This window comes from Impatiens glandulifera, chromosome 7, assembly GCF_907164915.1.
Source record: "Impatiens glandulifera chromosome 7, dImpGla2.1, whole genome shotgun sequence".
Taxonomy (NCBI): Eukaryota; Viridiplantae; Streptophyta; class Magnoliopsida; order Ericales; family Balsaminaceae; genus Impatiens; species Impatiens glandulifera.
The window spans coordinates 1,409,062-1,553,240 of NC_061868.1; the positions used below are offsets into that span (position 1 = coordinate 1,409,062).

The 144,179-nt window shown below is 29.4% G+C and overlaps 5 protein-coding genes and 2 long non-coding RNA genes across 11 annotated transcripts; 6 read left to right on the forward strand and 1 right to left on the reverse strand.

The window, feature by feature from the left end:
* Positions 1 to 578: 578 nt before the first annotated feature.
* LOC124945432 lies at positions 579 to 3,254 on the forward strand. Its single transcript, XM_047485875.1, has 2 exons — positions 579 to 704; positions 938 to 3,254. The coding sequence occupies exons 1-2, from the start codon at positions 640 to 642 to the stop codon at positions 2,877 to 2,879; spliced, it is 2,007 nt and encodes a 668-aa protein (XP_047341831.1). The 5' UTR covers positions 579 to 639; the 3' UTR covers positions 2,880 to 3,254.
* Positions 3,255 to 3,286: 32 nt separating this feature from the next.
* LOC124945431 (probable alpha-mannosidase At5g13980) lies at positions 3,287 to 10,492 on the reverse strand. 2 transcript variants are annotated; one of them, XM_047485874.1, is made up of 29 exons: positions 10,072 to 10,492; positions 9,916 to 9,999; positions 9,716 to 9,804; positions 9,410 to 9,584; positions 9,218 to 9,337; positions 8,579 to 8,671; positions 8,418 to 8,489; positions 8,218 to 8,331; positions 8,033 to 8,133; positions 7,751 to 7,844; positions 7,503 to 7,670; positions 7,343 to 7,432; positions 7,171 to 7,236; positions 7,026 to 7,082; positions 6,664 to 6,883; positions 6,432 to 6,565; positions 6,283 to 6,357; positions 6,157 to 6,216; positions 5,729 to 5,800; positions 5,583 to 5,630; positions 5,395 to 5,514; positions 5,256 to 5,321; positions 5,058 to 5,170; positions 4,893 to 4,977; positions 4,501 to 4,614; positions 4,341 to 4,436; positions 4,214 to 4,261; positions 4,053 to 4,121; positions 3,287 to 3,671 (listed from the first exon to the last, which is right to left on the reverse strand). In XM_047485874.1, exons 1-29 carry the CDS (start codon positions 10,267 to 10,269, stop codon positions 3,444 to 3,446), a joined length of 3,069 nt encoding a protein of 1,022 aa, XP_047341830.1. In that variant the 5' UTR covers positions 10,270 to 10,492; the 3' UTR covers positions 3,287 to 3,443. The 2 variants fall into 2 exon arrangements, with proteins under 2 accessions (XP_047341830.1, XP_047341829.1); XM_047485873.1 differs by having other exon boundaries at positions 6,432 to 6,568; positions 10,072 to 10,490.
* An 11,982-nt stretch (positions 10,493 to 22,474) lies between these two features.
* Positions 22,475 to 24,694, forward strand: LOC124945977 (magnesium protoporphyrin IX methyltransferase, chloroplastic-like). The gene is made up of 2 exons (XM_047486520.1): positions 22,475 to 23,078; positions 24,098 to 24,694. The coding sequence occupies exons 1-2, from the start codon at positions 22,515 to 22,517 to the stop codon at positions 24,518 to 24,520; spliced, it is 987 nt and encodes a 328-aa protein (XP_047342476.1). The 5' UTR covers positions 22,475 to 22,514; the 3' UTR covers positions 24,521 to 24,694.
* A 5,700-nt stretch (positions 24,695 to 30,394) lies between these two features.
* On the forward strand, positions 30,395 to 54,056 carry LOC124910254 (magnesium protoporphyrin IX methyltransferase, chloroplastic-like). Of its 2 annotated transcripts, XR_007096404.1 has the most exons (4): positions 30,395 to 30,593; positions 30,717 to 30,850; positions 49,830 to 49,943; positions 53,417 to 54,056. XR_007096404.1 is itself a non-coding variant. In XM_047450877.1 (3 exons), exons 2-3 carry the CDS (start codon positions 49,833 to 49,835, stop codon positions 53,642 to 53,644), a joined length of 339 nt encoding a protein of 112 aa, XP_047306833.1. In that variant the 5' UTR covers positions 30,723 to 30,850; positions 49,830 to 49,832; the 3' UTR covers positions 53,645 to 54,056. The 2 variants fall into 2 exon arrangements, 1 of the variants encoding a protein (XP_047306833.1); XM_047450877.1 differs by lacking the exon at positions 30,395 to 30,593 and having other exon boundaries at positions 30,723 to 30,850.
* A 22,024-nt stretch (positions 54,057 to 76,080) lies between these two features.
* Positions 76,081 to 109,778, forward strand: LOC124944482. Of its 2 annotated transcripts, none has more exons than XR_007099899.1 (4): positions 76,081 to 76,349; positions 86,408 to 86,541; positions 105,552 to 105,665; positions 109,139 to 109,778. It is a non-coding gene; the product is annotated as an uncharacterized LOC124944482 (long non-coding RNA). The 2 variants fall into 2 exon arrangements; XR_007099898.1 differs by lacking the exon at positions 76,081 to 76,349 and adding an exon at positions 86,086 to 86,284.
* Positions 77,611 to 81,833, forward strand: LOC124944481 (magnesium protoporphyrin IX methyltransferase, chloroplastic-like). Its single transcript, XM_047484742.1, has 2 exons — positions 77,611 to 77,724; positions 81,194 to 81,833. Exons 1-2 carry the CDS (start codon positions 77,614 to 77,616, stop codon positions 81,419 to 81,421), a joined length of 339 nt encoding a protein of 112 aa, XP_047340698.1. The 5' UTR covers positions 77,611 to 77,613; the 3' UTR covers positions 81,422 to 81,833.
* Positions 109,779 to 141,045: 31,267 nt separating the features above from the next.
* On the forward strand, positions 141,046 to 142,246 carry LOC124945954. Of its 2 annotated transcripts, XR_007100000.1 has the most exons (3): positions 141,046 to 141,206; positions 141,900 to 142,027; positions 142,105 to 142,246. It is a non-coding gene; the product is annotated as an uncharacterized LOC124945954 (long non-coding RNA). The 2 variants fall into 2 exon arrangements; XR_007100001.1 differs by having other exon boundaries at positions 141,900 to 142,246.
* The last annotated feature ends 1,933 nt before the right edge of the window (positions 142,247 to 144,179 follow it).

The window sequence follows — 144,179 nt, forward strand, 5'->3', positions numbered from 1 at the left end:
TGGCGGCTAGGGTTAGAAACGAGGTGAGCGGCATAAAAGAAATTAGGTTTAGAGAATGAATGAATAATTATTATATATAATAAATTATATAATATATAATAAAATAAATAAATTAATATATATTATATATAATAAATAATTATATATTATAATAAATTGTATATTATATATAATATAAAAAATAATAATAAATGAATTTCAGTTTGGTTTTCGAGTTGATATCCCAACTCGAAAACCAATTTGAAAACCGTATTTGAATTCAAATTGGTTTGAAATTCGATTCAAAAATCGAAAATGAAATTCGAATTCGGTGAACACTCCTATCTGGAATAAGTCCACCAAGCTCTGGGATAGGGCAGCCCACCTCCCTCCAGTTAGTCTATTTCCTCAAAAAAATATAATATATTTATTTAAAATTTATTGATTTTTTAAACATATATATATATTTTTTTTATTTATAGATAAGTTTTTCAATTTTTTTATTTTTTTTTTTTTTTTATTATTTTTCTTGTAAATGTTTGATTTATTGTGCTTTAAATACATTTTTTATAACATTTAGAAGAAAAAAAATCTATACTAAATACTCAAAAAGATAAGGAAAATACACACACTAAGCAGTGCACATGCAAAGCTCTGGCTATGGGGAAATGTAAGAAGCCCAAAATTTCCTCCTTCAAAGATCAACCGGAGGTGCCACAGAATAGGTATTCTTCTTTTTCAAGATTAGGTTAAAAGTGTTACCTTTGTTATCTGGAATGACCGCATTTCAATTTGGGTTATTGTAGTTCAAATCCTTGTTTCTATGAGTCGATTTGGATCGAACTCGAACCATTTCGCTCTCAATCTCTGTCGCCAAATATCAATTTTCTAATCGATTCTACTTATTTGTACTTGGGAAGAAGCCATTGTTATATTTAACTGCTTTATTGTAAGGTAGAAGACCAGTAGAGATGTATTATAACAAAACGGAAGCCCTAAAAGAGAAGGAAGCAGCTGAGAAGATGATTTGCAGTCATGATTATATCAATGCTAGGGAGAGATTACTTCATGCCCAAAAGCTTTTTCCAGGACTTGATCAAATCAATTCAATGCTTACTGTTTGCGATGTTCTGTCAGCTTCTGAGAATAAGATCCCTGGTTATGACATCGATTACTATTGGATTCTTCGACTTATGCCCTCTTCAAGTTCTGAAGACATCAAATTTCGCTATGACAAACTTAACAGTCAGTTGTTTCCTATCAAGAACAAATTCCCAGGAACTGAATTGGCTATTAAATATATACAAGATGCTTTTTTGGTTCTTTCTGATGCTAAAAGGAGATTGGAGTTTAATTTCAAACGGGAAGCTAGTTGGGCTGGTCTTGAATTATGCGATCAACAAGCTTCGTCGTCTAGGAACCAGTTATCAGGTGGTAAACACGCGAAAATAGCACTTCAGGATGTTGTCATTCCATTAAATTTAGAGCTAGTTCATACTGGAGGAGTAGAAGAAGTTACAGTAAAGAAGAATCTCCAACAGGATTTCTACGATTTCGAAAATGACAGAAGAATAGAGCTTTTTGCGACGGGTCAAATATGGGCAACTCGTTATAATAACAACCAATATGCTAAAATCAGTATGGTTTCGAAATCTTCTATCCATGTTGCCTGGTTGAAACCAATTCCTGTAACGAATGACGAGCGAAGATGGTGTGATGCTGGTTTGCCCGTCGCCTGTGGATCCTTCTGTCTGGATCCCGAAACCACGGGTGATATATGTGATTCGAAAACTTTTTTGTGTAAATGCTTGTGGGAACAAGGACCGACGGAAGAACAGTTTGAAATATACCCGAAAAAAGGTGAAATATGGGCTATTTACGAAAGATGGGACCTTAATGAATGGTCGTATAACCCGGAAGCTATAAAAAGTTGCAAGTTCAAATTTGTCGAAATCCTGTATGATTACTCGAGATATTTAGGTGTAGACGTTGCCTGTTTGTCTAAAGTAGACGGTTTTATGAGCGTTTTCGAGAGAATATCCGATGGTGATAGTCACATCTCCCCCAGTGAACAGTACTTGTTTTCGCACAAGATCCCGGCTTTTAGATTTAAAGGTGGAGAAATTTGTGGAGTGGTTGATGGCATGATCCAGCTTGAGCTTGAGAATGCCGCTGAACCTGAAAGCGTTGTAGAACAGTTAACTATCCCGGTTCCAAATCTTAATGGCCAAAGATCGGCAGATTCAAGATCGTCGCAGAAAAGCCTTGTTAAAGGTGAGGTTTGGGCGATTTATCAAGGGAAAGATTCAATGCCTCGACGGTATGTAAGAATAAACACGAATTCGAATTCGGGTAATCAAGTAGATGTAACATTTTTAGAACACGAAGCGATTCTTGATCACGAAATGACCTGGAATGAGGAAAGTGTTCCGATCGCTTGTGGTATGTATTCGGCTAGTGGGAACAACAAAACCCTAAAAATATCGCGATTCTCCCATTTGGTAAGATGTCAATTCAGCACAATAAAGTCTGTTTACAGGATTTACCCGATGAAAGGTGAAATATGGGGAATGTATAAGAATTGGAAGCAAAATTGGAATCTTCAAGATTATAAAAACTGTCGATACGAAATAGTGGAGATTCTTTCGTCATTATCTGAAGGAAGTGGAATAATGGTGGCAAAATTGGCGGAGGTTAAAGGTTGTTTGACGTTTTTTCAAAGGGTGAAGAACAATGGCTATGATCTCACCCGTGTAGTTACAAAGGCGGAGATTCATAGCTTTTCTCATCGAATTCCATCGTTTAGGGTTCCTGGAATCCAACTCTATGGCATTCCTGAAAGTTCTTACCATTTGGAACCTAATGCTTTGCCTCATAATAAGGAAGTATTACTTACTTAATAATCAACAGTCTGAACTTTCAACGCAGGCTCTGCAGATGGAAGAAAATAACTGCCATCTTCTTCCAAATTAGAACATCATGGATTAATGGAACGAAGATTCATTGAATCATGTCCTTTCTGAACGTTTTAAGTTAAAATTTGATATCGTACTAACTTTCTACAATTTTTATAACATGTAGTGGTCGAATTTTTTTTTTCAGATTTTGATATAATTCTTTAGGTTCAATCCCGAGAAATGCAATTTTGATAGGCTTTGTTCATGTAATTCAGTATATCATCTTAACTTCTGAAAGAGATTTTACCCATTTCAACAAACTCATTTGATTAAAAAGAACAGAAACATTCAGTCTCACTACATTCTTACTGAACAAACACACTAAAAAACGGCTATTAAAAAAGTCACCACTCATTTTTTTGTGTCAAATTGAGGAAAACCGAGATAATCTCTTATTAGCGTGGGAAGACTGATGAACTGAAAAACCGCCAACTACCTAAACCATATTCCAAAAACTATTATCAGTACTATAAAATTAAGAATCAATAATCTAAGAGATACTTACACTTACTTCACAGCTATCCCTGGCTCTTCACGATGATCAAGGTCAACAAGAAATGTTCGGATCTCCATGGGATAAAGTTCAACCACAAGCTCCTCCGAATCTAAGGGGCTTCCTCTTGATATTCCGACATTGCCATCTTTAGAACCTTCTACTTTCCAAACTAATCTATTCTTTAACATTTCATCCCTTTCTTGATTGCCCGATAAACTCATCTCTTTCACATCACTTATCTAGAAGAAGAAGAAACATGAGCAAACAATGAGAATATATACAAGAAAATAAGCCAAATAACCCTTTATCCCATTACTTTACTTTTTGTATTCAGTAGGTTATTTGAAAATTGAGTTATTTGGGTAAAACGTTAAGGATAAAAGTATATAATAAATATTTTTAGAAAAGTAGAGAAATGGTATTTAGTTGATTATTTGAATTTTCTCAAACAATTATTTTTTTTACAACATTTTAAATATAAAGAATGAACTATGTTTTAGGCATTTAACACAAATAAACCACTTTTAAATCAATTAAGTTTTTCTTCTTCTAAAACATCAGATTATTTCACAAAAAAATCCTACATAAAAAAAGCTTCAAGGGAGTTAATACGATTTCACCTGTCTTCCTTGAAACAAGTTTTTAAGTTCTACGGTTGCCTTGACTGAGAGATCCTTGTCCTCGCCAACCTACAAAGCAGATACAAATGATATAAGAAAAAATATATACATGTGTCCTTCAAAGGAATACCCGTAAGAAATTGTCAATGTGGTTAAAAAACCTCGTATAAGTGTGCCAAGCGGAGGAGAACCTTTTCATCTTCAAGTTCCTATTACTTCAAAGCTGGCATTTTAATAAATACTGCAAATTGACAATTTTTTTCACGACGATATGCAAAAAGAGATGACCTGAAGGGTAATTAGCGCAACATTCTCGGGCAAACTATAGGATGATTCGAAGCCTGAAAATATAGGTTTTTGAAGATCTATACCTTTATTACCATCCTGCAAATAGTCACGATGATTCAGAAAAATAAATAAAATAAATATAAACGGTTCTTTATCACACCTGCTCTGCAAAGGCTAGAAGAAGTGGAGAATAAAGCTCTTGACCATAAGACCTACGCCACTTAGCTGCTCCTCCACCAAGAGGGTCAATTCTTGCATAATATTTTCCTTGAACCTAACCAAAAAAATGCTAGTAACTGATACTGACAACAACTTCATATGTAAACACTTTTGTATGCAGATGAATTTCTTGGCATAAAAGGTGTGACTCTACTTGCATAAACCAAAAATCAATAAACCTTCAAACGCATTTTCACTTATTCAACCAAAAATCAATAAACCATCAACACCAGACTCTTTTCACTTGTGGGTTATGCAAAATTAAGTTGAAATTGGACACTTTTGTGTTTCAGAATGTCAAAAGGCTGATGGACTATATAGACGTGTTCTTACAGTCAAGCCATAACATTCATCGAGAGCGCAGACCGTTTCATTAAGTGCCTCTGCTACACCTCTAGAATCATCATGTAACAACCTCCTGCATAGAAACACAAAGCCCATTTGAAATCAAACTCGAAAAAACTAAAACTGCAACTAATTCTGAATCTCATTTGATACCTATGAAGCATCAACTCCAATTGCCCATCCTCAATGCTAGAACCCCCAACAGATCTATCCACCAAAATCGACAATTCATTGTTGTCATCTTTTGAGTAAATACCAAGGTTTATCTGAAGATTGAAGATTGCTATGTCATTTATAAGTATTGATACAAAGATTTTAATTTTCCATAAATTATTAATTCTTTATTCTTACAGGATAATAGTTTCCGGCAATAGGTTGATCTACTTTAATGGTCCAATCAGCTCTGTAATCCCGAACCTGCATTCAATAAACATGTTCCATATTTAGGAAGATGGTGGATATAGAAGAAGAAAGAGAGATCAAATCATACCCGTTTCATGAAATCACGTCCACTAGAGTCTGTGTAAAATATTTTATTGGTTTTCAGCGTAGTTGAGATCTGAGTTGCAACTTCTTTACCAATTCCGTCATCAATAGGTATAGGACCAACCTGCAATCTCGATATATTATTAAAAGAAACATGTGAAAGCCAGAAATATCTAGTCTTGAGAAAACTACCGTAAACTCAAATTCAGCATGATCCTTGTCCTTGTACACTCTTGTAATCTGTTTTAGGTGCAACAATAAGCTTTAGAAGATTTGACAACAAATCAGTGATCAAGTAGTTGATTCCAAAGATGGTTTGAGAAGGGAAGGTTAGAAACCTGATAAATCCATGAATTTATCCGTTGGTGAACTTCATCGTATAAGGGTCCTCGATAAACATTAAGTGAGATCTGCAGTTTGGAATAGCTCACTAGTCACTGCATCAATGCTTTTAGGCACCATAGCAAAAACTAAATGCTGCTTAATTGAGCCTATTTTGAAAGCTGGTTTATGTCACAATTCCGATCCAATTGAAAAATCGCCAAAAGTTAAAATTGAAAGTGTTCTTTTTTTTCCATCTAGTATAATAGAATTTATAGACCGGGATCAAGATTATAGTGTGATTTTTTTTTACTTCATTTGATATACAAATTATTTTTAATCATGATTCAAATAATATTGTCATTTTTTGTTTCATTATTGGTATACCTTTTTTTCTGGATGAAATTATTTTTACATCATGATTTAATGCAAACATAACAAATACCTTCTTCTTTTCCAAGACAGGATATGTACCATTTGGTCTGAATACATATGCTCCCGAAGCCTTCAACAACAACAAAAATTGTATAAACGTATTTCTAGAAAGAAAAAAATAACAAGATTTAGATACCTGAAAGTATTCATGATCTTGGCTTCCATCATAGGAAGAATAAAATTTGTAAGATTGTTTAATAGTTTCATTCACCTATAAGAATTTCGACAAACATAAATATATCATGAAAATAGTCTCAGATTCAAACTCGTTCTCGAAGGACATACCAATGTTTCTTTATTTATATACTGAGAAAGTCCTCCATCAGCTGAATAAACAAGTTTAAGAGCTCCGGGTCCTACTTCTACCGTTTCGTTCTGACTTCCGATTAACTTGTAAGGTTTTTTCTTTGCTAAACGAGTTGCTGCATAGTTACAAACAGAAGAAAAAAATGATTGTTTTTTTAAGGTTCACAATCTTTGAATAAATATTACCAATAGAACTAGATAGAAAACCGACATGTCCCTTTAGAACTTGTGATCGTGTATGTGTTGAAGCCGAGAGGAGGAACTGTGGCTTTAAACGCAAGCCAGTATTTTGGCGTTACACTCGGAGATTCTCCAACATAAGCAGCCGCATAATAGTTTCTCAATCGCAAAGCAGTATTGACTAGAGGTACAAACTGTGATTCAACTTCTTTTCCGGTAGAATCTTGAACAATGACATTATCACTGATAACCTGCAGTTCAAGTCATAACTCCTAGTGAAAAAAAAAAGTCCAAAAAGAAGGTACAATAATCCGTGGGCGATGGATGTTTTCATCTTTCTAAAGAAATAAAGTTTATGGTAATTTTGAACATAAAGGTTTGAACTGAACTTACTGGGATCTTGACAATATCCTCTCTTTTCCAGCCAAGAGGATTATAGACCACAACAGTCTACATACAAAAAGGCTATTCAATTACCCAAATATATTCAAAAGGAAGTTATTACAAATATCAAGACAGTGACAGAATTTATACTTACCAATTTTTTTCCATGAGATATATTAACCTCAGTTGCAGGACAATAACTTATATTCAGAAGAGGACACTGAGACGAGAAAGTAGATGATATCATAACAATGTAACCAGATCTAAATTAAAACTCAAAATTTATCCTTTCTAACAATAGATTAGTTTATCCTTTCTAAATTTACCTCTTGAAATTCAGTAGCCAAAGCCTTGTAACCAGATCTTGGTGCTGACTCCGTTAGACGAGCAAATGAAGCTGCAACAACTTCCTTGGCCTTATAACAAAACAACATACAGTTAATATCAAGATTCTATATAAGAAATAAATTGTGTAAAAATTTCCACCTCTTTATAACCAATATAAAGCCGCTTTGAATAATCATTGGCCACATGCTGCTTGGAAGTACCGCTAACAGCATCATGATGTTGTGCAATCGCCAATGCATCAGCCAAACTGTCTGTAGCTGATTTAGTTTTACTTCTTCCTATAAAGAACTCTAATTGTCTTGCAGCCTATTATATAGGAAACCAAAATAAATAATCTACATTGGTCCAAAATAAAAATAAAAATACCAAAATCAGTTATTTCATACCAAGTAGTAGGCACTCATAACCCTAACATAACCTTTTAGACCAGGCCTGCTAGTGAAATACCCGGTCCAATAAGCATTTACGCGGTCTGCATACCTGGTAAAACGTAAACGAGCTATAAACTTCCTGCAGATATACAAGATTTGGCCCCATTTGGATTGGATTCTGATACAATACGTTTGAAAAGTTTCAAATTTATTGGTTGTTTCTCATCAGGATCAAAAAATTATAAGTATTTCCAAATGGGGCCAATTGTTCATAATGTTTTTCGAGATCTAACTCACGGAAAGTAGTCATCAGTCTTTAGTGGCCAATATTCATTCGCTGCGTGTTTTGCATCTGTGTATATTGAAGGAGTTGAATATAGTGCATTGATACGTCCATCCTATACGCATCTTTTCTTTTAAACAAAAATTGGCACAATTTTGAATAATTAAGATAATAAAGTATAATTCTGTAAAATACTCACCTGATTAACATAGTGAATTAGCTTGTCCATATTCCGGAACCACGTGGTAGCGTATTGGTATTGGAAATCGGTTCCCATTGTCCACATGATATGATTTGTGCGAGTTATGTTAGCCTATAGCACAAAATAAAATAAAAAGAAATACTAAGCCTCATATAGATGTGTTTTAAGCAGCAAATCAATGAACTAACCCAACTTACTTGTGCTAAAGCAGCAGCAACAAAATCATCAACTTGTTTTTGGACATTATAATCAAACAAATCGATATCATCCTACAAGAAAACATATTCATAAACGCTCATAAACCATAAAAAGAAAAAGTTATAGTAGAACCAGTCATTGTTTATTTCAAAGATTTTACCTGGACAATGCGAATATCACGAGAACCATCATTTACTTCATAGTAGAAACCACTTGGAGGTTCATAATTTGAAGGGAACGCGCCAGCAAATATCTACCAACAAACGAAATGTTGAAAAAACCTATAAGTTGCTGACCTAAAATGTTGGAAAGTGGTTTGGTCAAGTAAAATTGCCTCAAAATTTCAGTTTATTGAGTGAATAGCTTTCCATGGGAGGCTAAATGACAATGGACAAAATTAGCTAATTCAAGGTTATTCCGGATGAATCTTACCCATTATGCATAATTGAACCAAAAACAATTTGCTTGTACATTATCAAAATCCATTTGGGAAAGACTCAACAAGTGAATGAGGAAATAAGGTTATCCCTGTAAACTGGAGTAGTGTTAAGGAATGAGTTATTAAGAAGATAAATGACAAAGGGCTTTTTTCAAACATCCTCAAATGTTCAATTGCAGTTGCTATCTGTGAAATTTGGAAGGAATTGAATACAAATTGTGCAATTCAAAGCCAAAATTGGGGAAAAGTTCAAACTCTTACAAAAATTGACTCCTGTGCTTGGGATTGGAAATTGGATAGATAAAAAATCTCGAGTGATCACTAATTTTGATTTTCAAAAAAAATCTATAAGTTACTGACCTGTGCAGATGAGCCAAGGCTTTTAGAACCTTGCCAGACAACTTCCAGACTCTTATCAACATAACGTTTGGCTCTATCCTGGTAATCTATCCTCCCAAAGAACAGAGAATCAAAGCCAACCTATATAAAAATGAAACGTACCCATCAAAACTAGTAATAAAAACATCAAAAGAAGAAACACTAAAACACAACCTCGGCTCCCAAAAGGTAAGCTTGAACAGCAGAATGCCCAAACGGATCAATCTGCCAACCAATTCTCGGAGCTAAATCAAACTCTTGTTTTATAAACCTATGTCCAAGTGTTGTCTGATCTATCATGTCAATATAATGAGGAGCCGCCTCATCATGCATACACATTCCACCATTTCTGCAACCAACAATCTCACCACTTAGAAATTACAGAATTCTATACATTTTCCAGTACTATTATCATTAATCCCATCAATTATATCAATAACATAACAAAAGAATAAGGTAAGATCTTTGATAACTCCATACATAAATTCTAACTGCCCCGAACTGATAAATTGTTTCGTTATGCTTTGAATTGCCTGGCTCTGTTGCCTCCACCAACGCTGGAAAAACGCCTGAACTATTCGAATTCCAATGTCAACTCCTATGCAGAATCTTTCTAAAGTGTTTGATTAATTGCAAGTAAATATAGAAGAAAACAAAAACCCATATAAAAAATTGCCTGCCTGCTCAACATATATGAATTTCCTATTCTTATCAGCCAACAAAGCTGGGATTAAGGAATCCAAAATATCTTGAACACATGCCGCCTGCACAAATGTAAAGCATCATCAGAAAATGGAGAATGAAAGAGACAGTAAGATGGGTGGATAGAGAAGAACCTGAATTGTTCCGTTGGTGCCAACATAGTACTGATCAACTGTCTTCAACCATCCGACATCATCGTGAGAATGAGCAACTAAGTGGACATTTAACTTCCCAGGAACAATTTCAGCCGAAGTATCATATTCCATGTACTTTGATTCCACAGTCTGAAGAACAATCGCTATCAGGAACAGCAATGAAGTAACAATCGCCATTTTGAAGCGGCGAACTTTGACCGAGCTTGATTGTGATTAAAATTGAATCAAATAGGAAGAGAAATCATTTGGGTCGAGTAAATGATTCGATTAAGATACAAGAATATCCCACTAACAGACTACTTTATTCAGTGTCACGGATTTGTTGATGGGTTGCAGTGAAGAAGATTGGAATCAAGTGACCGATGTGGAAAACGAACTTTCTGGGTGGATTGTTTTGTAGTGTTAGCTCAATCACGACAGCCAAAGATGGAATCTTTTGATAAAGCAGACAAAAGTTATCTTATCCATTTTCTTCAACTTTATACTTATTAAATTGCTTTTAATCCCTCATTTATAACTTTAAATTACTTCTAACCCCTCATTTATAACATTTTTTAATTCCTTGTTGGTATCGTTAGTTAAAATTAATTATTAATATGACTTTCGAAGTATTAAAGTTATTAATATGATCTCTCACATTCTTTAGGAAATTTTTTCGATTTTATTATCATTTTAAAATTTTGTGTATGACTTTTTTCTTTTAAAATACTTTTATCTAAATAAAAAACATTTTTAGTAAACTAATTTATAATATAAATAATCTAATTTTGAAAACTCATAACTCTAATGTTTTAATGATTATGAGTTCAAATTTTTACCCTTAATATAAGTTAAAATTATATTTATGAGTTTTTAGTGTTAAATGAATGCAAGACAAAAATTATTTTAGAATTATCTTTCCTTCTTTGGAATGGATGCAATTGACTTGTACTAACATTGCTTTTCTTATACTCTACATATTACTTATGAACCTTTTTTTTTATACTTTATACATTATTTATTATCAATTTTTGTTTTATTTACACTCAATGTATTTTATATATCACATATCTCTTATGTAATCATAAGTCATATGTAAATAATATTATCACTCTTTACTCTCAAGAGCTCAACATTCTATTGGTGTCTCGATAAATTTCTGTCCAAAAAATTTTTATTTTTCACTTTCATTCAGCGACACTTCGGCGATTCAAATATATCTCGTTGTCATCAAATATTCAGCGACACTCTAACGATTCAAAGTCAACTCACTGTCATCAATATCCAACGATATTCCAACGATTCAAAGTCACTCGCTGAAGTTAAAAAATGTCATCAACACTTCATCCCCTCGACAACATCTTCTCCGCAACTCACTTTGGCGACACAATCAATTTCAGCTGCCCCAAATCGTTTAACGTTCACTTAGGTACATGTAACCCAAAAGATTGGATTGTCGATTTAGGGGCATCGGAGCAAATGACGGGGAATGTATCTCTGCTACATAATTTTTATATACAAAATCATTTATCCATCGTTCGTGTGGCTAACGGTGCATCCGCAAAAGTTCTAGTAACTGGATCAGCTTACGTAACACCTAACATTTGTTTTAAAGATGTTCTTTATGTTCCAAATCTTGACTACAATCTATTGTCAATTAGAAAGATTTGTCAGGATTTAAAATGTCTTACCAATTAAATTATATCCAAATAGTTGTGAATTTCAGAATACATGAACGGGGAGGATGATTGAAAATGCTAAGTTGTGTTCGGGACTCTACATCTTGCAACATTACCCACATATAGAGAAGGTTTCAGGTTATTCAACTTTTCTCTCAAACAAACGTGCCAAAATAATGTTTTGGCATCGTAGACTTGGACATCTCAACTTTTTGTATTTGGCTAAAATACTTCCGAACTTATTTATCAATGAAACCACCACTTTTTTCATTGTGACACTTACCAATTTGTCGAACATACTCAATCATTTTACATAAGTGTTGCATATAAATAATCTAAATCATTCTCATTAATTCATATTGACGTGCAGGGACCTGCCCGCACTAAAACTTTAAATGGTAAACGTTGGTTTGTGATCTTTATCGACGATCACACGTCTCACTTGACTCTTCCTAATGAAGGAAAATTTTGAAGTTTGTCAAATTTTCAAAGACTTCTTCATCTTAATCCAAAATCAATTCCAATTCTCCATCAAAGCTTTCAAAACCAATAACGGACGTGAATTCTTTTTTTCAAACCTCGACGACTTTCTAAAATCAAAGAGCATCATTCATCTAAGCTCTTGTGTTGATACTCCCCAACAAAATGCCGTAGCCTAAAAAAACCGTCATCTACTTGAGGTAACTCGATCTCTTCTAATCGATTCAAATGCTCCCAAAATATATTGGGGAGATGCCATATCCATTGCTGCCTACCTCATTAACCGTATGACATCACACATTCTTCAACTCCAAAATCCAATTGAAATTCTCTTAAAAATATTTCCTGATTATAAAATCGCATCCAAACACACTCCCGTAAAAAAATTTGGATGCACATCTTTTGTCCACACTCATAACTACAATCGGGACAAACTCGGCCCTCGAGCTATAAAATGTATATTTCTAGGGAACTCACCAAATCAGAAAGAGTACAAATGCTACTGTCCTTACTCTAAAATGACTTTCTACTCCATGGATGTCTCATTTAGGGCTGAAAACGAGTCGAGTCGAGCTCGAAAAAATTTCAACGGCTCGAACTCGAGCTCGAGCTCGATCGAGTATCAAAATTAAAGCTCGAGCTCGAGCTCAAACTCGAACTCAAAACAAGTACTTGAGCTCGACTCGAACTCGACTCGATTAGCTTGAATTTTACCGAGCTCAAGAGCTCGGCTCGAGCTCGACTCGATTAGTTCGATTTATAGCTCGAGCTCGAGCTCGAACTCGACTCGAAACATACAAAATTAAAACATATCAACTAAATAGTTTCACACTTTCAATATATCAAAAGATCACAACAAAATGAATAAACATATAGAATTATTCATTTCACCTAAAACATAAACATTCCATCAAAATCAAATAGAACACACAACATTACACATTAAAACATTCAACTTAAAACATAACCATTCTAACTAAAAATATCTAAAATCCAAAGTCCAAACATACAATATATTAAATTAGTCCAACATAAAACAACCAAACTTACTTAATCAAAACTCCAAAGTTCCCAACATTCCAAAGTCCAAACTTACTTAATCCAAACTTCCAAAGTCCAAACTAAAAAATAACACCTTATTTGGATTCCGGAAGACAAATTTCTTGATAAGTTTTATCTCTCTGAAAAAAACAATATATAGTTAAATTAATGTTCAAATAATAATATATGTTAACGTAAAATAAAAAAATATTAAATTTCACTTACCCTCGTATTTTTTTTCACTCCATGCAAATGTCGAAGCCAATCTCCTCCACATAGAAGAACTTGCACCGTCTCTGGGGAAAGTGATGAACGATAAGAATCAATGACCCTCGTCCCAGCACTAAATGTTGCTTCGGAAGCTACCGAACTTACTGGAATAGCTAAAATATCAGCGGCCATTTTTGATAACACTGGATATTGTAGTCTATTCATTTTCCACCAATCTAAACATATTTTATATTTAATTAAAGTATTACAATTTTTTATATTATAAATATAAAATATAAAATATAAAATATAAAATATAAATTAAAAAATATATATAAAATATAAAATATAAATTAAATATAAAATATATTAATATAAATTATATATATTCGAGTAGCTCGTCGAGTACTCGAGCCGAGTATATAACTACTCGAACTCGGCTCGATTATATAACGAGTCGAGCTCGAGCATGCTCAAGCTCGAGTTTGACCGAGCTACTCGCGAGCAGCTCACGAGCAGCTCGTCTCATTTTCAGCCCTAGACTCATTCTTTGAAGATTAGCCCTTTACCACCATGTTGAGGGGAGAACCTCAACAATATTCAATATGATGGTCCTCCCCAAAACATCATTCTTTGTACCTTCATATATGTACCCGAATATGTACCTAAAACCACAATATCATCTTCAATCTAAGTTACATCCGAACTTACAATCATTTCTTCACCAACATCACATACATTCATACATGTATCTGAATCTGTAATTGAAACCACAATATCATCTCTAATCTAAGTTACAACCGAACCCACAACCACTTCTTCACCAATCTCACATCCACCTCCTTCAGAAAAAGAGCTAAAAGTCTACATTCGACGAAGAGCACAACTTGCACCCGTTCATAATCCTCCTCAGGACCGAGTCCAATAGAAATTTCAAGTACGATAGTTAATCATGATATTTCTTCTATTGACTTACCCATTGCTCTCAAGAAAGTGTTAGGTCATTCACAAATCACCCAATCTTGAAATTTGTTTATCGGAGTGATACCATACATGCATTGCCGACTACGACAACGTGAAAATACCTACATCCATTCATGAAGTCTTTGAACAACCAGAATGGAAATGTGTCGTCAATGAGGAAATTGAGGCACTTATAAAAAAACATACGTGGTCCCTTTGTGAGCTTCCAAAAGGAAAGAAATTCATCGGATGTAAATGGATCTTCAAGATGAAACATAACTTAGACGGATCGATTAAAAGGTACAAAACTCGTCTAGTCGCCAAAGGATTTTCCCATTCATATGGGATAGATTACTTAGAAACCTTTGCGCATGTTGCCAAACTCAACACCATCCAAATACTTTTATTTCTAACAGCTAACAAAGATTGGGAACTACACCAACTCGACGTAAAAAATGATTTTCTAAATGGAGACATTGAAGAAGAAGTCTACATTAATGTGTCTCCTGGTATTAGTGTTTCACCTAACGGAGTTTGTCAGCTCCATAAATCTCTATATGGTCTCAAACAATCACCAAGGGGCATGGTTCATAATTTTCTCAATCTCCATCATCGAGAATATCTTCTCTGAATGCCAAGTCGACCACACTATGTTTGTCAATATTGCTCCGAATAAAAAGACCACAATCCTCATTTTCTACATTGATGACATCATTATAACCAGGGACGATGAAAAAGAGATTCAAAATTTGAAAAAGTTCATTAGTAGTCGATTCGACACCAAAGATCTCGGACCCCTCAAATTTTTTCTAGGAATGGAAGTTGCTCAATCAAAGAAGGGGATCTCATTATCTCAAAAATGTATATCATAGACCTTCTAAAAAAACCGGCATGCTTGGATGTAGGTCTGTCGACACCCCCATGGATTCAGTTCACAAACTTGGAAATAACAACGACGATACTCCAACTGACAAAGATACCAGCGACTCATGGGACGACTCCTATACTGATCTCACACTCGTCCCGATATTGGCTTCATAGTGAGTATTGTTAGCCAATTCATGAATCGACCTTCCGAAGATCATATGAACGCAGTTTTTAGGATCTTAAGATACCTAAAAGGTTTCTCGAGAAAAGGCCTTCTATTCACAAGTAAAAATGACAAATCAATTAGTGTGTTTACCGATGTCGATTGGGCCGAGGACATCACTGACAGAAAATCTACCTCTAGATATTGTTCATTTGTATTGGACAACCTCGTCACATGGAGAAACAATAAACAATTTGTTGTCGCTCGACGTAGTGCCGAAGTTGAGTATCGTTCTCTTGCACTCATAGTTTGTAAAGGAGTTTGGATACATCATATCCTTGAAGAGTTATGATTTCTTCCTGATTAACCTATTCAAATGATGTATGACAACCAAGTTGCAATCAGTATTACAAAGAATCTGGTTCATCATGATAGAACTAAAGAAATTGATCGTCACTTCATTTCTAAGAACATCAATAAAGGGTTTATTATACCCTTTACATTATATCACGCAATCAGGTGGCTGACACACTCATCAAAGTTCTTCCCAAATTGAATTTTGAGGAACTATGTGGCAAGTTGTGCACTTTCAACATCTACTACCCAACTTGAGGGAGAATATAGAATTATCTCTCCATCTTCATTGGAATTAATGCAATTACTTGAACCCGTTCCGGTCCTACCCACCTTTCAAAAAAATTTCTCAAACTAACAACATTTTCATTCATTTTTCCAAACTACACACCTTCTCTCTCTATATTATTAATTAGCTCATTAATTAATTAACTTACTTTATCTCTCTTAACCCATTAATTAACACACCTCTCTCCCTCTCTAAATTCATTAATTAACTCTCTCTTAACCCATTAATTAACACACCTCTCTCCCTCTCTAAACTCATTAATTAACTCTCTCTTGTAACTATTAATTAATATCATCTCTCTCTAAACTATTAATTAATCTTTTTTTATCTCAATTAATTAATTAAAATATATTATATAAATATTAAAATAAAATAACACATATATTTTATTTTTATTTAAATTTATAAATATAATATATATAGTTAAAATTAAATACACTAAATTAAATAATTTAAATAACTATTATAAATTAAAATAAAATAGAATGCATTACATAAACGGAACTTGAAATAAAATACATTACATAAACATTACATCACAATAAAATACATAACAAAAACATTACAATAAAACAAAATTCATAATAAATATTAATCACGTTCAGTACATCGCGAACTCCGTCTTGTATATCCTTCTTGTCCGCATCGTCCACAAACTCTCACATTTCTAGTGGAATCTTTCGCAACTATATTTCGGCATCAAGATTAATCTCCTTAATTTGTGTCATTGCTGCTTCGAATTTTCATACCTAAGAAGTACTTTCGGCCATCCAACAGAGCATCTTCAAATATACGTCTGGAAAAGTTGAACATAAATTATTGCGTAAATGCAACAAATAAAATCGATGTATACCCCACTCATGGGTGAAACCACTTTCTACCATTTTCATGACTTCAATAATTCCTGCACGTCGGTCAGAAATAATGCATACACCCTTTCTATTTTGACAAACATATAGTCGGAGATGATGTAGAAACCAAGACCAATTGGCGGTCGTCTCTTCATGAACTAAGGCATATGCAATGGGATATTGTTGATTATTTGAATCAGAACCCATTGCAATCAATAATTTTCAATTGTATTTTCTTTTTAGAAAAGTACCATCGATGTTAATAACAGGCGGAGCATGTGCCACCCGTCAATCATTGGTTTAAATCCCCACCAAATACGTTTGCACACATTGTACCATGAGCTTCAGCATCAATGAAAGCAATTGTGCTTGGATTAAAATGCATCAAAGCACTAAAAAATGTAGAAAGTTTAGCGTAAGAAGTCATCTAATCTCCATAAACATCTAATATTGCCTTGTGCTTTCCGATCCATGCTTTCTTGTAACTAACATGATAGTTGTACATAGATGTAATTTGATTTCGGATGTTGCTTACTTTTAAATAAGAACTATATGTAACATGGCATAAATATAGGAAAATAATTTATAATATGACATAAAATAAATAAATTTATAAGTAATATAAATTATTCAATATATTTACTTGTAGTTTTATTACATCTGCAATCATCTAGACGTTAGTTTCTTATGATCTCGTTCTATTGTCATTAATAAACAAGTGCGTTCATCAAGTAGTACTTTAGTGGTTACAAACAACCCATATTTATTTGATTTCATCACTTGAATTCTTCATGGACAATCTTTCACAATACATGATGCCTCATATCGTGTTGTATCACTTTTCACAACATGAAAATTTCTAGAACTTTGTATGTGATATTCTTTTACCGCACTTATTGCATATTGTTTATCTGTAAAAGATTGACTTTCAAATAAATTATAATTGAGTGGACCGATGTTTGAACAATTACCTAAATTAACATTAATTTCTTCATTTTCAAACCAAGGAGCAGTTGGAATATGTTCATCATTGTTAGTGCTATGATTTAAGTCATCTTGCTCTATATTGTGTATTTCATCGCATTCAGATTCATCACTTTCTAACTCATTTTCATGATTTTGATTTTGATCAACATCAACACTACTTAAGTTGTATATTTCATTTGATCTTTCAACTTCGTTGAGAGAATTATCCATTTGTCACAAATAAAAATAAAGTATTAATTATAAATTATAAATACAAAAAACTCAAACTAACATAACTTAAAAAATCTAACCTTGTGAATCTATTTGAATTCTCAATACTATGAGTAGTTATTTATACAAAAATTTAGCACTAACATTAATTATTTGAATTCACATCACTTAAAAGTTATATGAATTATCAACTCAAAAATTGAATTGACAAATCACTATAAAGATAAGATTGAGAAAAGTTGGATTAGCAAATCACTATAAAAGTTGATATGAATCTTAAAAGTTGAATTCACAAATCACTATAAAGATAAAATTGACAAAAGTTGGATTGACATGTCACTATAAAAGTTGATATAAATCTTAAAAGTTTGATTGACAAGTCACTATAAATATAAGATTGACAAAAGTTAGATTAACAATTCACTATAAATATAAGATTAAAAAATTGAATTGAAAAATTAACTTAAAAGTTTATATTAATTATATAAAAAATTTGATTAACAAATCACTATAAATATAATATTGAATTGACAAATCGCTATAAAAGTTAATATGATTTATCTAACTCAAAAATTAGATGACAAGTCATTAAAAAGATAAAACCAATGTTGTAGAAATAAAATTGAATTACAAAGATAAAATATGTATTATTTTAACGTTTATGTAATTTATTCTATTTTAGTGTATAATATTTTATTTTAACATTTATGTAATTTATTTTATTTTAGTGTATAATATTTTAGTTTATATTTTAGTATGTTTAGTTTTAATTATATATTATATATATTATATTTATAAATTTAAATAAAAATAAAATATATGTGTTATTTTATTTTAATATTTATATAATATATTTTAATTACTTGATTGAGATAAAAGAAATTAATTATTAAGTTAATTAATAGTTTAGAGAGAAAATTAATTAATGAGTTTAGAAAGAAAGGGGTTAATTAATGGGACAAGAGATAGTGTTAATTAATGGGTTAATTAATTATGTAGAGAGAGAATGTGAATAGTTTGAGAAAAAGAATGGAAAAGTGAGTTGTTTGGGATTTTTTTAAAGGTGGGTAGGACACTCAACATTTACTTTATTTATACTCTACACATTATTTGTTGTCAGTATTTATTTATTTAAACTATTTACTCTCAAGAGCTCAACATTCTATAATTACATACCATCTTTGATAATATATCGATTAAACAAAAAAAATAAATCTAAACAAGACAATTTGGATTAAATAATGATGACAAATTAAAGGGGTAATATATATAAGGTTCTCAATATATTTAACTAACTTTGAAATATGTCATTATACATCAATTTGTTTCAAATTACTTATATATTTATTTTGGTTTAAATTACTTTTATATATATATATATATATATATATGGCATATTCATTATTCTCAATTCTAGTGCGGGCAAAACTCTTACATTATTAGGTTAGCTCGTCAACGCGAAATGGTGTTTTCATCATTCGACAAGCAGAAAATGTCATTTTTGCAAACTTTATCTCATTTTCCAAAAAATGTAATTATTAGGGTCATTTCGTAAAATTCCCCAAGATTGAAGGGCTGAAGAAGGAAACATAAAGAGAAAAGAGGAAGATGAAAAGGAAAGTGGAGCATATTGAATCAGATAATCCTAAACTAGGTCTCATTTAAGTTCTTGTATCAAATTATGCTAGGATAACCTAAATCATGTATAGGATTTGGGAAGAATTTTGAGAATTCCTAGTTTTTCTAATTGATGTATTATTGGTATACTAATGATAATTAATTTGGCTTTGAAAGATGATTAAATTATGTTTGATTCTTGTTTAACTTTTGATTTATTTGTTCAAATCAACTGAAAGTCTGTGAAAGTTGAGTTTGTTGTTTAGGATTGTGTGAAAATCTAGATAGATTGGAAGAGTTTGGTGAAAACAAAAGGTTTGATAGATTCTAAAATCTGAAATTTCAGAATCTCTTAGACTCCCTTGAAATAGGAATAGTTTTTAAATGATTAAGAACTAAAATTTCCAATCTAAACCTAAATTTAGAAAAATCTCTTCTTAGCAACTTTCGTGTTTTGAAACCGTTCACTCGGATGTTCAGAAAATAGTTTATGCCTTGATTTGCAATTCTATTTAGAAATTCTTTTGAGCTTGAGTTTTCTTAATTTTATTGTAGACCTCATAATTAGGTTATGTTTTGGACCATGAAAAGCATTTTGGCATTTGGATCCAAAGAGATTTAAAAAATGAACAAAACAGGTTGCAACCCTATTCTTGGGCAGCCTGTTGTTCACTTTTGTAAAAGTCCAAAACCTACTTAAATCAATTCATTTTAAGTTGAGAATCTTTCAAATGATACTTAAGACATCAATGTAGATTTAGAAAAGTGATTTAGAAGTCTAATCAAAAACTGTTTTTTAGAAGTTTTCTTAAAAATGATTTTGGTTACTTTCATTTTTACATGTTCTAAACACTTTGATTTTAATTAAATAAATAAAGTAAACTTGATATCTTATCATGTTCAGGATTAAATTCCAAGTTATACATTATGAGAATCAAACTCCCAAACTGAATAAGGTTATTTAATCACATTTGGTTTATTTTGAACTTTTCTTTTGAAATTGAATTGATTTGTGCCTAAGTGAAATTCAAATGATAAGATTGATTGATTGATAGGATTGTGCTCACTTAGATGAGATGATATTGATGATACGATAAACATTAATGCATGCTATGATCTTATGAATCTTGATTCATGAATGTGCTTAATAGTTATAAGTGTATGAAATTGATGATTATTCATTGCTAGAATATATATATATATATATATATATATATATATAAATTATGATAAACTTATTATTATATTATATTATATTCCTTATAAACTCAATGTAATGTCCATATAATAGACCTAATAACATTCAATACAATAATTTTTTTCATATTCTAACATTCATGATAATTGCTTGCCTAGATTGATTATATGAATTGAGACTTCAATTGCTACTTGAAGTATGCTTAATTGATTGGGTATTCTAAGTTGATGTGTATGATTAATTGAGAACATGAATTATGATTGCATTTGATATAATTGTTCTCTTTATACTTTGCTACTATTATGATGATCATTGATTAAGATTGAGGTAGATAACTAGATTTAAGGTTATGATGACCAAAGGCTAAGTTTAGGATTTATGCCTCCATGACTTGGGAGAACCTCATTTATGAACAAAGTTTGAAGATATATGCTTAAGAGGAGTTCATCATTTAAAGACATCATTAGAAAAGCTTGAAAGAAGACATCATTAGGAAGATTTATAAATCTCGATGATCAATCACTCATTTGGAGTTTCAAAATTGGACACTCATCTTGTTCCTATCTCATTTCGAAACGCATGGTGCTAAACTAAATCTATTTTATTCCATTCCTTCCATTCTTCTTATTCAATCACATTCTTCTTTTTGAGTCCAAAAACCATATAAATAGAAAATGGAAAGGACAATAATACAAAGAACTAGCAAATAAGATTCAAAGTGAGACTTTTGGTGGCCAACATATAGGCCATTTTTAGCTCCGATTAGATTTTATCCGGACTAAAAACTTTTCACAAAATCTACCGTGTTATAATAATAATAGTAATATCAAACAAACAAAATACAAAATGTATATAGTTTATTGTGATCAGAGACGACTCAGGATTCGGTGGGATGAGTTTAAAAAAAAATTAAAGTGGGCTAAAATAAAAAACGAATTTTTTTTTTTGGATAAAACGGATAAATAAAGATAAGTTTTACCATTTGTTTTAATAATTAAATAAATAAAATAGTGAATTCTATTAATTTTTTTTAAATTAGGAGTTAATGTCACATTTTAATTGTAAAAAAAATAAATTTTTTCAGAATGAACTTCAGCCCACTCAAACCCCTATATGGATCCGTCCTTGTGACTATTTCTCTTTAAAGAACTGAAAAAATAAAATAATTTCTCACTTTTATTTCTTTTCTTACTTTATTTTTTTAATTTTTATTTTTTTTAATTTTTTTTTTATTATATGTCATGTCATCCCTCCTCTAACACTTATGTTTTATTTTAGTTACATAAAATTTTTTTTTTTATAGTTATATATTAATAAATTCTGAACAAATTATTTTCCTTCTTAATAAAATGAGAATTTATTATTTACCAGAATATAAACAGATGTGGGTCCGCCTGAATCGCTAGTGACCACCATTTCTATCCATATCCTGGATTGCATTATCATATCTTCTCAAAGAAGTGATTTTTATTTTTATATATATACAAATGGAATTCCTCTATTCACTCTCCTCGCCGGCGGGAGACCGTAAGAAATGTCAATGGCGTGCTCATCGTCTCTATCTTCCCAAATATACTTTCGCGAAACCCACAATTCATACCCTAAATTCTCTCAATCCAAGCTAAACTATCCAAAACGCAGACCCTTAACGATTTCCGCAGTCACAGACGTCGCCGCCGCTGTTCCGTTGGACGGAACAACTCTAGCGGTTGTTGGTGGAGGTTCCGTGGCCGCACTAGCCGCAATTTTGTCCCTATCAGATCCAGAGAAGCGTCGGCAACTTCAGGCGGAGGAAGTCGGTGGTGGGGATAAGGAGGTAGTGAAAGAGTATTTCAATAATACTGGGTTTCAGAGATGGAAGAAGATATATGGGGAGACTGATGATGTGAACAGAGTTCAACTTGATATACGTTTAGGTCATTCGAAGACTGTCGAGAATACTATTATGATGTTGACTGATGAAGGGTCTTTACAAGGTGTAACTGTGTGTGACGCTGGATGTGGAACTGGTTCGTTGTCAATTCCGCTTGCTAAGCTTGGCGCCGTTGTTTTGTCTAGTGATATTTCGGCTGCTATGGTTGCTGAAGCTGAAAGAAAGGTGAGGAATTAACTATTGTCCTTTCAATTCTCTTCTTTATGTTTCTGGACTGAGCTGTAATGGCTGTGTTTATGATTGACAACCAACAAACCTTAAATTCAACTGAAGATAGGACTTTATTAGACATGGGTAATGTCAATTATGAAAAGTCTTAACCATGTTAGGTTTGAAGGTAAAAGTAAGAGCAAAGTGGGTTATTTTGAGTGGAGGAAAACTAGATTTCTTTCTCATTGATTCTAGTGGAGAGCTCACCATGAATAAACTAAAGAACCCAATTTTAGTTGTACACCTAGAGTTTGTTTGTGAAATATCCTGTTTGATATTCCTTTTATAAAAATCCCGATACTCTCGAATAAGCTAGATCGACCTCCCCATTTCAATTGAAGGCGTTTTTAGTTGGAATCGAATTTGAGACATTTGTTCTTTTAGGCAAGAAAGACTCTTTCCACTTGAGCTACTCTAACGAGTTTCTGCCCTTAACTTCTAATGACTTTGAATTGACTTAAGGGTACTTTTATTTATAATTTGAATTGTTAGATTGAAGATTATTTGGATAAAATAAACTACATCAAACAAGTCCCTAGTCCAGATTTGTAGAATGATTCTCAATCACTTATGTATATTTTTTAACATGGTCAAGCTTTATTCTGATGGGATTTTCATTCACCTTATGACTTGTGGATTCTTACGTCTCTATGTTCGATTGGCTGACGAGTGTGAGGCTTGTTGAATGCTTATTTACTTTATCCCCCTTTTTTCCAAATCTTATTGTAACAGGCTTGACCTTTGCTCTGTATTTTCCTTGATTTGGTTTGAACCTCGATGTGGACATTTTGTGTTTTATTCGAACTTTCTTTCTTCTTTGAGATATTGTTTTTTTGAGGTTTTTATTGCATGTACTATTCATTTTTGATTAACTTATACCAACAAATTACACTACTTGTACTATTTTGGTTTGTTTATCGATTGATGCAAATAAGCTAATTCCAAACAACTCTTAATTGCTAAATGTTGTTTAGGCAAAAGAGGAGCTTGTAGACAGCAGCCAAGACAGTCTTTCAGTAGCTCCGGTTCTTCCAAAATTTCAAGTGAAGGATTTGGAGAGCTTAGATGGGAAATATGACACAGTGGTGTGTTTGGATGTATTAATACACTATCCACAAAACAAAGCAGACGGAATGATTGCTCATCTTGCTTCATTAGCAGAGAATCGGTTAATCCTAAGCTTTGCACCAAAAACGTATTATTATGCTTTGTTGAAAAGGATTGGAGAATTGTTCCCTGGACCTTCTAAGGCAACTAGGGCTTATCTTCATTCAGAGGCTGATGTTGAAGCAGCATTGAAGAAGGTAGGATGGAAAATAAGGAAGAAAGGCTTAATCACTACACAATTTTATTTTGCAAGGCTAGTTGAGGCTGTTCCTGTTTCTACTGCTGGTTAGTTATTGAAGGATGTGGCACAAACTCACTAATTTGCAGTTTCATGAAATCATGTTTGTAGAATCGTGCTAGATATAGGTATGTTATGTAGTTAAATTTTTGCTGTAAGAATGACCAGAATTCTCACTTTCCACTATCCTTTGTTTTGAATAGTCGGTTGTGTTTGTATTGTTTGATGTCGTTTCTTCGCAGATCTCGACGACTTTAATTTTAAGGTAAATTTGTTGTAAGAATGTTGATTTTCATTCATGCCAAAATTTTGGAAAACATTAAACATTAAAATTTTAATCATGAACGATTTTACGGTTTAATCTCAAAAAAACAACCGTTGTGTTCGGTTTTACTTATATTATATTAGTAAAGCCTTTTTTTTTATAGTCATTGTTGCCCATGAAGATGGTAGCACTGATGGGCTAAAATAGCCCAAAAAGAAATATAGACCTCTTTATTTAATTAAAATCTTCAACAATAATATAATAATTAAATTAATCTTTTATAAAAAAAAACTACAAATACATAATCTTTCAATTCCAATCAACATAATTGAAAATTCTATTAAATCTCTAAATGTTGAGTTAATATCATTTTCGAGATGGTAAATCAATGATTTTCCCTTATTTACATTGTATATAAGTAAAAGTTAAACTAATTATCATTTACAATAATATTAATCATACTTAATTTTTTTTTATTGATTATGTATCAAATAAAATTTGAATTAACTATTTAAAATACTAAAGAAATAAATAAAATTATTATTATATTAGGGATGTTTATGGCTGGTGATTATAGTTGTATATATTTTTTCTATAAAATAAAGAAGATAATTTTTCTAGTTATTTTGTTCAATTTTATACTATCCTAAAAAAACAAATATATATATATATATATATATAATAATTTTAAAAAATATAAAACTTTTATATATAATCAAATTTAGGAAGAAAAATTACGGATATTTTCGGTATAGGAAAAATATCTACCGCAAAATATTAAAAATATCGATTTTTGAGTATACCAAAATTGTTTGGTAAATATATTATACCCATACTGAAACTATTGTTATTTATGAAATTTTTAAAATTGAGACATATCTGGTTAATTGGTGATTAATGAATTAACCAATCTTAATAGATTTATTTTTTTCTTCGAATATATTTTAAACTAAACTTTCAAGTATTCTTTTTTTTAATATATTTTGATATTAATTTCATTATGTAAACATAATTTTAAACGTGAAAATTTTAACTATCGTAATTTATAATAATATTATTAATTTTTAATAATATTGTAAATTTTTAATTCAAAATAATTTAAAGGGGAGGTTAAGAGTGAATTAGGATTAATTATTTTGATAATTAAATTCTAATTAAAAAAATTAATTAAAAAATCAAAAATAATTTATAATTAAAATATTGTATTTATTACCCAAAATAAACCCAAAAAGATGTTGAAATAATTTAATTCAGTTTTTAAACACAAACCTATAATTTATGGTGGCTTAAAATAATTAAAAAAAATACTTAAAAATAAAATAAATAAACATAATTTTTATTATGTTGTTAAAAACATTTTTGTGTATTATTTTGGTGAAAAAAACGAAAGAAATGATTGAAAATTCAATTTCAAATAACATTTTTATTAAAAATATAAACTAATAATCTTATGTGTTAGAAATTATGTTTAAAATTTGCAGCAGGATCTGTGGCTATCAGATAAACGCCTGAGCTTCATCCAACGCGCCAGAACGCTCTACACAACCGATTTGTAAATGAAGCAGCGCGCGTCCGAATCCACATCAGATAAACTAACGGGACGCTAACCCCGTTAGCTCAGACGCTTCAGCGACCAACGGAACGCAACATAGCGTTCATTTAAAACAAAACGACGCTGTTTTGTTCGTCTCCTTCGCGAACGCCGGAGGCCCACGATCAACGTCAGCGACCTTCCAAAAACCTTATCTTCGCCATCTTCTATCATTATCCTTCGAAATTTCAACCACGAGCACGTCTCTTTCTCGCCATCATTACCCTAAGCTTTGATTCAAAACCTATACTCTAGTTAGGCTGCCGAGGACAAAACAAAACGAAGAATAAGCAATTTCAGAAGATAAATTGAAGTTGAATTCGTCTATGAAACCAACTTAGCTCGGGTATAAATAGTCCTTAGGAGTTCTTCTTCCAATCTATCGAACATAATCCAAACATTACACAACATAATTCAAAGAATTGTGATGAACTCCGACGACTGATTTTTGTAGAAACTACTCCGGCGATCTAAGCTTCGATCTAGGGCTTGGAAAAGTTTTTACACATCATTGGAGTATTCTCTAATCACTAGTAAGCTTTCAAACTTAATATAATTCGAATTGTGATTCAAAATTGGATTTTTCCAAGTTCGATCGGGTTGATTATTTTTAGAGCTCAATTTTATTCTTTCTATAGTCGAAATTAATCCATAGATGTTTTCTAAGCTTTCTGTCAAAAATGATTTCATCAATTCAACCTAAATAAAGAAAAACCCAAATTTGATATGAAAATCTGGAAAACTTGAATTTGGTGCTCTTGAACTTTTAAACTTGAATTTTTTATTCAAAATAGTTGCCTAACATGTTTGTAAACATGTTAGGGTGATTTCCAGATCATATTATATCTATCCCGATCATGTTTGATCCAACTGAATTTAAAAAAAAATGAGTTTGAATTTCAGTTTTAAAAGTTGTTACAGAGCTTGATTGATGTTCTTGTTTTGGTTGTGTTCGATCATAAACATAATTTCAAAGTGGTTGAAATCAGAATTAGGCCATGAGATGGCCTAAATCAAAAGTTCTCAATTCTTGACCTATAAATTGGGTTGAGAAATTCATCGACTTAAAGCTCGATTGATCGTATTTATGATTAGTGATTATGATCCCTATATGAGTTATTTACAACTTACCTATCATCTTTTCATTATCTGTATCAAAAGTTACAAGCATGCAATCTTCATACCAAATGAAAAACATTCAGTCCTCTTCGAGTGAGTCCTATAGTACCGAGGACCGAAAAGTAGGACTGAGAATCCTCGGTCTTGACCAAGACTGAGGACCGAGACTAGGACCGATGTTCTTGAGTTAGGACTGAGCCCTAGGACCGGTGTTCTTGAGCAAGGACCGGTGAATCCGACCGAGGATTCTAACATAGGACTGAGAGGTCTAACCTGGGACCGAGCCTCCCAAGACCCACGATCAAGAAATCTAGACTTGGGACCGAGCATCCCAGACCTAGAACCGAACAATCCGAGTTCAGGACTGAACCTCCTGAATCCCAAGGCCGAACCCTTCGGTCTCTTAACCTCCAGACCACTCTTGGTTTAGACCGAGCCTAGATCGGTAAAAACAGATCCACGCCCTAGGACTCCGGTCCTAAGGCCTGTTTGATTTCACTTTTCAAGATTCAAAATTATTTTTGTAAATTTTGAACCCCAATCTAGTTTCAAATAATTCCGAAAGGTCAGAAAATTATTTTCAAATATTTTAGGAATATTTCCCAAACAAATATTTTGACTAATGCTCTGTCTAATTTTTTTTTAAATTCTAATATTTTTCTAATATTTCTCAGGTCTTATATTTAGTCTTATATTAACGCAATTGTAAATACGCACTTTTAAATAATTGTATATAATTATTTACGAAATCTAAATCTATCATTGTTTATGACCCCAGACTACTAATTAAAGAAAATTAACGTTACAAATAAATCTTTTAATAGCCAGACTATTTTAAAAAATAAAAATGTTTTCCACGGGCATAGAGGACATAGCGTGAAAGCCATTTCCCAAACGTAACCAAATAACGAACCTTTAAGGAAACTCTGGTAAAATACGTTTATATACGTATATTTTACTGATTTTCTCCAAAATCATTTGACGAACTCTGTTTTTAAATAAATAATATTTTTTTTAAAATTAATTATGTTTGATTAATTTAAACGAGATTTCAATCAAATTATCATTTGATAATAACAAATCTCATATTATTAAAATTTGATTAAAATTAATTATTTTACATAGATAATTTCAAAAGTGGTCAAGTATTGTCAAAATCTTTAAAAATAATCATTTTTAAAAAAGATGTCGGACACGCAAACCAAGATTGAAACGCATCAAACCTTGAACCACCCCGGATCACCGTATTGTCATGTATCATCTGACACGTGCTAAGGTACAGACAAAGGCCAAGGGTTACAATATTTTTTAAAATTAAATCAAAATATAATTATATTCTAAATATAAAATCCTTAAACATTTTATTTTATGATATATGGATATTTAATTTATTTTTTTAAGAATAGACCAAATAGTGAAATCTAAAACACATTCTAACTCCTAATTAGAATAGAGTATATTATCAATTTATATAAAAAAATTTTTACAGATGTAAATACGATTGAAGACCGTTCTAGATCCCTCTCGTCTCCACTTTAATTTAACTCGAAGACTATACACAGGATCGGTTCTGTGTAAGGGCTCACCCCGAAAAAAAAATCAAAAAAAAATTACTGTAAAAATGTAACATTATCCAATAATTTTAAAAAAAATTCAATTTAATTAATATTTATATATCTAATTATTAAAAAATGACAAAAACATACACTTGTTTTATTTAAACTTGTATCGTTATTTTTTTTGTAAGCCAACCTAATTTTTTTTAAGCTCACCCAAACTCAGATTCTTAAATCTGTCCTTGTGTTTATTCATGTTTACCTCAATTTTTGTAACTAAATTTAGTTTTAACATTTTCTAGTCTCTAAAAACATTGTATTCTTAAAAGTAATATTTTATTTTATAATAAAAATTTTAAATTTTAATTTTGTATAATGTTTATATAGTAACCATTCTTGTTGAAGTAAATATGTTTTTTGGTATAGCGGTATAATATTAATACCGTACCAAAAACAATGTAGGCCGAAAATTAAGGTATATAATGTATTTATATTTTGATACTGATTTTTGGTACGATATACCGTATGAATACAAAATTACATTATACCGATCGACCCTAATCAAATTAACTAAATCTAATTTGTCAAAAACAAGTTTTGTATTTTATAAAAATAAAACAATCCTGTTTGGTCAGAAAAAGTTAATAAAAATAAATATTCTAACTTAAATTAAAAAATTTAGAAAAAATATTTTCTTTTATCCATTTTTCACTTAAAAAATTTCAACTATTAAATCTTTCAAATCAAAAAAATAAAATAAAATAAAAAACCTATAATTTTAATATTTTGTTAATTTAATACTCTTAACTAACCATATTTATTTATGACTATCAAATTATTTTCATTATCTTTTTTTTTATTTATTTCAAACTTTTCAACTATGATCCAACAATTAGATTGTACTAACTATTTCTCTTTTTTATTGTTTCTGCATAACTAATCAGAGATGAGAAATAAAAACTTTGAAAGGAAATTGCAATTGAGCTCTTTTCGTGTTTTCGTAAATTGCTTTGGCTGCGGCCTAACCGATAATACTCCACAATTTAGAAGAGATTAACCAATATATAAATTCACATGAGATTTAAGAGGTCTAAATTTAAAAAAAAAAAATAATAAAAAAAATCTTTCTAACTATTCTTAAATTTGTCATTTATCCAATTTAAAATTTTTCTTCAATTTAAAAAATGATTGTTATTTATTATAATTTTTAAATAACATTTTAAATCCAAATATTCAAACAGGAACAGGGTATTAGGGTTATTGTAAATTATAGATAATTTTATTTGAAAATTAGGTTATATTATATCAAACATAAATAACATCTAGAATTGCAGAGAGAGAAAACTACGCAGCCGCGGGAGGACTCCGTCAATGAAGAAGGTCATCCAATGGTGTTTGACGCTCGGATGACGGTTGAGGATTGATCTGGAGCGTCGCAAGGATGGTTTCTTGCGAAGAAAAACCCTGAGTTCGATCCGATGTGAGACGCGAGAGTCCTCCATCCGAGCCTAGAGGCCTTTGCTACAGATTGAAGGACCAGGAAATTTGGATGAAATTTCGAGACTTTCTTCTTCTTGGAGATATTGTTTTTCAGGTTTGTATTATTTTGATTAACTTATACCCAACAAATGACACTACTTGTACTATTTTGGTTTGTTTATGTATTGATGCAAATAAGCTAATTCCAAACAACCCCTAATTGTTAAATGTTGTTTAGGCAAAAGAGGAGCTTACAGACAGCAGCCAAGACAGTTAAGGATTTGGAAAGCATCTCCATTGAACAGATCTTGAGAGAGATTTAAACTCTCCGGGAATTCCTTTTCCCGCCTTCATTGCATTCTACAAACCTAGGTAAGATGTTGATTCAATTTCAGATGCTATTGATTTGCTAATTTGTATGAATTGGGATGAACTTCTAGTTATAGCTCAATGTTATAGTTCTAATTGTTTGATGAATTGCTTTTATTCTTGAGTTAGAATGTGTTTATTAACTGTTAGTTTCGCCCAAAATAGATTGATTGAATTGGATGTATTTGATGATGATTTGAATTGAATTGGAACATATTTTGAAAACAGAATTTCAAATTGCATTTTCCAGAATTAGGAAATGTTAAACTTGATGTTCTAGATTCATATTAATGCTTATCACGTACCGATCTATAGAAATGACTTCTCTTGCATGTCAATAAATATGATATTTATCTTATTAGGAAACTAGACAACGATATCTCTAAACCTTGAATGATCATGTAATTATTTGTTTGGGGAAGAGTTTTGTTAATTGGTGATCCATGGTTATGATGGAGACATTGATCAATTTTGAGATTAAGTTGATGGATTTTCTCATACTAGGTTTACTGCATGTCAATGTACATTCGTTTTTTAGAAGGTCAACTTTTTATTAGAACAAGAAAGAACACAATAAGCGTTCAATTATTACATAAACGATGGGGACACAAAAAAAAATAGGGAAAGAAGAACATAAAAAAGGTAAATAACAATGTGTATTCTACATACTACATGTACAAAATTCATTTCAATTAGATCAAATGTATTCATTTTAGACTTTATTTGTTTCTTTATCTCTTTATTAGTTTCACATTATTTTAATAATCTATTTTTTTTTCCTTATTTAGGTGTTCCATACTCTCCTAGTTTGGAATCAGCTTAAATGCCTAATTGTTGTGTATTTATGCAACCAGGAAATGATGAAGAAGAACACATTGAATTGATCGGAATGAAAGATACGACAGATTCTTGAGCTTCGTGAGCTTCGACAGCCATGCCTCGGCTCCAATGGACCCTACAAACTCTATGTAAGATGTTGATTCAATTTCAGCTAGAATTAATTAATCAGCTAATTTGTATGAATATAAATGAAAATCTAGTTTTAGTTCAATGCAATTGATTCTTTGATTGATGAATTGCTTCTATTCTTGAGTTTGAATGTGTTGATTAACTGGGTTGCTCTGTTCAAAATTGATTGATTGAATGGATGCATATGATGTTGATTTGATTTGCATTGGAGCAATATTTTGAAAACAGATTTTCATATTTCATTTTCCAAATTTAGGAAAATGATAAAATTCCTAGTAAATGCTTATCACATACCAATGTATAGAAATGACCTCTTTTGCATGAAAAGAAACACAGTATTTAACTTATTAACAAACTAGACAACGCTATGTCTAAACCTTGAATGACCAAGTCATTATTTTTCTTGAGAAAGACTTGTGTTAATTGGTAATCCATGGTTAAGATAGAGACATTAATCTATTTAGAGGTTAAACTGATCAATTTTCTCATACTTGTTTATGCTTCTCGTAGATGGGTCTTGTGACGTCAATTTTGAATTATAACAGATACTTTATAGTGTTTAGTCTTTCTTTTTCAAGTTTGTTGGTCAATCTTGTTTATTAATGAAGTTTTAATATTTAGAGAAAAAAAGACAATGAGGCATCCAGGACTCTAGGTTATAGGTCAACTTAAATGTTCTTTAAAACTAGTTTATAACTTAACTCCCATGTTCATTGACCTAATTAATTTTCCAGAACATAATAAATTCAGGTTCTAAGTCAGAAAGAAAATTGAAAGAATTTAGAAGAATAGAGAGAGCTTGAATAACATCATGAAACCAATTTCAGCCTATAGTTTGTCTGCAATCCTTTGAAGGACATCTCCTATCTTCTCTACAACTGCAACCAAGTCTTTATCCTGATTATTGTTTTTCTCTATTATGACATTGTTTGTTTCAAAATATGATTTTAGTGTGTTTTGGCTTTGACCAAGAACATTGATCAGCTCAGACTTCATATAAAGTTCTTGATTCCCATTCTAAGATAATTTTATTCTTTTACTTTCATTTTTTTACATACCTGAAACTTAAATACATGAAACTTAAAAGGCAAAATAACAATTACTTTATTCTCCTTTTTTCTAACTTTGAATTACTTCGGTTGATATATGCATCTGAATTATCAAAATAATAATTCTGCAACATAATGTAATGTATAAAGTTTAGAAACATTGTGGAAGCTAAACAATGTTTTCTAAATTTTCACAATTTTTCATTTGTACATTTCATCATGTCGTCGAATTGGTATTTTGGAAAATTAGATGCATATAAACCATGAATCACTAATAAGAAGCATTCTAATAAGTTTAAAATAAAATTTTCTTTTTTTACTTTCTAAATTTGAAGTTATAAAAAAGGTAATATCAAGAGGTATACAAAAAAAATGTTTATTCAAGAATGGGGATTAAGAATGAAATCTAGTCTCAATTGATTGAAATTATTGGTCATAGCCAAAACATAAGAAACAAATAATGTCTATAAAGAAAAATAAAGATCAAAATAATCATTTGGTTGATGTTTTCAACAAAATAGAAGATGTTATTGGAAGGATTACACACAAGCTCTAGGTTAAAATTGATTTCATTAAGTTATCCAATTCTTTGCTCTTCTAATGTTTTTCATTTTCATTTTTGACTTAAAATGTAAAATGCTTCTAGAAAATTAATTATGTTTAATGAATATGGTAGTTAAGTCATAATTTTTTTTGAAAGAACTTTTAAGTTTTCCAACATAATAACCTAAATGTGTCATAAATAAACAAGATTGTCGGACTCTCTTGACATTCCTAAACTCAATTCTACAATTCCGCATAACACCCTCATCCTACCCTTATTAGAAATCATCAAAACCAGTCCTCCTCTGCTCATAATATATTATGCAATCTAACCTCGCCGAACATCATCAACATAACCCAAACAAGAATAAATGCGTTCTAAGATGTGTCTTCCTTTGAGACTCTCATGTACACTCCGATTAGGCATTGGCGTCAACCTGTGAATTTCGGCGACAAGATTATCGAATTGGAAAGTAGAAACAACCCAAAGATAAAATAAATCTTGATGTACTCACAACATTCACCTAGGCCTCGCAGATATAAGACTGCTAACAAAGTAGTCCAAAAAACTTCAGCCACATTTTCACAAAATGGGACAATTCAATGATAAAATAGACACGATTGTGTGTGTGGGTTGATCCTAATCTAATCAACGAGGTCCATTTTGCATAAAAGTGAAGGAGGTAATACATTTTACATGCTCATTCTACTTGACATTGAAACCTCATTCCTTAATATCATCACAAGAGGAATTAAGTTTTATGCTTCCAATCATTTCGAAAGACATTGAAATACACCTTTTGATATCATTTCCCTCGTACATAGTTTGATTTTGGCATGTCAACATTAAGACTGAGATGGTACTGTATGATTAGAAGAAACGACTTTAAATGGATAAATTTGAATGTCAACGGACATTCATAAAATATTTTGATTTTTGGAATACAATACTTTCCTAGTTTGGAAGCCGCCTAAATTCCTAATTGTTTTGTATATTTGCAACCCGAACATGATTACTTTATCACCTGAAGATCATATTAAAATGATCTGAATTCCTAATTGTTTTGTATCTTTGCCACCAGAACCATGGGTTGGGTCTGCCCTAGCCCATGGGCTTGCTGGGTAAGTAGCCCATGGTCTTGCTGAGTTTACACCTGAGCCGACTCTGAACTAAATTCATACCCAATTCTAACTTCAAACCAAGAAGTGTTTCCAAATAGGTCCAAATTTATTGTTAGTTTGTGTAAGCTTAATTGAAACTCTCTACTACTACATATTATGACTTTGAATTGACGTAAAATTACCATATATGACATATCCTCGTCCATCATCATATTCTGAGTAGTGAATTCACTGTCATAACGATCTGCTGAATATTATTCGTAAAAATCTCATTTAAATAAGTAATGAATGTTGTGAAGTAGGAATATTAGAGTTAGATTGCAAAAATTGAGAAATGTGTGATATTTTTGATTCATTAAAAAATAAAACGAAGATATGCAACTAAATATTTGTTATTATAGGAGAACGGAATTTTATGACAAAGCTTTTATTGTGACGGATAAATAGCTTTAAGATGGCAACATTTATGATGAATAATATATTATTTATTTGAAAGCTAGGTTGTATATAAATAGAATTTTAGGGAGAGAAGGTTACTCAGCCGTGGTAGAATTTATGGTGAATGTCCGTGAAGAAGGTCATCCGACGGTGTTTGACACTAGGATGACGGTTGAGGGTTGATCTGGAGCGTTGCAACAACGATTTTTGCAAAGAAAAACCCTGAGTTCTTATGTGAGACGCGATATATGCATCCTTTCTCCATCTGAGCCTAGAGGCCTTTGATACCGATTGAAGGACCTTGAACAGATCTTGAGGCATTCTACTACTAATGTTGCCGAAAGAATACAATGTGTGAAGTGGCTTCTGAAATCCAGAAGACAGGCGATCTTCGTGAGCTTCAGCAGCAATGCCTCGGCACCAAAGGTACATACAAACCTAGGTAAGATGTTGATTCAATTCAGATGCTATTGATTAGCTAATTTGTATGAATTGGGATGAAATTATAGTTATAGTTCAATGTTATCGGTTTTTATTCTTTTGATGAAAGACTAATTGTTTGATGAATTGCTTTTATTCTTGTGTTAGAATGGGTTGATTAACTGATAGTTTCGTCCAAAATAGGTTGATTGAATGAAATGTATTTGATGATGATTTGAATTGAATTTGTACACTATTTTGAAAACAGAATTTCCAATTGCATTTTCCAGAATTAGGAAATGTTAAACTTGATGTTATAGATTCATATTAATGCTTATCATGTACCAATATATAGAAATAACTTCTTTTGCATGTCAATAAATGTGATATTTATCTTATCAGAAAACTATAAAATTCTTTGAGCCTTGAATAATTAAGTAATTATTTTCTTGAGGAAGGGTTTTGTTAATTAGTTATATCCATGGTTAAGATTGAGACATTGATCGATATTGGGATTAAGTTAATGTGTTTTCTCATACTTAGTTTCCTGCATCTCGTGGATAGGTCTTGTGACATAAATATTGGATATAACATACGCCTTATAGGGTTTTGTCTTTCTTTTTCAAATTGGTGCGACGATCTTGTTTATTATTGAAGTTATATTAGTTTGAAAGAAAAAAAAAAGAAGACAATCAGGTGTCTAGGCTATGATATTGGTCATCTTAAATGTTCTTTAAAACTAGTTTATGACTTGACTCCCATTATTATTTGACCTAATCAATCTTCCAGAATCATCTTAATTCAGTTTTTAAGTCAAAAAAGAAAATGAAAAACATTTAGAATAGCAAAGAAGTTTGAACAACATCATAAATGATAAAAAAAATCAATTTTAGCCTATAATTTGTCTGCAATCCTTTCAAGGGCATCTCCTATTTTGTTTAAAACAGCAATCACTTTATTATCTTCTTCATTCCCATTCTCGGACTCCATGTTGAGTTCTTCATTTTCATTCTCAGATAACCTTCTTTTTTTGCCTGACTTTTGAGATGTTGCTTCTTTTGGACAGTATGTTGGCTTATTCTTTTTCATACCTAAATCTGGAAAAATAAAAATAAGATATTTTATAACAGACTTGTTAGAATTTTTTTTTCACTTCGAATTACTTTAGTTGATATATGCATCTGAATTACCAAAATAACAATTCTTCAACATTATGTAATGTAAAAAGTTCAGTAAACATTGTGGAAGTTAAATGAAAAAGTTTCTTTTAAAGCATGCTCATATATCTTTTGTTACATTTGTTTATGAGATTTGGACTGAAAAAAATATAAAAGTGTTTGATAGGCCATGAAAAATGATTGTGACAGTGTGAATCAAAGCTTGATTGTGATGTGTTCCAATAATCAAAGTAAAAGCTAGTTTATATACACATCGAATCAATTTAATTCTAGGCTAAAAGTCTCATATTTAAACTCAAGTGTTGATTGGGAAAATCTGTAAGAATGACTTGCCTAACTTTGTTTTGGTTTAATTAAAGATTTCTTTCTTTCCATTTGTGTTACTCAATCAATTGCATAACTGTATATTTTGCTAGTCATTGTTGTATTTTCTAATGCCTTTTTCATTTATTAAAGTAATGCTCTGATTTTTCCAAAAAATAAATACAGTCCAGGAAACAAATTCTATAAGGATAACACCCCAACTTGTTTCGTTGAACAAGAAAAGTTCTTTAATAGAAATGATTTGATCTCAGAGTAGTTTGTCAATTCAATAAATCAATTTTGAGACTCCAATCCAAGTTCTTAGTTACTTGATTAGACAAATCATATCAATCTACTAATAAAGTCCTAATTCATTGAATTTTATCACAAATCTACTTATTTATACCACAAACAAAATAGATGTGAAAAGGAAAAATAAAAAAACACGTACTTGGTAGTTTCTTTGATGAATCATTTGTTGCAACTTGATTTAACGAAATTGCAGAGGCGCACCATGGATTTCCATCCAATACATCATAAACATCCTTATCAAAAAATTTCGGCAGCTTAATCAACTGTCTTTCTTTGGCTGTCATGTTCCAGAATGATTTATCCTCATCTTTCTTCACCGATTCTCTCATTTTAATCTTTCTGAAAAGTTCCATTAACCTACTCCACCTATTTTGGCATTGAATCGCTCCTCTTTTCATGCCATTCTTAGTGCAGAAGGATGAGATGACCTCCCATTTTGATGCAAGAATTACATTAGATCTCTGTTCTCCGTTTCTCCTCAGGTTTTCTTCCGCGAATTTACCCTCTATGAGCACATGGGTCTCTCTTATACTCCATTTGGGATGTTGTGGTCTTTTAGAAACTTCTGCAATCTCTTGAATCTCGACTTGTATTTCAGCACTGTGGTCTGTTGAATGAAGATTATTTGTCGGCGATTCATCCGTTTTTGACGCCATAGAAGGGTGAGTTCAAAACCCTAAGGTGTTTTTTATGAAATGAAAAAAGTTTAACAAAATTTGCATAAAAGATATTGAGTTTTTGGGTTTGAATGACCCTTTATTATTTATAATCTTTATTTTTTTTTATATCATTATCTTTTATAATCATTGTCATTCATATCTTATTTAGGTAAAAGTTATTTTTATAAATTTAATTATAAATTGATGTTTTGAAAATTATTAATTTTTTCAACTTTATAAATTTGCTTAATTTTACTTATTTCAATTTTATAAGAGTTAAGTTCTAAATTATTTTTCTTGGTTTAATCCCTTCAACAAATAATATAGTTGGAATTATCCCTATTTAATTTTAATTTTAATTTCATTCACAGTTCACTTCTAACCAAAATATATACTTATTTCAATTTTATAAGAGTTGAAGTTCTAAATTGATTTTCTTGGTTTAAGCCCTTTAACATATAATATAATTGAAATTACCCCATTTAATTTTAATTTTAATTTCATTCACAGTTCACTTCTAACCAAACACATTTTTTTTAAACAAATTCCAACTTGCCTTTCTTAATTACTCGGTAAGTTGTTTGGAATGTGTAGAGCATTTTTTACTGATATTAAGTTCAAGTGAAATGATTTATTTTTCACTATAGTGATTATTTTTGGCCTAGTTGGAGTTAGTTCTTTCTTTTACTTATATTTTTATAATAATGTTATTTTCTTTGTAAAAAATGTAAATATTTAGCTCCTATGAAAGTAGGCTTAATATATTATGGACATCTTTTTTTTATATTTTTTTTCCGTGATTTTACACACATTATACACATTACTTAAAAATAACTCGGCCACACAGGCAAGGCTGTCAAAATTGATAGTTTACGTAGAATCGTTAGCCAGTTGTAACTCGTAAAATCTAGAGTGTATATGAAATCGTAAAAGTTTAATTTGAAAAAATATTAGTTATATATTATTATTATTTATATATATAATTAAGTGTTTTATATTTAGCTAATTTTAAAATATTATATATTTTAATATAAAATTAATTAAAAATAATAATAAGTAAATAATACTATACAAAATTATATTTACAAAATTAATTATATTAATTTATTTATTTAAATAAATAATTACTTTATTTTTAAATTTAAAATATAAATTTGTTTTTTTAATAGTAAAATCGTAAAATCGAAAGTATTACTAAATTCGTAAAATCTTATTATCATAAATTTAAAATCGTAAGAGTTTACCGATTTAAGAGTTTACTTAAGATCAGACTCGTTAACCTAATGTGAAATTGTAAAATCGTAAGATTTAGAGTCAACTCGAAATTTTAACAATTTTGCACCCAGGGTACAAGTTATTTGAATGATTTTTTTTTCTTTTATTTTATTTCTTATTGTAACATGTGTGAACTTTGCTCAGTATTTGGTCATATTATTTATAAAATTAATCAAAGTATTTGAAGATGTTTTTTCTTTTATAGAGAAATAAACCGTGTGCCAAGGAGACCAATATAAAGTGGTGTGACAAGAAAAATAGTGACGAACTATTTTGGTTTTCATAATTTTTTTTTCAATTATGTAAAGATTTCTTAGTTCTCAATTTTTGTTACTCGATTTTTTTATATCTTTCTTTTTAAAATTTTTTAAATTGTTGTATTCATTTATTAAAATAAAGCTTTATTTTTTCAGAAAAAAAAAACTGTTCAAGAATCACCTGCCTACTGTGATTCTCTCTTTCTCTTCAAATCGAGATCTGTTTCTTTTTTTCCAAAATGAACCGCTTTTTCTAGAAAATAACCACCTCTGTTCTAACCAAATCAGTTAACTGATTTTTTTTGTTTTTTCAAAATGAACTAACCCCTCTTTGAAATAACCGTTCCGCCTTTTAGTTTGAAGGAAAAAGTTGGAAATAAAAAAATCCCTCCTCCTTTATTCCTAAAAAAAATCTCCTTGACACGGGTTGACTCGCTGGTTACGAATCGACTCGCCGATTTGACTCATTTTCCAGTTTTTCGCCATTTTGAATATCCTCTGTAGATAATTGCAAACAGAAATATTATATTCAAAATTAATAATTTTTCAAAACGAAGGATTTGAACGGGTTATAAGTTCTAGAAATCGAGTCGTTCTGAAAAATGATGTTTTGACCCATATACAAGCTCCGAAATGACCCTTCTGTACATTTTCTCTAACAACAATATTATACTCAAACTTCACCTTTTTTCGTTCCGGTCATTTTGAAAGTACCGGCACTCGTGACTTAAGTATTTTTGAAATTCAACGTTTAAACTATTGTTTTCAGATTGGTTTTCAAAATACATTTTTATGTTTTTTTTTCACTACCCAATAAACAAGTATGGGCATTATATTAGACCGGGATATTTATTTGATACACAAGGTATAAAAATAGGGTGTACAACTATGAAATCATATTTAATGTTTATAAAATGAGTTTCATCTAATGAGAAAAATCAAATCAAACAATAACAAATATTAAATTATAATAAAAAATTAATTTATAATAAAGTCTTACTAGCTGGTGGTCTTGGTGTAGACTAATTTGGTGCAAAAGGAATATTCATATTTCCTCAAGAGGATAACACCATGCATTCCAATTATAATATTTATTATTATTCTCTAATGATATTTGTCCACATAATAATTGGTATTATAAGGAGACTCAATTATAAGGCAGTGGTAGTGGTAGTGGTGGTGACGATGTTGGTCGCCAAGGAGTTTGTGAAGACCGACGAGAAAACTAGTTCTTGTGATCTGTGAAAGGAATCCTCCGGCGTTGGTTATTTACAATAAGTCTTCGGTTCTGATTATTGGCAAAAAGGCCTTGTGAGATACTGATTATTATTCGTCTAAGAACCTAAATAAAGATTAATATATGAACTTACAAAATCAACTTAACAATAATAAAGCAAAATAATTTAAAAAAGAGTTTAACCTAATAGGGAATAGGAATAGGCTAGACTATTAGACTTCTTATTTAACATATATTTGCATCTAATTAACTATTCTCAAATGCTATTATGATCCAAGGAGAACCTTTTGCACCATTTCAAAGAAATACCTTGTTAAGGAAGTTTAGATAACAACCTTGAACTTTAACATTTTATACTTTATCCTATTTAATAAGGTGAGAATGGAGACTCAAACAAACCTTAGAGAAAGTTATAAAAGTACTCCATAAACAAATAGAAAACGGATAAACAAAAGAAATCAACTAAACCAAGTTTTAGTTGGTTGCCATTTATTGCCAATCCTGATCGGTTTGGTTGGATATTTTAGCTTAAAAATGGATGGTTTAACTAACCATCGTTTATATAAATTTTTATGTTTAATAAATTAAAAGTTACAGATTTTGGTAAAATCTATTTAGGTTAGAGTTTGAATTTTGAAAACTTTATACATATATTATTTAAGAAATTAGGTAACTTTTTTTATTTAGAATTTAACTAAATTATTTTAAGAAAAAATAAAATCAAGGCTGGATTTAGGTTTGGAAAAAATAAAATTATTTAGAAATTATTTTTTTAAATATTTTATTATAATATTAATTTAAACTAAATAACGATTCTAAAAATATGGTAAGTGTATATTAATAAATTAATTAAATAAATAAAACTCAAGTGTTTCCACTAATTGATAGTTCTAAATATATATAGTTCTAAATATATATAGTTATATATATATATATATATATATATATATATATATGATATGATAAACATTTAAATAATTTGTGAAATTGTTATAAATCATTTATATAAGGTAAATCTATTTAATAATGAAATTAATGAAAAAAATAATTCATAATAAAATAATTAAAAAATAATAAATGGAATTAAAATTAATATTTAATGTGTCCCTTTTTTTTGTTTTTATTTATTTAAATGTGAACTAGTTTATTTATTCAACTATTTAATAATATTGAATAAATAATATTTTAAATACAAATTTGTTTAAATTTAAATAGTTTTGAATAAAAATGATATAAACGAGAGTTTAAACTTTTTTTTATTAATTATTTATGCAAAATGATAAAATGAGAGTTTTATTCCTTAAAAACGGCATGACACACTAAAACAACCCAACTTTAAGGTTAAAATCTAAAATCCAAACAACACATTCAACCTAGTGTATAGATTTTGACATTAATGTTTGTTTTAGTGTGTCATGTCATATGTCATGTTGTTTTAGTGTCTCTTATTGTTTTAGTGTGTGATGCCATTGTGCCATTTTTTAATGATTTTTTTCTCACATTTTTGTAATGCTTTCTTGGTTAATGAATAAATCTTTCATTCATATCCATTTGCAAAATAATAATAATAAAATATTTAATTATTTGATATTATTTTTATATTCATATCCATTTTTCTCTCAACTAATCTATTTCTTAGTTTTATTTATATAGTTATTTTATTTTATAGTTTTTTTTAATATTTAACTTGGAATTAAGATTTATTTTTCAACCAAACACTTCAAAATCTTAGGTACTTTAATATTTGATTTTTGTATGTTTTATAAGTGGATAAAATATATTTCAGTTTATACTAGGCATTTTTATATATGTAATACATATGATTGAATATAAAACTAATTTAAAAAATATATAAAACAAATAGGAGCTATTTTTTAGAAGTTACTAAACAAATTAATATTTTTTTATTATTTTGAAACTATCTCCTGATATATTGTAGCCGAAATATAATTTAAATTAATATATATTATTATTTAACTATTTTTTATAAATAAAATTTTACCTATTCAAAACTATTTAAATTTAAATTCATTTTATTAAATTTTAATTAATTTATTATTAATTTTTTTCATTAATTAGATTTACCTTATATAAATGATTTAAAAATATATATATTATATTTATTAATATATATATAAAACTTTCAAAAATCAAACTCAAACATAAATAGATTTCGGTAAAATCTGGTAACTTTTAATTTATTAAACATTAATATATATATATATATATATATATATATATATATATATATATATATATATATATATATATATATATAATCATTTGGTTAAACAACCCCATTTTTTAAGTTAAAACTATCCACTGTCCAATCAAAACCGGTGGTCAGGTTGGCAATAAATGTCAACCAACAAAAACTCTGTTAGGTCAATGTTTTTTGTTTGTCCATTTTTCGATTTTGTTTATCCTCTAAGTTTGTTTGAGTCTCCATTTTCACCTGATTATATATGATGAAGTATAAAATTTTAAGGATCAAGGTTGTTTGAACATTATCTAAGTTTTTTTTAATAAGGTCATACTTTTAATATGGTGCAAAAGGTTCTCCTTGGAACATAATAACATTTAGGAGTCGTTAATTAGATGCAAATATATGTCAGATTGGTCGGGTGGCTCACTATTTAAGAATTCTAATCGTCTCGTCTCGTCTGTTGTAACATATAAGACGGAATTTTGTTTAGTGGAAGATCGAGTCCATGTTTGGTATGACTTATAGGAGGACACTTAGTGTGAAAAAGTCTTATTTGGCAAGTTTATTCTCGAGTTGATCACATACATTGCTATATGTAAGGAGACCACCATATGTGAGATATTTTATATTCGATGATCAACGTTAGAATTGAGGTGGAATCAAGCCCACCCTAAAAAATAAAAATATTTACATTACAAATGCGGATACCAACTGAAACATCCCTACTCATATACTATAACTAATATTCAAACATTTAGATCTACTAACATTGATATCTTTAGCAGAAGCCATAAAATACTGGTCATGTTTAGCATATAATTCATATATACATGTTTCTCAATACAGCCAAACGAAGCTACAACAAAGTAAGCTAAACTCCACAACTATCATGATTCTATACAAGTCTTATATACATTTGCTATTTAGACATCCAAGTAAAGATCACAAAAATATAAGCAAAGTGAATAAACAAAAAGACAAGTTAAGCCCATCGGTCTTGGTCCTTCTTTCCACACTCATCCCATCAGATTGCTCCCCTGCAAGACCCATCAGATACCTATTCAAAACTATTTAAATTTAAATTCATTTTATTAAATTTTAATTAATTTACTATTAGTTTTTTTCATTAATTAGATTTACCTTATATAAATGATTTAAAAATATGTAAATTATATTTATTAATATATATATAAAGCTTTCAAAAATCAAACTCAAACATAAATAGATTTTGGTAAAATCTTATAACTTTTAATTTATTAAACATTAATATATATATATATAAATAAATATATAAATAAATAAATAAATGATCATTTGGTTAAACCATCCATTTTTTTAGTTAAAACTATCCACTATCCAATCAAAACCGATGGTCAGGTTGGCAATAAATGACAACCAACAAAAACTCTGTTAGGTCAATGATTTTTGTTTGTCCATTTTTCGATTTTGTTTATCCTTTAAGGTTTGTTTGAGTCTCCATTTTCACCTGATTTGATATGATGAAGTATAAAATGTTAAGGATCAAGGTTGTTTGAACATTATCTAAGTTTTTTTTAACAAGATCATACTTTTAAAATGGCGCAAAAGGTTCTCCTTGGAACATAATAACATTTAGGAGTCGTTAATTAGATGCAAATATATGTCAGATTGGTCGGGTGGTTCACTATTTAAGAATTCTAATCGTCTCGTCTGTTGTAACATATAAGACGAAATTTTATTTAGTGGAAGATCGAGTCCATATTTGGTATGACTTATAGGAGGACACTTAGTGTGAAAAAGTCTTATTTGGCAAGTTTATTCTCGAGTTGATCACATACATTGCTATATGTAAGGAGACCACCATATGTGAGATATTTTACATTCGATTCAATAATTTTACTAACCGAATAAGATGTGTTAGAAAGTTTACGTTGATGGTGAGAAGTGGAAGATCAACATTAGATTTGAAGTGGTATCAAGCCCACCCTGAAAAAATAAAAATATTTACATTATAAATGCGGATACCAACTGAAACATCCCTACTCATACACTATCACTAATATTCAAACACTTAGATCTACTAACATTGATATCTTTAACAGAAGCCATAAAATACTGGTCATGTTTAACATAAAATTCATATATACATGTTTCTCAATACAGCTAAAAGAAACTACAACAAAGTAAGCTAAACTCCACAACTATCATGATTCTATACAAGTCTTATATACATTTGCTATTTAGACATCCAAGTAAAGACCACAAAAATATAAGCAAAGTGAATAAACAAAAAGACAAGTTAAGCCCATCGGTCTTGGTCCTTCTTTCCACACTCATCCCATCAGATTGCTCCCCTGCAAGATCCAATCCTTCAAGTGTATAATAACTACGCTTGTGTGACAATCCCTTGTTTTTAAAAATTTAATTCACTATTTATTTTTCTAATTCTAAAAATATACCAAGTAGTACGCTAATCTATCAGTTTCATTAATAATTTTGCCAACAGAATTTCAAGCCCATCACAATTTCAATTCATGGAACCATCCATGATGATGGGTCACTCGACATTGAGATTGTTGAATTTGTGGAGTGATAAGGTGTCTATGGCTCTCGTGGATGAAAGGATATAAATTTGTTGAGGTGGGTCATTGTTACATTCTTTTTGAAAATGTTGTAATGTCTTAGTTAAATTGGGTGAACTTGTAGTATTTTAAAGCTTCGATCAAGATATCCTTCTTTAGCCAAAGTACTACCCATCCTTTTCATCATGGTCTCACACCCATCTACTAAGTTTCACCTTACCATAATAAATTAATTTGATCATTTGACGGTTGTTGGTAAGCATGTCTTGGGACGGTTAGGGTAGTGTGTTTAAGGAAACATTGAGCTATTATTCTTGTAATCTGAGAAACATTTAACGACAAAAGTCATCATTTGTGATATATTTGTAGCGTCATTATTATGACATTAGAAGAGGTTAGTATTATGATTCATGTGAACTCGGATGAAAACCAATATTTTTTTTGAAGACCTCCTAGCTTGATGACTTTTACGTTTGCGTGTTTAGTCCTTACTTGTGGGGGCTCAGATCTGCTGTTGCAGATTTGGTGCTCCACCCTACACCACCTTCACAAAAATGGTTATTTTATATAAGTCAAAATTAATGAAGAGAGAATGAAAAGTCAATATATATTTTAAAGGTGGTGTAGGGTGGAACACCAAATCTGCAACAACAGATCTGGGGTGTACTTGTGGTCCATTTGTTCAACATACACCACTTTTGTAAGTTTATTGGTTATGTTTATCTCATAAAAGTCAGGTTTTATAATGACCATATTCAACCTAATATGTCATTTTCACGTGCTCATATTCATTAAATATGTATGAATGTTTTAAGAAAAAAAGTTAATAATATTTATGATGTGTGTAAAATCAAAAATAGAAAGAAAAACAATACATTTGAAAATAACTAAATTCATTTGAAAATATTTGCAAATATATTCGGAACTATAAGAAGTAGCTCATATACATCCAGAATAAGTCTATTCGGGCAAATCTGTATTTAAGTTCATTGGTGAATCAATAATTTTTATAATTAATTTGTGTAAGCCTAATTGAAACTCTTACTATTGCAGATTATGACTTTGAATTGATGTAAATTTATTATCTGTATCCTCGTTCATCATATTCGATGTTTTTGTATGTAATGATTGTTATCAAGTAGGAATAGTTGATCGAGATTGTAAAAATTTATGAAGACTTGATATTTTTTATTAATGAACAAATAAAATAAAGATACGTTAGTATAGTAAAACGGAATTTTATGACGACGCTTTTATTTGTGATGGATACATTCCTATAACCTTTAAAGCGACAACTATTATTGTGAATATTAAATTATATATTTGAAAACTAGGTTACATAAAATAGTTAATAACTCGACCGAAAAAAATACAAGATTTCACTCCCTCTCTCCATTGAATAGATCTTGAGGTACATAGTGATAGAGATTTAAACTCTCCGAGAATTCATTTTACTTCAATTCTTATTCTTTGATTTGGTTTGAACCTCGATGTGGAGCTTTTCATTCGAGACATCCTTCTTTTTTTGGGAAATGACTTATTGTTATTTAATTAAAATCCTAAAAGGGAAGAGAGATACAAGAGTTTTGAAATTAAGACAAAACATACCTTTGTCCTAATTTTGAAAATAAACAAATCTATGAATTAAAAGGAAATAACAAGTTCAACAATTAGAAAAATACAGCAAACAAAAACAAGAACAATTTTTTTTAAAAAAAAAATTGGAACATCATGAGTACCCAACAACCATCAAGCAAGCATCCATTTATATCTCACTTTAAATATTGCGTTCTTTGTGATTTTATCAAACAAAATCCTCCATCTTTGACAAAGTTCCCAATTCTCAATAGTGATTGATGTTCTTCTCTATGTGTTAATAAGAGATAGACCACCAACAACAATATCATTCCATACTTGGTCTTCATTTCTTGTTCTAGAGAAAACTGTAGCATTTCTCTCCATCCAAAATATACACAAGACATCCTTAAAAGCATTTGAATAAATTGGACTTAAATGAGTTTCCTTTAGTCTTTGAAAGCACCAAATTTATAATACCACTTCAATCAACTAAGTGAGTTTATAAGCTCAAATTGTCGACTAACTTACCCAAAGAACTTTAGTGAACTTACATTAACTAAATAAATGAGAAATCGACTCATCGCAATATATGCATAGGACACAACTAGTGTTAGAGATGATCATGAACCTGCTCAATCGATCTCTAGTCATCAACCTACCTCTATAAACCAACCAAAATAATCTGATGTCGATGTATGATCCTAGAAGACCATACGATGTGATACCACTAAACAATTTGCTCTTTAGAGCGAATACACTGCCATACCGAACTAGAATTAAATTTGTTATTGATTTCAACCTTCCATTCATGCACATTGGCCCTTTTGGAAAGTTTATACGGTTGACAGTCTGAATGATTCTTGTCCCATCCGAATTTTACCTTAGAATATAATTGCATTAGACTTCCATAACATCATGCACAGTAGTCAGTTGCTGCTCTCTTCTTATTCTAATGTTTCTGACTTGATAACTCATAAGAAGGGAGGCTCCTTTGAACCACGGATCATGCCAGAATAGAGCGTTTCTTCGATCGTCGAATTTGACTTGTTATAACATTCCCACACTTTGTTTCAGTAATTTTTTTTAGTGACCAAGGTCTTCAGTAAAAAATTAATTTGAGATTTAAGGAGACCTAAATTTGACAAAATCCATAATATTATTAAATTTTTATTTATCCCATTTAAAATTCAGTTTAAGAGAAAGATGGTCAAACAATTTTTTTTTTATCAAGATATCCAATGGGTATTGGGGTTAATGTGAATTATTAATAACTTATTTATAAATTAGGTTATATCTAATTATAGGAAAACTCCGGTCCGCAAATAGATATCAATTAGGTTTTCACTCTCTCTAGAATTGTAGAAAGAGAAAACTGCGCAGCCGCGGGAGGACGCTGTCCGTGAAGAAGCTCATCCGATGGCGTTTGACGCTCGAATGACGGTTGAGGGTGATCTGGAGCGTTGCAACGATGGTTTCTTGCGAGGATAAACCCTGAGTTCGATCCGATGTGATACGCGAGAGTTTTCCATCCGAGCCTAGAAGCCTTTCGATGTGGAGCTCCAGTGATCTTTCGAGACTTTCTTCTTCTTGGAGATATTGTTTTTCAGGTTTGTATTGCCTGTTCTATTCATTTTGATTAACTTATACCCAACAAATGACACTACTTGTACTATTTTGGTTTGTTTATGTATTGATGCAAATAAGCTAATTCCAAACAACCCATAATTGTTAAATGTTGTTTAGGAAAAAGAGGAGCTTATAGACAGAAGCCAAGACAGTCTTTCAGTAGCTCTCCAAAATTTCAAGTCAAGGATTTGGAAAGCATCTCCATTTTAAACTCTCCGGGAATTCCTTTTCCCGCCATCATTGCATTCTACTGCTATTGTTGCCGAAAGCTAGATGACATGCGATCTTCGTGAGCTTCAGCAGCTAGGTAAGATGTTGATAAAATTTCAGATGCTATTGATTTGCTAATTTGTATGAATTGAGATTAAATTCTTGTTTTAGCTAATTGTTTTAGCTAATTGAGATTAAAATTTCAATGTTTTCAGTTTTTTATTATTTTGATGAAAGACTAATTGTTTGATGAATTGCTTTTATTTTGAGTTGGAATGTGTTGATTAACTGTTTATTTCGCCCAAAATAGATTGATTGAATGGAATGTATTTGATGATGATTTGAATTGAATTAGAACATATTTTGAAAACAGAATTTCAAATTGCATTTTCCAGAATTTGGAACTTGATGTTCTCGATTCATATTAATGTTTATCACGTATCAATCTATAGAAATAACTTCTCTTGCATGTCAATGATATTTTTTTGGGGAAAACGACTAATAAATATGATATTTATCTTATTAGAAAACTAGACAACGATATCTCTAAACCTTGAATGATTAAGTAATTATTTGTTTGGGGAAGAGTTTTGTTAATTGGTGATCCATGGTTAAGATGGAGACATTGATCAATTTTGGGATTAAGTTGATGGATTTCTCATACTAGGTTTCCTGCATGACAATGTTCATTCTTTTAATTCTTTAGAAGGACAACTTTTTATTAGAACAAGATGGAACACAATAAGCGTTCAATTATTACATAAAGCGATGGGAACACAAAAAAAAAATAGGGAAAGAAGAACATAAAAAAGGTAAATAACAATGTGTATTCTACATACTACATGTACAAAATTCATTTCAATTAGATCAAATGTATTCATTTTAGACTTTATTTGTTTCTTTATCTCTTTATTAGTTTCAAATTATTTTAATAATACATTTTTTTCCTTATTTAGATGTTCCTGACTAACATTAGATACAATACTTTCCTAGTTTAGAAGCAGCCTAAATGCTTAATTGTGTATATTTTTGCAACCAGGAAATGATGAAGAAAATCACACTGAAAAGATCTGAAGGAAAGATATGTCAGATTCTTGAGCTTCATGAGCTTCAACCACCACGCCTCAGCTCCAATGGACCCTACAAACCCCATGTAAGATGTTGATTCAATATAATTAATCAGCTAATTTGTATGGATTTAAATGAAAATCTTGTTTTAGTTCAGTGTAATTGATTTCTAATTATTTGATTGATAAATTGCTGCTATTCTTGAGTTTGAATATGTTGATTAACTTGCTTGATTTGTCTAAAATTGATTGATTACATGGATGCATATAATGTTGATTTGAATTTATTAATTAGTACTTGAGATTAAATATGATACTTTTAGCCTAGAGTGAATTTGATTCTCAGTGTATATATAACAACTTTTACACTAATTATTGGAGCACTGCACAATTAAGTTTTCATTCACATTATCATTTTCATTTTTTTTGTTCTATCAAACACTTTCACATTTCTTTCAGTACAAATATCATAAACAAATATAACGTGTATATGAGAATGTTTTAGAAGATACTCTTTAATTTAATTTTTACAATGTTTCCTAAACTTTATACATTGCATTATGTTGTAGAATTTCTATTTTAGTACTTCAGATGCATATATAAACTCAAATAATTCAAAGTATAATAAAAGAAAAAGCATTCTAACAAGTTTGTAATAAAAAAAATTATTTTTCTTTTACAGTTTAAGGTATGAAAAAGAATAAACTAATAAACTGTCCAAAATGAATAGAATCTCATGAGGCATGCAAAAGAATTATGTTATTTGAGAATGTGAGTGAATAATTCAACATGATGTTCGATTTGATCAATGGTCTTTGTCAAAACCAAAACACACTCACTGAAATCACATTTTGAAGCAAACAATCTCTTTAAAGAAAAATAATGAAAATGATAAAATCTTGTCTGCAATCCTTCCAAGGGCATCTCCTATTTTGTTTAAAGCAACAACCAAGCTGTTATCCTATTCATTTTTTTTTCATTATTTGCTTCAAAATGTGATTTCAGTGTCTTTGATTTGACCAAGACCATTGATACTCTCAGACTCCATGTTGAGTTCTTCATTCTCATTCTCAAATAACCTTATTTTTTTTAATGCCTCCTGAGATGTTGCTTCTTTTGGACAGTATATTGGCTTATTCTTTTTCATACCTAAATCTGAAAAAACAAATATTTTATTACAGATTTGTTAGAATGTTTCTTCTTTTGTTAACTTTCAATTATTTTAGTTGATATATGCATCTTAATTATTAAAATAACAATTTTGCAATATTAAACAATTTATAAAGTTTAATAAACATTGTGAAAGCTAAATGAAAGAGTCTCTTCCAAAGCATGATCATATTCTCTTTTGTTGCATTTTTTTTTGAGATTTAAACCGAAAAAATATATAAGTGTTTGATAAAGAATGAAAAATTAATGTGACAGTGTGAATCAAAACTTGATTGTGAAGTGTTACAATAATTAAAGTTAAAGCGGATATATATACCAATAGAATCAAGTTAAGTTAACTCTAGGCTAAAAGTCTCATATTTAAACTCAAGTATTGATTGAGAAAATTGGAAAGAATGACTTGCCTAACTTTGTTTTGGTTTCATTAACTTGTTTTCCGTTTCAAATAGGTTAAGATTTCTTGATTTTCATTTGTGTGACTCTGTCAATTGTATAACTGTATATTTTGCTAGTCATTGTTGCATTTTCTAATACCTTTTTCATTTATTAAAGTAATGCTATGATTTTCCAAAAAATAAATACATCTCAGGAAACAAATAGGTTTAAATCTCTTTCTTTCTATTTATCTTTCTACTTTGTTTGTCAAAGTATTTTTCATTGCTCTTTTCATTTATCAAAGTGGTTCTCTGATTTTTCAAAACTAAAATAGTTCCGGACTCTCTAATCTTTATCCATTATGATTTTTCATTAATAATATTTGTCACTTATTTTGTTTGCTTAGTTTGTGAAAAACATATGCCGTTATACATAGCATCACAATTGTTCAGTATAACAAAAATAAAGTTCTTTAACATAAATTATTAGATCTTGAAGTTGTTATGTTAATTCAATAAATCAATCTTTATACTCCTTTTCAAATTCTTAGTTAATACGACTAGATGAATTTTATCAATTTACTAATTACTTCCTAATTCATTAGTTGATTGTATCATTAACAAATTAGTTTATTTATTTATTTATTTCGTCGAATTTATTAAGAATCAACTTATTTATGGAAGAAACAAAATATATGAGAAAATGATAAACTTTTTGTAAGAAAACACGCACTTGGTAATTTATTTGATGAATCATTTGTTACAACTTGATTTAAAGGATTTGCAAAAAAACACCATGGATTTTCATCTAATACATCATAAACTTCCTTATAAAAAAATAACGGCAACTTAATCAACTTTCACTCTTTGGCTGTCATATTCCAAAATGATTTATCCTCCTCTTTTCTTCACCAATTCACCTCACTTTTATCTTTCTGAAAAAATGATTACCTATATTTTTATAATAATGTAAATATGTAGCTTACTACTTGTGATTTTGCATAAAGAGTATTTTTCCTATTTTTCACTTTGGTTTATTAGTTAAGAAACGATCATCATAGTATATCACCATCAACTTGTTTTATAGTACAAGAAAAAGAACTTAAACAAAAATTATTAGACAAGTTTCTGAAAGAGTTCATCCAATTTAATAAATAAAGTTTTGACTCCAAACAAAAGTTCTTAGTATCCAAGTAGTTCTAATTTTTTGATTGTATAATTAACAAATTACTTTTACTGTTTAAATAATTTTTAATAAATTTAACATTAATCTACTTATTTATGTTGCAATCAAATCAAAATAGATGACACAAAAGTAGAAACATATTTTTAAGATGGAAAACACATACTTTTGTTGGATCGTCGGTTGCAATTTGTATCTATTTTGTTGGATTCTCACCGTTTGTATCATCTTCATCTTCCTAATGATCATATGTTGCTTCCAAACTTGTTCAATGTAATTGAGGGTGCCACAAAATGACTTTCCATTCAATGGAATCATAAACTTTCTTATCAAAAAATTCGGCAATTTCACCTTTTCTATTGGTTGCTGTCATATTCCAGAATGATTTAGCCTCTTCATTTATTATCAATTTTTTGTTTTATTTCTTGAAAACTAAAATTATCTTATTCCATCTTTTCTAGCATTGAGCTGCTTTAATTTTCATGACATTCTTTTGCAGATGGATGAAACGACTTCCCATTTTGGTTCAGTCTGATTTGATGCAGAAAATGTATTAAAATTATGTTATTTCTTTTTCTTCGGACTTTCTGTCATGTTTTTACCCTGTATGAACATAAGGATCTCTGTTATACTCCATTTGGGATGTCGTACATTTTAGTAATTTTCGCAATCTCTTCCTTCTCTTCTTATAACTCTACTCTTTGATTTATTGAATGCACATCATTGGTCATCGATTCAACTAATTAAAGAGTTAAGTTACAAGAAAAGATTGAAGATACTAAAATGCAAATAAGCTAATTCCAAACAACCCTTATTTGTAAATGTTGTTTAGGCAAAAGAGGAGCTTGTAGACAGCAGCCAGGACAGTCCTTCAGTAGCTCCGGTTCTTCCAAAATTTCAAGTGAAGGATTTGGAGAGCTTAGATGGGAAGTATGACACGGTGGTGTGTTTGGATGTATTAATACACTATCCACAAAACAAAGCAGATGGAATGATTGCTCATCTTGCTTCATTAGCAGAGAATCGGTTAATTCTAAGCTTTGCACCAAAAACGTACTAGGGTTGAAAAGGATTGGAGAATTGTTCCCTGGACCTTCTAAGGCAACTAGGGTTTATCTTCATTCAGAGGCTATGTTGAAGCAGCATTGAAGAAGGTAGGATGGAAAATAAGGAAGAAAGGCTTAATCACTACACAATTTTATTTTGCAAGGCTAGTTGAGGCTGTTCCTGTTTCTACTGCTGGTTAGTTATTGAAGGCTGTGGCACAAACTCACTAATTTGCGGTTTCATGAAATCATGTTTGTAGAATCGTGCTAGATATAGGTATGTTATATAGTTAAATTTTTGCTGTAAGAATGACCAGAATTCTCACTTTCCACTATCCTTTGTTTTGAATAGTCGGTTGTGTTTGTATTGTTTGATGTCGTTTCGCAGATCTCGACGACTTTAATTTTAAGGTAAATTTGTTGTAAGAATGTTGATTTTCATTCATGCCAATATTTTAGAAAACATTAAAATTTTAATCATGAACGATTTTACATTTAATCTCAAGAAACAACCGTTGTGTTAGGTTTTACTTATATTATACTAGTAAAGGCTTTTTTTTATAGTCATTGATGGGCTAAAATAGCCCAAAATAAAATTTAGACCTCTTTATTTAATTAAAATCTTCAACAATAATATAATAATTAAATTAATCTTTTATAAAAAAAAAATTACAAAATACATAATCTTTCAATTTTTATCAACATAATTGAAAATTCTATTAATCTCTAAATGTTGAGTTAATATCATTTTCGAGAAGGTAAATCAATAATTTTCTCTCATTTATATTGTATCTAAGTAAAAGTTAAACTAATTATCATTTACAATAATATTAATCATACTTAATTTTTTTATTGATTATGTATTAAATAAAATTTGAATTAATTATTTAAAAATATGAGAGAAATAAATAAAATTAGTATTATATTAGGGATGTTTATGGTTGGTGAATATACTTGTATATATTCTGTCTATAAAAAAAAACATATTCTAGTTATTTTGTTCAATTTTATACTATAAAAAACAAATATATATATATATATATATAATATTTTTAAAAAATATAAAACTTTTCTATATAATCAAATTCAGGAAGAAAAATTAAGGATATTATCCGTATAGGAATAATACCTTACCACAAAATATCAAAAATGTCAATTTTTGGGTATACCAAAATTGTTTGGTAAATATATAATACCCGAGTATTGTTACTTATCAAATTTTTTAAAATTGAGGACATATCAGATTAAATGGTGATTAATGAATTAACCAATCTTAATAGATTTATTTTTTTCTTTGAACATATTTTAAACTAAACTTCCAAGTATTCTTCTTTTTAAATATATTTCGATATTAATTCATTACATAAACATAAATGTAAACATGAAAATTTGACATACCATAATTTATAATAATATTTTTAATTTTTAATTCATAATAATTTAAAGAGGAGGTTAAGAGTGAATTATGATTAATTATTATGATAATTAAATTCTAAATAGGAAAATTAATTAAAAAATAAAAATAATTTATGGTTAAAATATTGTATTTATTACCCGAAATAAACCCAAAAAGGTGTTGAAATAATTTAATTCGGGTTTTAAACATAAATTATGTATAATTTATGGCTTAAAACAATTAAAAAATACTCAAAATAAAATAAATAAACATAATTTTTATTATGTTGTTAAAAACATTTGTGTGTATTATTTTGGTGAAGAAAAACGAAAGAAATGGTTAAAAATTCAATTTCAAATAATATTTTATTAAAAATATAAACTGATAATTCTATGTGCCAGAAATTATGTTTAAAATTTGTTGTAGGATCCGTGGTCATCAGATAAGCGCCTGAGCTTCATCCAACGCGCCAGAACTGAGGACCGAGACTAGGACCGATGTTCTTGAGTTAGGACTGAGCCCTAGGACCGGTGTTCTTGAGCAAGGACCGGTGAATCTGACCGAGGATTCTAACATAGGACTGAGAGGTCTAACCTGGGACCGAGCCTCCCAAGACCCACGATCAAGAAATCTAGACTTGGGACCGAGCATCCCAGACCTAGAACCGAACAATCCGAGTTCAGGACTGAACCTCCTGAATCCCAAGGCCGAACCCTTCGGTCTCTTAACCTCCAGACCACTCTTGGTTTAGACCGAGCCTAGATCGGTAAAAACAGATCCACGCCCTAGGATTCCGGTCCTAAGGCCTGTTTGATTTCACTTTTCAAAATTCAAAATTATTTTTGTAAATTTTGAACCCCAATCTAGTTTCAAATAATTCCGAAAGGTCAGAAAATTATTTTCAAATATTTTAGGAATATTTCCCAAACAAATATTTTGACTAAGGCTCTGTCTGATTTTTTTTTAAATTCTAATATTTTTCTAATATTTCTCAGGTCTTATATTTAGTCTTATATTAACGCAATTGTAAATACGCACTTTTAAATAATTGTATATAATTATTTACGAAATCTAAATCTATCATTGTTTATGACCCCAGACTACTAATTAAAGAAAATTAATGTTACAAATAAATCTTTTAATAGCCAGACTATTTTAAAAAATAAAAATGTTTTCCACGGGCATAGAGGACATAGCGTGAAAGCCATTTCCCAAACGTAACCAAATAACGAACCTTTAAGGAAACTCTGGTAAAATACGTTTATATACGTATATTTTACTGATTTTCTCCAAAATCATTTGACGACTCTGTTTTTAAATGAATAATATTTTTTTTAAAATTAATTATGTTTGATTAATTTAAACGAGATTTCAATCAAATTATCATTTGATAATAACAAATCTCATATTATTAAAATTTGATTAAAATTAATTATTTTACATAGATAATTTCAAAAGTGGTCAAGTATTGTCAAAATCTTTAAAAATAATCATTTTTAAAAAAAGATGTCGGACACGCAAACCAAGATTGAAACGCATCAAACCTTGAACCACCCCGGATCACCGTATTGTCATGTATCATCTGACACGTGCTAAGGTACAGACAAAGGCCAAGGGTTACAATATTTTTTAAAATTAAATCAAATATAATTATATTCTAAATATAAAATCCTTAACATTTTATTTTATGATATATGGATATTTAATTTATTTTTTTAAGAATAGACCAAATAGTGAAATCTAAAACACATTCTAACTCCTAATTAGAATAGAGTATATTATCAATTTATATAAAAAAATTTTACAGATGTAAATACGATTGAAGACCGTTCTAGATCCCTCTCGTCTCCACTTTAATTTAACTCGAAGACTATACACAGGATCGGTTCTGTGTAAGGGCTCACCCGAAAAAAAATCAAAAAAAAATTACTGTAAAAATGTAACATTATCCAATAATTTTTAAAAAAATTCAATTTAATTAATATTTATATATCTAATTATTAAAAAATGACAAAAACATACACTTGTTTATTTAAACTTGTATCGTTATTTTTTTTGTAAGCCAACCTAATTTTTTTTAAGCTCACCCAAACTCAGATTCTTAAATCTGTCCTTGTGTTTATTCATGTTTACCTCAATTTTTGTAACTAAATTTAGTTTTAAACATTTTCTAGTCTCTAAAAACATTGTATTCTTAAAAGTAATATTTTATTTTATAATAAAAATTTTAAATTTTAATTTTGTATAATGTTTATATAGTAACCATTCTTGTTGAAGTAAATATGTTTTTTTGGTATAGCGGTATAATATTAATACCGTACCAAAAACAATGTAGGCCGAAAATTAAGGTATATAATGTATTTATATTTTGATACTGATTTTGGTACGATATACCGTATGAATACAAAATTACATTATACCGATCGACCCTAATCAAATTAACTAAATCTAATTTGTCAAAAACAAGTTTTGTATTTTATAAAAAATAAAACAATCCTGTTTGGTCAGAAAAAGTTAATAAAAATAAATATTCTAACTTAAATTAAAAAATTTAGAAAAAATATTTCTTTTATCCATTTTTCACTTAAAAAATTTCAACTATTAAATCTTTCAAATCAAAAAAATAAAATAAAATAAAAACCTATAATTTTAATATTTTGTTAATTTAATACTCTTAACTAACCATATTTATTTATGACTATCAAATTATTTTCATTATCTTTTTTTTTTATTTATTTCAAACTTTTCAACTATGATCCAACAATTAGATTGTACTAACTATTTCTCTTTTTTATTGTTTCTGCATAACTAATCAGAGATGAGAAATAAAAACTTTGAAAGGAAATTGCAATTGAGCTCTTTCGTGTTTTCGTAAATTGCTTTGGCTGCGGCCTAACCGATAATACTCCACAATTTAGAAGAGATTAACCAATATATAATTCACATGAGATTTAAGAGGTCTAAATTTAAAAAAAAAAAATAATAAAAAAAAATCTTTCTAACTATTCTTAAATTTGTCATTTATCCAATTTAAAATTTTTCTTCAATTTAAAAAATGATTGTTATTTATTATAATTTTTAAATAACATTTTAAATCCAAATATTCAAACAGGAACAGGGTATTAGGGTTATTGTAAATTATAGATAATTTTATTTGAAAATTAGGTTATATTATATCAAACATAAATAACATCTAGAATTGCAGAGAGAGAAAACTACGCAGCCGCGGGAGGACTCCGTCAATGAAGAAGGTCATCCAATGGTGTTTGACGCTCGGATGACGGTTGAGGATTGATCTGGAGCGTCGCAAGGATGGTTTCTTGCGAAGAAAAAACCCTGAGTTCGATCCGATGTGAGACGCGAGAGTCCTCCATCCGAGCCTAGAGGCTTTGCTACAGATTGAAGGACCAGGAAATTTGGATGAAATTTCGAGACTTTCTTCTTCTTGGAGATATTGTTTTTCAGGTTTGTATTATTTTGATTAACTTATACCCAACAAATGACACTACTTGTACTATTTGGTTTGTTATGTATTGATGCAAATAAGCTAATTCCAAACAACCCTAATTGTTAAATGTTGTTTAGGCAAAAGAGGAGCTTACAGACAGCAGCCAAGACAGTTAGGATTGGAAGCATCTCCATTGAACAGATCTTGAGAGAGATTTAAACTCTCCGGGAATTCCTCTTTCCCGCCTTCATTGCATTCTACAAACCTAGGTAAGATGTTGATTCAATTTCAGATGCTATTGATTTGCTAATTTGTATGAATTGGGATGAACTTCTAGTTATAGCTCAATGTTATAGTTCTAATTGTTTGATGAATTGCTTTTATTCTTGGAGTTAGAATGTGTTTATAACTGTTAGTTTCGCCCAAAATAGATTGAATTGAATTGGATGTATTTGATGATGATTTGAATTGAATTGGAACATATTTTGAAAACAGAATTTCAAATTGCAGTTTCCAGAATTAGGAAATGTTAAAACTTGATGTTCTAGATTCATATTAATGCTTATCACGTACCGATCTATAGAAATGACTCTCTTGCATGTCAATAAATATGATATTTATCTTATTAGGAAACTAGACAACGATATCTCTAAACCTTGAATGATCATGTAATTATTTGTTTGGGGAAGAGTTTTGTTAATTGGTGATCCATGGTTATGATGGAGCCATTGATCAATTTTTGAGATTAAGTTGATGGATTTTCTCTACTAGGTTTACTGCATGTCAATGTACATTCGTTTTTTAGAAGGTCAACTTTTTATTAGAACAAGAAAGAACACAAATAAGCGTTCAATTATTACATAAAACGATGGGGACACAAAAAAAAATAGGGAAAGAAGAACATAAAAAAGGTAAATAACAATGTGTATTCTACATACTACATGTACAAAATTTCATTTCAATTAGATCAAATGTATTCATTTTAGACTTTATTTGTTTCTTTATCTCTGTATTAGTTCACATTATTTTAATAATCTATTTTTTTTTCCTTATTTAGGTGTTCCATACTCTCCTAGTTTGGAATCAGCTTAATGCCTAATTGTTGTGTATTTATGCAACCAGGAAATGATGAAGAAGAACACATTGAATTGATCGGAATGAAAGATACGACAGATTCTTGAGCTTCGTGAGCTTCGACAGCCATGCCTCGGCTCCAATGGACCCTACAACTCTATGTAAGATGTTGATTTCAATTTCAGCTAGAATTAATTAATCAGCTAATTTGTATGAATATAAATGAAAATCTAGTTTTAGTTCAATGCAATTGATTCTTTGATTGATGAATTGCTTCTATTCTTGAGTTTGAATGTGTTGATTAACTGGGTTGCTCTGTTCAAAATTGATTGATTGATGGATGCATATGATGTTGATTTGATTTGCATTGGGAGCAATATTTGAAAACAGATTTTCATATTTCATTCCAAATTTAGGAAAATGATAAAATTCCTAGTAAATGCTTATCACATACCAATGTATAGGAAATGACCTCTTTGTGCATGAAAGAAACACAGTATTTAACTTATTAACAAACTAGACAACGCTAGTCTAACCCTTGAATGACCAAGTCATTATTTTCTTGAGAAATACTTGTGTTAATTGGTAATCCATGGTTAAGATAGCGACCTTAATCTATTTAGAGGTTAAACTGCTCAATTTTCTCATACTTGTTTATGCTTCTCGTAGATGGTCTTGTGACGTCAATTTGAATTATAACAGATACTTTATAGTGTTTAGTCTTTCTTTTTCAAGTTTGTTGGTCAATCTTGTTTATTAATGACGTTTTAATATTTAGAGAACAAAAAGACAATGAGGCATCCAGGACTCTAGGTTATAGGTCAACTTAAATGTTCTTAAACTAGTTTATGACTTAACTCCCATGTTCATTGACCTATATTAATTTTCCAGAACATAATAAATTCAGGTTCTAAGTCAGAAAGAAAATTGAAAGAATTTAGAAGAATAGAGAGAGCTTGAATACATCATGAAACCAATTTCAGCCTATAGTTTGTCTGCAATCCTTTGAAGGACCATCTCCTATCTTCTTTACACATGCAACCAAAGTCTTTATCCTGATTATTGTTTTTCTCTATTATGACATTGTTTGTTTCAAACTATGATTTTAGTGTGTTTTGGCTTGGACCAAGAACATTGATCAGCTCAGACTTCATATAAAGTTCTTGATTCCCATTCTAAGATAATTTTATTCTTTACTTTCATTTTTTTACATACCTGAAACTTAAATACATGAAACTTAAAAGGCAAAATAACAATTACTTTATTCTCCTTTTTTCTAACTTTGAATTACTTCGGTTGATATATGCATCTGAATTATCAAAATAATAATTCTGCAACCATAATGTAATGTATAAAGTTTAGAAACATTGTGGAAGCTAAACAATGTTTTCTAAATTTTCACAATTTTTCATTTGTACATTTCATCATGTCGTCGAATTGTATTTTGGAAAATTAGATGCATATAAACCATGAATCACTAATAAGAAGCATTCTAATAAGTTTAAAATAAAATTTTCTTTTTTTACTTCTAAATTTGAAGTTATAAAAAAGGTAATATCAAGAGGTATACAAAAAAAATGTTTATTCAAGAATGGGGATTAAGAATGAAATCTAGTCTCAATTGATTGAAATTATTGGTCATAGCCAAAACATAAGAAACAAATAATGTCTATAAAGAAAAATAAAGATCAAATACTCATTTGGTTGATGTTTTTCAACAAAATAGAAGCATGTTATTGGAAGGATTACACACAAGCTCTAGGTTAAAATTGATTTCATTAAGTTATCCAATTCTTTGGCTCTTCTAATGTTTTTCATTTTCATTTTTGACTTAAAATGTAAAATGTTTCTAGAAAATTAATTATGTCTAATGAATATGGTAGTTAAGTCATAATTTTTTTGAAAGAACTTTTAAGTTTTCCAACATAATAACCTAAATGTGTCATAAATAAACAAGATTGTCGGACTCTCTGACATTCCTAAACTCAATTCTACAATTCCGCATAACACCCTCATCCTACCCTTATTAGAAATCATCGAAAAACCCGTCTCCTCTGCTCATAATTATATTATGCAATCTAACCTCCCGAACATCATCAACATAACCCAAACAAGAATAAATGCGTTCTAAGATGTGTCTCCTTTGAGACTCTCATGTACACATCGATTAGGCATTGGCGTCAACCATGTGAATTTCGGCGACAGAGATTATCGAATTGGAAGTAGAAACAACCCAAAGATTAAAATAATCTTGATGTACTCACAACATTCACCTAGGCCTCGCAGATATAAGACTGCTAACAAAGTAGTCCCAAAAACTTCAGCCACATTTTCACAAAATGGGACATTCAATGATAAAATAGACACGATTGTGTGTGTGGGTTGATCCTAATCTAATCAACGAGGTCCATTTTGCATAAAAGTGAAGGAGGTAATACATTTTACATGCTCATTCTACTTGACATTGACACCTCATTCCTTAATATCATCACAAGAGGAATTAAGTTTTATGCTTCCAATCATTTCGAAAGACATTGAAATACACCTTTTGATATCATTTCCCTCGTACATAGTTTGATTTTGGCATGTCAACATTAAGACTGAGATGGTACTGTATGATTAGAAGAAACGACTTTAAATGGATAAATTTGAATGTCAACGGACATTCATAAAATATTTTGATTTTGGAATACAATACTTTCCTAGTTTGGAAGCCGCCTAAATTTCCTAATTGTTTTGTATATTTGCAACCCGAACATGATTACTTTATCACCTGAAGATCATATTAAATGATCTGAATTCCTAATTGTTTTGTATCTTTGCCACCAGAACCATGGGTTGGGTCTGCCCTAGCCCATGGGCTTGCTGGGTAAGTATCCCATGGTCTTGCTGAGTTTACACCTGAGCCGACTCTGAACTAAATTCATACCCAATTCTAACTTCAAACCAAGAAGTGTTTCCAAATAGGTCCAAATTTATTGTTAGTTTGTGTAAGCTTAATTGAAACTCTCTACTACTACATATTATGACTTTGAATTGACGTAAAATTACTATATATGACATATCCTCGTCCATCATCATATTCTGAGTAGTGAATTCACTGTCCATAACGATCTGCTGAATATTATTCGTAAAAATCCATTTAAATAAGTAATGGAATGTTGTGAAGTAGAATATTAGAGTTAGATTGCAAAAATTGAGAAATGTGTGATATTTTTGATTCATTAAAAATAAAAACGAAGATATGCAAACTAAATATTTGTTATTATAGGAGAACGGAAATTTTATGACAAAGCTTTTATTGTGACGGATAAATAGCTTTAAGATGGCAACATTTATGATGAATAATATATTATTTATTTGGAAAGCTAGGTTTAATAAATAGAATTTTAGGGAGAGAAGGTTACTCAGCCGTGGTAGAATTTATGGTGAATGTCCGTGAAGAAGGTCATCCGACGGTGTTTGACACTAGGATGACGGTTGAGGGTTGATCTGAGCGTTGCAACAACGATTTTTGCAAGAAAAACCCTGGAGTTCTTATGTGAGACGCGATATATGCATCCTTTCTCCATCTGAGCCTAGAGGCCTTTGATACCGATTGAAGGACCTTGAACAGATCTTGAGGCATCTACTACTATGTTGCCGAAAGAATACAATTTGTGAAGTGCTTCTTAAAATCCAGAAGACAGCGATCTTCGTGAGCTTCTCAGCAGCAATGCCTCGGCACCAAAGTACAATCAAACCTAGGTAAGATGTGGTGATCAATTCAGATGCTCTGATTAGCTAATTGTATGAATTGGGATGAAATTATAGTTATGTTCAATGTTATCGGTTTTTTATTCTTTTGCTTGAAAAGGACTAATTGTTTGATGAATTGCTTTTATTCTTGTGTTAGACATGGGGTTGATTAACTGATAGTTTCGTCCAAATAGGTTGATTGAATGAAAATGTATTTGATGATGATTTGAATTGAATTTGTACACTATTTTGAAAACAGAATTTCCAATTGCATTTTCCAGAATTAGGAAATGTTAAACTTGATGTATAGATTCAATTAATGCTTATCATGTACCAATATATAGAAATAACTTCTTTTGCATGTCAATAAATGTGCTATTATCTTTATCAGAAACTATAAAATTCTTTGAAGCCTTGAATAATTAAGTAATTATTTTTCTTTGAGGAAGGGTTTTGTTAATTAGTTATATCCATGGTTAAGATTGAGACATTGATCGATATTGGGATTAAGTTAATGTGTTTTCTCATACTTAGTTTCCTGCATCTCGTGGATTAGGTCTTGTGACATAAATATTGGATATAACATTACGCCTTATAGGGTTTTGTCTTTCTTTTTCAAATTGGTGCGACGATCTTGTTTATTATTGAAGTTATATTAGTTTGAAGAAAAAAAAAGAAGACAATCAGGTGTCTAGGCTATGATATTGGTCATCTTAAATGTTCTTTAAAACTAGTTTATGACTTGACTCCCATTATTATTTGACCTAATCAATCTTCCAGAATCATCTTAATTCAGTTTTTAAGTCAAAAAGAAAATGAAAAACATTTAGAATAGAAAAGAAGTTTGGAACAACATCAATACAATGATAAAAAAAATCAATTTTAGCCTATAATTTGTCTGCAATCCTTTCAAGGGCATCTCCTATTTGTGTTTAAAACAGCAATCACTTTATTATCTTCTTCATTCCCATTCTCGACTCCATGTTGAGTTCTTCATTTCATTCTCAGATAAACCTTTCTTTTTTTGCCTGACTTTTGAGATGTTGCTTCTTTTGGACAGTATGTGGCTTTATTCTTTTTCATACCTAAATCTGGAAAAATAAAAATAAGATATTTTATACCAGACTTGTTAGAATATTTTTTTTCACTTCGAATACCTTTAGTTGATATATGCACTGAATTACCAAAATAACAATTCTTCAACATTATGTAATGTAAAAAGTTCAGTAAACATTGGGGAAGTTAAATGAAACAAGTTTCTTTAAGCATGCTCATCATAATCTTTTGTTACATTTGTTTATGAGATTTGGACTGAAAAAAATATAAAGTGTTTGATAGGCATGAAAAATGATTGTGACATGTGAATCAAAGCTTGATTGTGATGTGTTCAATAATCAAAGTAAAAGCTAGTTTATATACACATCGAATCAATTTAATTCTAGGCTAAAAGTCTCATATTTAAACTCAAGTGTTGATTGGGAAAATCTGTAAGAATGACTTGCCTAACTTTGTTTTGGTTTAATTAAAGATTTCTTTCTTTCCATTTGTGTTACTCAATCAATTGCATAACTGTATATTTGCTAGTCATTGTTGTATTTTCTAATGCCTTTTTCATTTATTAAAGTAATGCTCTGATTTTTCCAAAAAATAAATACAGTCCAGGAAACAAATTCTATAAGGATAACACCCCAACTTGTTTCGTTGAACAAGAAAAGTTCTTAATAGAAATGATTTGATCTCAGAGTAGTTTGTCAATTCAATAAATCAATTTTGAGACTCCAATCCAAGTTCTTAGTTACTTGATTAGACAAATCATATCAATCTACTAATAAAGTCCTAATTCATTGAATTTTATCACAAATCTACTTATTTATACCACAAACAAAATAGATGTGAAAAGGAAAAATAAAAAAACACGTACTTGGTAGTTTCTTTGATGAATCATTTGTTGCAACTTGATTTAACGAAATTGCAGAGGCGCACCATGGATTTCCATCCAATACATCATAAACATCCTTATCAAAAAATTTCGGCAGCTTAATCAACTGTCTTTCTTGGCTGTCATGTTCCAGAATGATTTATCCTCATCTTCTTCACGATTCTCTCATTTTAATCTTTCTGAAAAGTTCCATTAACCTACTCCACCTATTTTGGCATTGAATCGCTCCTCTTTTTCATGCCATTCTTAGTGCAGAAGGATGAGATGACCTCCCATTTTGATGCAAGAATTACATTAGATCTCTGTTCTCCGTTTCTCCTCAGGTTTTCTTCCGCGAATTTACCCTCTATGAGCACATGGGTCTCTCTTATACTCCATTTGGGATGTTGTGGTCTTTTAGAAACTTCTGCAATCTCTTGAATCTCGACTTGTATTTCAGCACTGTGGTCTGTTGAATGAAGATTATTTGTCGGCGATTCATCCGTTTTTGACGCCATAGAAGGGTGAGTTCAAAACCCTAAGGTGTTTTTTATGAAATGAAAAAAGTTTAACAAAATTTGCATAAAAGATATTGAGTTTTTGGGTTTGAATGACCCTTTATTATTTATAATCTTTTATTTTTTTTTATATCATTATCTTTTATAATCATGTCATTCATATCTTATTTAGGTAAAAGTTATTTTTATAAATTTAATTATAAATTGATGTTTTGAAAATTATTAATTTTTTCAACTTTATAAATTTGCTTAATTTTACTTATTTCAATTTTATAAGAGTTAAGTTTCTAAATTATTTTTCTTGGTTTAATCCCTTCAACAAATAATATAGTTGGAATTATCCCTATTTAATTTTAATTTTAATTTCATTCACAGTTCACTTCTAACCAAAATATATACTTATTTCAATTTTATAAGAGTGAAGTTCTAAATTGATTTTCTTGGTTTAAGCCCTTTAACATATAATATAATTGAAATTACCCCCATTTAATTTTAATTTTAATTTCATTCACAGTTCACTTCTAACCAAACACATTTTTTTTAAAACAAATTCCAACTTGCCTTTCTTAATTACTCGGTAAGTTGTTTGGAATGTGTAGAGCATTTTTTACTGATATTAAGTTCAAGTGAAATGATTTATTTTTCACTATAGTGATTATTTTTGGCCTAGTTGGAGTTAGTTCTTTCTTTTACTATATTTTTATAATAATGTTATTTTCTTTGTAAAAAATGTAAATATTTAGCTCCTATGAAGTAGGCTTAATATATTATGGACATCTTTTTTTTATATTTTTTTTCCGTGATTTTACACACATTATACACATTACTTAAAAATAACTCGGCCCACACAGGCAAGGCTGTCAAAATTGATAGTTTTACGTAGAATCGTTAGCCAGTTGTAACTCGTAAAATCTAGAGTGTATATGAAATCGTAAAGTTTAATTTGAAAAAATATTAGTTATATATTATTATTATTTATATATAATTAAGTGTTTTATATTTAGCTAATTTTAAAATATTATATATTTTAATATAAAATTAATTAAAATAATAATAAGTAAATAATACTATACAAAATTATATTTACAAAATTAATTATATTAATTTATTTATTTAAATAATAATTACTTTTTTTAAATTTAAAATATAAATTTGTTTTTTTATAGTAAAAATCGTAAAATCGAAAGTATTACTAAATTCGTAAAATCTTATTATCATAAATTTAAAATCGTAAGAGTTTACCGATTTAAGAGTTTACTTAAGATCAGACTCGTTAACCTAATGTGAAATTGTAAAATCGTAAGATTTAGAGTCAACTCGAAATTTTAACAATTTTGCACCCAGGGTACAAGTTATTTCAATGATTTTTTTTTCTTTATTTATTTCTTATTGTAACATGTGTGAACTTTGCTCAGTATTTGGTCATATTATTTATAAAATTAATCAAAGTATTTGAAGATGTTTTTTCTTTTATAGAGAAATAAACCGTGTGCCAAGGAGACCAATATAAAGTGGTGTGTGACAAGAAAAATAGTGACGAACTATTTTGGTTTTCATAATTTTTTTTCAATTATGTAAAGATTTCTTAGTTCTCAATTTTTGTTACTCGATTTTTTTATATCTTCTTTTTACAAATTTTTTAAATTGTTGTATTCATTTATTAAAATAAAGCTTTATTTTTTCAGAAAAAAAAACTGTTCAAGAATCACCTGCCTACTGTGATTCTCTCTTTCTCTTCAAATCGAGATCTGTTTCTTTTTTTCCAAAATGAACCGCTTTTTCTAGAAAATAACCACCTCTGTTCTAACCAAATCAGTTAACTGATTTTTTTTGTTTTTTCAAAATGAACTAACCCCTCTTTGAAATAACCGTTCCGCCTTTTAGTTTGAAGGAAAAAGTTGAAATAAAAAAATCCCTCCTCCTTTATTCCTAAAAAAAATCTCCTTGACACGGGTTGACTCGCTGGTTACGAATCGACTCGCCGATTTGACTCATTTTCCAGTTTTTCGCCATTTTGAATATCCTCTGTAGATAATTGCAAACAGAAATATTATATTCAAAATTAATAATTTTTCAAAACGAAGGATTTGAACGGGTTATAAGTTCTAGAAATCGAGTCGTTCTGAAAATGATGTTTTGACCCATATACAAGCTCCGAAATGACCCTTCTGTACATTTTCTCTAACAACAATATTATACTCAAACTTCACCTTTTTTCGTTCCGGTCATTTTGAAAGTACCGGCACTCGTGACTTAAGTATTTTGAAATTCAACGTTTAAACTATTGTTTTCAGATTGGTTTTCAAATACATTTTTATGTTTTTTTTTCACTACCAATAAACAAGTATGGGCATTATATTAGACCGGGATATTTATTTGATACACAAGGTATAAAAATAGGGTGTACAACTATGAAATCATATTTAATGTTTATAAAATGAGTTTCATCTAATGAGAAAAAATCAAATCAAACAATAACAAATATTAAATTATAATAAAAAATTAATTTATAATAAAGTCTTACTAGCTGGTGGTCTTGGTGTAGACTAATTTGGTGCAAAAGGAATATTCATATTCCTCAAGAGGATAACACCATGCATTCCAATTATAATATTTATTATTATTCTCTAATGATATTTGTCCACATAATATAATTGGTATTATAAGGAGACTCAATTATAAGGCAGTGGTAGTGGTAGTGGTGGTGACGATGTTGGTCGCCAAGGAGGTTTGTGAAGACCGACGAGGAAAACTAGTTCTTGTGATCTGTGAAAGGAATCCTCCGGCGTTGGTTATTTACAATAAGTCTTCGGTTCTGATTATTGGCAAAAAGGCCTTGTGAGATACTGATTATTATTCGTCTAAGAACCTAATAAAGATTAATATATGAACTTACAAAATCAACTTAACAATAATAAAGCAAAATAATTTAAAAAAGAGTTTAACCTAATAGGGAATAGGAATAGGCTAGACTATTAGACTTCTTATTTAACATATATTTGCATCTAATTAACTATTCTCAAATGCTATATGATCCAAGGAGAACCTTTTGCCACCATTTCAAAGAAATACCCTTGTTAAGGAAGTTTAGATAACAACCTTGAACTTTAACATTTTATACTTTATCCTATTTAATAAGGTGAGAATGGAGACTCAAACAAACCTTAGAGAAAGTTATAAAAGTACTCCATAAACAAATAGAAAACGGATAAACAAAAGAAATCAACTAAACCAAGTTTTAGTTGGTTGCCATTTATTGCCAATCCTGATCGGTTTGGTTGGATATTTTAGCTTAAAATGGATGGTTTAACTAACCATCGTTTATATAAATTTTTATGTTTTAATAATTAAAAGTTACAGATTTTGGTAAAATCTATTTAGGTTAGAGTTTGAATTTTGAAAACTTTATACATATATTATTTAAGAAATTAGGTAACTTTTTTTATTTAGAATTTAACTAAATTATTTTAAGAAAAAATAAAATCAAGGCTGGATTTAGGTTTGGAAAAAATAAAATTATTTAGAAATTATTTTTTTAAATATTTTATTATAATATTAATTTAAATAAATAACGATTCTAAAAATATGGTAAGTGTATATTAATAATTATTAAATAAATAAAACTCAAGTGTTTCCACTAATTGATAGTTCTAAATATATATAGTTCTAAATATATATATTATATATATATATATATATATATATATGATGATAAACATTTAAATAATTTGTGAAATTGTTATAAATCATTTATATAAGGTAAATCTATTTAATAATGAAATTAATGAAAAAAATAATTCATAATAAAATAATTAAAAAATAATAAATGGAATTAAAATTAATATTTAATGTGTCCCTTTTTTTGTTTTTATTTATTTAAATGTGAACTAGTTTATTTATTCAACTATTTAATAATATTGAATAAATAATATTTTAAATACAAATTTGTTTAAATTTAAATAGTTTTGAATAAAAATGATATAAATGAGTTTAAACTTTTTTTTATTAATTATTATGCAAAATGATAAAATGAGAGTTTTATTCCTTAAAAACGGCATGACACACTAAAACAACCCAACTTTAAGGTTAAAATCTAAAATCCAAACAACAATTCACCTAGTGTATAGATTTTGACATTAATGTTTGTTTTAGTGTGTCATGTCATATGCATGTTGTTTTAGGTCTCTTATTGTTAGTGTGTGATGCCATTGTGCCATTTTTTAATGATTTTTTTCTCACATTTGTAACTTTCTTGGTTAATGAATAAATCTTTCATTCATATCCATTTGCAAATAATAATAAAAAATATTTAATATTGATATTATTTTATATTCAATCCATTTTTCTCTAACTAATCTATTTCTTAGTTTATTTATATAGTTATTTTATTTTATAGTTTTTTAATATTTAATTGGAATTAAGATTTATTTTTCAACCAAACACTTCAAAATCTTAGGTACTTTAATATTTGATTTTTGTATGTTTTATAAGTGGATAAAATATATTTCAGTTTATACTAGGCATTTTATATATGTAATACATATGATTGATATAAAACTAATTTAAAAAATATAAAACAATAGGAGCTATTTTTAGAAGTTACTAAACAAATTAATATTTTTTTATTATTTTGAAACTATCTCCTGATTATTGTAGCCGAAATATAATTTAAATTAATATATATATTATTAACTATTTTTTATAAATAAAATTTTACCTATTCAAAACTATTTAAATTTAAATTCATTTTATTAAATTTAATTAATTATTATTTAATTTTTTCATAATTAGATTTACCTTATATAAATGATTAAAAATATATATATTTATTTATTATATATATATAAAACTTTCAAAAATCAAACTCAAACATAAATAGATTTCGGTAAAAATGGTAACTTTTAATTTATTAAAAATTATTATATATATATATATATAGATATATATATATATATATATATCTATATATATATTATATATATATCATTGGTTAAACAACCCCATTTTTTAAGTTAAAACTATCCACTGTCCAATCAAAACCGGTGGTCAGGTTGGCAAAAATGTCAACCAACAAAAACTCTGTTAGGTCAATGTTTTTTGTTTGTCCATTTTTCGATTTTGTTTATCCTCTAAGTTTGTTTGAGTCTCCATTTTCACCTGATTAGATATGATGAAGTATAAAATTTTAAGGATCAAGGTTGTTTGAACTTATCTAAGTTTTTTTATAAGGTCATACTTTTAATATGGTGCAAAGGTTCTCCTTGGAACATAATAACATTTAGGAGTCGTTAATTAGATGCAAATATATGTCAGATTGGTCGGGTGGCTCACTATTTAGAATTCTAATCGTCTCGTCCGTCTGTTGTAACATATAAGACGGAATTTTGTTTAGTGGAAGAGTCGAGTCCATGTTTGGTATGACTTATGGAGGACACTTAGTGTGAAAAGTCTTATTTGGCAGTTTATTCTCGAGTTGATCACATACATGCTATATGTAAGGAGACCACCAATGTGAGATATTTTATATTCGATGATCAACGTTAGAATTGAGGTGGAATCAAGCCCACCCTAAAAAATAAAAATTTACATTACAAATGCGGATACCAACTGAAAATCATACTCATATACTATAACTAATATTCAAACATTTAGATCTACTAACATTGATATCTTTAGCGAAGCCATAAAATACTGGTCATGTTTAGCATATATTCATATATACATGTTTCTCAATACAGCCAAACGAAGCTACAACAAAGTAAGCTAACTCCACAACTATCATGATTCTATACAAGCTTATATACATTTGCTATTTAGACATCCAAGTAAAGATCACAAAAATATAAGCAAAGTGAATAAACAAAAAGACAAGTTAAGCCCATCGGTCTTGGTCCTTCTTTCCACACTCATCCCATCAGATTGCTCCCCTGCAAGACCCATCAGATACCTATTCAAAACTATTTAAATTTAAAATTCATTTATTAAATTTTAATTAATTTTTACTATTAGTTTTTTTTCATTAATTAGATTTACCTTATATAAATGATTTAAAAATATGTAAATTAATTTATTATATATATATAAAGCTTTCAAAAATCAAACTCAAACATAAATAGATTTTGGTAAAATCTTATAACTTTTAATTTATTAAACATTAATATATATATATATAAATAATATATAAATAAAAAAAAAAATGATCATTTGGTTAAACCATCCATTTTTTAGTTAAAACTATCCACTATCCAATCAAAACCGATGGTCAGGTTGGCAATAAATGACAACCAACAAAAACTCTGTTAGGTCAATGATTTTTGTTTGTCCATTTTTCGATTTTGTTTTATCCTTTAGGTTTGTTTGAGTCTCCATTTTCACCTGATTTGATATGATGAAGTATAAAATGTTAAGGATCAAGGTTGTTTGAACATTATCTAAGTTTTTTTTAACAAGATCATACTTTTAAAATGGCGCAAAAGGTTCTCCTTGGAAACATAATAACATTTAGAGTCGTTAATTAGATGCAAATATATGTCAGATTGGTCGGGTGGTTCACTATTTAAGAATTCTAATCGTCTCGTCTGTTGTAACATATAAGACGAAATTTTATTAGTGGAAGATCGAGTCCATTTTGGTATGACTTATAGGAGGACATTAGTGTGAAAAAGTCTTATTTGGCAGTTTATTCTCGAGTTGATCACATACATTGCTATATGTAAGGAGACCACCATATGTGAGATATTTACATTCGATTCAATAATTTACTAACCGAATAAGATGTGTTAGAAAGTTTACGTTGATGGTGAGAAGTGGAAGATCAACATTAGATTTGAAGTGGTATCAAGCCCACCCTGAAAAAATAAAAATATTTACATTATAAATGCGGATACCAACTGAAACATCCCTACTCATACACTATCACTAATTTCAAACACTTAGATCTACTAACATTGATATCTTTAACAGAAGCCATAAAATACTGGTCATGTTTAACATAAAATTCATATATACATGTTCTCAATACAGCTAAAAGAAAACACAACAAGTAAGCTAAACTCCACAACTATCATGATTCTATACAAGTCTTATATCATTTGCTATTTAGACATCCAAGTAAAGACAACAAAATATAAGCAAAGTGAATAAACAAAAAGACAAGTTAAGCCCATCGGTCTTGGTCCTTCTTTCCACACTCATCCCATCAGATTGCTCCCCTGCAAGATCCAATCCTCAAGTGTATAATAACTACGCTTGTGTGACAATCCCTTGTTTTTAAAAATTTAATTCACTATTTATTTTTCTAATTCTAAAAATATACCAAGTAGTACGCTAATCTATCAGTTTCATTAATAATTTTGCCAACAGAATTCAAGCCCATCACAATTTTCAATTCATGGAAACCAATCCATGATGATGGGTCACTCCGACATTGAGATTGTTGAATTGTGGAGTGATAAGGTGTCTATGGCCTCTCGTGGATGAAAGGATATAAATTTGTTGAGGTGGGTCCATTGTTACATTCTTTTTGAAAATGTTGTAATGTCTTAGTTAAATTGGGTGAACTTGTAGTATTTAAAGCTTCGATCAAGATATCAGCCTTCTTTAGCCAAAGTACTACCCATCCCTTTTCATCATGGTCTCACACCCAATCTACTAAGTTTCACCTTACCATAATAAATTAATTTTATCATTTGACGGTTGTTGGTAAGCATGTCCTTGGACGGTTAGGGTAGTGTGTTTAAGGAAACATTGAGCTATTATTCTTGTAATCTGAGAAACATTTAACGACAAAGTCATCATTGTGGATATATTTGTAGCGTCATTATTATGACATTAGAAGAGGTTAGTATTATGATTCATGTGAACTCGGATGAAAACCAATATTTTTTTGAAGACCTCCTAGCTTGATGAATTTGTACGTTTGCGTGTTTAGTCCTTACTTGTGGGGGCAGCAGATCTGCTGTTGCAGATTTGGTGCTCCACCCTACACCACCTTCACAAAAATGGTTATTTTATATAAGTCAAAATTAATGAAGAGAGAATGAAAAGTCAATATATATTTTAAAGGTGGTGTAGGGTGGAACACCAATCTGCAACAACAGATCTGGGGTGTACTTGTGGTCCATTTGTTCAACATACCCCACTTTTGTAAGTTTATTGGTTATGTTTATCTCATAAAAGTCAGGTTTTATAATGACCATATTCAAACCCTAATATGTCATTTTCACGTGCTCATATTCATTAAATATGTATGAATGTTTTAAGAAAAAAAGTTAATAATATTTATGATGTGTGTAAATCAAAATAGAAAGAAAAACAATACATTTGAAAACTAACTAAATTCATTTGAAAATATTTGCAAATATATTCGGAACTATAAGAAGTAGCTCATATACATCCAGAATAAGTCTATTCGGGCAAATCTGTATTTAAGTTCATTGGTGAATCAATAATTTTTTATAATTAATTTGTGTAAGCCTAATTGAAACTCTTACTATTGCAGGATTATGACTTTGAATTGATGTAAATTTATTATCTGTATCCTCGTTCATCATATTCGATGTTTTGTATGTAATGATTGTTATCAAGTAGGAATAGTTATGAAGGATTGTAAAAATTTATGAAGACTTGATATTTTTATTAATGAACAAATAAAATAAAGATACGTTAGTATAGTAAAACGGAATTTTATGACGACGCTTTTATTTGTTGATGGATACATTCCTATAACCTTTAAAGCGACAAACTATTATTGTGAATATTAAATTATATATTTGAAACTAGGTTACATAAAATAGTTAATAACTCGACCGAAAAAAAATACAAGATTTCACTCCCCTCTCCATTGGAATAGATCTTGAGGTACATAGTGATAGAGATTTAAACTCTCCGAGAATTCATTTTACTTCAATTCTTATTCTTTGATTTGGTTGAACCTCGATGTGGAGCTTTTTCATTCGAGACATCCTTCTTTTTTTGGGAATGACTTATTGTTATTTAATTAAAATCCTAAAGGGAAGAGAGATACAAGAGTTTTGAATTAAGACAAAACATACCTTTGTCCTAATTTTGAAAATAAACAAATCTATGAATTAAAAGGAAATAACAAGTTTCAACATTAGAAAATACAGCAAACAAAAACAAGAACAATTTTTTTTTAAAAAAAAAAATTGGAAACATCATGAGTACCCAACAACCATCAAGCAAGCATCCATTATATTCTCACTTTAAATATTGCGTTCTTTGTGATTTTATCAAACAAAATCCTCCATCTTTGACAAAGTCCCAATTCTCAATAGTGATTGATGTTCTTCTCTATGTGTTAATAAGAGATAGACCCACAACAACATATCATCCATACTTGGTCTTCATTTCTTGTTCTAGAGAAAACTGTAGCATTTCTCTCCATCCAAAATATACACAAGACATCCTTAAAAGCATTTTGAATAAATTGGACTTAAATGAGTTTCCTTTAGTCTTTGAAAGCAACCAAATTTATAATACCACTTCAATCAACTAAGTGAGTTTATAAGCTCAAATTGTCGACTAACTTACCCAAAGAACTTAGTGAACTTTACATTAACTAAATAAATGAGAAATCGACTCATCGCAATATATGCATAGGACACAACTAGTGTTAGAGATGATCATGAAACCTGCTCAATCGATCTCTAGTCATCAACCTACCTCTATAAACCAACCAAATAATCTGATGTCGATGTATGATCCTAGAAGACCATACGATGTGATACCACTAAACAATTTGCTCTTTAGAGCGAATACACTGCCATACCGAACTAGAATTAAATTGTTATTGATTTCAACCTTCCATTCATGCACATTGGCCCTTTTGGAAAGTTTATACGGTTGACAGTCTGAATGATTCTTGTCCCATCCGAATTTTACCTTAGAATATAATTGCATTAGACTTCCATAACATCATGCACAGTAGTCAGTTGCTGCTCTCTTCTTATTCTAATGTTTCTGACTTGATAACTCATAAGAAGGGAGGCTCCTTTGAACCACGGATCATGCCAGAATAGAGCGTTTCTTCGATCGTCGAATTTGACTTGTTATAACATTCCCACACTTTGTTTCAGTAATTTTTTTAGTGACCAAGGTCTTCAGTAAAAATTAATTTGAGATTTAAGGAGACCTAAATTTGACAAAATCCATAATATTATTAAATTTTTATTTATCCCATTTAAAATTCAGTTTAGAGAAAGATGGTCAAACAATTTTTTTTTTATCAAGATATCCAATGGGTATTGGGGTTAATGTGAATTATTAATAACTTATTTATAAATTAGGTTATATCTAATTATAGGAAAACTCCGGTCCGCAAATAGATATCAATTAGGTTTTCACTCTCTCTAGAATTGTAGAAAGAGAAAACTGCGCAGCCGCGGGAGGACGCTGTCCGTGAAGAAGCTCATCCGATGGCGTTTGACGCTCGAATGACGGTTGAGGGTGATCTGGAGCGTTGCAACGATGGTTTCTTGCGAGGATAAACCCTGAGTTCGATCCGATGTGATACGCGAGAGTTTTCCATCCGAGCCTAGAAGCCTTTCGATGTGGAGCTCCAGTGATCTTTCGAGACTTTCTTCTTCTTGGAGATATTGTTTTTCAGGTTTGTATTGCCTGTTCTATTCATTTTGATTAACTTATACCCAACAAATGACACTACTTGTACTATTTTGGTTTGTTTATGTATTGATGCAATAAGCTAATTCCAAACAACCCATAATTGTTAAATGTTGTTTAGGAAAAAGAGGAGCTTATAGACAGAAGCCAAGACAGTCTTTCAGTAGCTCTCCAAAATTTCAGTCAAGGATTTGGAAAGCATCTCCATTTTAAACTCTCCGGGAATTCCTTTTCCCGCCATCATTGCATTCTAATGCTATTGTTGCCGAAAGCTAGATGACATGCGATCTTCGTGAGCTTCAGCAGCTAGGTAAGATGTTGATAAAATTTCAGATGCTATTGATTTGCTAATTTGTATGAATTGAGATTAAATTCTTGTTTTAGCTAATTGTTTTAGCTAATTGAGATTAAATTTCAATGTTTTCAGTTTTTTATTATTTGATGAAAGGACTAATTGTTTGATGAATTGCTTTTATTTTGAGTTGGAATGTGTTGATTAACTGTTTATTCGCCCAAATAGATTGATTGAATGGAATGTATTTGATGATGATTGAATTGAATTAGAACATATTTTGAAAACAGAATTTCAAATTGCATTTTCCAGAATTTGGAACTTGATGTTCTCGATTCATATTAATGTTTATCACGTATCAATCTATAGAAATAACTTCTCTTGCATGTCAATGATATTTTTTTGGGGAAAACGACTAATAAATATGATATTTATCTTATTAGAAAACTAGACAACGATATCTCTAAACCTTGAATGATTAAGTAATTATTTGTTTGGGGAAGAGTTTTGTTAATTGGTGATCCATGGTTAAGATGGAGGACATTGATCAATTTTGGGATAAGTTGATGGATTTCTCATACTAGGTTTCCTGCATGACAATGTCATTCTTTTAATTCTTTAGAAGGACAACTTTTTATTAGAACAAGATGGAACCAATAAGCGTTCAATTATTACATAAAGCGATGGGAACACAAAAAAAAAATAGGGAAAGAAGAACATAAAAAAGGTAAATAACAATGTGTATTCTACATACTACATGTACAAAATTCATTTCAATTAGATCAAATGTATTCATTTTTAGACTTTATTTGTTTCTTTATCTCTTATTAGTTTCAAATTATTTTAATAATACATTTTTTTTCCTTATTAGATGTTCCTGGACTAACATTAGATACAATACTTTCCTAGTTTAGAAGCAGCCTAAATGCTTAATTGTGTATATTTTTGCAACCAGGAAATGATGAAGAAAATCACACTGAAAAGATCTGAAGGAAAGATATGTCAGATTCTTGAGCTTCATGAGCTTCAACCACCACGCCTCAGCTCCAATGGACCCTACAAACCCCATGTAAGATGTTGATTCAATATAATTAATCAGCTAATTTGTATGGATTTAAATGAAAATCTTGTTTTAGTTCAGTGTAATTGATTTCTAATTATTTGATTGATAAATTGCTGCTATTCTTGAGTTTGAATATGTTGATTAACTTGCTTGATTTGTCTAAAATTGATTGATTACATGGATGCATATAATGTTGATTTGAATTTATTAATTAGTACTTGAGATTAAATATGATACTTTTAGCCTAGAGTGAATTTGATTCTCAGTGTATATATAACAACTTTTACACTAATTATTGGAGCACTGCACAATTAAGTTTTCATTCACATTATCATTTTCATTTTTTTTTGTTCTATCAAACACTTTCACATTTCTTTCAGTACAAATATCATAAACAAATATAACGTGTATATGAGAATGTTTAGAAGATACTCTTTAATTTAATTTTTACAATGTTTCCTAAACTTTATACATTGCATTATGTTGTAGAATTTCTATTTTAGTACTTCAGATGCATATATAAACTCAAATAATTCAAAGTATAATAAAAGAAAAAGCATTCTAACAAGTTTGTAATAAAAAAAATTATTTTTCTTTTACAGTTTAAGGTATGAAAAAGAATAACTAATAAACTGTCCAAATGAATAGAATCTCATGAGGCATGCAAAAGAATTATGTTATTTGAGAATGTGAGTGAATAATTCAACATGATGTCGATTTGATCAATGGTCTTTGTCAAAACCAAAACACACTCACTGAAATCACATTTTGAAGCAAACAATCTCTTTAAAGAAAAATAATGAAAATGATAAAATCTTGTCTGCAATCCTTCCAAGGGCATCTCCTATTTTGTTTAAAGCAACAACCAAGCTGTTATCCTATTCATTTTTTTTCATTATTTGCTTCAAAATGTGATTTCAGTGTCTTTGATTTGACCAAGACCATTGATACTCTCAGACTCCATGTTGAGTTCTTCATTCTCATTCTCAAATAACCTTATTTTTTTTAATGCCTCCTGAGATGTTGCTTCTTTTGGACAGTATATTGGCTTATTCTTTTTCATACCTAAATCTGAAAAAACAAAATATTTTATTACAGATTTGTTAGAATGTTTCTTCTTTTGTTAACTTTCAATTATTTTAGTTGATATATGCATCTTAATTATTAAAATAACAATTTTGCAATATTAAACAATTTATAAAGTTTAATAAACATTGTGAAAGCTAAATGAAAGAGTCTCTTCCAAAGCATGATCATATTCTCTTTTGTTGCATTTTTTTTTGAGATTTAAACCGAAAAATATATAAGTGTTTGATAAAGAATGAAAAATTAATGTGACAGTGTGAATCAAAACTTGATTGTGAAGTGTTACAATAATTAAAGTTAAAGCGGATATATATACCAATAGAATCAAGTTAAGTTAACTCTAGGCTAAAAGTCTCATATTTAAACTCAAGTATTGATTGAGAAAATTGGAAAGAATGACTTGCCTAACTTTGTTTTGGTTTCATTAACTTGTTTTCCCGTTTCAAATAGGTTAAGATTTCTTGATTTTCATTTGTGTGACTCTGTCAATTGTATAACTGTATATTTTGCTAGTCATTGTTGCATTTTCTAATACCTTTTTCATTTATTAAAGTAATGCTATGATTTTCCAAAAAATAAATACATCTCAGGAAACAAATAGGTTTAAATCTCTTTCTTTCTATTTATCTTTCTACTTTGTTTGTCAAAGTATTTTTCATTGCTCTTTTCATTTATCAAAGTGGTTCTCTGATTTTTCAAAACTAAAATAGTTCCGGACTCTCTAATCTTTATCCATTATGATTTTTCATTAATAATATTTGTCACTTATTTTGTTTGCTTAGTTTGTGAAAAACATATGCCGTTATACATAGCATCACAATTGTTCAGTATAACAAAAATAAAGTTCTTTAACATAAATTATTAGATCTTGAAGTTGTTATGTTAATTCAATAAATCAATCTTTATACTCCTTTTCAAATTCTTAGTTAATACGACTAGATGAATTTTATCAATTTACTAATTACTTCCTAATTCATTAGTTGATTGTATCATTAACAAATTAGTTTATTTATTTATTTATTTCGTCGAATTTATTAAGAATCAACTTATTTATGGAAGAAACAAAATATATGAGAAAATGATAAACTTTTTGTAAGAAAACACGCACTTGGTAATTTATTTGATGAATCATTTGTTACAACTTGATTTAAAGGATTTGCAAAAAAACACCATGGATTTTCATCTAATACATCATAAACTTCCTTATAAAAAAATAACGGCAACTTAATCAACTTTCACTCTTTGGCTGTCATATTCCAAAATGATTTATCCTCCTCTTTTCTTCACCAATTCACTCACTTTTATCTTTCTGAAAAAATGATTACCTATATTTTTATAATAATGTAAATATGTAGCTTACTACTTGTGATTTTGCATAAAGAGTATTTTTCCTATTTTTCACTTTGGTTTATTAGTTAAGAAACGATCATCATAGTATATCACCATCAACTTGTTTTATAGTACAAGAAAAAGAACTTAAACAAAAATTATTAGACAAGTTTCTGAAAGAGTTCATCCAATTTAATAAATAAAGTTTTGACTCCAAACAAAAGTTCTTAGTATCCAAGTAGTTCTAATTTTTTGATTGTATAATTAACAAATTACTTTTACTGTTTAAATAATTTTTAATAAATTTAACATTAATCTACTTATTTATGTTGCAATCAAATCAAAATAGATGACACAAAAGTAGAAACATATTTTTAAGATGGAAAACACATACTTTTGTTGGATCGTCGGTTGCAATTTGTATCTATTTTGTTGGATTCTCACCGTTTGTATCATCTTCATCTTCCTAATGATCATATGTTGCTTCCAAACTTGTTCAATGTAATTGAGGTGCCACAAAATGACTTTCCATTCAATGGAATCATAAACTTTCTTATCAAAAAATTCGGCAATTTCACCTTTTCTATTGGTTGCTGTCATATTCCAGAATGATTTAGCCTCTTCATTTATTATCAATTTTTTGTTTTTATTTCTTGAAAACTAAAATTATCTTATTCCATCTTTTCTAGCATTGAGCTGCTTTAATTTTCATGACATTCTTTTGCAGATGGATGAAACGACTTCCCATTTTGGTTCAGTCTGATTTGATGCAGAAAATGTATTAAAATTATGTTATTTCTTTTTCTTCGGACTTTCTGTCATGTTTTTACCCTGTATGAACATAAGGATCTCTGTTATACTCCATTTGGGATGTCGTACATTTTAGTAATTTTCGCAATCTCTTCCTTCTCTTCTTATAACTCTACTCTTTGATTTATTGAATGCACATCATTGGTCATCGATTCAACTAATTAAAGAGTTAAGTTACAAGAAAAGATTGAAGATACTAAAATGCAAATAAGCTAATTCCAAACAACCCTTATTTGTAAATGTTGTTTAGGCAAAAGAGGAGCTTGTAGACAGCAGCCAGGACAGTCCTTCAGTAGCTCCGGTTCTTCCAAAATTTCAAGTGAAGGATTTGGAGAGCTTAGATGGGAAGTATGACACGGTGGTGTGTTTGGATGTATTAATACACTATCCACAAAACAAAGCAGATGGAATGATTGCTCATCTTGCTTCATTAGCAGAGAATCGGTTAATTCTAAGCTTTGCACCAAAAACGTACTAGGGTTGAAAAGGATTGGAGAATTGTTCCCTGGACCTTCTAAGGCAACTAGGGTTTATCTTCATTCAGAGGCTATGTTGAAGCAGCATTGAAGAAGGTAGGATGGAAAATAAGGAAGAAAGGCTTAATCACTACACAATTTTATTTTGCAAGGCTAGTTGAGGCTGTTCCTGTTTCTACTGCTGGTTAGTTATTGAAGGCTGTGGCACAAACTCACTAATTTGCGGTTTCATGAAATCATGTTTGTAGAATCGTGCTAGATATAGGTATGTTATATAGTTAAATTTTTGCTGTAAGAATGACCAGAATTCTCACTTTCCACTATCCTTTGTTTTGAATAGTCGGTTGTGTTTGTATTGTTTGATGTCGTTTCGCAGATCTCGACGACTTTAATTTTAAGGTAAATTTGTTGTAAGAATGTTGATTTTCATTCATGCCAATATTTTAGAAAACATTAAAATTTTAATCATGAACGATTTTACATTTAATCTCAAGAAACAACCGTTGTGTTAGGTTTTACTTATATTATACTAGTAAAGGCTTTTTTTTATAGTCATTGATGGGCTAAAATAGCCCAAAATAAAATTTAGACCTCTTTATTTAATTAAAATCTTCAACAATAATATAATAATTAAATTAATCTTTTATAAAAAAAAAATTACAAAATACATAATCTTTCAATTTTTATCAACATAATTGAAAATTCTATTAAATCTCTAAATGTTGAGTTAATATCATTTTCGAGAAGGTAAATCAATAATTTTCTCTCATTTATATTGTATCTAAGTAAAAGTTAAACTAATTATCATTTACAATAATATTAATCATACTTAATTTTTTTTATTGATTATGTATTAAATAAAATTTGAATTAATTATTTAAAATATGAGAGAAATAAATAAAATTAGTATTATATTAGGGATGTTTATGGTTGGTGAATATACTTGTATATATTCTGTCTATAAAAAAAACATATTCTAGTTATTTTGTTCAATTTTATACTATAAAAAACAAATATATATATATATATATATATAATATTTTTAAAAAATATAAAACTTTTCTATATAATCAAATTCAGGAAGAAAAATTAAGGATATTATCCGTATAGGAATAATACCTTACCACAAAATATCAAAAATGTCAATTTTTGGGTATACCAAAATTGTTTGGTAAATATATAATACCCGAGTATTGTTACTTATCAAATTTTTTAAAATTGAGGACATATCAGATTAAATGGTGATTAATGAATTAACCAATCTTAATAGATTTATTTTTTTCTTTGAACATATTTTAAACTAAACTTCCAAGTATTCTTCTTTTTAAATATATTTCGATATTAATTCAATTACATAAACATAAATGTAAACATGAAAATTTGACATACCATAATTTATAATAATATTTTTAATTTTTAATTCATAATAATTTAAAGAGGAGGTTAAGAGTGAATTATGATTAATTATTATGATAATTAAATTCTAAATAGGAAAATTAATTAAAAAAATAAAAATAATTTATGGTTAAAATATTGTATTTATTACCCGAAATAAACCCAAAAAGGTGTTGAAATAATTTAATTCGGGTTTTAAACATAAATTATGTATAATTTATGGCTTAAAACAATTAAAAAATACTCAAAAATAAAATAAATAAACATAATTTTTATTATGTTGTTAAAAACATTTGTGTGTATTATTTTGGTGAAGAAAAACGAAAGAAATGGTTAAAAATTCAATTTCAAATAATATTTTTATTAAAAATATAAACTGATAATTCTATGTGCCAGAAATTATGTTTAAAATTTGTTGTAGGATCCGTGGTCATCAGATAAGCGCCTGAGCTTCATCCAACGCGCCAGAACTGAGGACCGAGACTAGGACCGATGTTCTTGAGTTAGGACTGAGCCCTAGGACCGGTGTTCTTGAGCAAGGACCGGTGAATCTGACCGAGGATTCTAACATAGGACTGAGAGGTCTAACCTGGGACCGAGCCTCCCAAGACCCACGATCAAGAAATCTAGACTTGGGACCGAGCATCCCAGACCTAGAACCGAACAATCCGAGTTCAGGACTGAACCTCCTGAATCCCAAGGCCGAACCCTTCGGTCTCTTAACCTCCAGACCACTCTTGGTTTAGACCGAGCCTAGATCGGTAAAAACAGATCCACGCCCTAGGATTCCGGTCCTAAGGCCTGTTTGATTTCACTTTTCAAAATTCAAAATTATTTTTGTAAATTTTGAACCCCAATCTAGTTTCAAATAATTCCGAAAGGTCAGAAAATTATTTTCAAATATTTTAGGAATATTTCCCAAACAAATATTTTGACTAAGGCTCTGTCTGATTTTTTTTTAAATTCTAATATTTTTCTAATATTTCTCAGGTCTTATATTTAGTCTTATATTAACGCAATTGTAAATACGCACTTTTAAATAATTGTATATAATTATTTACGAAATCTAAATCTATCATTGTTTATGACCCCAGACTACTAATTAAAGAAAATTAATGTTACAAATAAATCTTTTAATAGCCAGACTATTTTAAAAAATAAAAATGTTTTCCACGGGCATAGAGGACATAGCGTGAAAGCCATTTCCCAAACGTAACCAAATAACGAACCTTTAAGGAAACTCTGGTAAAATACGTTTATATACGTATATTTTACTGATTTTCTCCAAAATCATTTGACGAACTCTGTTTTTAAATAAATAATATTTTTTTTAAAATTAATTATGTTTGATTAATTTAAACGAGATTTCAATCAAATTATCATTTGATAATAACAAATCTCATATTATTAAAATTTGATTAAAATTAATTATTTTACATAGATAATTTCAAAAGTGGTCAAGTATTGTCAAAATCTTTAAAAATAATCATTTTTAAAAAAAGATGTCGGACACGCAAACCAAGATTGAAACGCATCAAACCTTGAACCACCCCGGATCACCGTATTGTCATGTATCATCTGACACGTGCTAAGGTACAGACAAAGGCCAAGGGTTACAATATTTTTTAAAATTAAATCAAAATATAATTATATTCTAAATATAAAATCCTTAAACATTTTATTTTATGATATATGGATATTTAATTTATTTTTTTAAGAATAGACCAAATAGTGAAATCTAAAACACATTCTAACTCCTAATTAGAATAGAGTATATTATCAATTTATATAAAAAAATTTTTACAGATGTAAATACGATTGAAGACCGTTCTAGATCCCTCTCGTCTCCACTTTAATTTAACTCGAAGACTATACACAGGATCGGTTCTGTGTAAGGGCTCACCCCGAAAAAAAAATCAAAAAAAAATTACTGTAAAAATGTAACATTATCCAATAATTTTTAAAAAAATTCAATTTAATTAATATTTATATATCTAATTATTAAAAAATGACAAAAACATACACTTGTTTTATTTAAACTTGTATCGTTATTTTTTTTGTAAGCCAACCTAATTTTTTTTAAGCTCACCCAAACTCAGATTCTTAAATCTGTCCTTGTGTTTATTCATGTTTACCTCAATTTTTGTAACTAAATTTAGTTTTAACATTTTCTAGTCTCTAAAAACATTGTATTCTTAAAAGTAATATTTTATTTTATAATAAAAATTTTAAATTTTAATTTTGTATAATGTTTATATAGTAACCATTCTTGTTGAAGTAAATATGTTTTTTTGGTATAGCGGTATAATATTAATACCGTACCAAAAACAATGTAGGCCGAAAATTAAGGTATATAATGTATTTATATTTTGATACTGATTTTTGGTACGATATACCGTATGAATACAAAATTACATTATACCGATCGACCCTAATCAAATTAACTAAATCTAATTTGTCAAAAACAAGTTTTGTATTTTATAAAAAATAAAACAATCCTGTTTGGTCAGAAAAAGTTAATAAAAATAAATATTCTAACTTAAATTAAAAAATTTAGAAAAAATATTTTCTTTTATCCATTTTTCACTTAAAAAATTTCAACTATTAAATCTTTCAAATCAAAAAAATAAAATAAAATAAAAAACCTATAATTTTAATATTTTGTTAATTTAATACTCTTAACTAACCATATTTATTTATGACTATCAAATTATTTTCATTATCTTTTTTTTTTATTTATTTCAAACTTTTCAACTATGATCCAACAATTAGATTGTACTAACTATTTCTCTTTTTTATTGTTTCTGCATAACTAATCAGAGATGAGAAATAAAAACTTTGAAAGGAAATTGCAATTGAGCTCTTTTCGTGTTTTCGTAAATTGCTTTGGCTGCGGCCTAACCGATAATACTCCACAATTTAGAAGAGATTAACCAATATATAAATTCACATGAGATTTAAGAGGTCTAAATTTAAAAAAAAAAAATAATAAAAAAAATCTTTCTAACTATTCTTAAATTTGTCATTTATCCAATTTAAAATTTTTCTTCAATTTAAAAAATGATTGTTATTTATTATAATTTTTAAATAACATTTTAAATCCAAATATTCAAACAGGAACAGGGTATTAGGGTTATTGTAAATTATAGATAATTTTATTTGAAAATTAGGTTATATTATATCAAACATAAATAACATCTAGAATTGCAGAGAGAGAAAACTACGCAGCCGCGGGAGGACTCCGTCAATGAAGAAGGTCATCCAATGGTGTTTGACGCTCGGATGACGGTTGAGGATTGATCTGGAGCGTCGCAAGGATGGTTTCTTGCGAAGAAAAACCCTGAGTTCGATCCGATGTGAGACGCGAGAGTCCTCCATCCGAGCCTAGAGGCCTTTGCTACAGATTGAAGGACCAGGAAATTTGGATGAAATTTCGAGACTTTCTTCTTCTTGGAGATATTGTTTTTCAGGTTTGTATTATTTTGATTAACTTATACCCAACAAATGACACTACTTGTACTATTTTGGTTTGTTTATGTATTGATGCAAATAAGCTAATTCCAAACAACCCCTAATTGTTAAATGTTGTTTAGGCAAAAGAGGAGCTTACAGACAGCAGCCAAGACAGTTAAGGATTTGGAAAGCATCTCCATTGAACAGATCTTGAGAGAGATTTAAACTCTCCGGGAATTCCTTTTCCCGCCTTCATTGCATTCTACAAACCTAGGTAAGATGTTGATTCAATTTCAGATGCTATTGATTTGCTAATTTGTATGAATTGGGATGAACTTCTAGTTATAGCTCAATGTTATAGTTCTAATTGTTTGATGAATTGCTTTTATTCTTGAGTTAGAATGTGTTTATTAACTGTTAGTTTCGCCCAAAATAGATTGATTGAATTGGATGTATTTGATGATGATTTGAATTGAATTGGAACATATTTGAAAACAGAATTTCAAATTGCATTTTCCAGAATTAGGAAATGTTAAACTTGATGTTCTAGATTCATATTAATGCTTATCACGTACCGATCTATAGAAATGACTTCTCTTGCATGTCAATAAATATGATATTTATCTTATTAGGAAACTAGACAACGATATCTCTAAACCTTGAATGATCATGTAATTATTTGTTTGGGGAAGAGTTTTGTTAATTGGTGATCCATGGTTATGATGGAGACATTGATCAATTTTGAGATTAAGTTGATGGATTTTCTCATACTAGGTTTACTGCATGTCAATGTACATTCGTTTTTTAGAAGGTCAACTTTTTATTAGAACAAGAAAGAACACAATAAGCGTTCAATTATTACATAAAACGATGGGGACACAAAAAAAAATAGGGAAAGAAGAACATAAAAAAGGTAAATAACAATGTGTATTCTACATACTACATGTACAAAATTCATTTCAATTAGATCAAATGTATTCATTTTAGACTTTATTTGTTTCTTTATCTCTTTATTAGTTTCACATTATTTTAATAATCTATTTTTTTTTCCTTATTTAGGTGTTCCATACTCTCCTAGTTTGGAATCAGCTTAAATGCCTAATTGTTGTGTATTTATGCAACCAGGAAATGATGAAGAAGAACACATTGAATTGATCGGAATGAAAGATACGACAGATTCTTGAGCTTCGTGAGCTTCGACAGCCATGCCTCGGCTCCAATGGACCCTACAAACTCTATGTAAGATGTTGATTCAATTTCAGCTAGAATTAATTAATCAGCTAATTTGTATGAATATAAATGAAAATCTAGTTTTAGTTCAATGCAATTGATTCTTTGATTGATGAATTGCTTCTATTCTTGAGTTTGAATGTGTTGATTAACTGGGTTGCTCTGTTCAAAATTGATTGATTGAATGGATGCATATGATGTTGATTTGATTTGCATTGGAGCAATATTTTGAAAACAGATTTTCATATTTCATTTTCCAAATTTAGGAAAATGATAAAATTCCTAGTAAATGCTTATCACATACCAATGTATAGAAATGACCTCTTTTGCATGAAAAGAAACACAGTATTTAACTTATTAACAAACTAGACAACGCTATGTCTAAACCTTGAATGACCAAGTCATTATTTTTCTTGAGAAATACTTGTGTTAATTGGTAATCCATGGTTAAGATAGAGACATTAATCTATTTAGAGGTTAAACTGATCAATTTTCTCATACTTGTTTATGCTTCTCGTAGATGGGTCTTGTGACGTCAATTTTGAATTATAACAGATACTTTATAGTGTTTAGTCTTTCTTTTTCAAGTTTGTTGGTCAATCTTGTTTATTAATGAAGTTTTAATATTTAGAGAAAAAAAGACAATGAGGCATCCAGGACTCTAGGTTATAGGTCAACTTAAATGTTCTTTAAAACTAGTTTATGACTTAACTCCCATGTTCATTGACCTAATTAATTTTCCAGAACATAATAAATTCAGGTTCTAAGTCAGAAAGAAAATTGAAAGAATTTAGAAGAATAGAGAGAGCTTGAATAACATCATGAAACCAATTTCAGCCTATAGTTTGTCTGCAATCCTTTGAAGGACATCTCCTATCTTCTTTACAACTGCAACCAAGTCTTTATCCTGATTATTGTTTTTCTCTATTATGACATTGTTTGTTTCAAAATATGATTTTAGTGTGTTTTGGCTTTGACCAAGAACATTGATCAGCTCAGACTTCATATAAAGTTCTTGATTCCCATTCTAAGATAATTTTATTCTTTTACTTTCATTTTTTTACATACCTGAAACTTAAATACATGAAACTTAAAAGGCAAAATAACAATTACTTTATTCTCCTTTTTTCTAACTTTGAATTACTTCGGTTGATATATGCATCTGAATTATCAAAATAATAATTCTGCAACATAATGTAATGTATAAAGTTTAGAAACATTGTGGAAGCTAAACAATGTTTTCTAAATTTTCACAATTTTTCATTTGTACATTTCATCATGTCGTCGAATTGGTATTTTGGAAAATTAGATGCATATAAACCATGAATCACTAATAAGAAGCATTCTAATAAGTTTAAAATAAAATTTTCTTTTTTTACTTTCTAAATTTGAAGTTATAAAAAAGGTAATATCAAGAGGTATACAAAAAAAATGTTTATTCAAGAATGGGGATTAAGAATGAAATCTAGTCTCAATTGATTGAAATTATTGGTCATAGCCAAAACATAAGAAACAAATAATGTCTATAAAGAAAAATAAAGATCAAAATAATCATTTGGTTGATGTTTTCAACAAAATAGAAGATGTTATTGGAAGGATTACACACAAGCTCTAGGTTAAAATTGATTTCATTAAGTTATCCAATTCTTTGCTCTTCTAATGTTTTTCATTTTCATTTTTGACTTAAAATGTAAAATGTTTCTAGAAAATTAATTATGTCTAATGAATATGGTAGTTAAGTCATAATTTTTTTTGAAAGAACTTTTAAGTTTTCCAACATAATAACCTAAATGTGTCATAAATAAACAAGATTGTCGGACTCTCTTGACATTCCTAAACTCAATTCTACAATTCCGCATAACACCCTCATCCTACCCTTATTAGAAATCATCAAAACCAGTCCTCCTCTGCTCATAATATATTATGCAATCTAACCTCGCCGAACATCATCAACATAACCCAAACAAGAATAAATGCGTTCTAAGATGTGTCTTCCTTTGAGACTCTCATGTACACTCCGATTAGGCATTGGCGTCAACCTGTGAATTTCGGCGACAAGATTATCGAATTGGAAAGTAGAAACAACCCAAAGATAAAATAAATCTTGATGTACTCACAACATTCACCTAGGCCTCGCAGATATAAGACTGCTAACAAAGTAGTCCAAAAAACTTCAGCCACATTTTCACAAAATGGGACAATTCAATGATAAAATAGACACGATTGTGTGTGTGGGTTGATCCTAATCTAATCAACGAGGTCCATTTTGCATAAAAGTGAAGGAGGTAATACATTTTACATGCTCATTCTACTTGACATTGAAACCTCATTCCTTAATATCATCACAAGAGGAATTAAGTTTTATGCTTCCAATCATTTCGAAAGACATTAATAAACACCTTTTGATATCATTTCCCTCGTACATAGTTTGATTTTGGCATGTCAACATTAAGACTGAGATGGTACTGTATGATTAGAAGAAACGACTTTAAATGGATAAATTTGAATGTCAACGGACATTCATAAAATATTTTGATTTTTGGAATACAATACTTTCCTAGTTTGGAAGCCGCCTAAATTCCTAATTGTTTTGTATATTTGCAACCCGAACATGATTACTTTATCACCTGAAGATCATATTAAAATGATCTGAATTCCTAATTGTTTTGTATCTTTGCCACCAGAACCATGGGTTGGGTCTGCCCTAGCCCATGGGCTTGCTGGGTAAGTAGCCCATGGTCTTGCTGAGTTTACACCTGAGCCGACTCTGAACTAAATTCATACCCAATTCTAACTTCAAACCAAGAAGTGTTTCCAAATAGGTCCAAATTTATTGTTAGTTTGTGTAAGCTTAATTGAAACTCTCTACTACTACATATTATGACTTTGAATTGACGTAAAATTACCATATATATGACATATCCTCGTCCATCATCATATTCTGAGTAGTGAATTCACTGTCATAACGATCTGCTGAATATTATTCGTAAAAATCTCATTTAAATAAGTAATGAATGTTGTGAAGTAGGAATATTAGAGTTAGATTGCAAAAATTGAGAAATGTGTGATATTTTTGATTCATTAAAAAATAAAACGAAGATATGCAACTAAATATTTGTTATTATAGGAGAACGGAATTTTATGACAAAGCTTTTATTGTGACGGATAAATAGCTTTAAGATGGCAACATTTATGATGAATAATATATTATTTATTTGAAAGCTAGGTTGTATATAAATAGAATTTTAGGGAGAGAAGGTTACTCAGCCGTGGTAGAATTTATGGTGAATGTCCGTGAAGAAGGTCATCCGACGGTGTTTGACACTAGGATGACGGTTGAGGGTTGATCTGGAGCGTTGCAACAACGATTTTTGCAAAGAAAAACCCTGAGTTCTTATGTGAGACGCGATATATGCATCCTTTCTCCATCTGAGCCTAGAGGCCTTTGATACCGATTGAAGGACCTTGAACAGATCTTGAGGCATTCTACTACTAATGTTGCCGAAAGAATACAATGTGTGAAGTGGCTTCTGAAATCCAGAAGACAGGCGATCTTCGTGAGCTTCAGCAGCAATGCCTCGGCACCAAAGGTACATACAAACCTAGGTAAGATGTTGATTCAATTCAGATGCTATTGATTAGCTAATTTGTATGAATTGGGATGAAATTATAGTTATAGTTCAATGTTATCGGTTTTTATTCTTTTGATGAAAGACTAATTGTTTGATGAATTGCTTTTATTCTTGTGTTAGAATGGGTTGATTAACTGATAGTTTCGTCCAAAATAGGTTGATTGAATGAAATGTATTTGATGATGATTTGAATTGAATTTGTACACTATTTTGAAAACAGAATTTCCAATTGCATTTTCCAGAATTAGGAAATGTTAAACTTGATGTTATAGATTCATATTAATGCTTATCATGTACCAATATATAGAAATAACTTCTTTTGCATGTCAATAAATGTGATATTTATCTTATCAGAAAACTATAAAATTCTTTGAGCCTTGAATAATTAAGTAATTATTTTTCTTGAGGAAGGGTTTTGTTAATTAGTTATATCCATGGTTAAGATTGAGACATTGATCGATATTGGGATTAAGTTAATGTGTTTTCTCATACTTAGTTTCCTGCATCTCGTGGATAGGTCTTGTGACATAAATATTGGATATAACATACGCCTTATAGGGTTTTGTCTTTCTTTTTCAAATTGGTGCGACGATCTTGTTTATTATTGAAGTTATATTAGTTTGAAAGAAAAAAAAAGAAGACAATCAGGTGTCTAGGCTATGATATTGGTCATCTTAAATGTTCTTTAAAACTAGTTTATGACTTGACTCCCATTATTATTTGACCTAATCAATCTTCCAGAATCATCTTAATTCAGTTTTTAAGTCAAAAAAGAAAATGAAAAACATTTAGAATAGAAAAGAAGTTTGAACAACATCATAAATGATAAAAAAAATCAATTTTAGCCTATAATTTGTCTGCAATCCTTTCAAGGGCATCTCCTATTTTGTTTAAAACAGCAATCACTTTATTATCTTCTTCATTCCCATTCTCGGACTCCATGTTGAGTTCTTCATTTTCATTCTCAGATAACCTTCTTTTTTTGCCTGACTTTTGAGATGTTGCTTCTTTTGGACAGTATGTTGGCTTATTCTTTTTCATACCTAAATCTGGAAAAATAAAAATAAGATATTTTATAACAGACTTGTTAGAATTTTTTTTTCACTTCGAATTACTTTAGTTGATATATGCATCTGAATTACCAAAATAACAATTCTTCAACATTATGTAATGTAAAAAGTTCAGTAAACATTGTGGAAGTTAAATGAAAAAGTTTCTTTTAAAGCATGCTCATATATCTTTTGTTACATTTGTTTATGAGATTTGGACTGAAAAAAATATAAAAGTGTTTGATAGGCCATGAAAAATGATTGTGACAGTGTGAATCAAAGCTTGATTGTGATGTGTTCCAATAATCAAAGTAAAAGCTAGTTTATATACACATCGAATCAATTTAATTCTAGGCTAAAAGTCTCATATTTAAACTCAAGTGTTGATTGGGAAAATCTGTAAGAATGACTTGCCTAACTTTGTTTTGGTTTAATTAAAGATTTCTTTCTTTCCATTTGTGTTACTCAATCAATTGCATAACTGTATATTTTGCTAGTCATTGTTGTATTTTCTAATGCCTTTTTCATTTATTAAAGTAATGCTCTGATTTTTCCAAAAAATAAATACAGTCCAGGAAACAAATTCTATAAGGATAACACCCCAACTTGTTTCGTTGAACAAGAAAAGTTCTTTAATAGAAATGATTTGATCTCAGAGTAGTTTGTCAATTCAATAAATCAATTTTGAGACTCCAATCCAAGTTCTTAGTTACTTGATTAGACAAATCATATCAATCTACTAATAAAGTCCTAATTCATTGAATTTTATCACAAATCTACTTATTTATACCACAAACAAAATAGATGTGAAAAGGAAAAATAAAAAAACACGTACTTGGTAGTTTCTTTGATGAATCATTTGTTGCAACTTGATTTAACGAAATTGCAGAGGCGCACCATGGATTTCCATCCAATACATCATAAACATCCTTATCAAAAAATTTCGGCAGCTTAATCAACTGTCTTTCTTTGGCTGTCATGTTCCAGAATGATTTATCCTCATCTTTCTTCACCGATTCTCTCATTTTAATCTTTCTGAAAAGTTCCATTAACCTACTCCACCTATTTTGGCATTGAATCGCTCCTCTTTTCATGCCATTCTTAGTGCAGAAGGATGAGATGACCTCCCATTTTGATGCAAGAATTACATTAGATCTTTTTTCTCCGTTTCTCCTCAGGTTTTCTTCCGCGAATTTACCCTCTATGAGCACATGGGTCTCTCTTATACTCCATTTGGGATGTTGTGGTCTTTTAGAAACTTCTGCAATCCCTTGAATCTCGACTTGTATTTCAGCACTGTGGTCTGTTGAATGAAGATTATTTGTCGGCGATTCATCCGTTTTTGACGCCATAGAAGGGTGAGTTCAAAACCCTAAGGTGTTTTTTATGAAATGAAAAAAGTTTAACAAAATTTGCATAAAAGATATTGAGTTTTTGGGTTTGAATGACCCTTTATTATTTATAATCTTTATTTTTTTTATATCATTATCTTTTATAATCATTGTCATTCATATCTTATTTAGGTAAAAGTTATTTTTATAAATTTAATTATAAATTGATGTTTTGAAAATTATTAATTTTTTCAACTTTATAAATTTGCTTAATTTTACTTATTTCAATTTTATAAGAGTTAAGTTTTAAATTATTTTTCTTGGTTTAATCCCTTCAACAAATAATATAGTTGGAATTATCCCTATTTAATTTTAATTTTAATTTCATTCACAGTTCACTTCTAACCAAAATATATACTTATTTCAATTTTATAAGAGTTGAAGTTCTAAATTGATTTTCTTGGTTTAAGCCCTTTAACATATAATATAATTGAAATTACCCCATTTAATTTTAATTTTAATTTCATTCACAGTTCACTTCTAACCAAACACATTTTTTTTAAAACAAATTCCAACTTGCCTTTCTTAATTACTCGGTAAGTTGTTTGGAATGTGTAGAGCATTTTTTACTGATATTAAGTTCAAGTGAAATGATTTATTTTTCACTATAGTGATTATTTTTGGCCTAGTTGGAGTTAGTTCTTTCTTTTACTTATATTTTTATAATAATGTTATTTTCTTTGTAAAAAATGTAAATATTTAGCTCCTATGAAAGTAGGCTTAATATATTATGGACATCTTTTTTTTATATTTTTTTTCCGTGATTTTACACACATTATACACATTACTTAAAAATAACTCGGCCACACAGGCAAGGCTGTCAAAATTGATAGTTTACGTAGAATCGTTAGCCAGTTGTAACTCGTAAAATCTAGAGTGTATATGAAATCGTAAAAGTTTAATTTGAAAAAATATTAGTTATATATTATTATTATTTATATATATAATTAAGTGTTTTATATTTAGCTAATTTTAAAATATTATATATTTTAATATAAAATTAATTAAAAATAATAATAAGTAAATAATACTATACAAAATTATATTTACAAAATTAATTATATTAATTTATTTATTTAAATAAATAATTACTTTTTTTAAATTTAAAATATAAATTTGTTTTTTTAATAGTAAAATCGTAAAATCGAAAGTATTACTAAATTCGTAAAATCTTATTATCATAAATTTAAAATCGTAAGAGTTTACCGATTTAAGAGTTTACTTAAGATCAGACTCGTTAACCTAATGTGAAATTGTAAAATCGTAAGATTTAGAGTCAACTCGAAATTTTAACAATTTTGCACCCAGGGTACAAGTTATTTCAATGATTTTTTTTTCTTTTATTTTATTTCTTATTGTAACATGTGTGAACTTTGCTCAGTATTTGGTCATATTATTTATAAAATTAATCAAAGTATTTGAAGATGTTTTTTCTTTTATAGAGAAATAAACCGTGTGCCAAGGAGACCAATATAAAGTGGTGTGACAAGAAAAATAGTGACGAACTATTTTGGTTTTCATAATTTTTTTTTCAATTATGTAAAGATTTCTTAGTTCTCAATTTTTGTTACTCGATTTTTTTATATCTTTCTTTTTAAAATTTTTTAAATTGTTGTATTCATTTATTAAAATAAAGCTTTATTTTTTCAGAAAAAAAAAACTGTTCAAGAATCACCTGCCTACTGTGATTCTCTCTTTCTCTTCAAATCGAGATCTGTTTCTTTTTTCCAAAATGAACCGCTTTTTCTAGAAAATAACCACCTCTGTTCTAACCAAATCAGTTAACTGATTTTTTTTGTTTTTTCAAAATGAACTAACCCCTCTTTGAAATAACCGTTCCGCCTTTTAGTTTGAAGGAAAAAGTTGGAAATAAAAAAATCCCTCCTCCTTTATTCCTAAAAAAAATCTCCTTGACACGGGTTGACTCGCTGGTTACGAATCGACTCGCCGATTTGACTCATTTTCCAGTTTTTCGCCATTTTGAATATCCTCTGTAGATAATTGCAAACAGAAATATTATATTCAAAATTAATAATTTTTCAAAACGAAGGATTTGAACGGGTTATAAGTTCTAGAAATCGAGTCGTTCTGAAAAATGATGTTTTGACCCATATACAAGCTCCGAAATGACCCTTCTGTACATTTTCTCTAACAACAATATTATACTCAAACTTCACCTTTTTTCGTTCCGGTCATTTTGAAAGTACCGGCACTCGTGACTTAAGTATTTTTGAAATTCAACGTTTAAACTATTGTTTTCAGATTGGTTTTCAAAATACATTTTTATGTTTTTTTTTTCACTACCCAATAAACAAGTATGGGCATTATATTAGACCGGGATATTTATTTGATACACAAGGTATAAAAATAGGGTGTACAACTATGAAATCATATTTAATGTTTATAAAATGAGTTTCATCTAATGAGAAAAATCAAATCAAACAATAACAAATATTAAATTATAATAAAAAATTAATTTATAATAAAGTCTTACTAGCTGGTGGTCTTGGTGTAGACTAATTTGGTGCAAAAGGAATATTCATATTTCCTCAAGAGGATAACACCATGCATTCCAATTATAATATTTATTATTATTCTCTAATGATATTTGTCCACATAATAATTGGTATTATAAGGAGACTCAATTATAAGGCAGTGGTAGTGGTAGTGGTGGTGACGATGTTGGTCGCCAAGGAGTTTGTGAAGACCGACGAGAAAACTAGTTCTTGTGATCTGTGAAAGGAATCCTCCGGCGTTGGTTATTTACAATAAGTCTTCGGTTCTGATTATTGGCAAAAAGGCCTTGTGAGATACTGATTATTATTCGTCTAAGAACCTAAATAAAGATTAATATATGAACTTACAAAATCAACTTAACAATAATAAAGCAAAATAATTTAAAAAAGAGTTTAACCTAATAGGGAATAGGAATAGGCTAGACTATTAGACTTCTTATTTAACATATATTTGCATCTAATTAACTATTCTCAAATGCTATTATGATCCAAGGAGAACCTTTTGCACCATTTCAAAGAAATACCTTGTTAAGGAAGTTTAGATAACAACCTTGAACTTTAACATTTTATACTTTATCCTATTTAATAAGGTGAGAATGGAGACTCAAACAAACCTTAGAGAAAGTTATAAAAGTACTCCATAAACAAAATAGAAAACGGATAAACAAAAGAAATCAACTAAACCAAGTTTTAGTTGGTTGCCATTTATTGCCAATCCTGATCGGTTTGGTTGGATATTTTAGCTTAAAAATGGATGGTTTAACTAACCATCGTTTATATAAATTTTTATGTTTAATAAATTAAAAGTTACAGATTTTGGTAAAATCTATTTAGGTTAGAGTTTGAATTTTGAAAACTTTATACATATATTATTTAAGAAATTAGGTAACTTTTTTTATTTAGAATTTAACTAAATTATTTTAAGAAAAAATAAAATCAAGGCTGGATTTAGGTTTGGAAAAAATAAAATTATTTAGAAATTATTTTTTAAATATTTTATTATAATATTAATTTAAATTAAATAACGATTCTAAAAATATGGTAAGTGTATATTAATAAATTAATTAAATAAATAAAACTCAAGTGTTTCCACTAATTGATAGTTCTAAATATATATAGTTCTAAATATATATAGTTATATATATATATATATATGATATGATAAACATTTAAATAATTTGTGAAATTGTTATAAATCATTTATATAAGGTAAATCTATTTAATAATGAAATTAATGAAAAAAATAATTCATAATAAAATAATTAAAAAATAATAAATGGAATTAAAATTAATATTTAATGTGTCCCTTTTTTTTGTTTTTATTTATTTAAATGTGAACTAGTTTATTTATTCAACTATTTAATAATATTGAATAAATAATATTTTAAATACAAATTTGTTTAAATTTAAATAGTTTTGAATAAAAATGATATAAATGAGAGTTTAAACTTTTTTTTATTAATTATTTATGCAAAATGATAAAATGAGAGTTTTATTCCTTAAAAACGACATGACACACTAAAACAACCCAACTTTAAGGTTAAAATCTAAAATCCAAACAACACATTCAACCTAGTGTATAGATTTTGACATTAATGTTTGTTTTAGTGTGTCATGTCATATGTCATGTTGTTTTAGTGTCTCTTATTGTTTTAGTGTGTGATGCCATTGTGCCATTTTTTAATGATTTTTTTCTCACATTTTTGTAATGCTTTCTTGGTTAATGAATAAATCTTTCATTCATATCCATTTGCAAAATAATAATAATAAAATATTTAATTATTTGATATTATTTTTATATTCATATCCATTTTTCTCTCAACTAATCTATTTCTTAGTTTTATTTATATAGTTATTTTATTTTATAGTTTTTTTTAATATTTAACTTGGAATTAAGATTTATTTTTCAACCAAACACTTCAAAATCTTAGGTACTTTAATATTTGATTTTTGTATGTTTTATAAGTGGATAAAATATATTTCAGTTTATACTAGGCATTTTTATATATGTAATACATATGATTGAATATAAAACTAATTTAAAAAATATATAAAACAAATAGGAGCTATTTTTTAGAAGTTACTAAACAAATTAATATTTTTTTATTATTTTGAAACTATCTCCTGATATATTGTAGCCGAAATATAATTTAAATTAATATATATTATTATTTAACTATTTTTTATAAATAAAATTTTACCTATTCAAAACTATTTAAATTTAAATTCATTTTATTAAATTTTAATTAATTTATTATTAATTTTTTTCATTAATTAGATTTACCTTATATAAATGATTTAAAAATATACATATTATATTTATTAATATATATATAAAGCTTTCAAAAATCAAACTCAAACATAAATAGATTTCGGTAAAATCTGGTAACTTTTAATTTATTAAACATTATATATATATATATATATATATATATATATATATATATATATATATATATATATATATATATATATATATATATATATATATATATATATATATATATATATATATATAATCATTTGGTTAAACAACCCCATTTTTTAAGTTAAAACTATCCACTGTCCAATCAAAACCGGTGGTCAGGTTGGCAATAAATGTCAACCAACAAAAACTCTGTTAGGTCAATGTTTTTTGTTTGTCCATTTTTCGATTTTGTTTATCCTCTAAGTTTGTTTGAGTCTCCATTTTCACCTGATTATATATGATGAAGTATAAAATTTTAAGGATCAAGGTTGTTTGAACATTATCTAAGTTTTTTTTAACAAGGTCATACTTTTAATATGGTGCAAAAGGTTCTCCTTGGAACATAATAACATTTAGGAGTCGTTAATTAGATGCAAATATATGTCAGATTGGTCGGGTGGCTCACTATTTAAGAATTCTAATCGTCTCGTCTCGTCTGTTGTAACATATAAGACGGAATTTTGTTTAGTGGAAGATCGAGTCCATGTTTGGTATGACTTATAGGAGGACACTTAGTGTGAAAAAGTCTTATTTGGCAAGTTTATTCTCGAGTTGATCACATACATTGCTATATGTAAGGAGACCACCATATGTGAGATATTTTATATTCGATGATCAACGTTAGAATTGAGGTGGAATCAAGCCCACCCTAAAAAATAAAAATATTTACATTACAAATGCGGATACCAACTGAAACGTCCCTACTCATATACTATAACTAATATTCAAACATTTAGATCTACTAACATTGATATCTTTAGCAGAAGCCATAAAATACTGGTCATGTTTAGCATATAATTCATATATACATGTTTCTCAATACAGCCAAAAGAAGCTACAACAAAGTAAGCTAAACTCCACAACTATCATGATTCTATACAAGTCTTATATACATTTGCTATTTAGACATCCAAGTAAAGATCACAAAAATATAAGCAAAGTGAATAAACAAAAAGACAAGTTAAGCCCATCGGTCTTGGTCCTTCTTTCCACACTCATCCCATCAGATTGCTCCCCTGCAAGACCCATCAGATACCTATTCAAAACTATTTAAATTTAAATTCATTTTATTAAATTTTAATTAATTTACTATTAGTTTTTTTCATTAATTAGATTTACCTTATATAAATGATTTAAAAATATGTAAATTATATTTATTAATATATATATAAAGCTTTCAAAAATCAAACTCAAACATAAATAGATTTTGGTAAAATCTTATAACTTTTAATTTATTAAACATTAATATATATATATATATATAAATAAATATATAAATAAATAAATAAATGATCATTTGGTTAAACCATCCATTTTTTTAGTTAAAACTATCCACTATCCAATCAAAACCGGTGGTCAGGTTGGCAATAAATGACAACCAACAAAAACTCTGTTAGGTCAATGATTTTTGTTTGTCAATTTTTCGATTTTGTTTATCCTTTAAGGTTTGTTTGAGTCTCCATTTTCACCTGATTTGATATGATGAAGTATAAAATGTTAAGGATCAAGGTTGTTTGAACATTATCTAAGTTTTTTTTAACAAGATCATACTTTTAAAATGGCGCAAAAGGTTCTCCTTGGAACATAATAACATTTAGGAGTCGTTAATTAGATGCAAATATATGTCAGATTGGTCGGGTGGTTCACTATTTAAGAATTCTAATCGTCTCGTCTGTTGTAACATATAAGACGAAATTTTATTTAGTGGAAGATCGAGTCCATGTTTGGTATGACTTATAGGAGGACACTTAGTGTGAAAAAGTCTTATTTGGCAAGTTTATTCTCGAGTTGATCACATACATTGCTATATGTAAGGAGACCACCATATGTGAGATATTTTACATTCGATTCAATAATTTTACTAACCGAATAAGATGTGTTAGAAAGTTTACGTTGATGGTGAGAAGTGGAAGATCAACATTAGATTTGAAGTGGTATCAAGCCCACCCCGAAAAAATAAAAATATTTACATTATAAATGCGGATACCAACTGAAACATCCCTACTCATACACTATCACTAATATTCAAACACTTAGATCTACTAACATTGATATCTTTAACAGAAGCCATAAAATACTGGTCATGTTTAACATAAAATTCATATATACATGTTTCTCAATACAGCTAAAAGAAACTACAACAAAGTAAGCTAAACTCCACAACTATCATGATTCTATACAAGTCTTATATACATTTGCTATTTAGACATCCAAGTAAAGACCACAAAAATATAAGCAAAGTGAATAAACAAAAAGACAAGTTAAGCCCATCGGTCTTGGTCCTTCTTTCCACACTCATCCCATCAGATTGCTCCCCTGCAAGATCCAATCCTTCAAGTGTATAATAACTACGCTTGTGTGACAATCCCTTGTTTTTAAAAATTTAATTCACTATTTATTTTTCTAATTCTAAAAATATACCAAGTAGTACGCTAATCTATCAGTTTCATTAATAATTTTGCCAACAGAATTTCAAGCCCATCACAATTTCAATTCATGGAACCATCCATGATGATGGGTCACTCGACATTGAGATTGTTGAATTTGTGGAGTGATAAGGTGTCTATGGCTCTCGTGGATGAAAGGATATAAATTTGTTGAGGTGGGTCATTGTTACATTCTTTTTGAAAATGTTGTAATGTCTTAGTTAAATTGGGTGAACTTGTAGTATTTTAAAGCTTCGATCAAGATATCCTTCTTTAGCCAAAGTACTACCCATCCTTTTCATCATGGTCTCACACCCATCTACTAAGTTTCACCTTACCATAATAAATTAATTTGATCATTTGACGGTTGTTGGTAAGCATGTCTTGGGACGGTTAGGGTAGTGTGTTTAAGGAAACATTGAGCTATTATTCTTGTAATCTGAGAAACATTTAACGACAAAAGTCATCATTTGTGATATATTTGTAGCGTCATTATTATGACATTAGAAGAGGTTCGTATTATGATTCATGTGAACTCGGATGAAAACCAATATTTTTTTTGAAGACCTCCTAGCTTGATGACTTTTACGTTTGCGTGTTTAGTCCTTACTTGTGGGGGCTCAGATCTGCTGTTGCAGATTTGGTGCTCCACCCTACACCACCTTCACAAAAATGGTTATTTTATATAAGTCAAAATTAATGAAGAGAGAATGAAAAGTCAATATATATTTTAAAGGTGGTGTAGGGTGGAACACCAAATCTGCAACAACAGATCTGGGGTGTACTTGTGGTCCATTTGTTCAACATACACCACTTTTGTAAGTTTATTGGTTATGTTTATCTCATAAAAGTCAGGTTTTATAATGACCATATTCAACCTAATATGTCATTTTCACATGCTCATATTCATTAAATATGTATGAATGTTTTAAGAAAAAAAGTTAATAATATTTATGATGTGTGTAAAATCAAAAATAGAAAGAAAAACAATACATTTGAAAATAACTAAATTCATTTGAAAATATTTGCAAATATATTCGGAACTATAAGAAGTAGCTCATATACATCCAGAATAAGTCTATTCGGGCAAATCTGTATTTAAGTTCATTGGTGAATCAATAATTTTTATAATTTATTTGTGTAAGCCTAATTGAAACTCTTACTATTGCAGATTATGACTTTGAATTGATGTAAATTTATTATCTGTATCCTCGTTCATCATATTCGATGTTTTTGTATGTAATGATTGTTATCAAGTAGGAATAGTTGATCGAGATTGTAAAAATTTATGAAGACTTGATATTTTTTATTAATGAACAAATAAAATAAAGATACGTTAGTATAGTAAAACGGAATTTTATGACGACGCTTTTATTTGTGATGGATACATTCCTATAACCTTTAAAGCGACAACTATTATTGTGAATATTAAATTATATATTTGAAAACTAGGTTACATAAAATAGTTAATAACTCGACCGAAAAAAATACAAGATTTCACTCCCTCTCTCCATTGAATAGATCTTGAGGTACATAGTGATAGAGATTTAAACTCTCCGAGAATTCATTTTACTTCAATTCTTATTCTTTGATTTGGTTTGAACCTCGATGTGGAGCTTTTCATTCGAGACATCCTTCTTTTTTTGGGAAATGACTTATTGTTATTTAATTAAAATCCTAAAAGGGAAGAGAGATACAAGAGTTTTGAAATTAAGACAAAACATACCTTTGTCCTAATTTTGAAAATAAACAAATCTATGAATTAAAAGGAAATAACAAGTTCAACAATTAGAAAAATACAGCAAACAAAAACAAGAACAATTTTTTTAAAAAAAAAAATTGGAACATCATGAGTACCCAACAACCATCAAGCAAGCATCCATTTATATCTCACTTTAAATATTGCTTTCTTTGTGATTTTATCAAACAAAATCCTCCATCTTTGACAAAGTTCCCAATTCTCAATAGTGATTGATGTTCTTCTCTATGTGTTAATAAGAGATAGACCACCAACAACAATATCATTCCATACTTGGTCTTCATTTCTTGTTCTAGAGAAAACTGTAGCATTTCTCTCCATCCAAAATATACACAAGACATCCTTAAAAGCATTTGAATAAATTGGACTTAAATGAGTTTCCTTTAGTCTTTGAAAGCACCAAATTTATAATACCACTTCAATCAACTAAGTGAGTTTATAAGCTCAAATTGTCGACTAACTTACCCAAAGAACTTTAGTGAACTTACATTAACTAAATAAATGAGAAATCGACTCATCGCAATATATGCATAGGACACAACTAGTGTTAGAGATGATCATGAACCTGCTCAATCGATCTCTAGTCATCAACCTACCTCTATAAACCAACCAAAATAATCTGATGTCGATGTATGATCCTAGAAGACCATACGATGTGATACCACTAAACAATTTGCTCTTTAGAGCGAATACACTGCCATACCGAACTAGAATTAAATTTGTTATTGATTTCAACCTTCCATTCATGCACATTGGCCCTTTTGGAAAGTTTATACGGTTGACAGTCTGAATGATTCTTGTCCCATCCGAATTTTACCTTAGAATATAATTGCATTAGACTTCCATAACATCATGCACAGTAGTCAGTTGCTGCTCTCTTCTTATTCTAATGTTTCTGACTTGATAACTCATAAGAAGGGAGGCTCCTTTGAACCACGGATCATGCCAGAATAGAGCGTTTCTTCGATCGTCGAATTTGACTTGTTATAACATTCCCACACTTTGTTTCAGTAATTTTTTTAGTGACCAAGGTCTTCAGTAAAAAATTAATTTGAGATTTAAGGAGACCTAAATTTGACAAAATCCATAATATTATTAAATTTTTATTTATCCCATTTTAAAATTCAGTTTAAGAGAAAGATGGTCAAACAATTTTTTTTTTATCAAGATATCCAATGGGTATTGGGGTTAATGTGAATTATTAATAACTTATTTATAAATTAGGTTATATCTAATTATAGGAAAACTCCGGTCCGCAAATAGATATCAATTAGGTTTTCACTCTCTCTAGAATTGTAGAAAGAGAAAACTGCGCAGCCGCGGGAGGACGCTGTCCGTGAAGAAGCTCATCCGATGGCGTTTGACGCTCGAATGACGGTTGAGGGTGATCTGGAGCGTTGCAACGATGGTTTCTTGCGAGGATAAACCCTGAGTTCGACCCGATGTGATACGCGAGAGTTTTCCATCCGAGCCTAGAAGCCTTTCGATGTGGAGCTCCAGTGATCTTTCGAGACTTTCTTCTTCTTGGAGATATTGTTTTTCAGGTTTGTATTGCCTGTTCTATTCATTTTGATTAACTTATACCCAACAAATGACACTACTTGTACTATTTTGGTTTGTTTATGTATTGATGCAAATAAGCTAATTCCAAACAACCCATAATTGTTAAATGTTGTTTAGGAAAAAGAGGAGCTTATAGACAGAAGCCAAGACAGTCTTTCAGTAGCTCTCCAAAATTTCAAGTCAAGGATTTGGAAAGCATCTCCATTTTAAACTCTCCGGGAATTCCTTTTCCCGCCATCATTGCATTCTACTGCTATTGTTGCCGAAAGCTAGATGACATGCGATCTTCGTGAGCTTCAGCAGCTAGGTAAGATGTTGATAAAATTTCAGATGCTATTGATTTGCTAATTTGTATGAATTGAGATTAAATTCTTGTTTTAGCTAATTGTTTTAGCTAATTGAGATTAAAATTTCAATGTTTTCAGTTTTTTATTATTTTGATGAAAGACTAATTGTTTGATGAATTGCTTTTATTTTGAGTTGGAATGTGTTGATTAACTGTTTATTTCGCCCAAAATAGATTGATTGAATGGAATGTATTTGATGATGATTTGAATTGAATTAGAACATATTTTGAAAACAGAATTTCAAATTGCATTTTCCAGAATTTGGAACTTGATGTTCTCGATTCATATTAATGTTTATCACGTATCAATCTATAGAAATAACTTCTCTTGCATGTCAATGATATTTTTTTGGGGGAAAACGACTAATAAATATGATATTTATCTTATTAGAAAACTAGACAACGATATCTCTAAACCTTGAATGATTAAGTAATTATTTGTTTGGGGAAGAGTTTTGATAATTGGTGATCCATGGTTAAGATGGAGACATTGATCAATTTTGGGATTAAGTTGATGGATTTCTCATACTAGGTTTCCTGCATGACAATGTTCATTCTTTTAATTCTTTAGAAGGACAACTTTTTATTAGAACAAGATGGAACACAATAAGCGTTCAATTATTACATAAAGCGATGGGAACACAAAAAAAAAATAGGGAAAGAAGAACATAAAAAAGGTAAATAACAATGTGTATTCTACATACTACATGTACAAAATTCATTTCAATTAGATCAAATGTATTCATTTTAGACTTTATTTGTTTCTTTATCTCTTTATTAGTTTCAAATTATTTTAATAATACATTTTTTTTCCTTATTTAGATGTTCCTGACTAACATTAGATACAATACTTTCCTAGTTTAGAAGCAGCCTAAATGCTTAATTGTGTATATTTTTGCAACCAGGAAATGATGAAGAAAATCACACTGAAAAGATCTGAAGGAAAGATATGTCAGATTCTTGAGCTTCATGAGCTTCAACCACCACGCCTCAGCTCCAATGGACCCTACAAACCCCATGTAAGATGTTGATTCAATTTAATTAATCAGCTAATTTGTATGGATTTAAATGAAAATCTTGTTTTAGTTCAGTGTAATTGATTTCTAATTATTTGATTGATAAATTGCTGCTATTCTTGAGTTTGAATATGTTGATTAACTTGCTTGATTTGTCTAAAATTGATTGATTACATGGATGCATATAATGTTGATTTGAATTTATTAATTAGTACTTGAGATTAAATATGATACTTTTAGCCTAGAGTGAATTTGATTCTCAGTGTATATATAACAACTTTTACACTAATTATTGGAGCACTGCACAATTAAGTTTTCATTCACATTATCATTTTCATTTTTTTTGTTCTATCAAACACTTTCACATTTCTTTCAGTACAAATATCATAAACAAATATAACGTGTATATGAGAATGTTTTAGAAGATACTCTTTAATTTAATTTTTACAATGTTTCCTAAACTTTATACATTGCATTATGTTGTAGAATTTCTATTTTAGTACTTCAGATGCATATATAAACTCAAATAATTCAAAGTATAATAAAAAGAAAAAGCATTCTAACAAGTTTGTAATAAAAAAAATTATTTTTCTTTTACAGTTTAAGGTATGAAAAAGAATAAACTAATAAACTGTCCAAAATGAATAGAATCTCATGAGGCATGCAAAAGAATTATGTTATTTGAGAATGTGAGTGAATAATTCAACATGATGTTCGATTTGATCAATGGTCTTTGTCAAAACCAAAACACACTCACTGAAATCACATTTTGAAGCAAACAATCTCTTTAAAGAAAAATAATGAAAATGATAAAATCTTGTCTGCAATCCTTCCAAGGGCATCTCCTATTTTGTTTAAAGCAACAACCAAGCTGTTATCCTATTCATTTTTTTTCATTATTTGCTTCAAAATGTGATTTCAGTGTCTTTGATTTGACCAAGACCATTGATACTCTCAGACTCCATGTTGAGTTCTTCATTCTCATTCTCAAATAACCTTATTTTTTTTAATGCCTCCTGAGATGTTGCTTCTTTTGGACAGTATATTGGCTTATTCTTTTTCATACCTAAATCTGAAAAAACAAAATATTTTATTACAGATTTGTTAGAATGTTTCTTCTTTTGTTAACTTTCAATTATTTTAGTTGATATATGCATCTTAATTATTAAAATAACAATTTTGCAATATTAAACAATTTATAAAGTTTAATAAACATTGTGAAAGCTAAATGAAAGAGTCTCTTCCAAAGCATGATCATATTCTCTTTTGTTGCATTTTTTTTTGAGATTTAAACCGAAAAAATATATAAGTGTTTGATAAAGAATGAAAAATTAATGTGACAGTGTGAATCAAAACTTGATTGTGAAGTGTTACAATAATTAAAGTTAAAGCGGATATATATACCAATAGAATCAAGTTAAGTTAACTCTAGGCTAAAAGTCTCATATTTAAACTCAAGTATTGATTGAGAAAATTGGAAAGAATGACTTGCCTAACTTTGTTTTGGTTTCATTAACTTGTTTTCCGTTTCAAATAGGTTAAGATTTCTTGATTTTCATTTGTGTGACTCTGTCAATTGTATAACTGTATATTTTGCTAGTCATTGTTGCATTTTCTAATACCTTTTTCATTTATTAAAGTAATGCTATGATTTTCCAAAAAATAAATACATCTCAGGAAACAAATAGGTTTAAATCTCTTTCTTTCTATTTATCTTTCTACTTTGTTTGTCAAAGTATTTTTCATTGCTCTTTTCATTTATCAAAGTGGTTCTCTGATTTTTCAAAACTAAAATAGTTCCGGACTCTCTAATCTTTATCCATTATGATTTTTCATTAATAATATTTGTCACTTATTTTGTTTGCTTAGTTTGTGAAAAACATATGCCGTTATACATAGCATCACAATTGTTCAGTATAACAAAAATAAAGTTCTTTAACATAAATTATTAGATCTTGAAGTTGTTATGTTAATTCAATAAATCAATCTTTATACTCCTTTTCAAATTCTTAGTTAATACGACTAGATGAATTTTATCAATTTACTAATTACTTCCTAATTCATTAGTTGATTGTATCATTAACAAATTAGTTTATTTATTTATTTATTTCGTCGAATTTATTAAGAATCAACTTATTTATGGAAGAAACAAAATATATGAGAAAATGATAAACTTTTTGTAAGAAAACACGCACTTGGTAATTTATTTGATGAATCATTTGTTACAACTTGATTTAAAGGATTTGCAAAAAAACACCATGGATTTTCATCTAATACATCATAAACTTCCTTATAAAAAAATAACGGCAACTTAATCAACTTTCACTCTTTGGCTGTCATATTCCAAAATGATTTATCCTCCTCTTTTCTTCACCAATTCACTCACTTTTATCTTTCTGAAAAAATGATTACCTATATTTTTATAATAATGTAAATATGTAGCTTACTACTTGTGATTTTGCATAAAGAGTATTTTTCCTATTTTTCACTTTGGTTTATTAGTTAAGAAACGATCATCATAGTATATCACCATCAACTTGTTTTATAGTACAAGAAAAAGAACTTAAACAAAAATTATTAGACAAGTTTCTGAAAGAGTTCATCCAATTTAATAAATAAAGTTTTGACTCCAAACAAAAGTTCTTAGTATCCAAGTAGTTCTAATTTTTTGATTGTATAATTAACAAATTACTTTTACTGTTTAAATAATTTTTAATAAATTTAACATTAATCTACTTATTTATGTTGCAATCAAATCAAAATAGATGACACAAAAGTAGAAACATATTTTTAAGATGGAAAACACATACTTTTGTTGGATCGTCGGTTGCAATTTGTATCTATTTTGTTGGATTCTCACCGTTTGTATCATCTTCATCTTCCTAATGATCATATGTTGCTTCCAAACTTGTTCAATGTAATTGAGGTGCCACAAAATGACTTTCCATTCAATGGAATCATAAACTTTCTTATCAAAAAATTCGGCAATTTCACCTTTTCTATTGGTTGCTGTCATATTCCAGAATGATTTAGCCTCTTCATTTATTATCAATTTTTTGTTTTTATTTCTTGAAAACTAAAATTATCTTATTCCATCTTTTCTAGCATTGAGCTGCTTTAATTTTCATGACATTCTTTTGCAGATGGATGAAACGACTTCCCATTTTGGTTCAGTCTGATTTGATGCAGAAAATGTATTAAAATTATGTTATTTCTTTTTCTTCGGACTTTCTGTCATGTTTTTACCCTGTATGAACATAAGGATCTCTGTTATACTCCATTTGGGATGTCGTACATTTTAGTAATTTTCGCAATCTCTTCCTTCTCTTCTTATAACTCTACTCTTTGATTTATTGAATGCACATCATTGGTCATCGATTCAACTAATTAAAGAGTTAAGTTACAAGAAAAGATTGAAGATACTAAAATGCAAATAAGCTAATTCCAAACAACCCTTATTTGTAAATGTTGTTTAGGCAAAAGAGGAGCTTGTAGACAGCAGCCAGGACAGTCCTTCAGTAGCTCCGGTTCTTCCAAAATTTCAAGTGAAGGATTTGGAGAGCTTAGATGGGAAGTATGACACGGTGGTGTGTTTGGATGTATTAATACACTATCCACAAAACAAAGCAGATGGAATGATTGCTCATCTTGCTTCATTAGCAGAGAATCGGTTAATTCTAAGCTTTGCACCAAAAACGTACTAGGGTTGAAAAGGATTGGAGAATTGTTCCCTGGACCTTCTAAGGCAACTAGGGTTTATCTTCATTCAGAGGCTATGTTGAAGCAGCATTGAAGAAGGTAGGATGGAAAATAAGGAAGAAAGGCTTAATCACTACACAATTTTATTTTGCAAGGCTAGTTGAGGCTGTTCCTGTTTCTACTGCTGGTTAGTTATTGAAGGCTGTGGCACAAACTCACTAATTTGCGGTTTCATGAAATCATGTTTGTAGAATCGTGCTAGATATAGGTATGTTATATAGTTAAATTTTTGCTGTAAGAATGACCAGAATTCTCACTTTCCACTATCCTTTGTTTTGAATAGTCGGTTGTGTTTGTATTGTTTGATGTCGTTTCGCAGATCTCGACGACTTTAATTTTAAGGTAAATTTGTTGTAAGAATGTTGATTTTCATTCATGCCAATATTTTAGAAAACATTAAAATTTTAATCATGAACGATTTTACATTTAATCTCAAGAAACAACCGTTGTGTTAGGTTTTACTTATATTATACTAGTAAAGGCTTTTTTTTATAGTCATTGATGGGCTAAAATAGCCCAAAATAAAATTTAGACCTCTTTATTTAATTAAAATCTTCAACAATAATATAATAATTAAATTAATCTTTTATAAAAAAAAAATTACAAAATACATAATCTTTCAATTTTTATCAACATAATTGAAAATTCTATTAAATCTCTAAATGTTGAGTTAATATCATTTTCGAGAAGGTAAATCAATAATTTTCTCTCATTTATATTGTATCTAAGTAAAAGTTAAACTAATTATCATTTACAATAATATTAATCATACTTAATTTTTTTTATTGATTATGTATTAAATAAAATTTGAATTAATTATTTAAAATATGAGAGAAATAAATAAAATTAGTATTATATTAGGGATGTTTATGGTTGGTGAATATACTTGTATATATTCTGTCTATAAAAAAAACATATTCTAGTTATTTTGTTCAATTTTATACTATAAAAAACAAATATATATATATATATATATAATATTTTTAAAAAATATAAAACTTTTCTATATAATCAAATTCAGGAAGAAAAATTAAGGATATTATCCGTATAGGAATAATACCTTACCACAAAATATCAAAAATGTCAATTTTTGGGTATACCAAAATTGTTTGGTAAATATATAATACCCGAGTATTGTTACTTATCAAATTTTTTAAAATTGAGGACATATCAGATTAAATGGTGATTAATGAATTAACCAATCTTAATAGATTTATTTTTTTCTTTGAACATATTTTAAACTAAACTTCCAAGTATTCTTCTTTTTAAATATATTTCGATATTAATTCAATTACATAAACATAAATGTAAACATGAAAATTTGACATACCATAATTTATAATAATATTTTTAATTTTTAATTCATAATAATTTAAAGAGGAGGTTAAGAGTGAATTATGATTAATTATTATGATAATTAAATTTTAAATAGGAAAATTAATTAAAAAAATAAAAATAATTTATGGTTAAAATATTGTATTTATTACCCGAAATAAACCCAAAAAGGTGTTGAAATAATTTAATTCGGGTTTTAAACATAAATTATGTATAATTTATGGCTTAAAACAATTAAAAAATACTCAAAAATAAAATAAATAAACATAATTTTTATTATGTTGTTAAAAACATTTGTGTGTATTATTTTGGTGAAGAAAAACGAAAGAAATGGTTAAAAATTCAATTTCAAATAATATTTTTATTAAAAATATAAACTGATAATTCTATGTGCCAGAAATTATGTTTAAAATTTGTTGTAGGATCCGTGGTCATCAGATAAGCGCCTGAGCTTCATCCAACGCGCCAGAACGCTCCACACAACCGGTTGTAAATGAAGCAGCGCACGTCCATATTTACATCGGATCAACTAACGGGACGCTAACCCCGTTAGCCCAGACGCTCCAACAGCCAATGGAACGCAATAGAGCATTCATTTAAAACAAAAGCGAACGCCGGAGGCCCGCGATCGACGTCGGTGACCTTCCAAAAACCTTATCTCCACCGTCTTCTTTCATTATTCTTCGAAATTTCAACCATGAGCACGTCTCTTTCTCGCCATCATTATCCCTAAACTTTGAATTCAAAACCTATACTCTAGCTAGGTTGTCGAGGACAAAACAAAACGAAGAATAAGCAATTTCAGAAGATAAATTGAAGTTGAATTCGTCTATGAAACCAACTTAGCTCGGGTATAAATAGTCCTTAGGAGTTATTCTTCCAATTCATCAAACATAATCCAAACATTACAACCTAATTCGAAGAATTGTGATGAACTTCGACGACTGATTTTTGTAGAAATTGCTCTGGCGATCTAAGTTTCGATCTAGGGCTTGGGAAAGTTTCCTACACATCATTTGAGTGTTCTCTAATCACTAGTAAGCTTCCAAACCTACTGTAATTCGAATTGTGATTCAAAATTGGATTTTTTCAAGTTCGATCGGGTTGATTATTTTTAGCTCAATTTTATTCTTTCTATAGTCGAAATCAATCCTAAATGTTTTCTAAGTTTTCTGTCAAAAAAGATTTCATCAATTCAACCTAAGTAAAAAAACCCAAATTTGATATGAAAATCTGGAACTTTTAAATTTGGTGTTCTTGAGCTTTTAAACTTTAATTTTTTTATTCAAATAGTTGCCTAACATGTTTGTAAACATGTTAGGATGATTTCGAGATCATATTATATCTATCCACATCATGTTTGATCCAACTAAAATTTTAAAAAAAATGAGTTTGAATTTCAGTTTTAAAAGTTGTTACAGAGCTTGATTGATGTTCTTGTTTTGGTTGTGTTTGATCATAAACATCATTTCAAAGTGGTTGGAATAAGAATTAGGCTATGAGATGGTCTAAATCAAAAGTTCTCAATTCTTGCCCTATAAATTGGGTTGAGAAATTCATCGACTTAAAGCTCGATTGATCGTATTTAGGATTAGTGATTATGATCCCTATATCTATATGAGTTATTTGTAACTTACATATCATATTTTTATGATCTGTATCAAAAGTTACAAACATGCAATCTTCATACCAAATGGAAAACACTCGGTCCTCTTCGAGTGAGTCCTATAGTATCGAGGACCGAGAAGTAGGACCAAGAATCCTCGATCCTCACCAAGACTGAGGACCGAGAAAATTGACTTAGGATCGAGACTAGGACTGATGTTCTTGAGTTAGGACCGAGCCTCCCAAGACCCATGATCGAGAAATTTAGACTTGGGACCGAGCATCCCAGACCTAGAACCGAACAATCTGAGTTCAAGACTTAACCTCCTGAATCACAGGGCCGAACCCTTCTATCCCTTGACCTCCAGAGCACTCTCGGTTTAGACCGAGCGTAGATCGATAAAAATAGATCCACGTCCTAGCCTAGGACTCCGGTCTCAAGGCCTGTTTGATTTCACTTTTCAAAATTCAAAATTATTTTTTTTAAATTTTGAACCCAATCTAGTTTCAAAATCCAAAAATAAATATTCTAACTTAAATTAAAAATTTTAGAAAAAATATTTTCTTTCATCCATTTTTCACTTAAAAGAATTTCATCTACTAAATATTTCCTATCAAAAAAAAAAAAAAATCAAAAACCTATAATTTTAATATTTGGTTAGATTTAATACTCTTAACTAACCATATTTATTTATGTCTGTCAAACTATTTTCATTATCTTTTTATTTATTTATTTTCAACTTTTCAAATGCGATCCAATCACCACTAGATTGTACAAATTATTTCTCTTTTCTATTGTTTCTAGCATAACTCATTAGAGAAACAAATAAAAACTTTGAAAGAAAATATTTTTTTAATGGTGAAGGAATGCAATTGCAATTGAGCTCTTTTTCGTGTTTTCGTAAATTGCTTTGGCTACGGCCTAATCTATAATACTCCACAGTTTAGAGGAGATTAGCCGATATAGAAATTCATATGAGATTTAAGAGGTCTAAATTAAAAAAAAATCTTTCAACTATTCTTAAATTTGTCATTTATCCAATTTAAAATTTTTCTTCAATTTAAAACATGATTGTTATTATAATTAAAAATTTTAATCCAAATATTAAAACAGGGTATTAGGGTTATTGTAAATTATAGATAAATTTATTTGAAAATTAGGTTATATTATATCAAAAAGATATAAGTTTTCACTCTCTAGAATTGCAGAGAGAGAAAACTACGCAGCCGCGGGAGGACTCTGTCAATGAAGAAGGTCATCCAATGGTGTTTGACGCTCGGATGACGGTTGAGGATTGATCTGGAGCGTCGCAAGATGGTTTCTTGCGAAGAAAAACCCTGAGTTCGATCCGATGTGAGACGCGAGAGTCCTCCATCCGAGCCTAGAGGCCTTTGCTACAGATTGAAGGACCAGGAAATTTGGATGAAATTTCGAGACTTTCTTCTTCTTTGAGATATTGTTTTTCAGGTTTGTATTGCATTTTCTATTCATTTTGATTAACTTATACCCAACAAATGACACTACTTGTATTATTTTGGTTTGTTTATGTATTGATGCAAATAAGCTAATTCCAAACAACCCCTAATTGTTAAATGTTGTTTAGGCAAAAGAGGAGCTTACAGACAGCAGCCAAGACAGTTAAGGATTTGGAAAGCATCTCCATTGAACAGATCTTGAGAGAGATTTAAACTCTCTGGGAATTCCTTTTCCCGCCTTCATTGCATTCTACAAACCTAGGTAAGATGTTGATTCAATTTCAGATGCCATTGATTAGCTAAATTTGTATGAATTGGGATTAAATTCTAGTTATAGTTCAATGTTATAGTTCTAATTGTTTGATGAATTGCTTTTATTCTTGAGTTAGAATGTGTTTATTAACTGTTAGTTTCGCCCAAAATAGATTGATTGAATGGGATGTATTTGATGATGATTTGAATTGAATTGGAACATATTTTGAAAACAGAATTTCAAATTGCATTTTTCAGAATTAGGAGATGTTAAACTTGATGTTCTAGATTCATATTAATGCTTATCACGTACCAATCTATAGAAATGACTTCTCTTGCATGTCAATAAATATGATATTTATCTTATTAGGAAACTAGACAACGATATCTCTAAACCTTGAATGATTAAGTAATTATTTGTTTGGGGAAGAGTTTTGTTAATTGGCGATCCATGGTTATGCTAGAGACATTGATCAATTTTGAGATTAAGTTGATAGATTTTCTCATACTAGGTTTTCTGCATGTCAATGTACATTCGTTTTTTAGAAGGTCAACTTTTTATTAGAACAAGAAAGAACACAATAAGCGTTCAATTATTACATAAAACGATGGGGACACAAAAAAAATAGGGAAAGAAGAACATAAAAAAGGTAAATAACAATGTGTATTCTACATACTACATGTACAAAATTCATTTCAATTAGATCAAATGTATTCATTTTAGACTTTATTTGTTTCTTTATCTCTTTATTAGTTTCACATTATTTTAATAATCTATTTTTTTTTTCCTTATTTAGGTGTTCCATACTCTCCTAGTTTGGAATCAGCTTAAATGCCTAATTGTTGTGTATTTATGCAACCAGGAAATGATGAAGAAGAACACATTGAATTGATCGGAATGAAAGATACGACAGATTCTTGAGCTTCGTGAGCTTCAACAGCCATGCCTCGGCTCCAATGGACCCTACAAACTCTATGTAAGATGTTGATTCAATTTCAGCTAGAATTAATTAATCAGCTAATTTGTATGAATATAAATGAAAATCTAGTTTTAGTTCAATGCAATTGATTCTTTGATTGATGAATTGCTTCTATTCTTGAGTTTGAATGTGTTGATTAACTGGGTTGCTCTGTTCAAAATTGATTGATTGAATGGATGCATATGATGTTGATTTGATTTGCATTGGAGCAATATTTTGAAAACAGATTTTCATATTTCATTTTCCAAATTTAGGAAAATGATAAAATTCCTAGTAAATGCTTATCACATACCAATGTATAGAAATGACCTCTTTTGCATGAAAAGAAACACAGTATTTAACTTATTAACAAACTAGACAACGCTATGTCTAAACCTTGAATGACCAAGTCATTATTTTTCTTGAGAAAGACTTGTGTTAATTGGTAATCCATGGTTAAGATAGAGACATTAATCTATTTAGAGGTTAAACTGATCAATTTTCTCATACTTGTTTATGCTTCTCGTAGATTGGTCTTGTGACGTCAATTTTGAATTATAACAGATACTTTATAGTGTTTAGTCTTTCTTTTTCAAGTTTGTTGGTCAATCTTGTTTATTAATGAAGTTTTAATATTTAGAGAAAAAAAGACAATGAGGCGTCCAGGACTCTAGGTTATAGGTCAACTTAAATGTTCTTTAAAACTAGTTTATGACTTAACTCCCATGTTCATTGACCTAATTAATTTTCCAGAACATAATAAATTCAGGTTCTAAGTCAGAAAGAAAATTGAAAGAATTTAGAAGAATAGAGAGAGCTTGAATAACATCATGAAACCAATTTCAGCCTATAGTTTGTCTGCAATCCTTTGAAGGACATCTCCTATCTTCTTTACAACTGCAACCAAGTCTTTATCCTGATTATTGTTTTTCTCTATTATGACATTGTTTGTTTCAAAATATGATTTTAGTGTGTTTTGGCTTTGACCAAGAACATTGATCAACTCAGACTTCATATAAAGTTCTTGATTCCCATTCTAAGATAATTTTATTCTTTTACTTTCATTTTTTTACATACCTGAAACTTAAATACATGAAACTTAAAAGGAAAAATAACAATTACTTTATTCTCCTTTTTTCTAACTTTGAATTACTTCGGTTGATATATGCATCTGAATTATCAAAATAATAATTCTGCAACATAATGTAATGTATAAAGTTTAGAAACATTGTGGAAGCTAAACAATGTTTTCTAAATTTTCACAATTTTTCATTTGTACATTTCATCATGTCGTCGAATTGGTATTTTGGAAAATTAGATGCATATAAACCATGAATCACTAATAAGAAGCATTCTAATAAGTTTAAAATAAAATTTTCTTTTTTTACTTTCTAAATTTGAAGTTATAAAAAAGGTAATATCAAGAGGTATACAAAAAAAATGTTTATTCAAGAATGGGGATTAAGAATGAAATCTAGTCTCAATTGATTGAAATTATTGGTCATAGCCAAAACATAAGAAACAAATAATGTCTATAAAGAAAAATAAAGATCAAAATAATCATTTGGTTGATGTTTTCAACAAAATAGAAGATGTTATTGGAAGGATTACACACAAGCTCTAGGTTAAAATTGATTTCATTAAGTTATCCAATTCTTTGCTCTTCTAATGTTTTTCATTTTCATTTTTGACTTAAAATGTAAAATGCTTCTAGAAAATTAATTATGTCAAATGAATATGGTAGTTAAGTCATAATTTTTTTTTAAAGAACTTTTAAGTTTTCCAACATCATAACCTAAATGTGTCATAAATAAACAAGATTGTCGGACTCTCTTGACATTCCTAAACTCAATTCTACAATTCCGCATAACACCCTCATCCTACCCTTATTAGAAATCATCAAAACCAGTCCTCTGCTCATAATATATTATGCAATCTAACCTCACCGAACATCATCAACATAACCCAAACAAGAATAAATGCGTTCTAAGATGTGTCTTCCTTTGAGACTCTCATGTACACTCCGATTAGGCATTGGCGTCAACCTGTGAATTTCGGCGACAAGATTATCGAATTGGAAAGTAGAAACAACCCAAAGATAAAATGAATCTTGATGTACTCGCAACATTCACCTAGGCCTCGCAGATATAAGACTGCTAACAAAGTAGTCCAAAAAACTTCAGCCACATTTTCACAAAATGGGACAATTCAATGATAAAATAGACACGACTGTGTGGGTTGATCCTAATCTAATCAACGAGGTCCATTTTGCATAAACGTGAAGGAGGTAATACATTTTACATGCTCATTCTACTTGACATTGAAACCTCATTCCTTAATATCATCACAAGAGGAATTAAGTTTTATGCTTCCAATCATTTCGAAAGACATTGAAATACACCTTTTGATATTATTTCCCTCGTACATAGTTTGTTTTTGGCATGTCAACAATAAGACTGAGATGGTACTGTATGATTAGAAGAAACGACTTTAAATGGATAAATTTGAATGTCAACGGACATTCATAAAATATTTTTATTTTTACAATACTTTCCTAGTTTGGAAGCCGCCTAAATTCCTAATTGTTTTGTATATTTGCAACCAGAACATGATTACTTTATCACCTGAAGATCATATTAAAATAATCTGAATTCCTAATTGTTTTGTATCTTTGCCACCAGAACCATGGGTTGGGTCTGCCCTAGCCCATGGGCTTGCTGGGTAAGTAGCCTATGGGCTTGCTGGGTAAGTAGCCCATGGTCTTGCTGAGTTTACACCTGAGCCGACTCTGAACTAAATTCATACCCAATTCTAACTTCAAACCAAGAAGTGTTTCCAAATAGGTCCAAATTATTGTTAGTTTGTGTAAGCTTAATTGAAACTCTCTACTACTACATATTATGACTTTGAATTGACGTAAAATTACCATATATATGACATATCCTCGTCCATCATCATATTCTGAGTAGTGAATTCACTGTCATAACGATCTGCTGAATATTATTCGTAAAAATCTCATTTAAATAAGTAATGAATGTTGTGAAGTAGGAATATTAGAGTTAGATTGCAAAAATTGAGAAAGGTGTGATATTTTTGATTCATTAAAAAATAAAACGAAGATATGCAACTAAATATTTGTTATTATAGGAGAACGGAATTTTATGACAAAGCTTTTATTGTGACGGATAAATAGCTTTAAGATGGCAACATTTATGGTGAATAATATATTATTTATTTGAAAGCTAGGTTGTATATAAATAGAATTTTAGGGAGAGAAGGTTACTCAGCCGTGGTAGAATTTATGGTGAATGTCCGTGAAGAAGGTCATCCGACGGTGTTTGACACTAGGATGACGGTTGAGGGTTGATCTGGAGCGTTGCAACAACGATTTTTGCAAAGAAAAACCCTGAGTTCTTATGTGAGACGCGATATATGCATCCTTTCTCCATCTGAGCCTAGAGGCCTTTGATACCGATTGAAGGACCTTGAACAGATCTTGAGGCATTCTACTACTAATGTTGCCGAAAGAATACAATGTGTGAAGTGGCTTCTGAAATCCAGAAGACAGGCGATCTTCGTGAGCTTCAGCAGCAATGCCTCGGCACCAAAGGTACATACAAACCTAGGTAAGATGTTGATTCAATTCAGATGCTATTGATTAGCTAATTTGTATGAATTGGGATGAAATTATAGTTATAGTTCAATGTTATCGGTTTTTATTCTTTTGATGAAAGACTAATTGTTTGATGAATTGCTTTTATTCTTGTGTTAGAATGGGTTGATTAACTGATAGTTTCGTCCAAAATAGGTTGATTGAATGAAATGTATTTGATGATGATTTGAATTGAATTTGTACACTATTTTGAAAACAGAATTTCCAATTGCATTTTCCAGAATTAGGAAATGTTAAACTTGATGTTATAGATTCATATTAATGTTTATCATGTACCAATATATAGAAATAACTTCTTTTGCATGTCAATAAATGTGATATTTATCTTATCAGAAAACCATAAAATTCTCTGAGCCTTGAATAATTAAGTAATTATTTTTCTCGAGGAAGGGTTTTGTTAATTAGCTATATCCATGGTTAAGATTGAGACATTGATCGATATTGGGATTAAGTTAATGTGTTTTCTCATACTTAGTTTCCAGCATCTCTTGGATAGGTCTTGTGACATAAATATTGGATATAACATACGCCTTATAGGGTTTTGTCTTTCTTTTTCAAATTGGTGCGACGATCTTGTTTATTATTGAAGTTATATTAGTTTGAAAGAAAAAAAAAACAAGACAATCAGGTGTCTAGGCTATGATATTGGTCATCTTAAATGTTCTTTAAAACTAGTTTATGACTTGACTCCCATTATTATTTGACCTAATCAATCTTCCAGAATCATCTTAATTCAGTTTTTAAGTCAAAAAAGAAAATGAAAAACATTTAGAATAGCAAAGAAGTTTGAACAACATCATAAATGATAAAAAAATCAATTTTAGCCTATAATTTGTCTGCAATCCTTTCAAGGGCATCTCCTATTTTGTTTAAAGCAGCAATCACTTTATTATCTTCTTCATTCCCATTCTCGGACTCCATGTTGAGTTCTTCATTTTCATTCTCAGATAACCTTCTTTTTTTGCCTGGCTTGTGAGATGTTGCTTCTTTTGGACAGTATGTTGACTTATTCTTTTTCATACCTAAATCTTGAAAAATAAAAATAAGATATTTTATTACTTACAATTTTTTTTTCACTTTGAATTACTTTAGTTGATATATGCATCTGAATTACCAAAATAACAATTCTTCAACATTATGTAATGTAAAAAGTTCAGTAAACATTGTGGAAGTTAAATGAAAGAGTTTCTTTTAAAACATGCTCATATATCTTTTGTTACATTTGTTTATGAGATTTGGACTGAATAAAATATAAAAGTGTTTGATAGGCATGAAAAATGATTGTGACAGTGTGAATCAAAGCTTGATTGTGATGTGTTCCAATAATCAAATGATTGTGATGTGTTCCAATAATCAAAGTAAAAGCTAGTTTATATACACATCGAATCAATTTAATTCTAGGCTAAAAGTCTCATATTTAAACTACAGGGTTGATTGGGAAAATCTGTAAGAATGACTTTCCTAACTTTGTTTTGGTTTAATTAAAGATTTCTTGCTTTCCATTTGTGTTACTCAGTCAATTGCATATCTGTATATTTTGCTAGTCCATTTGTGTTACTCAGTCAATTGCATATCTGTATATTTTGCTAGTCATTGTTTTATTTTCTAATGCCTTTTTCATTTATTAAAGTAATGCTCTGATTTTTCCAAAAAATAAATACAGTCCAGGAAACAAATTCCATAAGGATAACACCACAAGTTGTCGTTGAACAAGAAAAGTTCATTAATAGAAATGATTTGATCTCAGAATAGTTTGTCAATTCAATAAATCAATTTTGAAACTCCAATCCAAGTTCTTAGTTACTTGGATTAGACGAATCATATCAATCTACTAATAAAGTTTTAATTCATTGAATTTTATCATAAATCTACTCATTTACACCACAAACAAAATAGATGTGAAAAGGAAAAATAAAAAACACGTACTTGGTAGTTTCTTTGATGAATCATTTGTTGCAACTTGATTTAACGAAATTGCAGAGGCGCACCATGGATTTCCATCCAATACATCATAAACATCCTTATCAAAAAATTTTGGTAGCTTAATCAACTGTCTTTCTTTGGCTGTCATGTTCCAGAATGATTTATCCTCATCTTTCTTCACCGATTCTCTCATTTTAATCATCCTGAAAAGTTCCATTAACCTACTCCACCTATTTTGGCATTGAATCGCTCCTCTTTTCATGCCATTCTTAGTGCAGAAGGATGAGATGGCCTCCCATTTTGATGCAAGAATTACATTAGATCTTTGTTCTCCGTTTCTCCTCAGGTTTTCTTCCGCGAATTTACCCTCTATGAGCACATGGGTCTCTCTTATACTCCATTTGGGATGTTGTGGTCTTTTAGAAACTTCTGCAATCCCTTGAATCTCGACTTCACTGTGGTTTATTGAATGAAGATTATTTGTCGGCGATTCATCAGTTTTTGACGCCATAGAAGGGTGAGTTCAAAACCCTAAGGTGTTTTTTATGAAATGAAAAAAAAGTTTAACAAAATTTGCATAAAAGATATTGAGTTTTTGGGTTTGAATGACCCTTTATTATTTATAATCTTTAATTTTTTTTATATTATTATCTTTTATAATCACTGTCATTGTCTTATTTGGATAAAAGTTATTTTTATAAATTTAATTATAAATTGATGATTTGAAAATTATTAATTTTTTCAACTTTATAAATTTGCTTGATTTTATTTATTTTATTTTATTTTAGTGAGAATTTAATATATAAAATATTTACTTATTTCAATTTTGTAAGAGTTGAAGTTCTAAATTGATTTTCTTGGTTTAAGCCCACCAACAAATAATATAGTTAGAATTACCCCCATTTAATTTTAATTTCAATTTCATTCACAGTTCACTTCTAACAAAAATATATATATTTATTTCAATTTTATAAGAGTTGAAGTTCTAAATTGATTTTTTTGGTTTGAGCCCTTCAACAAATAATATAGTTGGAATTACCCCATTTAATTTTAATTTCAATTTCATTCACAGTTCACTCCTAACGAAATACACTTTTTTTTATAACATATTTCAACTTGCCTTTCTTAATTACTTGGTAAGTTGTTTGGAATGTGTTTAGAGCATTTTTACTGATATTAAGTTCAAGTGAAATGATTTATTTTTCACTATAGTGATTATTTTTGGCCTAGTTGGAGTTAGTTCTTTCTTTTATCTATATTTTTAAAATAATGTTATTTTCTTTGTAAAAAATGTAAATATTTAGCTCCTATGAAAGTAGGCTTAATATATTACAAGCATTTTTTTTTTTAAATTTTTTTTTCGTGATTTTGCACACATTATACACATTATTTAAAAAAAACTCGGCCACATAGGCAAAATTGTCAAAATCGATAGTTTACGTAAAATCGTTAGCCAGTTGTAAACTCGTAAAATCTAGAATTTAAATGAAATCGTAAGAGTTTAATTTAAAAAATATTCCTTATATATATAATTAAGTGTTTTATATTTAGCTAATTTTAAAATATTATATATTTTAATATAAAATTAATTAAAAATAATAATAAATAAATAATACTATACAAAATTAATTATATTAATCAATTTATTTAAATAAATAATAACTTTATTTTTAAATTTTAAATATAAATTTGTTTTTTAATAGTAAAATCGTAAAATCATAAAATCTTATTATCATAAATTTAAAATCGTAAGATTTTACTTATTTAAGAGTTTACTTAAAATCAGACTCGTTAACTTAATATGAAATTATAAAATCGTAAGATTTTAAGAGTCAACTCGAGATTTTAACAGCCTTGCACACAAGGTAAGGGTTGTTTGAATGATATTTTTTTCTTTCTTTTTTTTTTCCTTTATTTCATTTCTTATTGTAACATGTGTGAACTTTGCTCAGTATTTAGTTATATTATTTATAAAATTGATCAAAACATTTGAAGATGTTTTTTTATAGAGAAATAAACAGTGTTAAGGAGACCAATATAAAGTGGTGTGACAAGAAAAATGATGACGAATGTTTATCTGTTTTGGTTTTCATAACTTTTTTTTTCTAATTATGTAAAGATTTCTTAGTTCTCAATTTTTGTTACTCAAATTTTTAATATCTTTCTTTTTAAAATTGGTGTATTTCACATCGCCTTATTCATTTATTAAAATAAGGCTTTATTTTTTCAGAAAAAAAAAACTGTTCAAGAATCACCTGCCTACTGTGATTCTCTCTTTCTCTTCAATCCGAGATCTGTTCTTTATTTTCCAAAATGAACAGCTTTTTCTCTTCAATCCGAGATCTCCCACTCTGTTCTAACCAAATCAGCCTGATTAACTGATCTGTTTTTTTTTTCAAAATGAACTAACCCCTCTTTAAAATAACCGTCCCGCCTTTTAGTTTGAAGGGAAAAATTGAAAAAAAAAAATCCCTCTTCCTTTATTCCTAAAAAAAAAATCTCCTTGACCCGGGTTGACTTGCTGGTTACGAATCGACTCGCCGGTTTGACTCATTTTCCAGTTTTTCGCCATTGAATATGCTCTGCAGATAATTGCAAACAGAAATATTATATTTAAAATTAATAATTTTTCAAAACGAAGGATATGAAAGGGTTATGAGTTCTAGAAACCGAGTCCTTCTGAAAAACGATGTTTTGACCCATATACAAGCTCCGAAATGACCCTTCCGTACATTTTCTCTTACAACAATATTATACTCAAACTTCACGATTTTTTCGTTTTGGTCATTTTGAAGGTACCAGGGCACTCGTGACTTAAGTATTTTTGAAATTCGACGTTTAAACCATTGTTTTAAGATTTTTCTAAGTCGGTTTTTAAAAGACACTTTTATGTTTTTATTTCACTACCCAATAAACAAGTATGGGCATTATATTAGACGGGATATTTATTTGATACACGAGGTGTAAAAATAGGGCGTACAACTATGAAATCATATTTAAGGTTTATAAAATTAGTTTCATCTAATGAGAAAAATCAGATCAAACAATAACAAATATTAAATTACAATGAGAAATTAATTTATAATAAAGTCTTACTAGATGATGGTCTTGGTGTAGACTAATTTGGTGCAAAAGAAATATTCATATTTCCTCAAGAGAATAACACCATGAATTCCAGTTATAATAATTATTATTATTCTTTAATGATATTTGTCCACATAATAATTGGTATTATAAGATACTCAATTATAAGAAGGTGGTGGTGGTGACGATGTTGGTCGCCAAGGAGTTTGTGAAGACCGACGAGAAAACTAGTTCTTGTTATCTGCGAAAGGAATCCTCGGGTGTTGGTTATTTACAATAAGTCTTCAGTTTTGATTATTGACAAAAGGCCTTGTGGGATTCTGATTATTATTCGTCTAAGAACCTAAATAAAGATTAATATATGAACTTACAAAATCAACTTAACAATAATAAAGCAAAATAATTAAAAAAAAGAGTTTAACCTAATAGGGAATAGGAACCGTCTAGATTATTAGACTTCTTATTTGACATATATTTGCATCTAATTAACGATTCTCAAATGCTATTATGATCCAAGGAGAACCTTTTGCACCATTTTAAAAGAAGTACCTTGTTAAAGAAGTTTAGATAATATTCAAACAACTTTGAACTTTAACATTTTATACTTTATCCTATCTAATAAGGTGAGAATGGAGACTCAAACAAACCTTAGAGAAAGTTATAAAAGCACTCTAAGAGGATAAACAAAATAGAAAAACGGATAAACAAAAGAAATTGACTAAACCGAGTTTTAGTTGGTTGCCATTTATTGTCAACCCGGATTGGTTTGGTTGGATATTTTAGCTTAAAAATGGTTGGTTTAACTAACCATCATCATTTATATAAATTTTTATGTTTAATAAATTAAAAGTTACAGATTTTGGTAAAATCTATTTATGTTAGAGTTTGAATTTTGAAAACTTTATACATATATTATTTAAGAAATTAGATAACTTTTTTTATTTATTTAAAATTTAACTAAATTATTTTAAGAAAAAATAAAATCAAGGATGGATTTAGGTTTGGAAAAAATAAAATTATTTTAAAAATTATTTTTTAAAATATTTTATTATAATATTAATTTAGATTAAATAATGTTCTAAAAATATGGTAGGTATATATTAATAAATTAATTAAATAAATAAAACTCAAGTGTTTTGGCTGATTGATGGTTTTAAATATATATATATATATATATATATATATATATATATATATATATATATATATATAAAAGAAATGATTAGGTGAAGGAATTTGGTGAGGGAATGACTTGGCATAATCTTATTCACTGAAAAAATCAAATAATTTCTCTATTTTCTCTCTTTCCTCCAACTTTTACATTTTCCAACCAAGAATCAAGGTGATGCCAAGTCATTCCCTCACCAAATTACCTCTCTCCTCTCTCTCTATATAATAAGCATTTAAATAATTTGTGAAATTGTTATAAATCATTTATTTATATAAGGTAAATCTATTTAATAATAAAATTAATGAAAAAAATAATTCATAATAAAATAATTAAAAAATAATCAATGGAATTAAAATTAATATTTAATGTGTCCTTTTTATTTATTTATTTAAATGTGAACTAGTTTATTTATTCAAATATTTAATAATATTGAATAAATAATATATTAAATACAAATTTGTTTAAATTTAAATAGTTTTGAATAGAAATGATATAAATAAAAGTTTAAACTTTTTTTATTAATTATTTATGCAAAATGATATAAATGAGAGTTTTATTCCTTAAAAAACTGCATGACACACTAAAACAACACAACTTAAGGTTAAAATCTAAAATCCAAACAACACATTCAACTTAGTGTATAAATTTTCTTCTACAATTATTAAAAGCATGAGATATGATAATATATGATAATTTTTTTACCTCATTATCATTTATCTAACAATTAATGGAATACTAGGCTCTTCTTTTGATTTTATTGTCCTACAATTGATTCAATATTTAACACCAAATATTCAATTAAAATAATCTAATCTATATTAAAAACATAATATTTACTACTTTTATCTTGAATGTATTAAACAACAATATCTCCAAATTTTGTACAGTTCATTCCCTTATTCTACAAATCACAAAGAACAATAGTGTCTCCTTATTATCAAATTAGCAATACATGTTTTAAAGAAATATATAAATTACCAGAGGAAAATCAGCAATTACAGAAACAGATACCCAACATTCATTATCTATTTTACTTATCATATACATCTCTTTCAAATTGTCCTGTAACTAGAATAACAAAAAAAAAAAATCAACAATATAACTAATGATAACTAAGATATAATGTTGGGAAATATATATATATATATATAATACCTCAAATAATAACTCCATCAAGGTAGTCCAGTGGTAAGAATCGGTTTAAGAACGTCATAATCAAATCAGATCAAACAATAACAAATTTTAAATTATGATGAAAAATTAATTTATAATAAGGCTTTACTAACTTGCGGTTCTAGTGTGACTGATTTTGTAAAAAAAGGAATATTCATGTTTCTTGGAGGGGATAACACCATGAATTCCAATTATAATTACTATTCTTCAATGGTGATTGTTGCTAAAGAATTTTTGAGACACGTGAAAATTGGTTCTTGTTATTTGCGACATGAATCCTTCGATTCTGGTTATATACAATAGGTAGGTTCTGATTATTGGCGACGACCCTCGTCAAATTCTTATTATTATTCATCTAAGAACCAAAATAATGATTAATATATGAACTTAAAAAATAAACTTTAATAATGCAAATATTATGGAACAAACACACTCTGTTTCTTTTGCGGAAGATATTAAACAAAATAATTAAATGTACACATGAATAACTTTTCATTTTATATTTTAAACTTTTAATATTTCTAGACTTTTCATATTCCTAAACTTTTTCGTTAACTCAATTTATGTATATATAGGCCTATTGTTATTAACATAATACAAAATACTTTTATTTCAAACTTGGAGATGTCATTAATTGTGGAGGAATGTTGGGAAAAATGGAACGACTAGACTCTAAACAATATTGGTACAAGCTGTAAGTCAATCGTCCAATTATGTGGTGGTCTATTTGGAAAGAAAAAAACTATATAATCTTTCAAGGGAAAAATCATGACATTACTAAGATCAAAGACTCAAAGATTAAACTTTTTTAGCTTATTGTAATCTAATTTTTTTAAAATTTTGTTCCCTTTTCTTTTTCATTTATTGTTTTTTTTATGTTTCTCACATTCACAACATTTTTCTCTTTAATGAAAAGTTTATCCTTTGTATAAAAAAATAAAATTTTAAATGTTAGTAGTATAAACAAGTGTAAAACATGTTTAGTGGAAAAGAGGTAATTTAAATTGATGGGTAGATTTTCATCAAAGTTTTACTCTATAGACTAGCATTAATTGAAATATTTTATTAGTCTTGCTAACACTCTAAGTAAAAGGTACATGTAACTAGTAGGCCAATATTCTTGAATTAGTATTTGTTCATTAACATTTTCATATTCATTATTAATTCTAATAAAAAAATGCATTAACTTGTTTTCTTCATCATCTTCAGTCATTCAAAGTTCTAGAAAACATTTATCGCAGCCTATCTTAGTTCCTATATACCTACACTTTATAAGTAGTTTAAAACTAAGCATTTCATACTATAGGAGTCTAATCTTAAATTAATATTCCTCTAAGTCTGATCTTTGATGCAGTATGATATTATCTTTTGGAGATAATACATTCTCATACCATTATTTATTCATACCTCGATTTAATTTCAAACCAGAGATCGTGACTAGTTTTAGTCGACTAGAATCTTATTTGAATTCTGACAACGATCGTATTCATCATCCATGCACGAATCATAGAGTTGACAATTCTCCGATCTTTATCTTAGTTGATGAGGCAAGTTGGATGCTAAAACATCATCCATAATAGGTATATCTAGTAAGAAAGACAATAATTAGAGTTAATCCTAATGAATTACAAAGGATCGTTTTTGTATTTCCTCTTCGCTGTTGTATTTCCTCTTTTGCTGAATGAGTCGGTTGAAAAATGTCGGATAAGTGTTAGATTGATTGAGTAAAATTTTGAGCGATAATAGGGTTGTAGTTGTTTGATGTTCGGTGATATTCACTATGTTGGTCTCCTTTAAAAAACACTCAGTGTTAGATCACTCTAGCTATGATACAATGTAGAACTCAATAAAAAAAATCAGTAGTAAGAAATGGTGATCATGAGATTGATTGGAAACGGTTAGGTAGGACGTTAGAGTAAAGTTCACTATGAGATTGATTGAAAACGGTTAGGTAGAACATTAGAAAGAAGATGCGATATACACAAAATTGAGAGAAACCTAAATAAGGGATTTGTGTATTTTTTTTATTAATATAGGTATAAAATCCAGTTAGGTATAAAAAAAATATCATATCTATTATAAAGTATCTTAAATTATATCCAGTACCAATTATATCTATACTTGTTAATAATTTCAAAACATTCAAAAATGGTTGTAACTACAAATTAACAAATAAATCATCATTAACTACCTGTAAATTATCATTTAGTTATTCTTCTATCACGATGGATCTTGACCCTCTTAGATAATCATATTTAAATGGTAAAAATATGAATTACAAATTAGCATTCAAACCAAAAACTTATTTTAATGTGTTACAGTAAATATTATGTTTTTGGATATAGATTAATTATATATTATATTTTTGATATAGATTAAATTATTTTAACTGAATATTTTATGTTAATTATTGAATCAATTTTAGGAGAGTAAAATCCGAAGAAGAGACGAGTGAGAAAAATATGTATGCGAGATTCCATTAATGGTTAGATAAAGAAAAAAATGTATAAACACGATGTTAAATGTGGTTTAGATTTTGACATTAATGTTTGTTTTAGTGTGTCATGTTGTTTTAGTGTCTCTTATTATTTTGTTTTGTTTTGGTGTGTGATGCCATTTTGCCATTTTTTTTAATGATTTTCTCTCTCAACATTTTTGTTATGCTTTCTTTTCTTGGTTAATGAATAAATCTTTCATTCATAGCCATTTGTAAAATAATAATAAAAAATATTTAATTATTTGATATTTGTTTTATAATCATATCCATTTTTCTCTCAACTAATCTATTTCTTAGTTTTATTTACATAGTTATTTTGTTTTATAGTTTTTTTAGTATTTAACTTGAAATTAAGATTTATTTTTCAACCAAACACTTCAAAATCTTAGTTACTTTAATATTTGATATTTGTATGATTTATAAGTGGATAAAATCTATTTCTGTTTATACTAGGCATTTTTATATATGTGATACATATGATTGAATATAAAACTAATTTTAAAAATATATAAAACAAATAGGAGCTATTTTTTTAGAAGTTACTAAACAAATTAATGTTTTTTATTATTTTGAAACTATCTCCTAATATACTGTAGCCGAAATATAATTTAAATTAATATATATTATTATTTAACTATATTTTATAAATAAAATTTTACCTATTCAAAACTATTTAAATTTAAATTCATTTTATTAAAATTTAATTAATGTATTATTATTTTTTTTTCCATTAATTAGATTTACCTTATATAAATGATTTAAATATATATATATATATATATATATATTATATTTATTAATATATATATATAAAGCTTTCAAAAATCAAACTCAAACATAAATAGATTTTACCAAAATCTGGTAACTTTTAATTTATTAAACATACAAATATATATATAAATGATCATTTGGTTAAACCACCCATTTTTTATATTAAAACTACCCACTATCCAATCAAAACCCGGTGGTCAGGTTGGCAATAAATGACAACTAACAAAAACTCAGTTAAGTCGATTTTTTTTGTTTGTCCATTTTTCGATTTTGTTTATCCTCTAAGGTTTGTTTGAGTCTCCATTCTCACCTGATTAGATAGGATGAAGTATAAAATGTTAAGGATCAAGGTTGTTTGAACATTATCTAAGCTTCTTTAACAAGGTCATTCTTTTGAAATGGTGCAAAAGGTTCTCCCTATAACATAATAACATTTGGGAGTCATTAATTAGATGCAAATATATGTCAGATTGATCGGGTGGTTCACTATTTAAGAAGTCATTAATTAGATGCAAATATATGTAAGATTGATCGGGTGGTTCACTATTTAAGAAGTCTAATCGTCTCGTCTGTTGTAATATATAAGACGAAATTTTGTTTAGTGGAAGATCGAGTCCATGTTTGGTATGGCTTATAGGAGGACACTTAGTGTGAAAAAGTCTTATTATCGAGTTGATCACATACATTGTTATATGTAAGGAGACCACCATATGTGAGATATTTTACATTCGATTCAATAATTTTACTAACTGAATAAGATTGTTAGAAAGTTTACGTTGATGGTGAGAAGTGGAAGATCAACGTTAGAATTGAGGTGGACTCAATACCACCCCGAAAAAAATAAAAATATTTACACTACAAATGTTGATACCAACTGAAACATCCCTACTCATATACTATAACTACTATTCAAATACTTAGATCTATACATATCTTTAGTAGAAACCATAAAGTACTGGTCATGTTTAACATAGAATTCATATATACATGCTTCTCAATACAGCTAAAAGAAGCTACAACAAAGTAAGCTAAACTCCATCACAACTATCATGATTCTATACAAGTCTATTTAGACATCCAAGTAAAGACCACAAAATATAAGCAAAGTGAATAAACAAAAAGACAAGTTAAGACCATCGGTCTTGGTCCTTCCTTCCACACTCATCCCATTATATTGCTCTCCTGCAAGACCCAATCCTTCAAGTGCATAATAACTACGCTTGTGTGACAATCCCTCATTTTTAAAAATTTAATTCACTATTTATTTTTCTAATTCTAAAAATATACCAAATAGTACGCTAATCTATCCGTTTCATTAATAATTTTGCCAACAGAATTTCAAGCCCATCCCAATTTCAATTCATGGAACCATCCATGATGATGGGTCACTCGACATTTTGATTGTTGAATTTGTGGAGTGATAAGGTGTCTATGGCTCTCGTAGATGAAAGGATATAAATTTGTTTAGGTGGTTCATTGTTACATTCTTTTTGAAAATGTTGTAATCTCTTAGTTAAATTGGGTGAACTTGTAGTATTTTAAAGTTTGATCAAGATATCCTTCTTTGGCCAAAGTACTACCAATCCTTTTCGTCTCACACCCTTCTACTAAGTTTCACCTTATTTCTTTAATTTTTAACTCCTTCTACTAAGTTTCACCTTACCATAATAAATGAATTTGATCATTTGACGGTTGTTGGTAAGCATGTCTTGGGACAGTTAGGGTAGTGTGTTTAAGGAAACATTGAGCTATTATTCTTGTAATCTAATAGTAAATTAATTGGCTGAAAATGAACCAGAGAAACATTTAACGTCAAAAGTCATCATTTGTGACATATTTGTAGCGTCATTATTATGACTTTGGAAGAAGTTAGTATTATGATTCATGTGAACTCGGACGAAAACCTATATTTTTGTTGGAAGACCTCCAAGCTTGATGACTTTTAAGTTTGCATGTTTAGTCTTTGACTTGTGGTCCATTTGTTCAATATACACCACTTTTGTAAGTTTATTGGTTATGTTTATCTCATAAAAGTCAGGTTTTATAATGACCTTATTCAACCTAATATGTCATTTTCACGTGCTCATATTCATTAAATATGTATGAATGTTTTAAGAAAAATATGTATGCGAGATTCCATTAATGGTTAGATAAAGAAAAAGATTATAAAACAAATATCAAATAATTAAATATTTTTTTATTATTATTTTACAAATAGATATGAATGAAAGATTTATTCATTAACCAAGAAAGCATAACAAAAATATTGAGAGAAAAAATCATTAAAAAATGGCACAATGGCATCACACACCAAAATAAAACAAAACAATAAGAGACACTAAAACAACATGACATGACACACTAAAACAAACATTAATGTCAAAATCTAAACCACATTCATGTTGAATAAATTTGTGAGAACATATCATTACTCATTGTAGCTTTTTGATTAGTCAACACCAATGAATAAATTTGGTTAAAAACTTCAATTTAAATGCTTAATAAAACAGTTCCGTGTTTTTAGTAGTCACATACAAATCAAAGTCAAAGTTTACATTAAGAAAGAAATTGTCTTGATAGAATATCAGCAAATTAAAAAGGTAATGTGTATGAACTAGAGACGTGACGTGACACGCTATCTTTCATGAGAAAATATTTCTGTTTATAAAAGATTAATTTTCAACATATTGTTATAAGATGAAATTGAAGATCAAAAACATAATAATTTATCTTCACCATCTTATAAATTTTATGTTGAAAAGGTTTTTTTTTTTAACCAACATCTAATATTCAAAACCTTATGTCACAATAAAATGACGCTAAAACTCTTTTAAAGAGAAATTCTAAAATTTTGTATACACCAACATTAATGATGAAAGATTTTACAAATTAAGTAGAATCAGTTAAGAATAAAAAAAATTATGCATTCAACTTTTCCCTCATTTATAAATGTATGTAATGAGTTAAACTATACATAATTCTTAGAAAACATTGATCAATCATATGATTTAGTTTCATACAAATAAGCTGCAATGAATTCAGAATGAATAATTTAGAACTTGATATTTAAAAAAAAAATAACAAATGAACTTTTACAAACCTACCAAAAAGATAATAAAAAAATGCTATAAGTTGTAGATGAATTTATAATTTTTTGCACATTGAATTCTTTTTAATAATGGTAACATTGATGATGATAGTGTTTATTCTGATTGTCCACTTTTGAACGATTACAAGGCGTTGTAGCCAGAAAATGTTTTTAACAATTATGATATACAAGATTATGGTTAAGACATATTCTAAAATATTTATATTGAATCTCACTGTGCTAATAGACAATCCAAAGAAAAATTTTCTGCATTGCAGGCCATTAAACTTTGGAAAATACTATAAGAAGTAGCTCGTATACATCAAGAATAAGTCTATTCGGACAAATCTGTATTTAAGTTCATTGGTGAATCAATAATTTTTATTATTAATTTGTGTAAGCCTAATTGAAACTCTCACTATTGCAGATTATGACTTTGAATTGATATAAATTTATTATCTGTATCATCGTCCATCATATTCGATATTTTTGTAAGTAATGATTGTTGTCAAGTAGGAATCGTTGATCGAGATTGTAAAAATTTATGAAGATGTGATATTTTTTTATTAATGAACAAATAAAATAATGATACATAATTAAATACTTGTTATTATAGTAGAACGGAATTTTATGACAACGCTTTTATTTGTGATGAATACATCCCTATAACCTTTAAAGCGCAACTATTATTGTGAATATTAAATTATATATTTGAAAACTAGGTTACATAAAATAGTTAATAACTCGACCACAAAAAAGAGATAAAAGATTTCACTCCCTCTCTCCATTGAAGGGATTTAAACTCTACGGGAATTCACTTTTCTTCAATTCTTATTGTAACACGCTTTACCTTTGCTCTGTATTTTCTTTGATTTGGTTTGAACCCCATGTGGAGATTTTCATTCGAGACATCCTTCTTTTTTTTGGTAACTGACTTATTGTTATTTAATTAAAATCCTAAAAGGAAGAGAGATACAAGAGTTTTGAAATTAAGACAAAATATCAGTTTGTCCTAATTTTGAAAACAAACAAATCTATGAATTCGAAGGAAATAACAAGTTCAACAATTAAAAAAAATACAGCAAACAACCATCAAGCAAGCATCCATTTCTATCTCACCTTAAGCATTGTTTCCTTTGTGACTTTATCAAACACAATTCCCATCTTTGACAAAGCTCCTAATTCTCAATAGTGATTGGCGTTCTTCTCCAGTGTTAATAAGAGATAGACCACCAACAACAATATCATTACATACTTGGTCTTCATTCTCCCGTTCTAGAGAAAACTCTAGCATTTTTTTCTATCCAAAATGATATACAAGACATCCTTAAAAGCATTTGAATAAATTGGACTTAAATGAGTTTCCTTTAATATTTGAAAGCACTAAATTTATAATACCACTCCAATCAACTAAGAGAGTTTATAAGCTCAAATTGTCGACTAACTTACCCCTAAAGAACTTTAGTGATCACTAACTCACCCCAAAGAACTTTAGTGATCTTATATTCACCAAATAAATGAGAAATCAACTCATCACAATTGATGCATAGACACAACTAGTGTTAGAGATAATCATGAACCTGCTCAATCGATCTCTAGTCATTAGCTTACCTCTATAAACCAACCAAAGTAATCTGATGTCGATGATCTTAGAAGACCATAAGCTGTGATACCACTCATCAATTTTCTCTTGAGAGCGAATACACTGCCATACCGAACTGGAATTAAATTTTTTATTGATTTCAGCCTTTCATTAATGCACATTGGCCTTATTTGAAAGTTTATACGGCTGACCGTCTGAATGATTCTTGTCCCATCCGAATTTGATCTTATAATATAATTGCATTGGCTTTCCATAACATCACACACACAGTAGTTAGCTGTTGTTCTCTTCTTATTTTAATGTTTTTGGCTTGATAACTCATAAGAAGGAGCTCCTTTGATCCACAAATCATACCAGAATAGAGTCTCTTTCATTTGCCGAATTTGACTTTATATAACAATCCCGCATTTTGTTTCAATTTCAGTGAAAATTCATTTGAGATTTAGGGAGACCTAAATTTGACAAAAATCCATCTAACTATTCTTAAATTTTTATTTATCACATTTAAAACTTTTCAATTTAAGAGAATGATGGTTATTATAACTTTAGTTTTCAAATAACACTTTTTTATCCAAATATCCAATGGGTATAGGGTTATTGTGAATTAAAGATAACTTATTTAGAAATTAGGTTATATCTAATTTAGTGAGAGAAAACTAAGCAGCCGCGGGAGGACTCTGTTTATGAAGACGGCGGAGGGTTGATCTGGAGCGTCGCAAGGATGGTTTCGATCTTGCGAAGAAAAACCCTGAGTTCGATCCGATGTGAGACGCGAGAGTTCTCCATCCGAGCCTAGAGGCCTTTGCTATCGATTGAAGGACCAGGAAATTTGGATAAAATTCCTCCAAGTGTTCGTCAATTGTGAAACAGATATGTCAATCATATCAATTTTCCACTTTTCTGTCAAACAATTGAGCAAATGAAAATGCTTGATTTTCAGATTTTTTTACAAACGAAGAATTTTTATGAGACATTCTTCGTTTGCTCAATTGTTTGACAGAAAAGTGGCAAAATACCTTAGGAGTTCAGCCATAAGAAATTGATAGACTGCTCAATCGACAGACTTTCTGTCGTGACCGTCCAGCAGCTCTTCAGATCTTGGAGAATAACAAGGAATCAACAATTTAGAAGCTGTAAATGACACCTGTTCAGAAACAGAAACGGTCATTTAGAATTAATATTACTTAAAAGGCCAAAAGATAAATGGGCTTTTAAAGAAGCTAATTGGGCTTTTAATAATAATAATTCCTGTAATAATAATCAAAATATATTAGTATAAATAAAGGATAGAATGGCTGTAAAGGATATGACTTTGAACATTATACTTTTCATCTCTTCTAATATAACGTCTTCTTTCTTCATCTTTATTATCAAGATCTTCTTTACTTTCTGTCTTATTCTCTTCAACCCATTCTCATCTTACACAATTCTGGATATAAGATATTACATTCACTTACCCAAGAAAGTTGTTCAAAATCGTGATCAAACGGGTCACGACAATTGGTATCAGAGCCATCTATCCTCGGTAACACTTCCGCTGTTAATATGACGAGATCACAAGCTACAGAAGAAAATTTTCAAAGATTAGGCGAGCGAATTAACAATATAGAGGCAACCCTCACAAGCAAAGTCGAAGAGATACATCAAGTAATTCAAGAACAGCAAAGAACAACAGAATCAAAGATTATCTCTCAATTCACTTTACTACAACAAGAGAACGCGAAACAGTTTGAGTTCATGCAACAAGAATCCGCAAGACACCAACAAGAAATCGCAAGACAACAACAAGATGCGACTAGACGACTAGAAACAATGCAATCACAGTTTTTGGAGAATTTAAAAGCAAATTGTGAATCAATACCAAAATCTACCAATCAACCGGATGAAAGAGCAAAAGGGACCAATTCTTCAAACCCAAGAAGGAAAGACACACCTCTAGGAGACGGCATCTTCCGACGACCGAATGGAAACCTGTCAGACAATAATTATGTTAAAACAACATACGATCCACATACATCAAAAGGGATGGGGTTACAATCAATAGGAAATTTATCATTAAGAAATCCAAGAATCGATCTTGATAAGTTTGATGGAACAAATCCAAGGGGTTGGGTACGAAGGGCAAACCAATTCTTCGGAAATTTCATGATGGAGGATTACGAAAAAGTGAATTATGCTATATATTTTTTTACGGGACGAGCTGATATTTGGATCACAGATTACTTAGTAGATCATACGATTCAATCGTGGGATGAATTTACTAATGAAGTTCTGCTAGCATTTCAAGAAGTGGGCCACCAAAATGTTATAATTGAATTTCATCAACTAAGACAAACCGGGACACTAACTGATTACATTGACCAGTGGAGAGAGTTACGATCATTGGTCATTTCCAAGAATGTTCCTCAAAGTGAAGGATATTATATTCAAAGTTTCTTGGGTGGTTTGCGTGATGAATTAAAAGAGGCATTGAAACTGTTGGAACCTGAAACATTAGACAAAGCAATTCGACTAGCAAATGCTAAAGATGAATTCTTAGCTCCATTACCAAAGACTGTTAAACAGCCAAGTAGAACTGTGGGAGATACCATAAAGACGAATCATCCAAAACCAGCATGGACGAATACCACTAAGGATAAGGGAATAACCTCAAGTTCAGAACAACATGCTCGATCTGTAAACTGGGCATCGATACAAGAAAAGAAACAGAAAGGGCTTTGTTTTAAATGTGATGAAAAATATACTAAAGGTCATATATGTGCAAATCGACAATTGTTCATGATTGAATTAGATGATGAGTTGAAAGAAAAACTAAGATTGGAAGAAGTAGCAGATGATGATACAATGGGGGATGGAGGAGAACTGTCTGTTCAAACCATAAACGGTACTGCAAGTAACTCTACTCTAAAGATCGTGGGACAAATCAAGAAGAGAAAAGTAACAATACTAATCGACAGTGGCAGTACTCTGTCCTTTATTGATGAAGGGACCGCTCGACAATTGGGATGTGAACTTATAGAAGATAATCCACTAACGGTAACAATTGCAGGGGGGGGAGTTCTGTACAGCCGACACATTCTACCAAATCTTAAATGGCGAATGCAAGAATATGAGTTCGTATTTAACGTAAGGACAATCAAGCTCGGAGGTTGTGATATGATTTTAGGAGTCGACTGGATGACAAAGTTTGGACCAGTAAGTCTGAATTATTCGGAAAGATGTATAAAAGCCAGACTCAACGGATCAAAAATACGTTTATACGGGACTAAAGAAAAAAGTACTTTTAAACTGATGAGCGGAGAAACAATGAGCAAGAATATCAAGAAAGGATTGGGATGCTTTATAGGTCAGATATATCATATGGAAGTTGAAGATACAGAGAAATTGGACCAATATAAAATAATACAGGCAGAAGAAATACCTGATATAAATATCCAGAGGTTGATCAACAAATATAAGACGGTTTTTGAAATTCCAAAAAATCTTCCACCTGAACGAATAACAGACCACGCCATCAATCTCAAATCTGGTTCGAATCCACCTAATCAAAGACCTTACCGTTATCCTTTTGTTCAGAAAGGTGAAATTGAATCATTAGTAGCTGAAATGAAGACCGCAGGTTTTATAAGAAACAGCACAAGTTCGTTTGCCTCTCCGGTGATCCTGGTCAAAAAGAAAGATGGAACTTGGAGGTTTTGTGTGGATTACAGACAATTGAATGAAATAACAATTAAAGACAAGTATCCGATACCTGCAATAGATGAGTTGCTGGATGAACTACATGGAGCAACAATTTTCACAAAGCTGGATCTACGGGCAGGTTACCATCAGATACGAGTTCGCGAGGAGGATGTACATAAAACTGCTTTCAGGACGCATTCAGGGTTGTATGAATTCCGAGTTATGCCTTTTGGATTATCTAATGCACCTGCAACTTTTCAAGCACTCATGAACGAAATTTTCCGAAAATGGCTAAGAAAGGGAGTATTAGTTTTTTTTGATGATATTCTCATTTACAGTACTACTTTAGAAATACATTTATCCCATCTTGAAGAAGTGTTGAAAATTTTGCAGACCAATAGTTTATTCGTTAAACTGTCCAAATGTTCTTTTGGATTAAAGAAGTTGGAATATCTAGGACACTTTGTTAGTGGTCAAGGTGTTGAGGTCGATCCACAAAAGATCAGTTGCATACAAGAGTGGCCAGTTCCAAAAAATATAAAGGCTCTAAGAGGATTCCTAGGGCTAGCTGGATACTATAGGCGGTTTGTATGTAACTTTGGTGTTATTAGCAAACCTCTACACGGGCTTTTGAAGAAAGGGATGTTTAAATGGTCAGAGGATGCAGAAAAGGCATTTACAGATTTGAAAAATTCACTCGTTACTACTCCTGTATTAGCATTACCCGATTTCAACATTGATTTAGAAGTTGAAACAGATGCGTGTTACTATGGAATTGGGGCAGTTCTAATGCAGAAGGGGCGACCTATTGCATATTTAAGCAAAGCCCTATCTAAGGCTCATTTAGGGTTCTCTACTTATGAAAAGGAACTACTAGCGGTATTGATGGCAGTTACAAAGTGGAGACATTACTTATATGGGCGACACTTTATTATTAGAACGGATCATCAAAGTTTGAAATTTCTAATGGAACAAAAAATCACTACAGTTTTACAGCAAAGATGGTTATCTAAACTACTTGGGTTTAATTACACAATAATGTATAAACAGGGAAAAACCAACCTGGCTGCAGATGCCCTATCGAGACGAGAATCGGCTTCCTTATCTATGTTATCCACTGTTACGTCAACTTGGCAGAAAGAGGTGGAGGATTCCTACAAAGATGACCAAGAAATACAGAGAATCATAGTTTTATTGGCTTCACAACCTGATCAATGTCCATTATACAAAAATGAAGGCAATATCATCAAGTATAAAAACAGAATATGTGTGGGCAGTAAAGGAAATCTAAGAGAAGAAATTCTAAATGTTCTGCATAACACAAGTTTAGGAGGTCACTCAGGCATACAGGCTACATATCAAAGGGTAAAAGGAAACTTTTTCTGGTCAGGACTTAAACGAGAAGTGCAAGAGCTAATTAAAAATTGTGATATTTGTCAACGTTTCAAAAAGGAAAGTTCTAAGAAAGCAGGACTATTACAACCATTACCAACTCCAGATACACCGTGGTTACACATATCCATGGACTTTATTGAAGGACTCCCAATATCAGACGGTTTTACAACATTGTTAGTTGTGGTAGATCGATTTACAAAATATGCTCATTTTATCAAACTAAAACATCCTTATACTGCAACACAAATTGCAAATTTATTTGTTGAAAACATTTATAGGTTACATGGGCTACCACAAACTATTGTGACAGATAGAGATCCTATATTTATCAGTCTTTTTTGGCAGGATTTGTTAAAGGTTATTGGCATCAAATCTCTATTAAGTACAGCATATCATCCAGAAACCGATGGACAAACTGAACGTGTAAATCAATGTTTAGAATCTTACCTGAGGTGTATGAGCGGCTACAAACCAAAACAATGGAGCAAATGGGTGGCTTTAGCAGAGTGGTGGTATAATACCACTTTCCACACGTCATTAAAACTAACACCATACCAGGCTTTGTACGGATTAGCTCCACTTCCACTGCCATTGGGAACAATGACCAAAACTTCAGTAGGAGCAGTAGAAGACTTCATGCTCGAAAGAACTCGAATATGCCAGATAATGAAGGACAATCTAACCATTGCCCAAAACCGGATGAAGCAGTATGCTGATCGGAATCGACAAGATCGACAATTTATAGTGGGAGATTGGGTTTTCCTAAAACTCCAGCCATACCGACAAACAACAGCAGCTACACGAAGAAACATCAAACTATCTGCTAAGTTTTTTGGACCTTTTCTTGTTTTGGAAAAAATAGGGCAAGTAGCTTACAAGTTAAAATTACCTGAAAATTGCAGGATTCATCCGGTGTTCCATGTCTCCCTTCTTCGAGCTAAGATTGGACCACTTGAAGCTGTACAAACAACATTGCCGTTAGTTGGAGAAGATGGAGAAATTAAACTACAACCAGAAGATATATTAGAAAGGAGGATGATTAGACGCAGAGGCCATAGTGTTGCTCAAGCCCTAGTTCACTGGACACATACCCCTATAGAAGATTCGACATGGGAAGATTGGACGTTCTTCAGATCTCAATTTCCAGACTTTTGTGCACGATTTCCTGCAAGTAAGCCCCGTTCTACAAGGGGATCTTTAAGAGAAGGGGAATGTCGTGACCGTCCAGCAGCTCTTCAGATCTTGGAGAATAACAAGGGAATCAACAATTTAGAAGCTGTAAATGACACCTGTTCAGAAACAGAAACGGTCATTTAGAATTAATATTACTTAAAAGGCCAAAAGATAAATGGGCTTTTAAAGAAGCTAATTGGGCTTTTAATAATAATAATTCCTGTAATAATAATCAAAATATATTAGTATAAATAAAGGATAGAATGGCTGTAAAGGATATGACTTTGAACATTATACTTTTCATCTCTTCTAATATAACGTCTTCTTTCTTCATCTTTATTATCAAGATCTTCTTTACTTTCTGTCTTATTCTCTTCAACCCATTCTCATCTTACACAATTCTGGATATAAGATATTACATTCACTTACCCAAGAAAGTTGTTCAAAATCGTGATCAAACGGGTCACGACACTTTCTAACTTTGATGATGATAAATTTAAGAAATTGCAAGACTCTAGCTTTATGTAGCTGGTGTGTTCAGGTGAGTTTATTAAGTTTCATATTTTACTATAACCATGATTATTTATTTATTAATGCTTTATTCTGTTTGTTGATAAAGATTCTTCCAACATTAGATATTGAATTAAGTCAACAACTACATGGTTCATTCAACAATTTGACAAGCTTAAGGTTTACTGTCGGTTATGTGAAACAAGATCTACCTGGAATTGTTAAATGTTGTTTGTGCAGCTTATTGATGAGGATTTGGAAAGCATCTCCATTGAGAGAGAGATTTAAACTCTCCGGGAATTCCTTTTCCCGCCTTCATTGCATTCTACTGCAATTGTTGTCGAAAGCTAGAAGACAGACAATCTTCTTGAGCTTCAGCAGCTATGCCTCGGCACCGAAGGTCCCTACAAACCTAGGTAAGATGTTGATACAATTTCAGATGCTATTGATTTGCTAATTTGTATGAATTGGGATGAAATTCTAGTTATAGTTCAATGTTTTTATTATTTTGATGAAACACTAATTGTTTGATGAATTGCTTTTATTCATGAGTTAGAATGTGTTCGATTAACTGTTAGCTTCGTCCAAAATAGATTGATTGAATGAAATGTATTTGATGATGATTTGAATTGAATTGGAACATATTTTGAAAACAGAATTTCAAATTGTATTTTCCAGAATTAGGAAATGTTAAACTTGATGTTCTAGATTCATATTAATGTTTATCACGTACCAAGTACTAATCTATAGATATAACTTCTCTTGCATGTCAATAAATCTGATATTTATCTTATTAGGAAAGTAGACAACGATAAAAAGGTAATTATAATGTGCATTCTACATACTACATGTAAAAATTTCAATTTATTTAGAAATATGGAAGAAATATATTTACATTAAAGTAAATGTATAACATCTCTTGATTGATTCTATATCTCATGTATTCATTTTAGACTTTATTTGTTTCTTTATCTCTTTATTAGTTTCACATTATTTTAATAATATATTTTTTTTACTCATTTAGATTTTCCTGACTAACATTAGGATACAATACTTTCCTAGTTTGGAAGCAGCCTAAATGCCTAATTGTTGTATATTTTTGCAACCAGGAAATGATGAAGAAGATCACATTGAAACGATCTTAAGGAAAGATATGTCAGACTCTTGAGCTTCGTGAGTTTCAACCACCATGCCTCAGCCCCAATGGCCCCTACGAACCCAACAAATGACACTACTTGTACTATTTTGGTTTGTTTATGTATTGATGCAAATAAGATAATTCCAAACAACCTCTAATTGTTAAATGTTGTTTAGGCAAAAGAGGAGCTTACAGACAGCAGCCAAGACAGTTAAGGATTTGGAAAGCATCTCCATTGAACAGATCTTGAGAGAGATTTAAACTCTCCGGGAATTCCTTTTCCCGCCTTCATTGCATTCTACAAACCTAGGTAAGATGTTGATACAATTTCAGATGCTATTGATTTGCTAATTTGTATGAATTGGGATGAAATTCTAGTTATAGTTCAATGTTTTCAGTTTTTTATTATTTTGATGAAAGACTAATTGTTTGATGAATTGTTTTTATTCTTGAGTTGGAATGTGTTGATTAACTGTTTATTTCGCCCAAAATAGATTGATTGAATGGAATGTATTTGATGACGATTTGAATTGAATTGGAACATATTTTGAAAACAGAATTTCAAATTGTATTTTCCAGAATTATGAACTTGATGTTCTAGATTCATATTAATGTTTATCACGTACCAATCTATAGAAATAACTTCTCTTGCATGTCAACAAATATGATATTTTTTGGGGAAAACGACTAATAAATATGATATTTATCTTATTAGAAAACTAGACAACGATATCTCTAAACCTTGAATGATTAAGTAATTATTTGTTTGGGGAAGAGTTTTGTTAATTGGTGATCCATGGTTAAGATGGAGACATTGATCAATTTTGGGATTAAGTTGATGGATTTCTCATACTAGGTTTCCTGCATGACAATGTACATTCTTTTAATTCTTTAGAAGGACAACTTTTTATTAGAACAAGATGGAACACAATAAGCGTTCAATTATTACATAAAACGATTGGGAAGCAAAAGAAAACACAAAAAATAGAGAAAAAAGAACATAAAAATGTAAATTACAATGTGCATTCTGCATACTATATGTACAAATTTCATTTCATTTAGAAATACGAAAGAAATATATTTACATTAAAGTACATAAATAACGTCTCTTGATTGATTCTGTATATGATGTATTAATTTTAGATTTTATTTGTTTCTTTATCTCTTTATTTGTTTCACATTACTTTAATAATACATTTTTCCCCTTATTTAGATGTTCCTGACTAACATTAGATACAATACTTTCCTAGTTTAGAAGCAGCCTAAATGCTTAATTGTTGTATATTTTTGCCACCAGGAAATGATCAAGAAATTCACACTGAAAAGATCTGAAGGAAAGATATGTCAGATTCTTGAGCTTCAACCACCACGCCTCAGCCCCAATGGCTCCAACAAACCCTATGTAAGGTGTTGATTCAATTTAATTAATCAGCTAATGTGTATGAATTTAAGTGAAAATCGTGTTTTAGTTCAATGTAATTGATTTCTAATTATTTGATTGATAAATTGCTGCTATTCTTGAGTTTGAATGTGTTGATTAACTAGGTTGATTTGTCTAAAATTGATTGATTACATGGATGCATATAATGTTGATTTGAATTTATTAATCAGTACTTGAGATTAAATAGGACACTTTTAGTCTAGAGTTAACTTGATTCTCAGTGTATATATAACAACTTTTACACTAATTATTGGAGCACTTCACAATCAAGTTTTGATTCACATTATCATTTTCATTTTTTTTGTTCTATCAAAGACTTTCACATTTTTTTTTCAGTACAAATATCATAAACAAATATAACGTGTATATGAGAATGTTTTAAAAGATACTCTTTCATTTCATTTTTACAATGTTTCCTAAACTTTGTACATTGTATTATGTTGTGGAATTTCTATTTTAGTACTTCAGATGCATATATAAACTCAAATAATTCAAAGTATAATAAAAAGAAGAAGCATTCTAACAAGTCTGTAATAAAAAAAATTATTTTTCTTTTCCAGTTTAAGGTATGAAAAAGAATAAACTAATAAACTGTCCAAAAGGAGCAGAATCTCATGAGGCATGCAAAAGAATTATGTTATTTGAGAATGTGAGTGAATAATTCAACATGATGTCCGAGTTGATCAATGGTCTTTGTCAAAACCAAAGCACACTCACTGAAATCACATTTTGAAGCAAACAATATCTTTAAAGAAAATCAATGAAAATGATAAAATCTTGGTTGCAACCAAGTCAATATCCAATTCATTA

What these genes read in the sequence shown, in the direction of transcription:
- LOC124945432 (XM_047485875.1), top strand. Translation starts at nt 640, where the DNA reads ATGGGGAAATGTAAGAAGCCCAAAATTTCCTCCTTCAAAGATCAACCG. An exon ending in CCGGAGGTGCCACAGAATAG is followed by an intron (nt 705 to 937) that starts GTATTCTTCTTT and finishes ATTGTAAGGTAG; the next exon opens with AAGACCAGTAGAGATGTATT.
- LOC124945431 (XM_047485873.1), bottom strand. Translation starts at nt 10,269, where the DNA reads ATGGCGATTGTTACTTCATTGCTGTTCCTGATAGCGATTGTTCTTCAG. An exon ending in TTATGAGTGCCTACTACTTG is followed by an intron (nt 7,671 to 7,750) that starts GTATGAAATAAC and finishes CCTATATAATAG; the next exon opens with GCTGCAAGACAATTAGAGTT. An exon ending in ACTTGTTTCAAGGAAGACAG is followed by an intron (nt 3,672 to 4,052) that starts GTGAAATCGTAT and finishes TTCTTCTTCTAG; the next exon opens with ATAAGTGATGTGAAAGAGAT.
- LOC124945977 (XM_047486520.1), top strand. Translation starts at nt 22,515, where the DNA reads ATGTCAATGGCGTGCTCATCGTCTCTATCTTCCCAAATATACTTTCGC. An exon ending in TTGCTGAAGCTGAAAGAAAG is followed by an intron (nt 23,079 to 24,097) that starts GTGAGGAATTAA and finishes AATGTTGTTTAG; the next exon opens with GCAAAAGAGGAGCTTGTAGA.
- LOC124910254 (XM_047450877.1), top strand. Translation starts at nt 49,833, where the DNA reads ATGATGAAGAAAATCACACTGAAAAGATCTGAAGGAAAGATATGTCAG. An exon ending in ATGGACCCTACAAACCCCAT is followed by an intron (nt 49,944 to 53,416) that starts GTAAGATGTTGA and finishes AATGTTGTTTAG; the next exon opens with GCAAAAGAGGAGCTTGTAGA.
- LOC124944481 (XM_047484742.1), top strand. Translation starts at nt 77,614, where the DNA reads ATGATGAAGAAAATCACACTGAAAAGATCTGAAGGAAAGATATGTCAG. An exon ending in ATGGACCCTACAAACCCCAT is followed by an intron (nt 77,725 to 81,193) that starts GTAAGATGTTGA and finishes AATGTTGTTTAG; the next exon opens with GCAAAAGAGGAGCTTGTAGA.